Genomic DNA, 144,179 nt, shown 5'->3' with positions numbered 1-144,179 from the left:
GTAATTTAGCAATAAGGAACGAGGGGTTGTGGTATATTGTCAGTATTCCACGGCTAAGGGCTGTTCTTATGCACAACGCAAGCCCGGGGTGCCTTATTGCTATTATATACTGGTTACCAACATAATTAGAACAGTAAAAATACATGTTTTGTCATAGACGTGGTATATGGTCTGATATATATATATATATATTCACCCAATCAGCATTCAGGGCTTGACACACCCAGTTTATAATACTATATTTACAATTTAAAATGACAGTTCAGATTTGTATTTAAATTATGTAACTGCTAAACATTACTGTATGCCTAGTTCTACTTGAGTTGTTGTTTAAGTTGTGTGTGTGTGTGTGTGTGTGTCACGCCCTGGCCTTAGTTATCTTTGTTTTCTTTATTATTTTAGTTAGGTCAGGGCGTGACATGGGGGATGTTTGTGTGTTTTGTCTAGTCTAGGGTGTTTGTATTGTATAGGGGGTTTTGTAGAGTTCATGGGGTTGTGTTCAGTGTAGGTGTTTATGTAAGTCTATGGTTGCCTGGATTGGTTCTCAATCAGAGACAGCTGTCTATCGTTGTCTCTGATTGGGAGCCATATTTACGACAGCCATTAGCATTAGGTAGGTTGTGGGTAATTGTCTATGTTTTGACGTTAGTTGCTTGTGTCTGCACTTACGTTTGATAGCTTCACGGTCGTTTGTTGTTTTGGTAGTAGCCATCTGTAGTTTGTATAAGTATTTGTTTCGTCTTCATTTAAAAAAAGAAGATGTATTTATATCACGCTGCGCCTTGGTCCTCTCTTTCACCTAACGACGATCGTGACAGAACTACCCACCATACCAGGACCAAGCAGCGCGATAAGCAGCAGCAGGAGCAGCGAACACAGGATTCATGGACTTGGGAAGAAATACTGGACGGTAAGGGACCTTGGGCACAACCGGGAGAATATCGCAGCCCTCGTGAAGAGCTGGAGGCAGCTAAAGCCGAGAGGCGGCGGTATGAGGAGGCAGCACGGAAGCGAGGCTGGAAGCCTGATAGTCAAGCCCAAAAATTTATTGGGGGGTGGCTGCAAGGGAGTGTGACGAAGTCAGGTAGGAGACCTGCGCCAACTCCCCGTGCTTACCGTGGAGAGCGAGAGTACGGGCAGACACCTTGTTGTGCGGTAGAGCGCACGGTGTCTCCTGTACGTGTGCATAGCCCGGTGCGGTACATTCCAGCTCCTCGTATCGGCCGGGCTAGATTGGGCATTGAGCCAGGTGCCATGAAGCCGGCTCAACGCATCTAGTCTCCAGTGTGTCTCCTCGGGCCGGCATACATGGCACCAGCCTTACGCATGGTGACCCCGGTTCGCCAACACAGCCCAGTGCGGGTTATTCCACCTCCCCGCACTGGTCGGGCTACGGGGAGCATTCAACCAGGTAAGGTTGGGCAGGCTCGGTGTTCAAGGGAGCCAGTACGCCTGCACGGTCCGGTATATCCGGCGCCACCTCCCCACCCCAGCCCAGTACCACCAGTGCCAACACCACGCACCAGGCTTCCTGTGCGTCTCCAGAGCCCTGTTCCGCCTCCACGCACTCGCCCTATGGTGCGTGTCTCCAGCCCGGTACCACCAGTTCCGGCACCACGCACCAAGCCTCCTGTGCATCCTGTTGCTGCTCCCCGCACTAGCCTTGAGGTGCGTGTCCTTAGCCCGGTACCACCAGTTCCGGCACCACGCACCAGGCCTACTGTGCGCCTCAGCTGGCATGAGTCTGCCATCTGCCCAGCACTATCTGAGCTGCCTGCCTGCCCAGAGCCATCTGAGCGGCCTGCCTGCCCAGAGCCATCTGAGCTGCCTGCCTGCCCAGAGCCATCTGAGCTGCCTGCCTGCCCAGAGCCATCTGAGCTGCCTGCCTGCCCAGCGCCATCTGAGCTGCCTGCCTGCCCAGCGCCATCTGAGCTGCCTACCTGCCCAGCGCCATCTGAGCTGCCTGCCTACCCAGCGCCATCTGAGCCGTCCGTCTGTCCCGAGCCGTCAGAGCCGTCCGTCTGTCCCGAGCCGTCAGAGCCGTCCGTCTGTCCCGAGCCGTCAGAGACGCCCGTCTGTCCCGAGCCGTCAGAGCCATCCGTCAGTCAGGAGCCGCCAGAACCGTCAGTCAGGAGCCGCCCGCCAGTCAGGAGCCGCCAGAGCCGCCCGCCAGTCAGGAGCCACCAGAGCCGCCCGCCAGTCAGGAGCCGCCTGAGCCGCCCGCCAGTCATGAGCCGCCCGCCAGTCATGAGCCGCCCTCCAGTCATGAGCCGCCCACCAGTCATGAGCCGCCCACCAGTCATGAGCCGCCCACCAGTCATGAGCCGCCCTCCAGTCATGAGCCGCCACTCAGTCCGGAGCCGCCCCTCAGTCCGGAGCCGCCCCTCAGTCCGGAGCCGCCCCTCAGTCCGGAGCCGCCCCTCAGTCCGGAGCTGCCCCTCCGTCCAGTGGCGCCCTCTGGGATGGTCTTCAGTCCGGGACTCGCTGCAAGGGTCGCCGTTCCAGAGGCGCCACCAAAGAGGGTATTGACTATGGTGGAGTGGGGTCCACGTCCCGCACCCGAGCCGCCGCCATAAGAAGGCCCACCCGGACCCTCCCCTTCTGTGTCAGGTTTTGCGGCCGGAGTCCGCACCTTTGTGGGGGGGGGGGGGGGGTTGCTGTCACGCCCTGGCCTTTGTTATCTTTGTTTTCTTTATTATTTTAGTTAGGTCAGGGTGTGACATGGGGGATGTTTGTGTGTTTTGTCTAGTCTAGGGTGTTTGTATTGTATATGGGTTTTTGTAGAGTTCATGGGGTTTTGTTCAGTGTAGGTGTTTATGTAAGTCTATGGTTGCCTGGATTGGTTCTCAATCAGAGACAGCTGTCTATCGTTGTCTCTGATTGGGAGCCATATTTAAGGCAGCAATAGGCATTAGGTAGGTTGTGGGTAATTGTCTATGTTTTGACGTTAGTTGCTTGTGTCTGCACTTACGTTTGATAGCTTCACGGTCGTTTGTTGTTTTGTTAGTTTGTATAAGTATTTGTTTCGTCTTCATTTAAAAAAGGAAGATGTATTTATATCACGCTGCGCCTTGGTCCTCTCTTTCACCTAACGACGATCGTGACTGTGTGTGTGTGTGTGTGTGGTGTGTGTGTGTGCGTGCGTGTATGTGTGCATACGTGCGTGTTGGGGTGTGTGAAGTTGCTCAATTTTTTCCAGAGTCAATCAGAGTCCTCAAAGTAAGCCCTCCTCCCAGGCTTAGAGACTGATGGGAAAGGCGTGGTGATGTCCCTACACTCTTCAGCAGTGAAGGCCTTATCTCGTCATGGAGATACCATTGTCGTTTTGCATCCTATCCTTTTGGAACGATTACTGAAAGCATTTGTCTCACAGGTGGCTCTTCATCTTTAAGAAGACTTTGCTGTGTGACGTCACTGCAAACTCCTGGATCTTCACAGACCCTGAGCCCTATGTGAAATGAAAATGTTGGTTCTTTTTCTATCCCCATCACGTTCCTGAAGAAACTGCTGAGGACTGCTGTCTAGTCATATGTCAGCACAATCACTTACCACACATCATCTCCCAGATCTGTTCATAACTGTTCATGACTGATTCATTTGTTTACCTTGTTCACCGTCATCATCAGTCAGATTGTTTTCTTCATCTGAATTGGTCAAATGCCATTTTTTGGAAAGAAGGACCATCAGTATCACTTTCAAAGCTGTCACTGACTTCCTCTCTCACCGTCTTCTTTAGCAGCAGAAGCAGGACTTGTGAAATAATAATTTATCAATTCTGCCAAGACAGAACCGCTGGCAACGTTTTCACATGAATTAGATGTAATTTGTTAAAACCCTGAGCAACTTCACTATCTGAAAAGGCTGCCATTCTAATGATTGACAGCTGTCAATTTGGAAGTTGATGTCTTCATTTTGGACACGGCGGGAAGCTCGAGGGAGGGGGAGACGCGCAGTGGGACATGCAGCTGAATACTTTAACCATATTCTCAAGAAGCGGATGCCGGCAGTTTCTCCGTAATTACTTTTCATTTAAAATATTTATAGATTACACTTTAACTGGGATAAAGGATAGCATATAATCCACCGCCTATGCTTTGATCATTGGGAGGAGGCTGACAAATGCAGGATCATTTAATGTGAATTAGGACAGGGTGACTGAAATGTCTCTCATTTCTAATGAGTAGGGTAGGCTATCGTTTAACATGAAGTAGGGTACAAAATATACGTCACTGTTTGCCTTTTGATCCCTGTCTGTCATCTCCATAGGCTATCATTTAATTTGGGCCAGCCTCGTGGATTTAGCTTTCAGTTAGGCTAGGAAAGCAGTCGCAGATAAACTCCCCTTATCCCTATCAACTTCATAATGAGATGTAAAATTTGAATCATTCTGCGCTCTGATCTGTTGATACATAGCCTAGTTGCAAGGAACTGGCAATTGTTTCTGTAATATCTTTACATCATCCTTTCATGTGTGTGAATAAGATATTTTGCAGCTCGGGTGTCACGCCCTGACCTTAGTTATCTATGTTTTCTTTATTATTTTGGTTAGGTCAGGGTGTGACGAGGGTGGGTATGCTTGTTTTGTATTGTCTAGGGTTTTTTGTATGTCTATGGGTGTTGGTATGTCTAGGCATATGTATGTCTATGGTGGCCTGAATTGGTTCCCAATCAGAGGCAGCTGTTTATCGTTGTCGCTGATTGGGGATCATATTTAGGTTGCCATTTTCCCGTTTGGTTTTGCGGGTTCGTATTCTATGTTTAGTTGCCTGTCTGCACTAGCCATATTAGCTTCACGGTTCGTTTTGTTCAATTTGTTCAGTATTCATTCTTTAAATAAAGAAGAATGTACGCTTATCACGCTGTGCCTTGGTCTCCTCCCTACGACGGCCGTGACATCGGGCTGCAGGGACCGGCAGCTGAGCTGGCTGTATGCTCTGCGACTGTACAAATGAGCTATCGTATTGAGATGGAAAAATAATTCTCTCTGATCTGTCGATAGCCTACATAGTTCATAGTAGCCTATAATATTCCCTCTTGTACCATAAGTTATATTGCTAGAAAGGGCCAATGATCCTATTAATATCACAATCAGCTATATTTCACAACTAAGCCAAGATGGGAGCTGTCAGTTGGCTAGCCAGGCACCGAACGTGAACAGTTTCACTTTTGCTAACATGTCAAAACAGTTAAATTGACCAATTTAAGACTTGTAAACACATACTATTTATACACCACAAGAAAGTAAAGGGTTCAAAGTATATTATTCATTGCACATTTCAATTACACATGCCAGTCATTTTCACTCCTGGCATTTATTATCCATTTTGCCAACAATGGGTGGCTGGACATCCGACAGGTTCTTCTGGGCCGCCACACATATAGAGAAGAGTCAGGTGCCATTTGGGACATAGTCAATGGGTTCTTCTGTTGTGTGAGCTTTTCTACTAGTTAATCATAAGTCATGAGAAGACACAGTGAATCAATGACATTTGCACAGACCTAATAAAAATGCATAAGTCATATTTTCCAAATTCTCGCTCTCTTTATGATATCGATCTCTCTCAATTTCCAACTCAATCCACACACTCTCTTCGACAATCTTCCACAACTTTATTTTAGTGTAAGTTGAGTAGGACTCAGAGAATATACAGTAAAGGAGAGAACATACAGTAAAAATAGCTCTGTTGGCGGGCCTTGGTTGAGTGGATTTCAATGATATTCAATGGCAAGGCCATTAGGTCTCGGGCAAGACTTGATCATCCTCTACATTAGCCCCACACTTTCAATGGATCTTGCACTGTGTTAGCAAGCCCCATGTTAACCCTGTAATACTGTAAACTAGCAAAGCTACATTGTGTGACTACTGCATCCCACAAGTCCCTGACTGATTGGGTTGCTTGTTAGCTTGTCTTTGATCATTAGGCAGAGCGATGTCACGGCCTCTAGTGTCATAAATTATAACGTCGCCAGCCCAACTTTTATCTAGACAAATATTATTCCTCTTTTTCCCCCGTTGCTTGGAAACTTGTTACAGACGACATCTCCTACAGTCTTCCTTGTTAAAGTGAGGCAGCTGATGCATAATTTACCTGAGTGTTTTCTTTTCTCTTTTTCTGCTCTGTTCCTTTCATCCTCTTATCCTCTCACCTATCACTATGTCTTCAACCTCTCAACCTGGGTGCTTTTGAGCAGGCAATAAATGGATGAAAATGTCCTGAAACAGAGAGAAACAGGGAGGAATTACCTGAACTTGTGCAATAAGAAACACAACTGACTTGTTTTCCATTCAAAAAGCACTTTTTAAAGTTTTCTGTTGCATGGTTTCCGCTGCCCTCCAGCCAGCCTACACACATACACACACACAAACGCAGACACACAAACAGAAACACACACATGCACACTTATCTCTACAAACAGTATATAAATCGATTCCCTGTTCACAGAAATACACAAGTGCCCCCCAAAAAACTCACACACTCTCTCGCACACACACATTTCCCCATATCCAACCCTTTGGCAGGGTATCTGCATCAAAAGCTGTTGAGGAAACAGTGCTAGTTTGTGGTTTGTTTTATAACTTCTCTCCATGGCTCGGGGTGAGATCCGGGCCTGCTTCTCTTGTTTTACACCTCATAAATATGTAGGAACAGTTGGTGCAATTGGCCCTGCGGTGGAGTAGAGATATGGTTGACTTTTTAAGAGAGCTCAACTTGTTTAGGTGCAATGAAAGAAAGCTAAACTTCAAAAGAAAGCTAAACTTGTCTGGGTGCGTGGTTGGAAGAATCATCACGCAGTTTAGAGTAGGTACATTGTGTTTTGTTCAGAGTTTTGCAGTAGGAGCCATTGTGTGGACGGAAAGCATCTGCATCAATCTAGTTTCCTTTAGACATCATTATATTACAGCTAGCAAAGCAGAGGTCTGGGTAACGTCCCAAATACTATAGCAACCTATTCCCTATATAGTGCACTACTTTTGACCTTAGCCCTATGGGCCCTGGTTAAAAGTATAACGCACTAAATAGGGAGTAGGGTGCCATTTGGGACAAATATATCCTGGTCTAAAAGCGGGCACAGTCTCTGTAGTAACAGGGTACTCTCCTGATTGCTTAAATTTACTCTCATTCTGTCTGTGTGACAATAGGCCAGGTGACAGAGGCCAGGTGACATTGAGATCACATGGGAATACAATAATGCATCCTAAATTGCACCCTATTCGCTACATAGTGCACTACTTTTGACCAGAGCCATGTAAGCCTTGGTTAACAGTAGTGCACTACATAGGTAATATGGTGCCATTTGGGAAACAACCCAATGTGAGCCCGAGACCCACTTTATTTACATTCATCATAATAAATACCTCCTAAATGGCACCCTATTTGCTACATAGTGCACTACTTATGACCAGAGCCATATAAGCCCTGGTTAAAAGTAGTGCACTACATAGGGAATAGGGTGTCATTTGGGAAACAACCCAATGTGAGCCTGAGACCCACTTTATTTACATTCATCGTCAGTGCGGTGATAGGCCAAACACACACACAAAGCCTACTTAACCAAGTCAAAACAAACAATGGCCTTTGCTGTGATTAGCACACTTACGGTAACGACAGCCAATGTTAGTGCTGTATGCTAATGCTATCTCTTAATCTGTTTTAATGAACAAGGGCTATGGAGGACAAATCACTCACTCTCTCGTGTGTGACTAGGCTCAGCTAGACCTCCCTGTACTGTGTACAGCCTGCTGAACCATAGCAGCCCAGACAGCCTGCAGAAAGTAGAGATAACAGAGACAGACACTAAGGCTCTATGACAGAGAAGATGATAGAGATATAGGGGAGAGAGATATAGGGAAAAAGAGGGAAAGACATTTGAGGGAACTGGAGGGAGAGAGAGAGAAAGAAAGAGGGAGAGGGGGAGAGAGAGAGGAAAAGAAAGTGGAGGGAAACAAGGAGAGAGACCAATAAAGTGTGGGGAGGGAGAGACAGCGAGAGAGGGTGGATGGGAATGGGTGGGATGTAGAAGGGACAACAGAGGAGAGAAATATAGAAGGAGTTGAGTATCCAAAAGAAGTAGAGAGAAAGAGCAGTGTCGTTAACACGTTCACACTGTCACAGAGATAGATATAGAGCGAGGAGGGGGTGGTTGTACCAAACAGTCAGTCCAGTTGTGTGAGGAGAAATGGAGGAAAGTGTCCCGACATGGTGATGGCTCATAGGCACATCGTCACATACTCATTCTTTGTTCCTATTGCCAAGCACTTTAAAACATTTTCCGTTGCATCAACTAATGAACAGAACCCAGGTTTGTGTTGGAGGATGTGAGAGAGCGTCACATGCACTCACACTTCTGACATTTTGCTCCGTTAGACCCAGAAAACAATATATCCCAGTGCTTCTGTTCTGAGATCATTTCTGTGTTAAACGTGCCTCTCTCTTCTCTCCCTTCTCATGCGTGCACAGTGCATGTGGTGGCAAGTCCAACCATTACACTGTTACGTTACAAATGGCACACTATTCCCTGTACAGTGAACTTGTTTTGACCAGAGCCCTATGGGCCCTGGTTAAAAGTAGTGCACTACAGTAAAAAGGATACCATTTTGGACTCACACATTGTGTCTGCTGCTTCCTGATTCTGTCTTGGAAATATTGAATCAAATATTGCTCAGATACCGGAGCTTGTGAATTCAAATAGACTTTATTGCAAACAGTAACAAAGCCTAGCAATTCCACGGAAGAACTGACTCTCCATTCTTAGTATTTGGCTTTTATACAGTCTTACCCTTACATAAAATCGTCACTTCACTTTATGAATCTTGTTGTCTTGCTGAGTTTCCACTCTCTTATTGGCTCAGACATTGGGGCATATATTATATTGGTGGCATGACATGCACACTCCTATTGCAGGTCTAATGGTGCATATAACTGATTAGCCAATGTTCCTGTCCAATTGTCTTCACAAGTTCAGGCCGATGTTGTCTATGTATGATTAAACCATGTACATGTCCAGTAGCCTTCACAAGATCAGATATGGCCCAGACCAGTCACATCTTGTTGGTCTACCTTGCCTCAGCAACACGGATTCTGCTTACGTTCTGTTTTTTATATGTCTAATATTTAAAATGATATTGATTTTTCGTTCTACTTCAAAGAGAACAGTATAGGTACTGAAAATCACCAGATGCCTGGAGATTCTCTAACAATTCCATTTCAATGCTATAATGGATGCGACAGCTTGAGAAAATTAAAGATGTTAGCTGCGCCACAAAGGGCAAACACATCAAACTGAATCACTGTGTGTAAAGATGCCTTCATGCACTTAAATGATAAATAATTTCCCTGCTACCAGTCAGTGATGTGGCGTCAGCGAGACAATGAGATTCCTATTGATGGGTCTTATCTCATCGAGGTGAAGAAAGCTCTTAGTGGGAACAGGGGAGGGGCAGTGTGTAAAGGTAAACTTGGAGAATAGGGTTGAGTTGAGGGTTCAGTATAGTTCCGTTCCCTGTTAACTACCTCTGTCGTGTCTTTTATTATGTCTCACTCAGTACACAGTAGACTGCAATACAGCAGAGTACAGTAGTATACGGTACAATATTCATACATCCACCAAGTCCATTCCATTCAAATCTACTTCTTTCTCCTATCCTTTCTTTCCTCCGTTCTTCCTCCACCTCCCTTCCTAGTCACATGCTGACACAAACACAAAATAGAATCTTCTTCAGTACAGGATGCATCTCATTGGCCTAGGGTCCTACTATATCCCCAGCTAGCACATAACGTTCTGAGGACCATATATTTCTTAGAGCTGAGTGAGACAGTGGTTGTCCTATGGTTATTTTGCAAACAACCTTCCCACAATTTTCTTTAGTTATGTTCAGAGAATGTTCTAAAAATGTAAAAAACATATATATTCTGTTCTCAGCGTCAACAAAACTCTCTCTATCCTCTACCTTTTTAAGTGTGTTCAGCTGTGTTGGCCACACCTACTAATTGGTCAAACCTGATCATAGACATGCATGTTTCCTTTGAAATGGGATATGCTAAATAGACTAAAATGAACAGCTTTGTATGCGTGAAAAAACATGGCATGCTAAATCCATCCTTGTGGCACATGGGACTAATTCATTGGATAGAGAACAGAAGATTATAGGTTTGAATCTCACTGATGCTGTGTCACAATAAAAATCAAATGTGTTTGCATGATTAATGCCTAAGAAAAGGAATTTCCATGTGTCCTGTCAGTGCTTGAGTTTAAAAAAAGGTTAACCCCAAGTAAGCTAGCAGTGTTAATTAAAGTCTTATTAAAATATTCAGTGAACGTTTTACGAAAGTTATTCAAAAACCTCCAAATAACCTATCTGTCACGCCCTGATCTGTTTCACCTGTCTTTGTGATTGTCTCCACCCACCTCCCAGGTGTCAACTGTTTTCCTCATTAGTCCCTGGGTACTTATTCCTGTGTTATCTGCTTGTGTGTTGCCAGTTTGTCTTGTTTGTCAAGTCAACCAGCGTAGTTTTTCCTGTTCTCCTGCTTTTTCCGGCTCTCTGTTTTTGCTTGTCCTCCTGGTTGTGACCCTTGCCTGTCTGGACTCTGTACTCGCCTGCCTGACCATTCTGCCTGCCCTGACCTCGAGCCTGCCTGCCACACCGTACCACCTGGACTCTGACCTGGTTTTGATTTTTTGCCTGTCCATGACCATTCTCTTGCCTACCCTTTTTGGATGATAATATATTATCAGAGACTCAAACCATCTGACTCCCATGTCTGCATCTGGGTCTCACCTTGTTCCCTTATACTATGATTTCCATTCTCAGAACCTCCCTGCAACAAAAAACGTTAACGTTCCCAGAACAGGAAACATTTTCACTTCCGTTATTTTGTAATTCTTTTATCCAGTCGGATAAACACACTGTTAGGAGGAATCATGGGCCTGCGCACTGCCCTATCCCATCTGGACAAGAGGAATACCTATGTAAGAATGCTGTTCATTGACTGCAGCTCAGCATTCAACTCCATAGTACCTACCAAGCTCATCATTAAGCTTGAGACCTTGGGTCTCGACCCCGCCCTGTGTAACTGGGTCCTGGACTTCCTGATGGGCCGCCCCCAGGTGGTGAAGGTAGGAAACAACATCTCCACTCTGCTGATCCTCAAATTGGGGCCCCACAAGGGTGCGTTCTCAGCCCCCTCCTTTACTCCCTGTTCACCCACGGCTGCGTGACCCAACTCAATCATCAAGTTTGCAGACGACACTACAGTAGTGGGCTCGATCACCAACAACGACGAGACAGCATACATGGAGGAGATGAGGGCCCTTGGAGTGTGGTGTCAGGAAAATAACCTCTCACTCAATGTCAGCAAAACAAAAGAGATGATTGTGGACTTCAGGAAACAGCAAAGGCAGCACCTCCCTATCCACATTGACGGGACAGAAGCAGAGAAGGTGGAAAGTTTTAAGTTCCTCGGTGTACATATTACTGACAAACTGAAATGGTCCAAGCACACAGACAGTGTGGTGAAGAAGGTGCAACAGCGCCTCTTCAACCTCAGGAGGCTGAAAAAAATGTGGCTTGTCACCGAAAACCCTCACTAACTTTTACAGGTGCACAATTGAGAGCATCCTGTTGGGCTGTATCACCGCCTGGTATTGCAACTGCACCACCCACAACCGCAGGGGTCTCCAGAGGGTGGTGCGGTCTGCACAACGCATCACTGGGAGCAAACTACCTGCTCTCCTGGATACCTACAACACCAGTTGTCACAGGAAGCCAAAAAATATCATGAAGGACAATATCCACCCGAGCCACTGCCTGTTCACCCCGCTTCCATCCAGAAGGCGAGGTCAGTACAGGTACATTAACCTGTTTGGGCTGCAAACCCGATGTCGGAACGAAAATGACAACAGCTGCAGGGCGCGAAATTCAAAATCTATTTTTTAAAAATATTTAACTTTCACACATTAACAAGTCCAATACAGCATTTGAAAGATAAACATCTTGTCAATCCAGCCAACATGTCCGATTTTTTTAAATGTTTTACAGAGAAAACACCACATATATTTATGTTAGCTCACTACCAAATACAAAAGTGGACAGACACGTATGATTATGATTATGATGTATGAATTATGATTCAAGTAGCATGCACAAGCCAACCGAAATAACCTAAAACCAACCTAAAGAACCCAGAAAAAACTACCTCAGATGACAGTCCTATAACATGTTACACAATAAATCTATGTTTTGTTCATAAAATGTGCATATTTTAGCTATAAATCAGTTTTACATTGATGCTACCATCATTGCTACAGCATAGCTACAGTCTGAAATCAGACGGGAGTAGCCAGAGAAAATACAGACACCAACGTCAACTACTAATTACACCTCATAAAACATTTCAAAAAAACATATGGTGGATAGCTAATGAAAGACAGATATCGTGTGAATAGAGCCAATATTTCCGATTTTTGAAGTGTTTTGCAGCGAAAACACAATCAATCGTTATATTAGCTAACAACATAAGCTAGCATACGGCAGCATTGATTCTAGTCAAGCGCTAGCGTAGCACAGTTAGCACAGTTAGCATAGCACAGTTCGACAGATATATGAAAAAGCATCCCAAATTGGGTCCTTATCTTTGTTGATATTCCATCAGAATGTTGTAACGGGGTCCAATGTCCAGTACAGTCTTTAGTTGGGTTCCAGAACAAAATATTTCCCTCTTTGGTTAGCAAGCACCACGGCTGTGCGGCGCTAATCTTTCTGTCTTCAAAAAATTCTTCCAAAACATCACGTCTAAAGTCCAGAATAAATTGCAATAATAAAATTAAAGTATATTGAAAAAACATACTTTAGGATGATTTTGTGACATGTATCAAATAATATCGTAGCAAGAGATCATGTTCACCTTAAACGAGCTTCTTCCAGGAGCCAAGTCCAAATTCTGCCGCCCGCCCGGAATTTTTTTTTAACTGCGCAGGTCTCACAAGAAGGTGTGGTATTCAGTCCATGGACGAGATATTCGACTCCTTTCAACTCTCACTTCCGCATTACACCCAGATGAAGGCGTATGACGTGTTTCTACGGTCCTAAGTGTCAAGACCTTTTATAGACAAGGTCTTAAAGAGACACATCGCATTTTGGAAATCTCAATTCGGCTGGGAAAATGGCTGTAAAAATAGTTCTGTTCGACTTAGAGAAATAATTCAAACCTTTTTAGAAACTATAGACTGTTATCTATCCAACAGTAGTAAATATATGCATATTGTAAAATCAAAAATTTCTTAAGAGGCCGTTTGAAAATGTGCACATATTTTCCAGTTTTTTCAATATTCACCCTGCAGCCTGAAGAAGTTTTAATGCTGGAACAGAGAGATTGAAAAACAGCTTCTATCTCAAGGCCATCAGATTGTTAAACAGCCACCACTAGCACAGAGAGGCGGCTGCCTACCTCCAGACTTGATTTCATTGGCCACTTTAATAAATGGAACACTGGTCACTTTAATAATGCCGCTTTAAGAATGTTTAAATTACTCATCTGATATGTATAGTCTGTATACTTTATCCTTCACTATCTATTCTTTACTATCAATTGCATCTTAGCCGCTCTGTCACTGCTCATCCATATATTTTCTACTTATATATTCTTATCCCATTCCTTTACTAGAGTGTGTGTGTATTAGGTTTTGTTGTGGAATTTGTTAGATATTAGGTTTTGTTGTGGAGTTGATATTAACTGTTAGATACTGCTGCACTGTCGGATCTAGAAGCATAAGCATCTCGCTACACTCGCAATAACATCTGCTAACCATGTGTATGTGACCAATAAAATTTGATTTGATTTAAATTTGAGATTGCCCAGTGTGTTCACAATCCCTGGAGGAGAAGGAGAAATGTATTGTTTGTGTAGTGTGGCTAGATGTTATCTGTGCTTGCCATGATTATTCTATGTGTTTAGTTTGTAAAATGTTATTTTGTGTTCAGTGCATGGAAAACTATACTATGTTCAGTAGTGTCTTGTAAGGCACTGGTAGCTATATAACACTTGAATAAATCATATCCATAAAAACTATAGTTAACTGTAAATACTACAGTATAGTACAGTTTACTACAGTAAATACTATAGTATTCACTGTAGTGTTTCTGCTGACTGTGTCCACAAAAACAATACAGTGAATACTATAGTATTAATACCATTGTATACTATAGTGTTTTTAAGTGGGCTGAAAGGCATTGATTGTCTTCAGAGCTGATTATTAACCCATCAACCAAAAAGGACAGTATCTCACTTCCTCTATTGACCAGTTCAATGGCTCTTAAAGGTGTGAGAGAGAGTTGTCCGTGGGGCTATGTGCGTGTGGGCCTATATCTAGAATTATTGGAAAGTGACATAGCACAACTCTCATACCATAAAAATACTTCAGAATGTTGTCTTTCTTTTACAATTCATTCCAGCTGAATACAGTGGCAGTCCAAGGCTTTTGCTGAGGTATTTCTCATTAACTGCTGCTATACAGTCCTGAATTTCTCCTCAGATTACTGTGGGCTTGTGCATTGTCTCAATAAATGGCTTTTTTTATTGCAATGCCATAGTCAGACAGACAATAAAGACAACCAATTCAGATATATATATTTTTCACTAACCCAATAAAATGTCTGAATGGCTGCATTCAGACAGGCAGCCCAATTCAGATATTTTCCCCACTAATTGGTATTTTGACCAATCACATCAGAGCTTTTCACATCAGCTCTTTATCAGAACTGATCTGATTGTCTAAATGCAGCCTGGGCATCAGTTTTCCAAAAGTGTCTCAATCAGTGGAGACTAAAACCCTCAGGCTTACGCACGCATGCACGCACACACACAAATAAAAACGTACTTTGACGTACTACTTTGTGCTAATACGTTGTATGTGCTTTCTAAGCCAACGGATGGCTGTGTGGGTATTTGGTTAACTGGTGTCATTGGGTAACAAGGCTAATGAGCCATTAATGTGTGTGCCCTGAGGTGGGAGCAGGTGAAGTGTGTGTGTGTGTGTGTGTGTGTGTGTGTGTGTGTGTGTGTGTGTGTGTGTGTGTGTGTGTGTGTGTGTGTGTGTGTGTGCAAATATATATGTGTGTGTGTGCATATATATATATGTGTGTGTGTGGGTTTGCGTGTGTGTGCCCTAATGAAGAAGCAGGTGAGGGAGCTGCTGGTTTGGATCCACTTGACTGAGTGTGATGATGTTGTTTGACCTGATTAATTTGTCTGATTAGAATTCCCTCTGTTCTTCCTTGCATCATTTTGTATTTGTTAGTCTGCGATTTTTTACGTCATTGGGCAACACAGCCTAGCCCTTGTTACCAAAGGATTTTATACGGATACAGTGCTCATATAAAAGTTGTGTTTCATCCTGTGTATACATGTACTGTACGTTTCTTTAGATAAGAATTTTGTGTAACTCTACGTCCCAAACGGCATCCTATTACATAAACAGAACCCTATGGACCCTGGTCAAAGGTAGTGCACTATATGGGAAAAAGGGGGCAATTTGGGACACAGCCTAAGTTAATGAAAAGTAAATGAAGGTCCACAGAGAACAGGTTGACTGTTTTCCACCAGAGGAGACTCTTTGTTAAAATATACTAGGAAGCTAGGAGAATTTGAGTTTCATCAGATGTGTGTGAGTGAGAGAGAGAGAGAGAGAGAGAGAGAGAGAGAGAGAGAGAGAGAGAGAGAGAGAGAGAGGAGAGAGAGAGAGAGAGAGAGAGAGAGAGAGAGAGAGAGAGAGAGAGAGAGAGAGAGAGAGAGAGAGAGAGAGAGAGAGAGAGAGAGAGAGAGAGAGAGAGAGAGAGAGAGAGGAGAGAGAGAGAGAGAGAGAGAGAGAGAGAGAGAGAGAGAGAGAGAGAGAGAGAGAGAGAGAGAGAGGGTTAACAGACACAGGTGCATTGCTCATATAAGGTTAGACTCTCAAAGTTGCAGACTCATCACAGAGCGTGAAAGTCCACTCTACAAGAGGTTTGCAATATACCAGCTCCAAACTTTTTTACTGACAAAGAGAAGGCCTCTCTGGGAGTTAAATGTAAGCTTTATTGCATATGATCTCTCTTTATTGAGTTAAAGTCTGGAGTGGTGAAAGCTGATGGTCAGCAGAAGGAGGCCCAGCAGTGAGTGATTATATACCTTACATTCCCACAGGGATTTTGGGCAGCTGCCCACGCGTCTGATGATGTGTAAATAACATGACAGAGCATAATTTAAGTGTCTGTGTTCCAGAGAGACAGAAAGAGGGAAGGAGAGAAAGAGAGAGATACAAAGTGCATGTGTGTTTGTGCGCATGTCTGTCTTCAGAATGTGTGTTTGTGTGTGTGTGTGTGTGCGTGTGTGCGTTTGAGTGGCGTGCATGTATAAAGGTTCAGGTCTATTACACTGGAGAAATCTTAAGTGTTTAGATCCCTAAAAGGCAGAGGATGACGAGATAAACAGAGAGATGAAGAAAGACAAAGATACTGTACATAAAGAGATAGAAAAAGACACTATGGAACACAAAGCTTTTACTATCTCATACTGGAATATACAATGTCTGAGGTCATCTTCCTTTGGCCTAAAGAGCAGGAACCCAGACTTCATCAAATAAATTGGAAACACACACATTGTCCTCCTACAAGAAACATGGTATAAAGGAGACGGACCCACTGGTTGCCCGCTAGGTTACAGAGAGCTGGTGTCCCATCCACCAAACTACCAGGTGTGAAACAAGGAAGACACTCAGGGGGGTATACTAATTTGGTATATTGCAGACCTAACCCACTCTATTAAATTTGTCAAAACAGGAACATTTTACATATGGCTAGAAATGAATAAGGAAATTATCTCAATAGAGAAAATGTGTACTAGCTATATTCCCCCAATAGAATCCTCGCACTTTAACGATGACAGCTTCTCCATTCTAGAGGGGGGAGATGAACAATTTCCAGGCCCAGGGACATGTACTAGTCTGTGGCGACCTAAAGGCCAGAATTGGACAAGAACCTGACACCCTCACCGGGGGACAAACACCTACCTGGAGGTAATAGCATTCCCTCCCCCATATGCCCCCCTAGACACAACTACGACAACATCACCAACAAAAACGGGTCACAACTCCTGCAGCTCTGTCGGACGCTGGGTATGTACATAGTCAATGGTAGGCTTTGAGGGGACCCCTACGGTAGGTACACCTATAGCTCTACTTTTGGCAGTAGTACTGTAGACTACTTTATCACTGACCTCAACCCAGAGTCTCTTAGAGTGTTCAGTCAGTCCACTGACACCCTATCAGATCACAGCAAAATCACACTCAACTTAAACAGACCTATGCTCAATCATGAGGCATCAAAGCCAAAGGAACTGAATAATATTAAGAAATGCTACAGATGGAGGGAAGGTAGTGTGGAAACTTACCAAAAAACATTTAGGCAACAACAAATTCCTTCTAGACAATTTCCTGGACAAAATGTTTCATTGTAATAGCGAAGGTGTAAGCTTGGCAGTAGATAACCTAAACAGTTTATTTGACCTCTCAGCTTCCCTATCAAATCTAAAAAATGTCAAGCAGACAACCTAAGAATATTATCACCCATGATAAATGGTTTGATGAAGAATGCAACAACCTAAGAACATAGAGACCCAAAAAAGCTTTGCCTTCACTATGGAGAAAAGACAACACTTCAGAAATCAGCTCAATGTAATTGAAGAATCCATACAATCTAACACCTTCTGGGAAATTTGGAAAGCTCCAAACAAACAACAACACAAAGAGCTGTCTATCCAAAATGGAGGATGCATGGATAAACCACTTATTTTTGTCTCTACAACAAAGAACAAACAGCAAAAGCATATACATGATCAAATACACATCTTTGAATCAACTATTAAAGACTAGTAGAACATTCTGGATTCTCCAGTTACATTGAATGAACTACAGGACAAAATATAAACCCTCCAACCCAAAAATGCCTGTAGGGTTGATGGCATCCTAAATTAAATGATAAATACACGGACCACAAATTCTAATTGGCTATACTTAAACTCTAACATCATCCTCAGCTCTGGCATATTCCCAAATATTTTGAACCAAGGACTGATCACCTCAATCCCCAAAAATGGGGACAGATTTTACCCCAAAAACTACCGTGGGATATGCGTCAACAATAACCTTGGGAATATCCTCTGCACTATCATTAGCAGCAGACTCGTACATGTCCTCAATGAAAACAATGTAGTGAGCAAATGTCAAATTGGCTTTTTACCAAATTACCATGCGACAGACCACGTATTCCCCCTGCACACCCTAAATAACAAAAAAACAAAGCAAAACAAAGGCAAAGTCTTATCATACATTGTTGATTTCAAAAAAGCTTGCGACTCAATTTGACATGAGGGCCTGCTATACAAATTGATGCAAAGTGGTGTTGGGGGAAAAACATACAACATTATAAAACCATTTTACACAAACAACAAGTGTGTGGTTAAAATTGGCATAAAACCCACATATTTCTTTCCACAGGGCCGGGGGGTGAGACAGTGATGCACCTTAAGCCCCACCTTCTTCAACATACTGAATATGGCAACAAATTAGCGAGGGAACTAGAACAGTCTGCAGCACCCGGCTTCTACCTACTAGAATCTGAAGTCAAATGTATACTGTTTGCTGAGGATCTGGTGCTTCTGTCCACAACCAAGGAGGACCTACAGCAGCACCTAGATCTTCTGTCAGACAAATTGGTGAGGGCACTAGAACAGTCTGCAGCACCTGGCTTCACCCTACTAGAATCTGAAGTCAAATGTCTACTGTTTGCTGATGATCTGTTGCTTCTATCTCCAAACATGGAGGGCCTTCAGCAGCACCTAGATGTTCTGTCAGATTTTCTGTCAGACCTGGGCCCTGACAGTAAATCTCAGTAAGATAAAAATAATGGTGTTCCAAAAAAGGTCCAGTTGTCAGGACCACGAATACAAATTCCATCTAGACACTGTTGCCCTAGTTTATAGTCCCGTACCCCTTCAAACATTCAACCTCCAGCTGCGTACCCCCTCTAGCACCAGGGTCAGCTCACTCTCAAATCTTGTTTTTTTGCCATCATTGTAAGCCTGCCACACACACACTATACGATACATTTATTAAACATAAGAATGAGTGTGGGTTTTTGTCACAACCCGGCTTGTGGGAAGTAACAAAGAGCTCCTATAGGACCAGGGCACAAATCATAATATAATAATAATCAAAACATTTGCTCTTCATCTAACCATCTTACATATGAAACCTTATTTGTTCATTGAAAATTGTGAATAACTCACCACAGGTTAATAAGAAGGGTGTACTTGTAAGGATGCACATAATTCTGCAAGGTTGGGTTGTATTGGAGAGAGTCTCAGTCCTAAATCATTTCCACACACAGTCTGTGCCTGTATTTAGTTTTCATGCTCGTGAGGGCCGAGAATCCACTCTCTCATAGGTACGTGGTTGGAAAGGGCATCCGTCTTCTAACAGCGCGATTTGCCAAGGCAGGATACTCTGAGCACAGCCCAATCCAGAAATCTGTCAATAGCTTCTGATTAAATTCAATGTTGACAGAACCGCTTGTTGCAATTTCGATGAGGCTCTCTTGCTCAGATATTGGTAAGTGGACTGAAGGCAAGGCATGAAAAGGATAACGAATCCAGTTGTTTGTGTTAATCATAGCCTCAATTTTGTCCCTCACATTGAATATGGTTGCGGAGAATTCCTTTAAGCCAGAAGACTCCTGAACACCTAATCAAATGGCTACCGAGACTATTTGCATTGCACCCCCCCACTCTTTTACACTGCTGCTACTCTCTGTTGTTATCATCTATGCATAGTCACATTAATAACTCTACCTCCATGTACATATTACCTCAACTAACCGGTGCTCCTGCACATTGATCCTGTACCGCTACCCCCCTGTATATACTCTCGCCATTGTTATTTTACTGCTGCTCTTTAACTACTTGTTACTTTTATTTCATATTCTTATCCATATATTTTTAACTGCATTGTTGGTTAGGGGCTTGTAAGTAAGCATTTCACTGTAAGGTCTACACCTGTTGTAGTCGGCGCATGTGGCTAAATACAATTTGATTTGATTTGATTTAATCATACATTTAGATCATTCAGGTGAGAAAACATCAAAACGTTACAGTGCCTTGCAAAAGTATTCATCCCCCTTGGTGTTTTTCCTATTTTGCTGCATTACAACCTGTAATTTAAATTGATTTTTATTTGGATTTCATGTAAAGGATATACACAAAATAGTCCACATTTGTGAAGTGAAATTTAAAAAAAATACTTGTTTCAAAAAAATAAAACATAATTACAAACAGAAAAGTGATGCGTGCATATGGATTCACCCCCTTTGCTATGAATCCCCTAAATAAGATCTGGTGCAACCAATTACCTTCAGAAGTCACATAACTAGTTAAACAAAGTCCACCTGTGTGCAATCTAAGTGTCACATGATCTGTCACATGATCTCAGTATATATACACCTGTTCTGAAAGGCCCCAGAGTCTGCAACACCACTAAGCAATGGGCACCACCAAGGAAGTGGCACCATGAACCAGGCAAGGAGGGCATTAATCAGAGAGGCAACAAAGAGAACAAAGATAACCCTGAAGGAGCTGCAAATCTCCACAGCGGAGATTGGAGTATCTGTCCATAGGACCACTTTAAGCCGTACATTCCACAGAGCTGGGCTTTACGAAAGAGTGGCCAGAATAAAAGCCATTGCTTAAAACCTGTTAGGGGTGCAGCCCGACACCGGTACACTTATGACAACATCCAGCTCAAGTGCAGGGCGCGAAATTCAAAAGATACATTTTTTTAAATATTTAACTTTCACACATTAACAAGTCCAATACATCATATGAAAGGTACTCATCTTGTCAATCAAGCCAACATGTCCGATTTTTTAAATGTTTTACAGGGAAGACAAAATATGTAAATCTATTAGCTAACCACGTTAGCAAAAGACACCACTTTTCTTACTCCATCAGTTTCTTACTCCATCAGGTGCTATCACAAATTCGACCAAATAAAGATAGAAATAGCCACTAACCAAGAAACAAATTCATCAGATGACAGTCTGATAACATATTTATTGTATAGCATATGTTTTGTTAGAAAAATTTCCATATTTCAGGTATAAACCCTAGTTTACATTTCAGCTACAATCAGAAATTGCACCGAAAGCAGCCATAATATTTACAGACACCAACGTCAAATAGCTAATTACTCATCATAAAACATTTCTGAAAAATACATAGTGTGCAGCAATTGAAAGACAGGCATCTTGTGATTCCAAACAATATTTCCGATTTATTAAATGTTTTACAGCGAAAACAAAATGTAGCGCTATATTTACGTATCCACAATAGCCAGATACACTTGGGCGCCCACGACCAATTCACATGCACTACAGATATATGAAATAACATCATAAATTGGTTCTTACTTTTGCTGATCTTTCATCAGAATGTTGAACAAGGTGTCCTCTGTCCAGATGAGTCGTTGTTTGGATTCAGAATGGCAAATTTCCCTCTTCACTTAGCATTGGCACTAGCCGAGTGGCACAAATCTCTCCGACGTAAACACAGTCAGAGGACGGAACACGGCAAAACTCCCGAAAAAAATTCAATAATATGATTAAACTATATTGAAAAAACATACATTACGATGATATGTTCACATGTATCAAAAAAATTCCGAGCCGGTGATAGTTGTCGTCTATTACGGCAGCAAAACAGAAGGCAATGGCACTTCCTTGTCGCACGTTTCAGAGTACCGGAAGTGGACGGTCACGTCAAAGAAATAGCTTTTATTCGACCCCAGACCAAGATGAACACAAAATTTGTTCTCTCACATCCTCTTGACACCAAGAGGAAGGCGTATGGAGTGTAAGTAGACTCCTAAGTGTCATGACCATATATAGGCATCAAGTTGAACAGAACACATATTTCTGGCATTTCACTTCCTGGTCAGGGAAAGTTCTGTCAAATGAATTCTGTTTCACTCAGAGAAATAATTCCAACGGTTTTAGAAACTAGAGAGTGTTTTCTATCCGATATTAATAATAATATCCATATTGTACGAGCAAGAATTGAGTAGGAGGCCGTTTGAAATGGGCATGATTTCACTGGCTACTCAACACTTTCCCTTGCAGCCATAAGAAGTTTTAAAGAAAAAAATAAGCAAGCACATTTGATGTTCACCAAAAGGTATGTGGGAGACTCCCCAAACATATGGAAGAAGATACTCTGGTCAGATTAGACTAAAATTTAGCTTTTTGGCCATCAAGGAAAACGCTTTGTCTGGCACAAACTCAACACCTCTCATCACCCCGAGAATACAGTCCCCACAGTGAAGCATGGTGGTTGCAGCATCATGTGGTGGGGATGTTTTACATTGGCAGGGACTGGGAAACTGGTCAGAATTGAAGGAATGATGGATGGCCCTAAATACAGGAAAATTCTGTTTCAGTATTCCAGAGATTTGAGACTGGGACGGAGGTTCACCTTCCAGCAGGACAATTACCCTAAGCATACTGCTAAAGCAACACTTGAGTGGTTTAAAGGGAAACATCTGAATGTATTGAAATGGCCTAGTCAAAGCCCAGACCTCAATACATCTGTGCTATGACTTAAAGATTGCTGTGCACCAGCGGAACCCATCCAACTTGAAGGAGCTGTAGCAGTTTTTCCTTGTAGAATGGGCAAAAATCCCAGTGGCAAGATGTGCCAAGCTTATAGAGACATACCCCAAGAGACTTGCAGCTGGAATTTCTACAAAAAGTGTCTCTACAAAGTATTAACTTTTGGGGATGAATAGTTATGCACGCTCAAGTTTTCAGTTTTTTTTGTCTTATTTCTTGTTTGTTTCACAAGAAAAAATATTTTGCATCTTCAAAGTGGTAGACACATTGTGTAAATGAAATGATACTAACCCCCCAAAAATGTATTTTAATTCCAGGTTGTAAGGAAACAAAATAGGTAAAATTCCAAGGGGGGTGAATACTTTCACAAGTCACTGTACATGGTCGCGTCCCATATCATTGCATAGTGCAGAAAATACATCAGAGTTCAGGGGCCATCCTTTAACAATGTTAACCATTTTCTTGTGTCCAAAACGTCTTTCAAGCTCTCAGGCATTCCCTTGGCAGCAAGAGCCTCTCGCTGGATGCTGCAGTTTACCCAAGTGGTATCGGGGGCAATTGCTTGCACGCACGCGCGTTACCACTCCACTATATCTCGCTGTCATTTCTTTTGCGCCATCAGTACAGATACCAACATGAGCGGCAGCTACGTTTCGCTACATATGGACCGTTAGTGGAATTCCAGCAAGAGTAACGGTTAATGTGATTGGATGTTAATTATTTGAGTAGGCTACCTGTATTTGACATTGTGTTGTTATTTCGCTGAACACTAGTTTTTTTTTCAATGTGAATCACATTTTTATTTTGCGTACCCCTGACGGCATTGCGAGGAATACCTGCCCTAAAGCACACAAACAAAAAACAATACATACCTTGGCCTAAACATTAGTGCTACAGGTAACTTTCATAAAGCTGTGAATGATCTGAGAGAGAGACAAGGCAAGAAGGGCATTCTATGCCATCACAAGGAACATAAAATGTGACATACCAATTAGGATCAGGCTAAAAAAGACTTGAATCAGTTATAGAAACAATTGCCCTTTGTGGTTGTGAAGTCTGGTGTCCGCTCACCAACCAAGAATTCTCAAAATGGGACACCACCAAATTGAGACTCTGCATGCAGAATTCTGCTAAAATATTGTCTGTGTACCATGTAAAACACCAAATAATGCACGCAGAGCAGAATTATGCCGATACCCGCTAATTAGCAAAATCCAGAAAAGAGACGTTGAATTCTACAACCGCCTAAAAGGAAGCGATTCCCAAACTTTCCATAACAAAGCCACCACCTACAGAGAAATTATCCTGGAGAAGAGCCCCCTAAGCTCTGTTCACAAATGCAAACAGACCTCACAGAGCCCCAGGACAGCAACACAATTAGACCCAACCAAATCAGGAGAAAACAAAAAGATAATTACTTGATACATTGGAAAGAATTTACAAAAAATAGCAAACTACAATGCTATTTGGCCCTAACAGAGAGTACACAGTGGCAGAATAGCTGACCACAGTGACTGACCCAAATTAAGGACATCTTTTACTATGTCCAGACTATAGAGAAAGGCCGCTGAAGGCAGCCATGGCTCTCAAGAGAATACAGTCTATTTGCATACTGCCTACAAAATGAGGTGGAAACTGAGCTGCACTTCCTAACTTCCTGCCAAATGTATGACCATATTAGAGACCTCCATATCCCTCCTCCATATTTCCCTCAGATTACACAGACCCACAAAGAATTCGAAAACAAATTCAATTTTGATAAACTCCCATATCTTTTGGGTGATTTACCACAGTGTTAAATCACGGCAGCAATGGATGATGAGGAGCATCCATTAGTGGAAACATGTAACGAGCGCCCCAATGTAGTGTGGGTAAGGCGGCCCCTTACACAAAAGTAGTGCACTATATAAGGAATAATAGGGTGCCATTTGGGATGCACTGTAACAATGTCACAGGCTGACCTAACTCACTTTATTCCAGTATACAGCAGTGGAGGGGAGCTCTGAGCTCTGCTCACTAATGTTAACTTGGAGAAATGTTGATGTGCAGCACAGCACTTAAAGGCTGAGTGCTGAGAGCAGGGAGGTTATGGATAAGTGTTTAACAGTGCAGGTCTGGCCAGGACCCCATTACAAAACATTCTGTCAGACCAAGCTAAAGTGCTGAAGATAATTATAGTACAGTGAGCATATTACTGTACCTAGCCTATATCGCTGGGGCTAATGTTATGCTAGACTATGCTAGGCTAGTTACTATGAACACACAGCTTGCATTGATGCTAATGCGAAAATTGCTAAGGGAGAAGGTATCAGTGCTGAACTCCACAGACAGGACTGAATGCTGCTCATTGCCCAGCCCAGATAAGTGCCAGGGCCCAGGGATATCTATTAGATCCCTCTCATCAGAGCGGTTCGCCATTTAGCGCACTAACCCCTCCAGCCCTATAGACTGAATATGGCTATATCTAATATATAAACAGTAGCCTCAATCATCAGACATCCTGAGACTGGGGCTCAGAGGGAAAGTAATATGGTTTTGCATATTATTTTTTGGTTCTAATGACTGAGACCCCAGTCAAAATCTTACACAAGCAGTAAAACAGATCAAAACATTTTTATTAGACAGACAGACAGACAGACAGACAGACAGACAGACAGACAGACAGACAGACAGACAGACCACAGTGCTAAACGGTACACACACACACACACACATTGCCTAATGCCTAGCCTACACACACACAAACACAGACACACACAGACACACACACTATACTAACACACCACAGCACCCTAGCAAGATCTCTAGAATGATTTGAGGAGACAGATAGTAATCAAGATGAGACACATGGGTAATCAGAGAGACAGATTAGGGATAGCGGAAGAGAGTGGGCATGAGAGTAAGTGGAAAATAGAAAAAGAGACGTGGTAAATGCAGAGAGAGAGAAAGAGAAAGAGAGCGAGGGGGGATGCAATATAGAAAGGGAAGCAAGGAACCCTTACAGGAAAAACACCTGAATTTCACACGTGAAGACGTGAAAACATATGATCTCGTGTGATCACGTGATTTTATGTTAATGTGATAAATGTGACAATATGTGATTTAAAAAAATATATATATATTTCACCTTTATTTAACCAGGTAGGCCAGTTGAGAACAAGTTCTCATTTACAACTGAAACCTGGCCAAGATAAAGCAAAGCAGTGCGACACAAACAACACAGAGTTACACATGGGATAAACAAACGTACAGTCAATAACACAATAGAAAATGAACATGTGATAACATGATCTATGAAATAAATGTGACACATGGGAATGCAGCATTTTTACATGTGCTACCATGAAATTACACGTAACAACATTTGAGCACATGTGAAAACAAGATCTTGTGAAATAATGGGAGAACATGATCTTGTGAAAAAAATGGGAAAACATGATCTTGTGAAATAAATGGGAAAACATGATCTTGTGAAAAAAAGGGGAAAACATGATCTTGTGAAAAAAATGGGAAAACATGATCTTGTGAAATAAATGGGAAAACATGATCTTGTGAAAGAAATGGGAAAACATGGGGATGCTAGTAAAGAACAAGAAGGCCAGCACACTGTTAAAGCTCCCAATTCACCGCTTTACTGACAACTTTTCAATCCGAAACGAAGCTTTGTCAGGTCAAACAAACAAACTGAGTGCTCACATCCCAAAATATACACATTTCACCTCACATGACCATTGCGGACATGACGCATGGTGGGTGCAAAAACAATTTGTGTTTCTCTAATAATTTGACAACAATGAGATGGGCACATGTAGTAGTTACAGAAAATAATATATATTTATAAAATGACCAAGTAAGTGACATGGAAGGCAAGACAAATCAAAGTAACACATTCATGTAAGAAATGGTCTGATATCAAACTCTTGGTTCAGTCCTCTAGGAGACATGGTATACAAACGGTGAATCCAATACAATTCTCTTCACAATAACATATTACGTGTATCTCATGGGGATCATGTGGATGCAACATTTTAATGTGATACCATGAAACTACATGTGCCAAAATGTAAGTATGTGGAAAAACCCAGGTGTCAAATGTTATTGAGAATATTTGACTTTAAAAGGCATAATTTACATGAATTACATTTAAACAGTCATGGTTTAATGCAGGTTAAGCACCTCCTTTGACACGGGCTCTTCTGTAAACTTTGTAAGAACATTGTAAGAACTCAGTAATTGGTAAGAACTCAGTAATTGGCTGCACTGTAAAGAGGTAGGAGTGCGTTTCCAGTAACTTAATGACAACTTGTTGCCAGAATTTACAGTCAATTTGTCATTTCTTAACTGAAAACCCTTTGTCAGTAAGTTATTGTAGAATTCACAGTAACTTACTGGCAAAATGTTACCAGTAACCTACAGGCAACTTGCTTTCATTAGCAATACATGCCATTAATTTACTACGGTGGTTCTTCCTTTAAAAGTTGCGGGGTACTGCAGCACAGCTTGCGGGGTGCCACAGAATTCTATGGCACATTATTTAAGTGTCAGCCATTGTTGCCATTAATGCTAGTTTGACCACCAGAGGGGATCTTTGAGAAGCATTTGACTGTTTTTAATATTGTCTTGTACTAGAGAATTTAAAACCTTTTTTTGTAAGAACATAGTATATGGGATTGATTTTAGAAATGTAGCTTAATTAATTTGATTAATATTATGGTGTTTCTATTCCAAGAAAAATGAAACCCTCAAGGAAAATATAGAACTGTACAACATGACCGGTCAGGAGTAGGCTACTAAGTGGTTGCGAGTGAAGAGCAAAATAATCCTAACATAATAATCCACACCCTAATTGTAGTCTAACCAATACCCAAATGGAGATTCAGTGAAAATAAAAATCGAATTGATTTATCAAGACCAGTCCGCATCAAGGGTGCAAGTAGTATCTGCAAAACACCAGTCTCAACGTCAACAGTGAAGAGGCGACTCCGGGATGCTGGAGAAAGAGACAGAGAAAGAGACAGTCTAGAGGTGTGCAGGAGGAGTGTAGTGATCAGCGTTGGGCTTTGACTCCACTTAGTGGAACTGCTGAAAGCTTTTCGCTTCACTGAGACACGGCATGAAAACACACACACACACACAAACAATTAGCCTACAAATAACAAACATACACCTGCAATGTCCTTGCAATCCCAGGACAATCAGTGTGTGTGTGAGTGTGTGTGTGAGAGAGAGCGAAAGCGCAAGTATGAAGCAAAAAGTGTGTGTAATTGTACTGGCTGCATCACCAATCCTGTTAGTGGCCAACTGGCCAGGATGGTATGCAATGTCTCACCATTGTTTAGTCCAGCTCCTGTTTCCGATATCTGCTCACTTCATCCTTGCCCATCTCTCAGCCTGCAGGATAAGCCTACTGCACTAAAAAGCTCCAGTAATTCGCTTTATTGCTCTCAGCTCATTGCACTCTATATACAGTATGGCCTAGTAGAGGTCTTCTACACAGAAGGCAGATTGAATTCTGAGTAGGCCTAGGCCTAGTGCAATTATTTTCCATCAATCTGAAATCTGTAGGTCTTTGACGCTTAACAAATGTGTAGACCGGATTCCGAAAGCCATTGGTTTCTACTATAGATTGGTGCCTAAAAGCCTGTTTTAGCATGAAGGACTTTCACCATTTTGAAGTAGTCAACTGGGTCGGACTTCCTATGGGTTAAGGAAGGATCACTTAATTCCATTGGGGTCATCAGAAGGGGTCAACCAATGAATTATGCTTGTGAACAAACATTCCATAACCGCAGGTGGCAGAAAATTGCCAATCTTAGCTTATACCTGTTCAAACAACACACTCCAGGTGGCAGCATGCACCCTTTCAGATTATTTACCAACTCATAGAAGTAGTAGAAGAAGAAAATTTGGATTGTCCATCAGTAGATGCTCTACCAGTAACATGTCAATTAACTATCTACGATCCTTAACTCTAAACCTAATCTTAACCCTTATCCTAAGTCTAGCCTTAACCCTTACCCTAACCCTTATTCTAAACCTAACCATAACCTTAGCAAGCAGTTGCTTATCAACAGATAGTTTGTTAATAGTATGAGCATCTACAGATGGAAAATCCGGACTATCCAAATAAAGTGTGACCGAAAAAGGCCTAAAAGGGGGGGTGACAGGTAGCCTAGTGGTTAGTGTTGAGCCAGTAACCGAAAGGTTGCTGGATCGAATCCCTGAGCTGACAAGGTAAAAATATGTCGTTCTACCCCTGAACAAGGCAGTTAACCCACTGTTCCTCGGTAGACTGTCATTGTAAATAAGAATTTGTTCTTAACTGACTTGCCTAGTTAAAAATGCAAATGGCCTCAATGGTGCTGCCTGTGCGCTCAGATAAAATGCCATAGTGAGACAGATACAAAGAAAGTTCTCTATGGCATTATCAGAGTTGATTTACTGTTTGGTTAGTTGGGTTAGGCGCCTTTCCTTCTAACTAATAAAATCCCTCACTTTGCATGTCCGTTGCAAACATCTTGTCTTGCCTCCTCACTGAAGAGCCAGGTCACCCGTGATACAAGTCAGTATTAGATGTCCATCCATGTCTGAGGACATCGGGAGATGATGTGGAAACCGGCCATTAGGGGCACCAGCGAGCGCTGTAGGTTTCAGTATTGCTAGACTAACCCTTTACTTTAACCCTTACTTTAACCATTAAGAGTTCATGCCTAACGTTAAGATTTCGGAGTTAATGCCTAAACCTAACATTAAACACTTCTAAATGTGATGTTGTGGAACAACTTTAAAATTGGACGTTTTAGAAACATGGATGAACGTCTAATTCTGACATGGCAGATAACCCACTGCCATATTTTTACCACTGTGAGAGCTTGATGAAACCATCACCAAGAGCGCCACTTCACATGGTCAGTCATTGGCCTCATTTTTTACTGCTCAATCATAGGCCGTCATTATTTCACATCAAAAGACAATACCTATACCCAACACCCTCCTCCAACCACGTTTCCCCTCCGAGAGTTGTGTAGAGTAGGACTAATTTGGTTGTACAGGAGGGGCGTGGTCTGTCATTCTCCGCCGGGAGAGAAGAGGAGAGGAGAGGGCGAAGAGGGAGAGAAAATAATCTTTGTGTGATTCCTGCCATATCTGATGTTATCCGGTAGGTAGAGACACTGAGGCCCGTGTTGTTGGTCGGTCCGACTTGTAGCCAGTTAAGTCATTCAACCTCAGTACCAGACAGAGTGCACTCCGCTCAGCAGCACAGCATAGAACTGGGACCGCGAGGAGAGAGACGAGGCTGCTACAAGCCGCCGCTGCTCGTTTACTAGTGAACAATCTCGCATTGAAACGCGAAGAGAGATTGGGGCTTTTCCCAACACATTCGAAGGAGGGATTTTAATCATGTTTCGAACCTTTGTCGCGCTGCTGATGCTACTGGCAGCTGTGCAGGTAGGCTACGAAACCGTTGCTTCGGTTTGGTGTAGTGGTGGGGTTGATTGGTTCGGTTGGTTGGCTATGGGACAGGGGTCGGAGTGACGGCTTGGTTTTTGTTCTATGATGATGGTCAACTCACTAGGGGAGACCGGGGTTGTTTGTCACAAGTATTACTCTCATTTGTATTTCTCAGCACCAGTATTCTTTACAATATCATTTTCAATATTAAGAGAAAGACCAAGGTCTTGGGTTGAAATGGGGACCCTTTTTATACAACGAAGAGTTATAAGCCACCAAACACTCAGTCCACTTGTGACAACCAGTTACCAGCCCTATTGCAGGGTTGGATGTCACACACCAACAGCCCCATCGCGGGGTTGGATGACACACAGTATGGGGTTGGTTGTCATAATATTTGCTAGTAGCTTATTCCTTTTGTATGCAATATTGCTTAATTTCATGTTACAGTCTTAGAAATAGCCGAGCCTTTGTTTGATGGAACGATATTCCTAACAAAATTAAGCATTTACTTCGTGAGAATAACATTACATTTTTTGGGGGAAATTTGTGTGTACATAATAATTCAAGGATACTCCCTTAATTCAAACATTAACAAGTAAAATACCAATAATTTCATTTTTACTTTCACCTATGAAAAACACATTCTCCTCACCTCAATGTTTTTTTCATGTTGACATGAATTGACCAGGTGGAACCTTACAAATATTACACAGTGCCATTTAGATTGGGAGTAATTAACGCTGTGACAACCAACTTGGCGTAAGTCTGCAGGATATGACTGCATTTATTTCCTTCTACATTGCCTACATATTAGGTTGTTGGTTTATATTGATTTTAAACTACACTCTTAGAATAAAAGGTGCTAAGTAGAACTGAACATGGTTTTTCGGGTTGTCCCTTTTTTGGTGTTGGGTAGAACCCTCTTTTAAGGGATCTTCAAAGAACCCCCTGTATATGGTTCTGCCTCGAACCCTCTATGTAGGGTTCTATCAAGAACCATTTTTATCATCTAAAGGTTCTTCCTAGAAGCGTCTATGATGGGATCTACCTTGAACCCAGCCAGAGTTAAGGTATCCAACAAGTGGAATTGTTAATCATCCACAACCTGCATTCAGAATGACTGCCGGGGTAGGGAAGGTACAATACTGAGACTACCTCAATCATGTGAACTGTAACAACCATTTCAGTAATGGGTGCAATAAGTCCAACAGATTGTTTAGAAAACTATGTTATTTATCTTTGTGTAGCATAAAATGTATTAACCAATCAATGTACATAAAAAAACACAGATATTACAGTAAACTGAACAATTCTGAAAATCTCCCTGCAATAGAGCATGCTGTGAAATATTATATATGGTTCCATGTAGAATCCTTCTTGCCTATCAAAGAATCATCAAAGAACCCCTTCTTCCAAAACGGGTTCTTAGGATGTTAAAGGTTCTAGGTAGAACCCTATCCCTCCGCAAAGAACGCTTTTCCAACCCTTTTTTCTAAGGGTGTGTGCGTTAGGATCTTGCTCAAATGTAGGCTAATTGTGCATTCCATTTTGTTAAAATGAATTGGTTTTTCAACATGAATATCTGAATTTCGGTCTAGCACACAATTTTGCAGTCATAGCCGCTACAGTAGCCTGCACTTTGTTTAAACTGCAGCTCTCCTATGTTATTTCTTTACTGAATTTCCTATTGATTTGCCTAATCAAGCTGCACATTTGACGGGCAATAGCTTACTCGATTAAGGGAATTGTTGTCGTTATTGGAAATATTCCAAATAGCCTCTTAGGGACCGTTTAGTTTATGCTCTGCTCTGTATTCACCCATGATTCATAGTGGTCGTTAACTGTAGGCTTGATCTGTAACCTAGGCTATGCAGGGTTATGGGACGGGTGTAGAAATGTAGACGTTTCTAGCCTATGCGATGCCGTTATGGCTATTTGAGACGATACAGTTATAATTGTGTACTGCAGACAGGTCACAAGGCTGAAGTTGCGCCCGTGCACTAAATCGGATGTGTATTTAGAGATATGGATGTAGGTAACAGTGTCACAACTGTAACCATTTCTAGACATTGAAGTATCCGCTGGACAATCGGCTGTTTCCCGCTCCACAAATTGGCTTAGAGGAATGGTCTTTATATATGTTAATGCAACAATACACAGGCACACATGGGTGTCTTGTTTTATAGTCTGTTGGCTGCTACACTATAGCCTAATTTGATTCAGCCCTAACCTAGACACTAAGAAAAGAGGGTTGATCAAGAGTTCTTTGGGAATGGTGATGGTTCTATGTGGAACCATAATTACTCAAAGAACTCTTTGCAGTTCACAAAAAGTGACGGCTCATTTAGATTTTTTGGGGGGCGTAGCGTACAGCTCTTTTTGTGCAATGGTGAGTGAGCGTGCCATTCCGGTTTATCTGATCTGTTGTGTTATGCCAGTACAACATGTTATAGATGACTATGGCCGGTAGCATTGTTTTGTGAAAGACTCACCTATGGCCTTGTGTCAATTGACAAAGTCAGTGGTCAATTCTCTTCTCAGCAACATCCTGTGGTTCCAGTCCTATCACACCTGATTCAACTTGTCAATTAACACAATCATAACACTCCTGGAATTTTAAAGGTCCTGAACTGTCAATCTGATTCCCATGTAAAGTAGCCTTTTGAGTGACTAAAATATCAGCCATAATATTTTTGGGGGATAGAAATGCTCAAAATGTAAGAAAATGACTTTCTTCTCATGGCTAACTACCAAGACATTTTAAAAGACAGGCTGAGTGGGCGGGAAGCTTATTTATTCACTTTGACTGACTGCTCTTTGTAAGGTCTATGTCAAGAAACTCGGACGCAGTGTTGCAGTAGAATTATCTCAAGAAAATGTTGTGATACACATTTATTTAGATCTCCCATTTGGTGTGTCTTTTGTGATGTGGCACTGACGGATGTGTTGACATGACAACTGCGTCAGCATTTTGAATCCCCACCTCACACTTCTGTTCCATGCTGGCTGAAGACCTAGCTAGCCAGTAACTAGCTAACACCAGACACGCATGAAAGGAGAAACATATATGTGTCTTTGCCATAGATTAATATTGTAAACTTGGAATTATACTTGCTGACACCTTACAGTCAAATTATGGCACCAGTAGAGTAGCTATCCATCTACTTAAACCACGCCCCTATGCGTACATGCCTTTTCCAATGTTAGTTAGAAGGCGGTACTTATTTAAATTAAGTAAAAGAATGTCACGCTACCATTGGTGTTTTTAAAACGAGAGAGTTATGGTGACGTCACCCTATCCCCTTAATAATCCCGCCTCCTGGATCCAAGTGTTTGACACGGGGAGGGGACCAGTAAGTTCATGATCAAACTTTAGGTCAAGCACACTTTTACACTCATCACACACACCTTTTGACTGGAAGGAGAGCGAGTGCACATACATGTTTGACAGTGAATTGTTTTTCACAGAATGTTATGCTTAACAGGCTACAGTCTATTCCGTCTAATATTTGTTGTTGTTGTATTGGCTGTATTTACCAACGGTCTGTATAGGTCCAGAAAAATACATCAGCTATTGTCTCTTTTTATTATTATAGATTATCGCTTTGCATGAAATGGCTATCTCCGCGCCACGGATTTATTTCCTATGTCTCTTCCCACGGAGGCTTCCCCATTCAGGGTATGCAGGAGCTGTATTTATACTATGCTCTCTTCTGGGACAATGTGGACCGACCAGAATTCCCGATGCAACAATTGTTTACTCGCAGAGGACTATACGGAAGAAGTGGCTACTATTAGCAAACAGATTCAAAACATGCCTAATCTACTTGGGAAAGTACCCCCGCCTACCTTCTCCTTCTCTACACCACAGGCTGGACGCCATTCCCATGTGTTGAGAGTATCACCACCATGTCAACACTCCTTGACTTAATAGCCAATGCTTTCCAGGGACCCCTTCCCGAAGAAGTCTGGCGCGGACAGATAGGGCAGCTGTGCTTTTAGCTCCTAAGCAACTTTGCAGTATTTATTTCCTGTGTTATTTATTCCATTATTATCCCAACATTTTTTGTGGTGTTATTAAATACAACCAGAAACAGCAGAGGGAGCACCCCTCTATCCACATCGATGGGACTGCAGTAGAGAAGGTGGAAAGCTTCAAGTTCCTCAGCGTACACATCACTGACGAACTTAAATGGTCCACCCACACAGATCGTGTGGTGAAGAAGGCGCAACAGTGCCTCTTCAACCTCAGGAGGCTGAAGAAATTTGTCTTGACACCTAAAACCCTCACAAACTAATACAGATGCACAATTGAGATTATCCTGTCGGGCTGTATCACCGCCTGGTACGGCAACTGCACCGCGCACAACAGGGCTCTCCAGAGGGTGTTGCGTTCTGCCCAACGCTTCACCGGGGGAAAACACCTACAGCACCCAATGTCACAGGAAGGAAAAAAAGATCATCATGGACAACAACCACCCGAGCCACTGCCTGTTCTCCCTGCTATCATCCAGAAGGCGAGGTCAGTACAAGTGCATCAAATCTGGGACCGAGAGACAGAAGCGTTTTTTCAATCTCAATGCCATCAGTATGTTAAATAGCCATCACTAGCACCTTAGAGGCTGCTGCCCTATAGAAATAGACTTGAAATCACTGGCCACTTTAATAATGGAACACTAGTCACTTAAATAATGTTTACATATTTTGCATTACTCATCTCATATGTATATACTGTATTCTATTCTACTGTATTTTAGCCTATGCCGCTCTGACGTTGCTTGTACAAATATTTATATATTCTTAATTCCATTCCTCTACATTAGATTTGTGTGTATTGTGTGTATCGTTGTAAAATTGTTAGATATTACTTGTTAGATATTATTGTACTGTTGGAGCTAGAAACACAAGCATTTTGCTACACCCATAATAACATCTGCTAAACATGTGTATGTGACCAATAACATTTTGATTTAATTCGAGGGCCACCTATTTGATAAAATTGCTTCTAAAAACTCTGATTCTAGCAGAGGGAGTGCTTTATGCACTTCGCGCCAAGTCGCAGAGAACGATACTTTCCCAGATACACATTCCTCATTTTCATTTCAACCATTGGATGTCTATGATATACTTAGTGCCTTATTGAAAATGTATGTAAAAAATAAAATAAAATAAAAAAAATCAGCTGGGGCTGACTCACTTGATCCCTTTTGCTATAGCTTTCTGACCCACTTATTGCAGAATCATTCATCTATGTTTTTAACTTGACAATTGTTTCTGGGGTTATCCCTAAGCTCTGGAAGTCCTCCCCGTACACAAAGGCAGAGATCCTTCTGAATTTGAATTGGATAACTACTTTCCAATTTCCAAGCTATTTTGCCACGCTAACGTTTTAGCGTCCCTGGCTAACTCTCAGCTGAGAACTTCTCATTCTATTCTTAATGAGCACCAATCCGTATTTAAACCTGGACATAGCACTGTTTCAGCAGCTACACTTGTCTTAGATCATGTGCTATATTGTTTAGACCATAGAAATATTTTCTTAGATCATGTGCTATACTGAAAAAAAGTTGAGATTTAAGATGAGTTTCTTTTATAGAAATACATCCTGCCTCACTTTGGATTGTTCAAGCAACGCTTCTCCCAGTACTTGACTATGGGGATATAATCGCCATGCATGCGGCAGCCTCTGCTTTAAAACCTTTAGATTCCGTCTATTATTCAGCACTGCGTTTTTTCACTGGGGACCATTTTTGTTGACATCCCTGCATTTTGTATAGTTCTGTTGGCTGGGAGTCTTTGCCTCCCAGAATGGCTCAAAATGGTTACTTTTTGTATATAAAATGGTTCTTCAGAGACTTCCCCCACTACCTCAGCTCAGATATTAACTGGAGATCCAGCACTTGTAATACCCACTCTCTACACTGGCGGGTTCTGGAGGTCCGACGGGGACAAATGCTTTTAGTTTTTATGCCCCCAGCTCATGGAATAGTCTTCAGGCAACCTTGAAATTAGACTCGCTGGCCTCCCTTGGACAGTTTAGATCGAGTTTAAGGAAGGTGATATGTGAGAGTTGTGTTTGTTTTGAATACTCCTGTTGTATTGATTATATTGATATTATTTATTGTACGTTCATGTTCACAGGGCTCCCTTGCAAATGAGACCCTGTTCTCAATGGTGACCCACCCTGTATACATATGAAGTAAATAAATGTATAAGCAACAGTCATTTTTCGTACTTTGGTCATCATACTTTGATCTGGTTTCATCCAAATATCATCAGATTTTATTAAAAACATGATTTTTATTTTGAAATTGTTCTTTATACACTCTTAGAAAAAAGGGTTCCAACGGGGTTCTTTGCAGAGGGATAGGGTTCTACCAAGAACTGTTTTGATCAGAAGAACCCTTTTTGGAAGACAAGGGTTCTTTGTGAGGCAAAGGGTTCTATCTAGAACCTTTAACATCCTAAAGAAATCTGTCGACCAACAGCCTATCGACCAAACAATCGACCTGTCAACTAAATGGGGTCAGCCCTACTACCCAACCCATTTGGTTTTGCATCTTAATTGCATTAATGTATTCATTTAGAAGAATATCAGAGTGTTTGAAACATGTTTGGAGATGTTTTATTTTAGAAATTAGGCTAAGATAAGCAACAGAGATACAGATGAGAGTGATTTGCAGAGAGTTGGCAGATTTAGAGGTTTTGATTAGAGTTGAATAGAATAGGCATGAGATGAATGAGTTAGGTCACGTCATGGAAAGGTCAAGGGTTACAGCTTTTTGACACACACATCTATGATGTGAGCTGGTCTGGTTTGTTCTCGGCTCCGTTTCCCCAGGATAGTGCTCTGCCTTCACACCGATGTTTCAATACTTCTGAAATAACCTATTCCTCCATATCTTCCCTGAATGAATCACTGATCTGAAAACAATCTGGTAGGTGAAAGCAAGCAAGGGGTTCCAAGACACATCTTTCAGTTGTATAGCCAAATCGGATCTGTGATCACCATGATGGTGGAGAAGAGGGAGGGTGCGTTTCTGAAGTGCTGTATAGGAACTGCATCCCAAATGGCACCCTATTCCCTATGTAGTGCACCACTTTTGACCAGAGCCCATTGGTAGTGCACTAATAGGGTGCCATTTGGGACGCCGACAGGAGGTCTTTCTCAGTCTAATCATGCTACCTGCTTACCCTTACACTCATTACTCCAATCACCAGCCTGAGTGGACTCTTAACAACAACATATGTCATTGTGCCGTTCTGTGAGGGGGGGGGGGGGGGTAGGGCGGAGGGAATAGAGAGGTAGCCTACACGCTAGATATTAGTTGTCTGTCTGTGCCGCTGGGCTAGGCCCCTCCTAATGTTGTTGTTATTTGACACAGTTATAGACCTATATGTTGTTATGTTATACATTATACATTCGAATAGTATGTCTCTTTTATGCATCCTATATTTTATAATATTTTGCATTTGATGGTGGTTATTATGTCACTTCTCTTGCCTGTTATGATAGTTATTAGTGGTTATGAACATCGTTATGAACACTTTTAATATAAGCTACTCTGTAGACACTTTTTTCAAAGCATTTTACGGTGCAGTGAGTGCATACATATTTAAGTATGTGTAATCTATCCAGGACTATGTTGATATTTTTTCCACACCCTTCTGTTCTTTCTCTCTGTTCTCCAGACTGCTGTGCAGGGTGGAGGGACCGTGGGGTCATCGCCATGGAGGCAGGGGTCGTTGCCGTGCACACGAGGCTTCTCCCAGGAGGAGTACAGTGTTGCCGTGGACGAGGAGCTAAGAGAGGGACAAGCACTCCTCACCGGTACACACACACAGACACACACACACACACACACACAAACGCCTTACTTCACCACAAGGGCTGGCGATTTTACAAACAACCTAAAACTCTGGGTGGGAATATTTTTGGGGAGTAACCTAACATAATATGTTTTGGGAGTAGCTTCATATTATGTTTGGGTGATATTTGAGTCGTAATGTTTTTAGCTGCGGGCCAGGACTGAGGGTTGGGTAATCAAATCAAACCGTATTTGTCACATGCGCTGAATACAACAAGTGTAGACTTTACCATGAAATGCTTACTTAAGAAACTTAAGACTTAAGAAAATATTTATTAAATAAACTAAAGTAAAACAAATAAAAGAGCAACAATAAAATAACAATTCCGAGTCAGGGTACCGAGTCAATATGCGGGGGTACAGGTTAGTTGAGGTAATTGAGGTAAAATGTGCATGTAGGTAGGGATAAAGTGACTATGCATAGATAATAAACAGTGAGTAGCAGCTGCGAAAAAGGGGGGGGGGGGGTATTGTAAATAGCACGGGTAGCCATTTGATTAGCTGTTCAGCAGTCTTATGGCTTAGGGGTAGAAGCTGTTAAGAAGCCTTTTGGATCTAAACTTGGCGTTTTGGTACTGCTTGCCGTGCGGTAGTTGAGAGAATAGTCTATGACTAGGGTGGCTGGAGTCTTTGGCAATGTTTAGGGCCTTCCAGTGACACCACCTGGTATAGAGGTCCTGGAAGGCAGGAAGCTTGGCCCCAGTGAAGTACTGGGCCGTACGTACTACCCTCTGTAGCTCCTTGCGGTCGGAGGCCGAGCATTTGCCATACCAGGCGGTGATGCAGCCAGTCAGGATGCTCCCGATGGTGCATCTGTAGAAGTTTTTGATGATCTGAGGACCCATGCCAAATCTTTTCAGTCTCCTGAGGGGGAATAGGCGTTGTCGTGCCCTCTTCACGACAGTCTTGGTGTGTTTGGACCATTTTAGTTTGTTGGTGATGTGGACACCGAGGAACTTGAAGTTCCCAACCTGCTCCACTAAAGTCCTGTCGATGAGAATGGGGGTGTGCTCGGCACTCCTTTTCCTGTAGTCCACAAAGTCTCTGACCTCCTCCCTATAGGTTGTCTCATCGTTGTCTGTGACCAGGCCTACCACCGTTGTGTCGTCGGCAAACTTAATGATGGTGTTGGAGTCGTGCTTTGCCACGCAGTCATGGATGATTAGGAAGTAAAGGTAGGGACTCCTGAGGGGCCCCCGTGTTGCGGATCAGTGGCAGATGTTTTGTTGCCTACCCTTACCACCTGGGGGCATCTCGTCAGGAAGTCCAGGATATAGTTGCACAGGGAGGTGTTTAGTTCTTGGGTCTTTAGCTTAGTGATGAGCTTTGAGGGCACTGTGGGGATGAACAATGAGCTGTAGTCAATGAAAAGCATTCTCATGTAGGTGTTCCTTTTGTCCAGGTCAGAAAGGCCAGTGTGGAGAGCAATAGAGATTGCATCATATGTGGATCTGTTGGTGCAGTATGCAAATTAGAGTGAGTCTAGGGTTTCTGGGATGATGGTGTTGATGTGAGTCATGACCAGCCTTTCAAAGCACTTCATGGCTACAGACGTGAGTGCTACGGGTCAGTAGGTATTTAGGCAGGTTACCTTGGTGTCGTTGGGCACAGGGGCTATGGTGGTCTGCTTGAAACATGTAGCTATTACAGACTCTCTCAGGGAGAGGTTGAAAATGTCAGTTAAGACTCTTCCCAGTTGGTCAGTATATGCTCAGAGTACACGTCCTGGAAATTTGCCTGGGCCCTTGTGAATGTTGACCTGTTTGATGGTCTTACTCACATCGGCTACGGAGTGCATGATCACACTATCATCCCGAACATCTGGTGCTCTCATCCATGCTTCAGTGTTGCTTGCCTGGAAGCGCGCATATAAGTAATTTAGTCTGTCTGGTAGGCTCGTGTCACTGTGCAGCTCGCGGCTGGGATTCTTAGGATCTGCATCATCTGACCACTTCCGTATTGAGCGAGTCACTGGTACTTCCTGCTTTTGTTTTTGCTTGTAAGGATATAATTTTGGTCAGATTTGCCAAATTGAGGGCGAGGGAGAGCTTTGTACTGTGTTTGGAGTAAAGGTGGTCTCGAGTTTTTTTCTCTCTGGTTGCACAAGTAACATGCTGGTAGAAATGAGGTAAACCAGATTTCATTTTCCCTGCATTAAAGTCACTGGCCACTACGAGCGCCGCCTCTGGATTTGCATTTTCTTGTTTGCTTAGTGCCAGCATCGTTTTGTGGTGGTAAATAGACAGCTACAAAAAATCTAAATTACAACTTTCTTGCCGCGCAAAACCTCGAGACTTCCTAATATTAGATTTCATGCTCCAGCTGTTATTGACAAAAAGACACAGACCGCCACCCCTTGTCTTACCGGAGGCAGATGTTCTGTCTTGCCGATGCACGTACATTTTTTTACTGGAACAGCCAACTGTATATTATCCATGTCGTCGTTCAGCCACGACTCTGTGAAACATAAGATATTACAGTTTTTAATGGCCCGTTGGTAACATAAGATATTACAGTTTTTAATGGCCCGTTGGTAACATAAGATATTGCAGTTTTTAATGGCCCGTTGGTAAGTGTTGCAGTCAGTGGGTGGAGTATACACTCTGCACAATGCAACAATATGGAGGAGTTTTTCATTACGATCACTGAGGGAGGTGGAGGATTAGGTGAGTATTAGGGGAGAACGTGAGGGTTGGGGGCAGTGGGGTGGAAGGGGCTGAAACCATCTGCCTCGTCACACACACAGTGGGTGTTTCCCCACACACTCATTCCCACCCGCACACTCCACATACAAATGAAACACTGATAAATTATATTAATCTTGTCAGCCTGTATCCATCCTCTGATCAATGACCTTTGTGTGTGTACAGACAGGATGACCCACCCGGGGTCTCACTATTGTGTGTGTTGTTGATACTAGTGCCAGAGGCATACAGAGGCATTGAGTCTCTGTGTGTTCAGGGTGGTTAATTCAGAGTTTATTGTGCTACCTCTCCTGTTGTAGTCTCTAGTCTGGCTATTTATTTTATTTACTTTTCATTGGCTCCTGTGAAACTGACTTGTGATCCGACTTTTTAAGCTAGTGTTCTGACAGGGTGCCATGGTAAAACACGGGGAGGGAGGGAGGGAGGGAGCGAGCGAGACGTGTGTGTGTGTTTTACAACGTCACCTGTGCTAAATAACATTTGATTGTCTGAATCATTTCGTCGGTTCTTTGTATCCGGAGATTAGCCATTAGGTTGTATACACACACACACACACACACACCAGGAGGACACCTTATTGGTTTGGTTTTAGTTTGAAAGGCCAACGTCCAAATTTGTGTTTTGGTTGGAACCAACATTGTTAACAGAATCAATCCAGTACGACCATGGTTCTCTTTGTCTCAGAGGGCTTGTCTGTATCCCAAATGGCACCCTACTCTGTACATGGGGCCCATAGGGCTCTGGTCAAAAGTAGTGCACTATGCAAGGAATCGGGTGCCATTTGGGACATAACCATGAGACAGATGGCACAGCCTGGAGATAAATTCTTCCTGTTTCCTGCCTCGTTATGTTCTCATCCAGGAAGTCATGGAATCCCTTTGATATTATGTGTGAATATTAACTCAAAAAGAGGGGTCTGGTCAAAAGGGTATCATAAGTGACGCAGCCCAACACTTGGCTTAGTGTTGGAGAAACTGTGTCAACCAATCACAGGGAGTTTACATAGAGAAGAGGGGGTGGAGGCATCCTGTATCTGTTTCAGTTGGGAAAAGGCTTTCAACAGTTAAGTCACAGGGTGGTGTGTGTGGTTCTGTATGCACCCAGTGTACCAGAACAGGACAACACTCAGTGCAACAGACTGAGAGACAGGATAACATGGCAGTAGTGTTTGACCATGCGTCTGACTGAGTGTGGGTGTTAGTGCATGTGTGTGTTACATACACTATATTAGTTTATTTTCATTCCTGTGGCCTTCACCAAGTGAGTTCCTAGGTAAATGTTATCATTGTGGGTATAGTCTTTACGACAATACTTATTTAATATGGCCTTATTTTGAGGTTTGAAACTCATGGTTTACATGCCACATCAGGCCTGCAAGTAGACTGCAAATTTCCAGTAACTTTGACAAAACTCCAAGATTTTCATAAAAATCCTGGTTGGATCTTCCAACTGCGGTTTTTAGGAAACTTGGGAAATGTACTTTGGAAATGCAACCCTACCTGCAAGTCACATTATGTTGGCTTGATGTGTGAAGTGTAATTGCTATTGGATTCCAGCCAGAGTTAAGATAGCCAACAGTTGGAATGTTTATTTAACTGCAACCTGCATTCATAGTGATTGCAAGAGCTAGACAGACTGCAAGGAGACTACCTAAGACATTTAAACTGAAACAACCATTTTAGTAATGGGTTCAAAAACTCAAACTAAATGATTGGGTTAGTTTAGAAAAATGCATGTTATTAATCTTTGTGTAGCAATAATCACTCAATCACTCAATGTACATGAAAAAAACACAGCTATTAAAAACAATTCCCTAAAAGATCAACCTGAGCATGTTGGGAAGAAACATGAATTTATCATAACTTAAAAAAATGTAGTATTTGAGTTAATGTCTTGGTGTTTACAGTGTGAGACAGAGACAAACAGACAGCAGGACAGACAAAGTCACATACAGGCAGGCCTTCATACAGACAGACAGAGAGGGACAGAGAGATACTAACATAGACAGAGGAACAGACAGTGACAGACACACACACACACACACACACACACAGACAGACACATAGAGGGTCACAGACAGACTGCCCCCGGGTACAGACGGCTGGAGGCTTAGTTAATTATTTCATTGGAGCAGGAGGAAGAGAGTCAATTATTAATGACGGGATGGAGAGAAGCAATAATTCAAATCAGAAGGAGAGGGATGGAGGGCGCGATAGATGGTTAAAAAGGTGTTAGCGGTGTAGAGAGGAGCTAGGCTGTAGTAGAGGTTAGGTAAGGGAGAAAGAGAGGGTTAAGATATAGAGAGATACGTGTGAAAGGATAGAAAGTGAGGGATGAGGAAAGTTCATAGATGTTCCATGTATGGGCCACATCCTACGGTCTTTGTATCCACGTCTTCCTGTGATTCTCTCTGGTTGCTGCTTCTAGTGGTGATTTGGCGTTCCTGGCTGGTGAATAGGTTAAATCTCTGTTTTGCTGACCCATGATGATCACTGCTGCCTCATAGGCTGGACTATGATTCTCAGCCTGGCCTCAGCATCAGCTAACTGAGCTGTCTGTATTGGTTATGGGGCCTGAATTGGAGGATTGGCTCTCCTGTAGGTTCAGCGTGTTTGTTTTGGCATTGGTGATCAGCCAGTGGTGACTCTGGTCAATGCTGACTTTCTCTGAACCCGTCTCTGTATGGGGAAGCAGAATCATTTGACCACGAGACTCTTTAGAAATAGGCATGTGGGAGTTTCGGGGCTGTTTTTGGAGTCATTGTGGAGATGAATGCTTGATGTGACCATGACTGTCATTGTGTTTTGTGTATTTCTGGTTAATGATTCACCTGATCACCCTGGTGACAGAGACTAGGGGTGTGGAGTGGTGGTAGGCTGACTCAAACCATTCTCATCCTTCCCGGTAATGGAGGAGTGTGCGTGTGAGAGAGAGAGCGAAAGCGTGACAGACTGAGCGAGAGGGATTGTATTGCGGTCAGCTAGTCAGTGTGTTGTGCAGTGGCATCCTCTCAATTCATTCACACACACACACACACACGTGTAAACTCCACACACAACTGCACTGCCTCTTGGGAAGCAGAAGACACTGATTTGATTCATGCTTGACCTCACTATCTCCCTTCTCTCTTTTCTCTATTTCCTCTCTCTCTCTGCTCTTCCTCTTTTCTCTGTGTGGGAGATTGTCCCAGTTACCCTCAACCCCATATGTCACTGTCTCAGTGGCGTAGCGCAGTTTCGTGGCCACCCCCGCAAGGTCCATACATTTTGTAGTTTAAAGCAAATTCATCTATTTTTTTATGGCTTATGACATGTTCATATGGTATTTGGGGGGCCCGACCTCCAGGGGGAACCCAAAGCTTGGGGGGTCCACCCGCCTTGCCTGGGCGGCTGGGGGGAATGCTACACATATTTTAATACTGGAGACAAAGAGCTCTATCTGTCTCTTTATATTCTCTCTCTTTCTCTCTTCCTCTCTAATCTTTCTGTTTCTGTCCACTCCTTTTCTCTCTCTCCCTCTGTCTCTCTCTCTGTCTCTACCCCCTCCTTATATATGCTTAACTCTCTTACCTCCCCCATGTCCCTCATCACCCCCCTTCTCACTGTGAGAGAATGGAGTTGTATGTATCTGAGGTATAGTGTGTTAGCGTGTTAGCGTGTTAGCGTGTTAGCGTGTTAGCGTGTTAGCGTGGGTAGTAGGAAGTGCTAGCCCAGGTCTTCAGGGGAACTAGCTAACAGAGGAGGGAGTGGCTCTTGTCAAACACAATCACTCCACATGTCTGATTAGAGGCCTCGACCATCTGCGATCAATGAAAACGCATCCCTCTTTTCTCCCCTTTCTCCCTCCAAATTTCCCCCTCTCTCCTTTGAGACTTTCCTAGTAGATCAACAGCCGTCAACCTAAAACCCTCTTCTATTTCCTTCTCCATCCCACATATACTTTCTCCTCTTTCTATGTTTTCCTCTGAGACTGCTCCGTGCTCTCTCCCTGCCCTGGGCGGTTTCTGTTTTGAGGTATAATCACAGCGGTTGGTTTGTCAGTGGTTGGACCGCACTGGAGTGATAGGGAGGTCCCAGTGGTCTTTTCACGGTCAGTGAGAGTTGATGGGAGTGCAGGAGACGGTTAGTGACCGCAGAGCTACCACAGAGCAGAGCCAGATACAGTTCAGCGTTCACCGTGAACTCTATTCAAAGTACCATGCACAACAACCAGGCAGAGAGGCTGTGTGTGCGTGTGTGCATGTAAGAGGGGTTTTGTCTTTGGACTGGGCCTGGTTCTGATTATATGTCTGTGTGTGTGTCCGACTTACTGAGAAACACCAGCCGTGCCACGCAGACCTCTACAAGTATCTAAGGAATGCCAGTCAGGGGGATTGAGGATCAGGAGTTTGGCTCGTTGGTGCACTATGATGACCCTGCATGTTTGTGTGTGTGTCTATTTATTTGTCTGTATGTGTGTTTCTTTGTCTTCATTTTCATGTCCATAGTCCTCTGTCTATATTTATTCCTGTTTTTCTCGTTACCTCCTTTTTTGGATAGATAGTTGAATTTCTCACCTGTGTCTTAGAGGATCATGAATGTTTGTGTGGGTCATGCGTACGTGTGTATGTGCGTCTGTTTGTGTGTTGAGTGTGTGTGCCTTTGCGAGCACTGGTGTGTGTTAATTGATATCAGTGTTTTGAAAGCCTCTCCTCTGTGTGGTACTATCAGATACACAGTGCAGCTATTGTCTGTCTCTGTCTGTCTGAAGGTTGTGTGTTTAAGAGCGAGAGAGAGAAAGAATATAAGGGAATTTCCTCTCACTGTTTTCCTGCACTTTTGGAAAACAGTGAGCGGACATTGCTCTTTCCTCTATGTATTTGATTACATTTTTGTCCAGCTCCTGTAAATATTTTAGATGTTTGTAAAAACCATCTCCTTTCCTCTCCACTGCTTCTCAGCTCCTACCATATATACTAATATAAAGATATGTGACTCGTTTCAGGAAACTAGATGTATGTCGCACGTCACTACTTCACAGGAAAGACATTTGAACGTAAACATTTATTTTTTATAAAAATGTTGCCAGAAATGTCTTCTGGAACATGTGAACTTTCATGTGCTTTAATAACAAACTTGTATTCCATCCATAAAAATTGTTACATTACGAGCCTAGTTGGTTTAGCCACAGAAAAAGTCAGGAACCTTCCTGCTAGCCATGATTGGCTGAGAAATGGGCTGGAAATGCCAGGAGATGAGTTTGGATTGGTCTGCCATGTAGCATGCTTCTGTCAATAGCGTGAGTTGTTCAGTATGTGTTGATATTATTTTCTACAGTGCCGTTTTTGAGAGATCGAGAACTATAAAAGTTTTGATACTTTTCTCAACAACATTGGTGCCCTGTATTTAGTCTATCTACATTTTCAGATATTATACGTTTCTCATGTCAGAAAATAATTTTCATTGCAAGTTAAGTGTACTGTTAGTTAGCTAGAAAACTTTAGCTTGCTGGCTCGCTAGCTAACATTACATGTATTCTTTAAAATTTTACTTAACTAAGCAAGTCAGTTAAGAACAAATTCTTATTTTCAATGACGGCCTAGGAACAGTGGGTTAACTGCCTTGTTCAGGGGCAGAACGACAGATACAAATACCTTGTCAGCTCGGGGATTCGATCTTGCAACCTTTCGGTTACTAGTCCAACGCTTTAACACCTAGGCTACGCTGCCGCCCCGTATGATCTGTATAGAAATATTATTTGAATCAGAAACCAGTTGCGTGGCTAGTTATAGCCTAATGTTAGCTAGCTAACATTGAACCTAGTTGGTTAGCTCTTTAGCTACCTGCAGATTGTTAATAGTGGTATGAGTTGGCATTATGCCGGTTCATTGTTTAGCTAGCGGGCTACAAAATACTCAATTTCACCAGATGATTACATGACCCATCAAGTTAGCCAGGGGTGTCTGGGGGTGATTACAGCCTTCTGTTGTATTTCATGAACATGCGTACATGTCTAGACAATAGTGACCCGTCCACTTAGTTAGATGTGGCTGGGGGGGATTATAGCATTTCCTTCACATGACCCATCAATTTAGTGTGTTGGGTAAGTGTCATCTAATAATGATCAAATATTTGTATCTGGACTCTCTATTTTTGATTTTGCTACTAAGCAAATAACCATTTCCCAGTACCGTTAACACCTCCTATATCCTGTGCATGTGACAAATAAACGTATATTTTGTTTGATATAGTGTGTATTTACCAGAGATGGTAATGTGAAGAACAACATGACCTGCACCAAAATCAGATTAGGATATAGGCCAAAGTCTAGATAAGTGTATTTTTACCTGGAGTTTTTCCTTATTGTAGGCTACTACTTTTACCACTTTTAGTCTGGAAATCTTTGGTTGTTCACGAAACTAATCTCTCTGTTTAGCACATGGCCTCACATGTGAATCCGTAAAGAGATGGGTGGGGCTAAGGCTTAAGAGGGTGTGGACGATGCTGAATGGGTGTAGACAAAGAAGAGCTCTCCAGTAGGTGTTCAGTACCAAAACAATCAAGGGACATTTTCTCAAAAGTGGGTTACAAAGTTGATCAACTTTCAAAGCAGAAATACTTTCCCATTGTTCCTCAACTGCAGTGTATAATATACCATTTTCCAGCTCTGAGTCTCTACTTTTATCCAATTTAAAAATCAACATTGAAAATGTTGCTACATAAGACAGAATTGATGCTGTCGGTCACACAGATATGTAGTCGTACTATGACTGACAGATAACAACAGGTATTATCCCTTTTAATATTTTCAAGTGCAGCTGCTTTGGTGGATAGGGGATCCTCTCAGGATGTGTGCTTTTCAGTAATAATGTGACTTACTGTGGTGGGCATGTGTGTTCTCCTGGTCTGTCTGTGTCTTTCTCTCTTTTTCTCCCCCCCACCATACAGATCAGTTTGTTTGCATCCCAAATGGCACCCTATATAGGGCTACTTTTGACCAGAGCTCTACAGTTCTTGGTCTACAGTAGTGAACCGAATAGTTAATGGAGAGGAAATGTAATCAGTTGGGCTTGTCAGTGGCGTTTAGGCCTGTCACAGACTGTTAGATCTCCATCCACATCATGAAGACATACACACACACGAACAACAGACACAACCGTTTCTCGACCTCACTACTGCTCCCACTGTGGCCATTCTGTGTGGTCCAACACACACAGACACACGTGCACTAGACTCTCCCAGCAAATGAATGCAGGAACATGCAAATCAGATTTGGGGAAGGTGGTCGGAGAAGAGGGAATTTGATTGGGGTGAGAGAGGGAGGGAGTGTGAGAAGGAAGCGGTAGGAGATAAGGAGAGTTCATTATAGTGGTAGAGGCACAGAGAGTTTCTGTTTTAATGTTTTAATCTGTGTTGACAGTGTCTCTCTCTATAGGCTCTCACACACACACACAGAGTCAGTGACACACTCTGGGTTGTGTTCAGGGGTGGGGGGAAAAGCGAGTACAGCACATGAATCTGTAATTACATTTTACGCCTCACTTTCTCACCCTCACAGCTTCCCATCTCTGTCCCCAGTCAGTGACCGTTAGCGGTCGATTTCCGTCATGCTGTTTTGGGCGTTGGTGTGTTTCTGTGAGTGTGTGTGCCTGCGTGTGTGTGGCAGCAACATTACTAACTACCACATATGTTTTGCTCTTGCGGTTCAGAGGGGTGTACTGGTTTCTTCTGAGAGGATTTTTAGGGGGCACGTTTCAGACAACCTGTATCCATGTCATTGTTAATCCAACCCATGTGGTATCAGCCTGACCAACAACCTTTCTCCATGTGTGTCACGTTCCTGACCTGTTTTCTGTTGTTTTGTATGTGTGTGATGGTCAGGGCGTGAGTTTTGGGTGGGCAGTCTATGTTTTCCGTTTCTATGTTGGTTTTGGGTTGCCTGGTATGGCTCTTAATTAGAGGCAGGTGTTTTGCGTTTTCCTCTAATTGAGAGTCATATTAAGGTAGGAGGTTCTCACTGTTTGTTTGTGGGTGATTTTCGCTGTGTCTATGTTGGGTGTAGTTCTAGGAAAGTCTATGGTGGCCGGAATGGGTTCTCAATTAGAGACAGCTGATTTCGGTTGTCTCTAATTGGGAGCCATATTTAAGGCTGCCATAGGCTTTAGCTGTTTGTGGGTCATTGTTTGTGTATATGTATAGTTCGACGTAAGTAGTTTGTGTGTGCACTTACGTTTGAAGTTTTCACGATCGTTTGTTGTTTTCGTTAATGTTGTAATAGTGTGTCGTGTTCATCTTCGTCGTTGTTATTTAAAAGAAGATGTATTCAAATCATGTTGCGCCTTGGTCCTCTCGTTCATGTCAACGCGATCGTGACAATGTGTGTCTGCCTTTGCGTCTCTGTGTGTGTCGGCTATATTATACCACCCGTCTGGCATAACCAGTTGTTATCAGGGTCAGGAGTGTGTGTGTTTCTGTGTGTCCGGCCTGGAATCAGAGTCAGGTCTGTAACATGACAGCTGACGTATAATGATTAGCTCCGTTTGTCTTTACAGTCTCCTGTCTGTCAAAATCACTTACCCCTATCAAACTCCTAACCCCTACCCCCTCCCCGCAACCGCCTACCCCCTTCCCCGACCTGCTCTGTTTAGAATTAGCCGCTTGTCACGGACATACAGTACCTTTACCTCACCATAAAACAACCTCAAACATTGTATGAAACATAGGCCTAACTATGAAGCATAAAACAACCTTACACCATCCATACACAAGGCCACCTTAGATGTAGTAATATATACTGCAGCAGCATTGTTACTCAACCATTTATTATAATGAGACACAGAGAGACAGGCCACCATATACTGCCTGCTGCTGGAGATTGTCCAACACACTCACACACACACACACACACACACACACACACACAAACACACACACACACACACACACACACACACACACACACACACACACACACACACACACACACACACACATGCATTGAGATTGCCTTTGTGCGGTAACTCTGCGTGAAACCTACCATGCCTTAGTTAGCATGTGGTGTCTAACGGAGTTACATAGCTGAATGCCTTGGCCCGGGCTGTTAATAGGATAAAGACCTAGCTCTGCATCTGAAAAAAATGCTTTTTTAACACCACAGCTCCGTGTGTGTGTGTGAAGCATAGGAGTGTGTGGTGCTTTGTAGGGTGTTTTCAGAGTGCAAAAGGTGATAATTGGTAGGAATTACAGGTTTAACACAGGATACATGAAAACGACAGATTATGAGGCGTGGAATCGTCAGTGGTGTAAAGTACTTAAGTAAAAAAATAACTGAAGTACTGCTTAAGTAGTTTTTTTGGGGTATCTGTACTTTACTATTTATATTTTTGACTTTTACTTTACTACATTCCTAAAGAAAATAATGTACTTTTTACTCCATACATTTTCTCTGAAACACAAAAGTACTCGTTACATTTTGAATGCTTAGCAGGACAGGAAAATGGTCAAATTCATGCACTTATCTAGAGAACATCCCTGGTCATCCCTATTGCCTCTGATCTGGCGGACTCACTAAACACAAATGTTTCGTTTGGAAATTATGTTGGAATGTTAGTGTGCCCCTGGCTATCCGTAAATTAAAAAAAAACAAGAAAATGGTGCCGTCTGGTTTACTTAATATAAGGAATTTGAAATGTTTTATACTTTTACTTTTGATACTTAAGTATATTTAAAATCAAATACTCAGTAGTATTTTACGGGGTGACTTTCACTTTTACTTGAGTAATTTTCTATTAAGGTATCTTTACTTTTACTCAAGTATGACAATTGGTTACTTTTTCCACCACTGAGAATCGTCAATGTCTTTTCCTTTCCATCACTCTCCACAGACAACGTCCCAGATTTATTTAACCTTTATTTACCAAGACGAATTCATCTTTATCAATGACAGCATGCCATCCCCTGTGTGTAGTCTATCCTGTCTCTCAGGTTCTCATGTCACGTGTTACTGTTTTGCAACACTATTCAAGGTTGTATATGTTTTGTATGTGATATGGTATATGTACTGTACGTAGTTGTATATGTTTTGTATGTGATATGGTATATGTACTGTACGTAGTTGTATATGCACACTCCGCCTCCTCCCTTGAGTGTCAAAATATAGTTAAGTACAGTAGTGATCTATGTTGAAAAACATCCTTCAATTGTTCAGTTACAGATGCATCAGTTACAAAATCATGCCCGATGAGCTACAGAGATCTTATAATTCATAGTGTTTCTATATATACAGTATTGTATGCGGTGATCCACCTCTTTATTGTCTGGCTAATCTTCCATAAACCCACTAATCTATACTGATGTGTTACTGTATGCCTGTATCCCAAAGTGCACTACATTTGTCCAGGGCCCGTCCGTCTGCCCAACACACACACACACACATACACATACACATGGATGGATGTTATTATGTTACAGTATTTGTATAAATGGCTTTAAAGAGTGAAAATGGCCCTACCATTACTGGTGGATAGAGGGACTGAAGGAGGCTGGCTTTTGAGTGGATCTCTTCTCTGCTATTCTATTCTGACTGTAATGAATCTGCTGTGTGTGACTGGGTGGATATATTCATCAGGACTTCTCTTCAGTCTTAATGTTGCAGGGTGGATAACTGCAGGTGGATGGGATCTACAGTGTAGCCTAGCACATCACAGTGCTTACTTACTGTATTCACAATGCAACACAACTCAACACAGCTATCTACAGTAGCTCATAACATTGTTGTGGAGTCTCTGTGTGTGTGTGTACATGGGTGCGCTTGTGTGTGTCGTTACAGTGTTTGCATGTGATGGGTCACTGTTCCCTTAGGGCCTGTTTATGGGAACCATATTGGCTTTTCAGGGCGTGGCCGATTGATTTGATATGATTTCCATGGTGGTGTCAGAGGAGCTGGTAGTGAACAATGGAGCCACGGCCCCTCCCCCTCCCCCTTAATACCCAGCCCCGCCCCCCGGGCGAGAGAAAGGCACCACCTTCTGGCGGTTGTCGTGGTGACCAGAGCAGCGCTAAGCAACCAGCTCCTCTCTGCAGGAGTGGGTGCTTGTGTCCCAAATGACACCCAGTTCTCTATACTGTATCCCAAATGACACCCTACTCCCTATTTAGTGCACTACTTTTGACCAGACCCCAAAATAGTGCACTACCTAGGGAATAAAGTGCCATTTGGGATGCAGGCTGTGTTCTTAGCAGAGACTGGGGACAGAGCTGAGGGTCATGTTTAATAACAATATAATGAGGGGGGCTGAAAATGGCTTTGGAACTGTAACTGGTTGCTTTCGTTTCTGAGGGGTAGTTATTGGAGCATGTGTGTGGGAGTTGAAATGGACATGTTTTGTTAATGTGGTGTTTATGAGGCAGGGAAAAGTATCTGGTCCAGGGTTAGTGATTGTGACAGGAGAGGAGAGGGAGGCTTGGATGGAGGGAGGGAGGGGAAGCTCTGTCATCCACTGACCCCCAACTGTCACTAACCACACACACACACACACACACACACACACACACACACACACACACACACACACACACACACACACACACACACACACACACACACACACACACACACACACACACACACACACACACATTGAACAGCTGTTATACATGCCCATCAATCATCTACAACCGTGGCCCAAAATATTGGCACCCTTGCACCAAGTAACCAAGTCGTTTCTGAGGGGTAGTTATTGGAGCATGTGTGTGGGAGTTGAAATGGACATGTTTTGTTAATGTGGTGTTTATGAGGCAGGGAAAAGTATCTGGTCCAGGGTTAGTGATTGTGACAGGAGAGGAGAGGGAGGCTTGGAGGGAGGGAGGGAGGGAGGGGAAGCTCTGTCATCCACTGACCCCCAACTGTCACTAACCACACACACACACACACACACACACACACACACACACACACACACACACACACACACACACACACACACACACACACACACACACACACACACACACACACACACACACACACACACACACACACACACACACATTGAACAGCTGTTATACATGCCCATCAATCATCTACAACCGTGGCCCAAAATATTGGCACCCTTGCACCAAGTAACTCAAAATGTTCCCTATTTATAAGTTGAAATTTACCAATGTATTTGGTCTCCACAATTCTTTACCTCACTGTTAATATTACAGAACCTTTGTTTTTGATTGAGAACTTAATGTATCCATTTAAATCAGAAAATAAACAGAAATGACAAAAGACAAAATTATTGACACCATAGACTTAACCCATTTAATCCCAAATTCTTCACACACATGAAAATATCCAAATCATATGTCATTAGTAACCCTTTGAAATAATCAATCATAATTTTTAAACATTTTCATGGGAAAGTAGGTGAAAGTGTGTCTATGGTCGGTCACAATTGTGACCGGTCGGATAATGTGAAGTATACTGAATTAATGTATTTTTCCTATGCAGTCATAAATTCTTATAAATCCCAGCCCAGTTGTAAACACATTTAAAACTCTGTCACTGGCAGTCCCCAGCATTGCCACTAGAATGACCCATCACATTCTTGTGTGACTATTTCACATTTCAAAAACCCTTATACAACACCGATATGAATACTGAGAGCAAAGACAAAAAAACAACCATGAACGTATTTCAACATTGTTACTTTATTGTAACATATATTGAAACATACATTTTGTAACATTTTAACTTGTACTTTAGTGCAATATTCATTGTAGCATTGTCATTGTGACATTTTAGTGCAACATTCACTAACAACTGTATAGCAGTCGTGTGATTCATTCACACTGAACATAAAGGTAACATTTAGGATAGAGGTAGCCTGTAGAATATGCATTCAAGTAGAGGCCTACACTGAACAAAATAGAATAATACACACACACACACACACACACACACACACACACACACACACACACACACACACACACACACACACACACACACACACACACACACACACACACACACACACACACACACACACACATATATCTCTCATTGAGGTAGGCTTCAGAACCAAGTGCACGATTAATTTGTGTATCACTATTTTGAACTACAATCAGTCAGACCTACTGTAATGTCTTGAATCAATTTACCTTTTCCAACAACATTTCAGCCATTTGGTCTTTTTCGTCGACTTTTCTTTTCTTCCTAGAGTCCGTTGTACTGCTTCTCCTCACCCTTTATTGACTTCTATTTTTCTTTTATTGTCTTTTTCAGCCCTTTTTCATTCACTCTCATCTCCTTTTCAACTGTCCATGGTATATCTTGACCACTCAGTGTGCAGTGGCGCTTTGCATTTCTCACATGCACAGGTAGTGCGTTTGTCACAATGACGACATCTCTCGAACCGGTGCATCGTGTTGATTGGCCAGTGAGAAGCTTTGTCATATCTTTTCTGATCTTCAACAGTAGCAGCCAGTAGAGATCTCCTTCCGTGGCTCAGTGGTTTCGTGCCAAACTTTTGCATAGAAGACTGTGCCACTATCCGTGAGAAGGTGAGCAGGTCGATGGTCCCTCCCATAACGTCTCTGTAAAATAAATGGCTGTTTAGGAGTGCGATGTTGAGACCATGCAGAGATCGGCCACCACCACTTCTTAGACCTGATGGAGATATGGTATCTTGAAACCTGTAGGTCGTGAAGGTCAACGCCACCCATGTGCTCATTATATCGGTTGATGCATTTTGGTTGTGTGACTTTGTCAAAGGCACATCGCTCCTTGTTCCATGTCTTGACAGATCTCACTGTATTTCTCCTTCATGTTTGTTTCCACTGTGACAATGTTATTGTCTTTCCAACGGACCAGTAACTTGTCTCCTTGGGTCAGAACCTCAGAGATTCCTCGGAGTAACTTCATGAAGTCCTTATGTGGCTTGAATGGGAAATCAAGCAGACGATTCTGCCTCATCGTTCCAGAGCTCCCATATCCTCTTTTTGTCATTTCATCGAGGAGTGCAAGTGAAGTGAAGAGGTTGTCATGAAGGAACTTGCAACTTTGAGGCACCTGAGATTGCTCTGCAAGACCGAGAAAGACACTGGGTACCTGACCCAGTTTAAATCTACTCCAACGTTTATGTGCGCTTAATTTAGCATGCGCTACTCTCAGACACTGCAACATGTATCTCGCCATGTATCTCGTCTAACAATTCACTCCCATATTATATGACTGGTCTCTCTTTTCCATAACCATGTAAAATTATCTTGGTGTCGTTAGTAACTAATACTTTTTTTTCTTTCGCAAATGTAGTCAAATTCTCAGCGTAAGGAATCAATGATATTTGAACCCAGGCATCCAAAAAAGTTGCTTGAGACGTGGTCTCCTACGTCTCCCTTAACATACATACTGTCGTGGACTTCCATCAGTCCTCGAAGAAAGAATCCTACTCAAGACACATCAGATCTTCCCTTAAGTGGAATCGACACCTAAGAAAAACAATAAACAAACCCATAACCCCTTTCCCGTACTCTAATCATTTCAACCTGTCGCATTAATTTAGTAAAAATATATACCTGTTTTTTATCAAATCTAGAACCTTCAAAAAGTTGGTGCTATCTCATCAGCGTAATAGTCAAAACTAACTGCAATCCACTTTAATGACTGGACTCAGTTCCACGTAATTGAAACAGATTAAACGAAACATAAAGGCCACAAAAATGTATTACCTCGAAATTGCCTCGCTATTCATGTTGAATAAATTAGCCTTCCAATTTAAACTATGTACACTGTGTTAAAACGTTCAGTTTAACATCTTAAAACAAACACTGGCAGCAGTATCTGTCTAAGCAAAACATACCAGTAGTGTGGTATGTAATAATCAGGAACCCAGATTTTAGTCAATACCATGGACCCAATGCTTTTGAAATTATGAAGAAATCCTGCAAATATCCCAATTACAATGATCTGTAGTCATTACATCAGGCACATAATAATGACACAATTCCCAGAAAATAGCCTATCAGGTCCAAGCTTTTCTCTGCAGAGATTCTCACATGCGCAAAAGCATGACTGCCAATCTATCTACATTGACTGCCAATCTATTCGATTGGCAGTCAACGAGTTAAATCGACATTCATTGATTAGGAAACAGATCTTGCTCCTTTTAATTAAAGCGTATTATGTTTTCTCATGCAACATATTTAAATTATGATTAAAGATGGCGCTGAAGAACGTGGCTGACGTTTTACATTCTCCCAACCAATTGTGCTATTTTGTTTGGTTTTTTGCATTTTGTGTAACTTATTTTTTAACTTATTGTGTACATAATGTTGCTGCTACCGTATCTTATGACCGAAAATAACTTCTGGACATCAAAACAGCGATTACTCACCGCGGACTGGAATAAACGTTTTCCTTTAACGAGTCCGACGAGAAGGATATCCCGCCTTTCACTTGAACAGGCACAGATCGCTGCCTTTTGTGCGAAGAAAAGACGCAGGAAAAGTGGCCGCAGATCAGGCAGCCTTGTGAGAATCCGTAGGCGAATGAGTAAACTCCCACTGCCATCCATTCTTCTTGCTAACGTGCAATCATTGGAAAATAAAATGGATGACCTACGATGAAGATTATCCTACCAACTGGACATTGGAAGCCATGGATTACAGGCAACATCCGCATCGAGCTAAAGGCTAGAGCTTCCGCTTTCAAGGAGCGGGAGACTAATCCGGACGCTTATAAGAAATCCCTCTATGCCCTCCGACAAACCATCAAACAGGAAAAGCGTCAATACAGGATTAAGATTGAATCCTACTACACCAGCTCTGATGCTCGTCGGATGTGGCAGGGCTTGAAAACTATTACGGAATATAAAGGGAAACCCAGACGTGAGCTGCCCAGTGACGGGAGCCTACCAAACGAGCTAAATGCCTTTTATGCTCGCTTGAAGGCAAGCAACGCTAAAGCATGCACGAGAGCACCAGCTGTTCTGGATGACTGTGTGATAACGCCCTCGGGAGCCTATAGGGAGGAGGTCAGAGAACTGGTAGTGTGGTGCCAGGACAGCAACCTCTCCCTCAATGTGAGAAAGACAAAGGAGCTGATCGTGGACTACAGGAAAAGGCGGGCCAAACAGGACCCCATTAACTTCTCTAGGGTAGGGGGCAGCATTCGGAATTTTGGATGAAAAGCATGCCCAAATTAAACTGCCTGCTACTCGGGCCCAGAAGATATGATATGCATATAACTGGTAGATTTGGATAGAAAACACTCTATTTTAACAGTTTTGGAAACTTTAGTGTCTGTGAGTATAACAACTGATTTGGCAGGCGAAAACTTGAGAAAAATCCATTCAGGAAGTAGTTATTTTTTTGGTTTTGTAGTTTTCTATTGAATGCCATTACAGTATCATGGCACAACAAAACCTTTTCCCCCTCAGGAGACTGAAAAGATTTGCCAATGGTCCCCAGATCCTCAAAAGGTTTTACAGCTGCACCATAGAGAGCACACTGGCTGGTTGCATCACCGCCTGGTATGGTAACTGCTCGGCATCTGTCCGTAAGGCGCTACATCACTGTACATCAGTACATCACTGGGCCAAGCTTCCTGCCATCCAGGAGCAATATAATAGTTGGTGTCAGAGGAAAGCCCATAAAATTGTCAGAGACTCCAGTCTCCCAAGTTTTGGGTACCGCATGGTAAGTGGTACCGGAGCGCCAAGTCTAGGACCAAAAGGCTCCTCAACAGCTTCTACCCCCAAGCCATAAGACTGCTGAACAATTAATAAAATCGCCACCGGACAATTTACATTGACACCCCCCTCCCTTTTGTACGCGGCTGCTACTCGCTGTTTATTATCTATGCATAATCACTTCACTCCCACCTACAAGTACAATTTACATAACTAACCTGTACCCCCACACACTGACTCGGTACTGGACCCAGCCTCGTTATTGATATTGTTATTATGTTACTTTTTATTTTAGTCTACTGGGTAAATATTTTCTTAACTCTTCTTGAACTGCACTGTTGGTTAAGGGCTTGTAAGTAAACATTTCATGGTAAAGTCTACACTTGTATTCGACGCATGTGACAAAGTTTGATTTGATTTGAATTACTTTACAATGATAAGTAGTTTGATGGAGACCCTAATTTGACATTGCATGATGTTACATATTACTGCGAGATTCCACGTTAATTCACTCTAACTTTAAGGAAATAGGATTTATTCAATAAATATAGCAACTCCTCTCAAACCGGGTAGAAGAAGAAAAAAATCAGGGCTTAATCGCAGTTTTATTTCAAATGTAGTACCTGGATGGAGAAAATCTATTAAGTGTTTTATAGTTACATCGTTAGGGTAAGTTAACCAAAAGCAGACACACTCCAGTCAGTTTCTGAGACAATTGCCCAGACTTTATAGACATCGTGTACGTTGTTTAAGTTGCATCTCATTATATTCCCAGTATTACTTTATCAAACCTCTAGTAATTGATTATACACACATACAATTAATCATATCTTCACAGAATCCATATAGAACGTTAGAAATTCTTAGGTACTCACATCAACCAATCCATTGGCTCAGCAAACATTCTCCCGGACACTGCCCTGCGAGTCATAGGATCCTAGATGGATCTCTATCCTCCCAGAAACCACGGCAAAGTCTAGCCTCTACTTTCTATAATAACATCCCACTCTCAATACCATCACAAGATATTCTATGATGGGCAGTGATGGACGGAACCCCAAGATAGCTTTATATCAAAATGTATTATCCAAATTTCAATCATTGTATAATGCAAATTCTATATCTTATTTCTATACTCACACACTATCGTATCACATTCACAGAAAACATAAACAAAAGACACAGAGACGAGGAAAACCGGTTAGCTCTGTTTTTTTTATTTTCAATCCCTGTCTATATGAACAGGGAAACCCATACCATTATCAAGATATTGCCTAATTAGTGGTCCCAAAATAAAACACTCACAATAGCCTCTAATAATAGTAACCCATGGCATACTTGGGTTACTAGGCATCACCTGCACTCTAGTTCCTTGTTCAATATGTTGACCTCACCAGTCCTACTGTGATCAACCAAGTAAGGTGGTGTAGTAAACAACAAAAGATTTCAAGATTAAAAGTGTTGACCGTAGTGGCAAAAAATACACTTTATTTCCTAATCTGACTTTGGTGCAGGTCATGTTGTTCTTGACTCTAGTAAACGCACACAATATCAAATAAAATCAAGGTTTATTTGTCACATTCACAGGATACAGAAGGTTTAAATGGTACAGTGAAATGGTTACTTGCATATTTTCATAGTAGCAATATAAAAAATAAAGTGTCCAGATAAATATTTTATAATTATTCGATTATTCTTATCCAGACTTGTCTAAATTGATGGGTCATGTGAAATAAATGCTATAACCACCCCCCAGTCACATCTAGCTAAGCGGATGCATCACTATTGTCTAGACATGTACACAACTTAATGGGTCTTGTAATCATCTGACAAAGTGAATCATTCGTTTAGACACGTAGCTAGCTAGCTGGCTTGCTAGTGAAACAATGAACCTAATGACGCTTTCATGACAATTGAGAGAAATATGAGGTCAAATCATGACGTCAGTGATCTTCTGGTTGGAAATGTTGGGCTCTGGAAAGAGGCCAGAGTTCCCGAGCTGGGATTCCGAGTTGGATGACCATTCAAAATATTTTTTCCCAGTCAGAGTTTTTTTTTTTTCTGAGTTCACAGTTGTTTTGAATTCACAAAGTCGGAGATTTCTAGCTAATGTTCGCTAACGGTACGCTTTAACTTGCAATGAAAACAAATTTCTGACAAAATTAGAAACGTGTATATATATGAAAATGTAGGAAGCTAGACTCTCTTACCCATATACATGGCTGAACGCTTCTCCCTCTGTCACAGACGCCATGGTTTCTCATAGTTTGAAGATGTAATCCGGAGACAGGGGTTTTATATAAGTCTTCTGTGTGTTCTCTTTTTGACTCACTCCACATATTTGCAGTCAAACGCCAGAATCCTTAACTATCATACACTGCTTTTCCACTGATTTCAAAACTCAGTCAACTTCTTCTGTGATAATAACACCGTTGATCGCCGTTTGAGAAGACTGTACAATGTCTGGTTCAATTAAAATGTTTTAACCTAAAATCAGGGATTTCCTCATCTGATTCATTTTCAGATTCAGAGAGAGAGTCAGCATTGCACGACCGTCCTCCAGAAAGTGGAGAGCAGTACAGTAGCAACACTTTTGCAGTTCTTCATGATATCTTTAAAAAAAGACGCAGTAGAAAGGATTACCTACACATACTGAGCATCTCATGTTATAGACATCAGCATGCTACATGGCAGACCAATCCGAACTGAGATCTCTGCATGTCCAGCCTATCCATTATCTCAGCAAATCATGGCTAGAGGGAAGATTCCTGTCTTTCTGTGGCTAAACCAACTAGGCTCGTAATTTAACAATTGTATTCGTATTTACAGATGGCATACAAGTTTGTTATTGAGGCACATGAAAGTTCACATGCTCCATAAGCCATTTCTGACATTTTGCTAAAAAATGTATGTTTACGTTCAAATGCCTCTCCTGTGAAGTATTGACGTGCGACATACAGTGGTTCCTCCTTTTAAAAGTTGCAAGCTTACACCGCTGGACTTAGAGGAACCCAGTTACACGGCTTCATTGCTCCAGACCACCATAAGGGGGAGTTAGAGCACTCATTATGCATTTGGGTCCCAAGGTTTTTATAGGACCAATCATATCGAGTGGTTCCAATGACAAATTTATCGCGAGCCACCCGTCGCTGGTGACTTTCTTCAGCAAAGATGGCTGACAAAACATTACGGTGGAAGCAAATGTAAATAATTATAACGTCATAACGAGTCAAGCAAAAAATGTATGATTGAGAGGAATATGTTAGTTAATGTAGAGACAAACGATTGTGCATATTTCTTTTGTCAAAGTTAATTCACGAAAATTGCTATTTACCAAGTTTTTTTTCAGTCATATCCAATACCAGGTGTGTCAAACTCCATTCTTTGAATGATGCTGTGTCTGCATGTATGTATTACAATTATACACTTCAACAGTGTTTACCACTCCTGCTCCAGGGACATCAATGATTACACATTGTAACTATGCAATAGACTAGAAACATTATTTAAGTAAAGGCTGATTTGTAATTCATATATACAGAAAAAAACAGTACACTACACTTCCTATGCAAATCTAACTCCCTTCATCTGCATTAATCTGAGGAGGTTCTCCCAGACATGTGATGATTGGAAACAGGGCAGCAAAGTTTGTTTGTCGCCAGAGCGCTTTACAGCATATTACTATTTGCCTGTGAATAACCAGACCTTCATACAAACTTGCTATGCTCAATTCTTGACATACAGCCGAAGGTGCTGCTATATCCTGCCAGCATGCCCACAAGCGAGCCACTCAGGTGGACCTGCAGAATAATGTAATGAAACAAGCAGGGAGAAGGTTTCAAACCCTCAACATTCTAGCTTGAAGTCCAGCATGCTCTCGACTGTACCCAAATGCATTAATTGGGGTTAGGGCCGATTGTGGCTAAAAACTCTTTATCAATTGGAATCTTTAACATGTGGAAAGGGGAAAAAGTATTATTATTAGTTTTTCACAAGCGTAGCAGGCTGTGAATTCTGCAAACAACGTTTCTAGGATGGGCTATTAGCTGAACAATAGACTATTCAACCTTTACTAAACAACTGTCTAATGTGTGAACCCCCCCAACTTGCATCTACCTACACACGTATCTAACTACGCACAGTTAATGTTCTGAAAAAAACAATATATACTCAGCAAAAAAATAAATGTCCCTTTTTCAGGATCCTGTCTTTCAAAGATAATTAGAAAAATCCAAATAACTTCACAGATCTTCATTGTAAAGGGTTTAAACGATGTTTCCCACGCTTGTTCAGTGAACCATAAACAATTAATGAACACGCACCTGTGGGACGGTCGTTAAGACACTAACAGCTTACAGACGGTAGGCAATTAAGGTCACAGTTATGAAAACTTAGAACACTAAAGAGGCCTTTCTACTGACTCTGAAAAACACCAAAAGAAAGATGCCCAGGGTCCCTTATCTGTGTGAATGTGCCTTAGGCATGCTGCAAGGAGGCATGAGGACTGCAGATGTGGCCAGGGCAATGAATTGCAATGTATGTACTGTGAGACGCCTAAGACATCGCTACAGGGAGACAGGACGGACAGCTGATCATCCTCACAGTGGCAGACCACGTGTAACAACACCTGCACAGGATCGGTACATCTGAACATGACACCTGCGGGACAGGTACAGGATGGCAACAACAACTACCCGAGTTTCACCAGGAACGCACAATCCCTCCATCAGTGCTCAGACTGTCCGCAATAGGCTGAGAGAGATTGGATTGAGGGCTTGTAGGCTTGTTGTAAGGCAGGTCCTCGAGACATTACCGGCAACAACGTCGCCTATGGGCACAAACCCAGACAGGACTGGCAAAAAGTGCTCTTCACTGACGAGTCGCGGTTTTGTCTCACCAGGGGCGATGGTCGGATTCGCGTTTATTGTCGAAGAAATGAGTGTTACACTGAGGCCTGTACTCTGGAGCAGGATCGATTTGGAGGTGGAGGGTCCATCATGATCTGGGGCGATGTGTCACAGCATCATCGGACTGAGCTTGTTGTCATTGCTGGAAATCTCAACGCTTTGCGTGACAGGGAAGACATCCTCCTCCCTCATGTGGTACCCTTACTGCAGGCTCATCCTGACATGACCCTCCAGTATGAGAATGCCACATTTACATTACATTTAAGTCATTTAGCAGACTCTCTTATCCAGAGCGACTTACAAATTGGAAAGTTCATACATATTCATCCTGGTCCCCCTGTGGGAATTGAACCCTGGTCCCCCCGTGGGAAGTGAACCCACAACCCTGGCGTTGCAAGCGCCATGCTCTACCAACTGAGCCACACGGGACCACAGCCATACTGCTCGTTCTGTGCGTGATTTCCTGCAAGACAGGAACGTCAGTGTTCTGCCATGGCCAGCGAAGAGCCCGGATCTCAATCCCATTGAGCACGTCTGGGAGCTGCTGGATCGGAGGGTGAGGGCTAGGGCCATTCTCCCCAGAAACATCTGGGAACTTGCAGGTGCCTTGGTGGAAGAGTGAGGTAACATCTCACAGCAAGAACTGGCAAATCGGGTGCAGTCCATGAGGAGGAGATGCACTAAATATCACTGATTTACAGAAATATTGTCCAATGAAGGCACACAATTTAGAATCCTCCAATCCTCTTATGCTATAGCCTACTCCCGACCGTCACATTGTTCCATCCTAACGGAAACCCAGAGGGTTTCAATTTAAATTTCTCAGAAAAGAAACACCATAATATCAATCAAATTTATTAAGCCAAATTTCTTAAAATCAATCCCATGTACTGTGTTATTACAAAAATGGTTTTAAATTCTCTAGTAATGCCAATATGGTAGACTATCAAATGCTTCTCAAAGATGCCCTCTGATGGTCAAACTCGCACTAACTTGCATTAATGTAAAACATGGCTGACAATTAAATAACGTGACATAGAACTAATGATGTAAAAATTAATTAACTAGGAAGTTGGGGCACCACAGGAAAATGTTTAGAGTCTCTATTTCCCGAATTTAACTCTTCAGATATGTTCATATCTTATTGATTACAGTCACTTATTAATGTATTATTACTTCAGGAGTCATATTCTGAATGTTGCTAACATTTGCATATCTGCATGAACCCTAGCATAAATCATGAATCAGTGATATACAAATTGGCTTAATTATTTATTAACTAACTAACTAGATAATCACAGAATTACATAAACACATACACAATAGGTCATACATTGGTTACCAACATGACACAAATGAAAAGTCCCTAGTGGACGAATAAGACAGATAAGAAACAGCGGGAGAACAGAATGGACCCACTACATACATACAGTTCAATACGTTTATTGTGAATATGGATATTTAGCACCCTAACAACCGCTCATTTTGATTTTAGAAATGCAATGTACATATTTACGTTTGTATGTCGTGGCTGTCTCTCCGTTGAAAACACTGGGTCAGTCTGTGGAGAATAGTTCATCAGATAGTCTCTAGTTGTTTAACTCTGGTCACTGTGTCCTTTGTAGCTCTGTTAATTATTGTTCTCCTACCTTTTCAGGACATTAAGGTGAAATATTAGGACATTGGGGTCCTAGTAATGTAGGAAAATAAGTGCACACATACACACTCACAAACGCACATGGACGCATGCACCAACATAACAACTACCTGTAGAAACTTACTGGGTAGAATTAATGCAGCTTATTGACTGTGGTCCAGCCAGCCATATTGTACGTAACCATTGTACCAAAACGGCTCTATGGAGAACCATGTGGAATGGCAGTTACAAAGTTTCCATCTCTATGCAGATATTCACTCACATTCACACATTCTGAATCTGTCAGACTGGCTCTGCTGGGGCTCATTGGTGAAGCCAGAGATAAGGCAAGAACATAGGAGGTGATCCATAATGGGGAGTCAGTTGCTGCAGAACGAACAGAGAAGATGTGCAGCTCCGGCCCTGACCGACTCTAACTTCTCTGTCTGTTGACTGGATGAAACAAAGAAAAACAATCAGTCCTGAGCTCCAGTTTAATCCTAGCTAAGACCCCACCTTCTGCTACCCCCAAAGCAGGGCTCTGGTAAGCGTGTGTGGGTGCGCTTATTTTATACATAATTGTTTTTGTCTGGTCAAGCCTGGCACAGCTTATGGAAAAACCACATGATTTTATGTAATCTTTTTTATTTTACCAGTTAAATTGACTGAGAAGACATTATCATTTACAGCAATGACCTGGGCAATAGTTACAGAGGAGAGGAATGAGTCAATTGGAAGCTGGGGATGATTAGTTGGCCATGATTGTATGAGGGCCCGATTGGGAATGTAGCCAGGACACCGGGGTTAACACACCTACTCTTACGATAAGTGCCATGGGATCTTTTGGTGACCACAGAGAGTCAGGACACCCATTTAACATCCCATTCGAAAAACAGCAACCTACACAGGGCAATGTCCCCAGTCACTACCCCTGGGGTATTTCTCCAACACCATCTGGTCTGCCATCCAGGGACTGACCAGGACCAACCCTGCTTAGTCTTAGCAGCAAACCAGGAGTGGGACACAGGGTGTTACAGTTTGCTGCTGTTTTGAAGTAAATGTGACAACATGGGGTTGCAGAAATTCAAAATGTGATACCATGAAACTATACTTGTGAAAACATTTTAAAACCCAGTTGTCATTGAGAATATTTTACTTTGTGGCACATTATTGATTTATAAATTCATTGTCCCTTGCAGGTTTTGTCTGGTTCCCATATTGTTTCAGGGATGTCCCCAAGAATGTTTTTAGAACATTTTGTCACTGTCCTCTGGATTATTTGGGACTCAAACTCACTTTGGATTTGAACTCACAACCTTTCGGGTGCTAAGTACCTGACGTTCCTGCTGTACCACCAGGACTGTGGACATAATGGAGATTGGCTATACATACCTGTATATTGCCAAGAATATATTTTTGCACTTTGCCTAAAATACAGTATATACAACAAGGTGTAATTTCTGTAAAAAGACAGTATGCTGCTTTCATTTAGTGTAAAAAAATTTTTTACTATTATTTAGTACTATGACCACACTTGGGTCAGCCTTAACTGGGATTTGAACTTGAACCTCTTGGTCGCTACCAACCTGAAATGTCCTGCGACATGTTCTGCAACACCACAAGTTCTGTGAGCATAAAGGAGATAAGTCTACAGACATATTGGCAAAATTACATTCCTGCACTTCCCTAAATGCTGCCCAGAATTATGTAGAATCACCACCAACTTTACATCAATGTGAATCTACCAGTGCCCAATGACACTTTGACAGAGTATATATGAACGCTTCAGGGATTTGAACTTGTAACTGCTTGGTTGAGTGCATCAGTGTTACTGCAGTGCCATTAGGTTCATACTTTTTGCTTGGAACATGTATTAAAATACAAAAGAAAAATAAGGGTATGATTAGGGTACAGTGTTGTTCCCTGGGATACTCACATGGTACAATTCGGTACCTTGTAGGTAAAATGGACCGGTCATCATTGATAGGTGGGGGTAATGTACTGGTGGGGCTCATTAGCATATTTGGGGGCATGGCCAAATGCTTATTTGCACCAACCGTCAGTCAAAGTGTTGTAGCAGTTAAGGGTTTACTTTGGTGGTTATTCTGATGCAAGTTGAGCACTTCCTTTGACACTGTCTGTTCTGCAAACTTTTTTAAGCATATGTGTCACTAATGAGCTCCACTGTAAAAATGTAATTGTGTATTTTCCAGTAAGTTGTGTATTTTCTTAACTGGGAACATTATTCAGTAAGTTACTGGCTGACATTACTTTTAATTGTATAAGTATATTGGAGGTGTGGCTTTCAGCTAGCTCTGTCATCCCAGTTAATGTGCTCTGTTGTATTCTGTTTATTAAGATTGTACACTGTCAGTTCTCCAGCCCTGTTAAAGGCTGACATAATTGCATGGGATAACAAAGAGCCATAGAATATTTAATATATAGCTTGTCATGATAATGTAATACTCACTTCACTGCCACACCATCAGTTCAGTGAGTGTGACATGAGATAAAGTAATTTACTGTGACATATACAATAACTTGTAGCTAGTTGACAATAAGTTGTTGAAAATGTGACATTATCTTTCTGTGAACCAGCTCCCATTAGGCTACTGTAAAATGCCCAGTAAGTTCTTAACAATGCATTGCTTGATTGTCACAAGTTCATACAACCATTGCAGAATTGACAGTGTCAAAAGATATGCTCAACTTTCGACAACATAACGATGAACCACTTAAACTCATACAACATTTGCAGACGTATTTGCAACATATTTTAAACTATGCCCCCAAATATGCTAATGAGCCCAAACGAGCACATTGCCACCACCTACATTTCAAATTGCAGTAATGATTGTACCTTATATTGAATATATTGTGTAGAAAAAATGTACCATTATACTAGATTATCCGGACATGTACACTAAAACGTACCGTTTCTTTTGTAAACCAAAAAAAACATTCTACCGTGACCATTCTATTCTTTTTTAAAGTGTAGGGATATACTGTATAATCATGGTAACAAATAAGCAATGCAAAAATGTATTCTTGCCAATAAATCTATCGTCGATTTGATGTGGAAAATCACATGGAACACTTCATGTGACATTAAGCATTTCACATGTTAAAATGTGTTTTTGGAACACTTCACTTGTGACATTTCATATGTGAAAACGTGATCAGGTGAAATTCATGTTTTTTTCCGTAAAGATGAGGACCATGTTAGGATGTTTGTAAGAGTTTCTCAAGACATTTGTATTACCAGTCGTCAGGATTTCACATGGAGGTCCCAGATGGTCTCAAACCATCCCAAACAATTATAAATAAAGTAATGAAATGGTGGTTTTAAAGTCAGTGGTACGTTGTGCAGCTAAAGTATTACCCCACCTGAGTTTTGAAGTGCACTAATCGTTCTGCTGCACCACAAAGTCTATAGCAGTTCCATAAACACGGATTACCTAGAATACATCTCTGCACTTAGCAAAAGAGTTCCATCTGCACTGCTATTTTAGTTATCAATAGAGCCCCACAGTGGAGGTGTCATAATACCCATAAAACCTAGCGGTCAAACAGGCAAATGGTTCCAATCGTATTTCCACCATTCATTTGTCCAATAGGGGATTTTAGAAACACTTCAAATAAAGGCCGGGTTTCGTGTAGGCTTAACTTGGCGTGCCGTTTTGATAACCATGTACATCTCTCTCGGACAAGGTGACCTTTATCAATATATTAGTCTCTATTTACTCTCAGATTCAAAAATGCTGATTAGCATCAAAGTAGATATCATATAAAACTACAACTCCCTGCAAGCTCCTGCATGTCATCTCTAGCTGACACCTTGGCTAACAGGTATTGTGTCAATTGAAAACTGGCAAAAGACAGTTCACAGAATTGTCCATTTAATGAAATGTAGCCAATTTGGTCATTACTATATTTTAGGGCTGACCCCAATTAGTTGACTGGTCGATTGTTTGGTCTTTAGGTTGTTGGTCGACCAAGATTATTTTATTTTAGTCGCACAGTAATATATATGTATATATATATATATATATATATATATATATATATATATACTGTATATATACTGATATATATATATATATATATATATATATACTATATATATATACCATATATATATATATACTATATATATATATATACTATATATATATATACTATATATATATATATATATACTATATATATATATACTATATATACTATATATATATATACTATATATATATATATATATATATATACTGTGTGTATATATATATATATATATATATATATATATATATATACTATATATATATATATATATATACTATATATATATATATATACTATATATATATATATATATATATATACTATATATATATATATATATATACTATATATATATATACTATATATATATATACTATATATATATATATATATATACTATATATATATATACTATATATATATATACTATATATATATATACTATATATATATATATACTATATATATATATACTATATATACTATATATATATATACTGTGTATATATATATATATATATATATATAGTATATATATATAGTATATATACAGTATATATACAGTATATCACAAAAGTGAGTACACCCCTCACATTTTTGTAAATATTTGAGTATATCTTTTCATGTGACCACACTGAAGAAATGACACTTTGCTACAATGTAAAGTAGTGAGTGTACAGCTTGTATAACAGTGTAAATTTGCTGTCCCCTCAAAATAACTCAACACACAGCCATTAATGTCTAAACGGCTGGCAACAAAAGTGAATACACCCTTAAGTGAAAATGTCCAAATTGGGCCCAATTAGCCATTTTCCCTCCCCGGTGTCATATGACTCGTTAGTGTTACAAGGTCTCAGGTGTGAATGGGGAGCAGGTGTGTTAAATTTGGTGTCATCGCTCTCACACTCCCTCATACTGACTGGTCACTGAAAGTTCAACATGGCACCTCATGTCAAAGAACTCTCTGAGGATCTGAAAAAAATAATTGTTGCTCTACATAAAGATGGCCTGGGCTATAAGAAGATTGCCAAGACCCTGAAACTGAGCTGCAGCACGGTGGCCAAGACCATACAGTGGTTTAACTGGACAGGTTCCACTCAGAACAGGTCTTGCTATGGTCGACCAAAGAAGTTGAGTGCACGTGCTCAGCGTCATATCCAGAGGTTGTCTTTTGTAAATAGACGTATGAGTGCTGCCAGCATTGCTGCAGAGGTTGAAGGGGTGGGGGGTCAGCCTGTCAGTGCTCAGACCATACGCCGTACACTGCATCAAATTGGTCTGCATGGCTGTCGTCCCAGAAGGAAACCTCTTCTAAAGATGATGCACAAGAAAGCCCGCAAACAGTTTGCTGAAGACAAGCAGACTAAGGACATGGATTACTGGAACCATGTCCTGTGGTCTGATGAGACCAAGATACGCTTGACACCATCTGAACCAAATAAGTTTGTGTGGCGGCAACCAGGTGAGGAGTACAAAGACAAGTGTGTCTTGCCTACAGTCAAGCATGGTGGTGGGAGTGTCATGGTCCGGGGCTGCATGAGTGCTGCCGGCACTGGGGAGCTACAGTTCATTGAGGGAACAATGAATGCCAACATGTACTGTGACATACTGAAGCAGAGCATGATCCCCTCCCTTCGGAGACTGGGCCGCAGAGCAGTATTCCAACATGATAACGACCCCAATCACACCTCCAAGACGACCACTGCCTTGCTAAAGAAGCTGATGGACTGGCCAAGTATGTCTCCAGACCTAAACCCTATTGAGCATCTGTGGGGCATCCTCAAACGGAAGGTGGAGGAGTGCAAGGTCTCTAACATCCACCAGCTCCATGATGTCGTCATGGAGGAGTGGAAGAGGACTCCAGTGGCAACCTGTGAAGCTCTGGTGAACTCAAGACGGTTAAGGCAGTGCTGGAAAATGATGGTGGCCACACAAAATATTGACACTTTGGGCCCAATTTGGACATTTTCACTTAGGGGTGTACTCACTTTTGTTGCCAGCGGTTTAGACATTAATGTGTTGAGTTATTTTGAGGGGACAGCAAATGTACACTGTTATACAAGCTGTACACTCACTACTTTACATTGTAGCAAAGTGTCATTTCTTCAGTGTTGTCACATGAAAGATATACTCAAATATTTACAAAAATGTGAGAGATGTACTCACTTTTGTGATATACTGTGTGTATGTATATATATATATATCTTTTTTTCTTTTCTTTTTCTTTATTTCTACTATTTTCTACATTGTAGAATAATAGTGAGAGCATCAAAACTATGAAATAACAAATATGAAATCATGTAGTAACCTAAAAAGTGTTATATATTTCAAAATGTATTATATATTTAACATTTTTCAAAGTAGTCACCCTTTGCCTTGATGACAGCTTTGCACACGTATGGCATTTTCTCAACCAGCTTCATGAGGTAGTCACCTGGAATTCATTTCAATTAACATGTGTGCCTTGTTAAAAGTTAATTTGTGGAATGGCTTTCCTTCTTAATGCATTTGAGCCAATCAGTTATGTTGTTACAAGGTAGGGGTGGTATACAGAAGATAGCCCTATTTGGTAAAAGACCAAGTCCAAATTATGGCAAGAACAGCTCAAATAAGCAAAGAGAAATTACAGTCCATCATTACTTTAAGACATGAAGGTCAGTCAAATCCGGGAAATTTCAAAAAATTTGAAAGTTTATACAAATGCAGTCCCAAAAACCTTCAAACGTTATAATGAAGCTGTCTCTCATGAGGACCACCACAGGAAAGGAAGATCCAGAGTTATCTCTGCTGCAGAGGATAAGTTCATTAGAATTAACTGCACCTCAGATTGCAGCCCAAATAAATGTTTCACCGTGTTCAACAGTCACATCTCAACATCAACTGTTCAGAGGAGATTGCGTGAATCAGGCCTTCATGGTTGAATTGCTGCAAAGACACCACTACTAAAGGACACCAATAAGAAGAAGACACTTGCTTGGGCCAAAAAACACGAGCAGTGGACATTAGACCAGTGGAAATCTGTCCTTTGGTCAAATTTGTCTAAATTTGTGATTTTTGGCTCCAACCATCATGTCGTTGTGAGACGCAGACTAGGTGAATGGATGACCTAAATAAATAATATGTGATTCCCACCGTGAAGCATGGAGGAGGAGGTGTGATGCTGTGGGGGTGCTTTGCTGGTGACACTGTCTGTGATTTATTTAGAATGCAAGGCACACTTAACTAGCATGGCTACCACAGCATTCTGCAGCAATACGCCATCCCACCTGGTTTGCGCTTATTGGGACTATCATTTGTTTTTCAACATGACAATGATCCAAAACACACCTCCAGGCTGTGTAAGGGCAATTTGACCAAGAAGGAAAGCGATTTGAGTGCTGCTTCAGATGACCTGGCCTCCACAATCACCTGACCTCAACCCAATTGAGATGGTTTGGGATGAGTTGGACTGTAGAATGAAGGAAAAGCAGCCAACAAGTGCTCAGCATATGTGGGAACTGTTGGAAAAGCATTCCAGGTGAAGCTGGTTGAGAGAAGGCCAAGCGTGTGCAAAGCTGTCATTAAGGCAAAGAGTGGCTACTTTGAAGAATCTCATATCAAATATAATTGATTTTTTTAACACTTTTTTGCTTACCACATGATTCCATATGTGTTATTTAATGGTTTTGATGACTCCACTATTATTCTACACTGTAGAAAATAGTAAAAATTAACAAAAACCCTTGAATGAGTAGGTGTGTCCAAACTTTTGACTGGTATGTTGTCTTCCTCTGTTTTCATATCTTGCTGACATCTCTCTTGCTCTCTCTCCCTGCAGTGAGGTTCGCAGACTGTGGCCTGGGTGACAGGGTGCTGTTGGAGGTGGTTGACGTGGAGGACTTCAGGCTGGATGAGGATGGCACGGTGTACGCCCGGCATGCCTTCCGTCTTGCCGACAGGAAGAGCGCCTTGGTGGTGCGAGCGAGGGATCTGGAGACCAAGGAGGATTGGAAGACGCATGTTTACCTCCTCCTCCGGAACGACGGAAAGCGAGAGACGACAGAACACAAACTCATCAAACAGGTCTGGGATATAATACCAATTTTCATTTTCATTTAACAGACGACTTTATCCAAAGCAGCACACTTTTACACTACGCAGTTGTGGCCCATGCGGGAAATGAAAACACAACCCATGCATTCTGTAAAAACTCCTGGCCCTAGGTGTGTAGAAACGACACAATGGAAACATGATGATGAAGTATAATGTTATCAAGGGTATATACCTCCTCTGTTAGTCTTTGATGGCCAGTAAAGTGCTGATAACCACAGAAAGAAGACGAGGCACACTACAGTACAGTGTGCATCCCAAATGTCACCCTATTTCCTATATTGTGTGCTATTTTTCACCAGGTCCCTGGTCAATAGTAGTGCACTATGTAGGGAACAGGGTAGCATTTGGAATGCAACAGCATCTGCACAGCAAATTCTCCAGTTTTAAAAAACAAACACATTTAACACTGAGTGTTTAATCAACACTGAAAGTGTTGTGGACCCTGTGGCCCCATATAGACACCCAAAAAGTGTTAAATAAACACACTGCTTAGTGTAAAGCCTTATTCTAATTGAGTTTACACCCATGACTCAAGTTGTTAGTGACAGGGACATGGTTGTTCCATTTTCTGCTTTCAAGGTGATGTGTCATTCTTATTGGAAACCAGCCAGTGTTGGGATGTCCAACATAAGCTATAAGACTACCTAAAGCATCTAAACTGGAACAAACGTTTCAGTAACGGGTGCAATAATTCAAGTTCCAGGACCCCGTATTAGTGTAAAACTAAGCCCTCAAAATAAGGCCTTATGAAATACATAGTGTGTTAAATATGTATTATTTTTAATGGTAACATTATCACTTAGGATCTCACTTGGTGAAGGCCACAGGACTGAAAATGGATGAATGCAGCTACCATGTCTCTGTCACTAACAAATAGTCATGGGTGGTAATTCTACAATTTACTTGAAAGCCAAGGCACTCTGGGAAATATTTGAATAAGGCTTTACACTAAGCAGTGTGTTAATTTAACACTGTTTTTGCGTCTATATGGGTCCACAGATTCAACACTTTCAGTGATGATTTAAAACTTTCCGTGTTACTTTGTTTGTTCTTTAACCATAGACAATTTGCTTTGTGGTGCTACTGCCTGCTGTGTGTTAATTAGAGCATTAAGGAGGTCCTCTATATATGAGGAGACATTCCCCAGTAAACATTTTGCCAGAATGTGCAGTGCCATATGCTTAGTGTGTCCATTTAATGTCTCTCGGCATTCTGTGGGAGCAGGGAAAACAGTGTGAGGAAAGAAAAAGCTGTTTAAAATACCACCAATACCAAACTTGTGAATAAAAGCTATGAAATTGAACAAGTGGAGTGTTAGGCAGCTATTAGTCAGAGCTCGCTCAACAGACGGATGGATCAGAATACTCTGAGAAAAGGGAGGGGGGAAGGAGAGGGTGGGGTTGGAGAGGCAAGTGGGAGAAAGAGTTATGACGCAGCAGAAGGCTGTTGGACGAGGGTACATAGGGGAAAGATGGAGAGAATGAAGTGAAAGAGAGAAAGGATGGAAAATATAGGGATAGAGATGAGGTGGAGGGATGCAGAGAGATGATGAGATGGCTGATGGCTACATACACAGCCAGCCAGCCAGTCTGATCATCGGTCAGGTCCTCAGAAATGATGTCATAAATCCAGCTCTGTGGAACGAGGACATGAATACCCTAAATCATAGTGTTCTTGTGTGTGTGTGGGTCTGAGTAATCTGCGTGTCTCTGCCTCTGTGTGGAGTGGGGGGGTGGGGGGGGTGTTGCACAACCTGTGTGTAACCTTTGTTGTTGTCTCATCTCTGCAGGTGAACTCCAGCTCTGCAGCTGTGACTCAGCAGGCGCGAGAGATCGTGTTTCCATGGCACAGCTTGGTCGTTGGGGACGATGGATCTCTGAGGCGGGTGAAGAGGGACTGGGTCATTCCCCCCATCAACGTCCCTGAGAACTCACGAGGACAGTTCCCCGAGGAGCTAGTCAGGGTAGGGGAGACACATGCATACACGGAGACACACACAAACGGGTTGTAAGTAAGCATTTCACGGTAAAGTCTACACTTGTTGTATTCGGCGCATGTGACAAATACAGTTTGATTTGGAACACAGAGACACACAGAGACACACATACAGTACACACACAACACACACAGTTCAAAGGACACATTTCCCCACTAGCTCACACGGTTTTATAGTGTATGTTTTTGTGTATATGTACAGTACGAACTGTATGTGTGCGGTTCCAGTGAATGTAAAGCTCACTATTTCCTCCTAACACCATCTGCTGATATATTTATATTGTAATCAGCGGCATAAGGGTGAGACAGGGGGTTAATGGGAGTGTGATGGTGATTTATACATGCTTTATTAAGGTTTATAGTGCATCTGCTGTTTCCTGTCTGTACTATACAGCCTATGTATGGTGTTGAGGGGAGCTAAAGATGTTTTAAATAAGTGTGGTTGTAAATGTACTGTGTCTAAACTGGGATATCTCTCACTCCACCTCCCTTTGTCTCTCTCCATCTGTATCTCTCTCTCTCTCCCTCCTCCTAGATCCGGTCGGACCGTGATAAGAACAGTCTCCTGCGTTACAGTGTGACTGGACCCGGTGCTGACCAGTCTCCGACCGGGATCTTCATTATCAACCCCATCTCTGGCCAGCTCTCTGTGACCAAACCCCTCGACCGGGAACAGATCTCCAACTTCCACGTAAGGTTTCAGCTCATAGAATTAGAATGAGTAGAATTAGCATCCACATTCCTGTCAATTACTCCATAATGGGTGGCTTGGTGGCCAACATTCTTTATCGGTCTATGTGAAATGTAGTAAAACGCTATACAGAGAAGGTTGGACAGGAAACTTTGATCTTGAGAACACACTCAATGCAGACACACAAGCAACTATGATCTGCAGCAGAGCATTTGCATGAAGGATGGGGCCATCTCATGAATATTCATAGTTATGTAGCTGTCAGAGTCACTGAAGCTCTGTCATGAATATTAATTAGGTGTTGCCGTGGCAGTACTGGAGACATGGTATAGGGAGCTGCACAGACAGTATTGTAGCTATGAGACAGGGTCTAGGAGTAGGTACTGTAACAGCTGTATGTTATGGCAGCTACTACTCCCTGCCTAGTGGTAGGCCTCTCTACCTCTCTGCCGTGGCTGTTTTGGAGACAGGGTACAGCGTACAGGGGAGCGTACTCAGCTTTCATACCTGTAGGGATCTCTGTTAGAGAGCAGTCGGGGAGAGGCCCTAGGAGAGAAACACTTAAGGATCTTTAGATCCAACCTTGAGAGGCCAAGTGTACACAAACCTCAGAGTCAATAGTCCTGTTCCAATCCCAATAACTTACACCCTTCCCCTCTCTCTGCCCTTGGTGGATTGCCCTATGAGGTGTAAGCAAAACGCTGAAAGCTATACGGTCTATGAGGAGATATTACCATATTGCTTACACATATGGAATCCTTTCTGATCCATGTGAGAGAGAAAACTAGAGAAGAGGGAAAGTCATGAGTTATCGAGTTGGAAACAAATTTGATAGAAAGAGAACAGCCATGGCCTGGTGAATTCAGACTGAACGCTATGCTAACAGTCTGGTTTAACCAGGTTAAGACAACCATGCCCTAACCCTGTATTAGTCTCTGGAACTGCGAGCCCATACCATTCCCATAAGTGTGCCTAACCATGAACCTGTATTTGTGTGTCTATAGTTGACAGCCCATGTCCTTACCATGCGATTAACCTGTACTACTGTATTTATCCGTGTAGCTGCGAGCCCATGCTGTGGACCTGAATGGGAACCAGATAGAGAACCCCATAGACATCGTCATCAACGTCATAGACATGAATGACAACAGACCAGAGTTTACACACACCATCTACAACGGATCAGTACCAGAGGGATCCAAACCAGGTAACAGCGCACACACACACACGCATGCACGTATTCCATTGTGTGAGAGGTTTTAATTGACTTGTTTGGTTTACGTTCCCAGGGTCCTTTGTGATGACAGTTACTTCACTGGACAAGGATGACCCGAAAACAGCCAATGGGATGCTCCGATACAAGATTATATCTCAGAACCCTGAAAACCCCTCCTCCAACATGTTCACCATCAACAACAAGACAGGAGGAATCATCACTGTGGCTGCAGGGCTAGACAGAGAGGTGTGTGTGTACGTGTGTGTGCTGTCTATCAATGTGTATCAATGTTTTTACGATTGTGTGTTCACAATATAGACTGTCTATATTATATACGCTGTAACATGGACCTGTACCCTGTTGTCTTCCTCCTTCCAGAAAGTTCCTCAGTACACGTTAATCATCCAGGCTACTGACATGGAGGGGAACCCAACCTATGGCCTGTCTAACACAGCTACGGCTATCATCAGGATCACTGACGTCAATGATAACCCCCCAGAGTTCACCGCTGACAAAGTAAGTCACAGACAGACAAACAGACATACTGACAGATAGACAGACATACACACACACGAATGTACACACACAGATGCATACAGACATACAATACACGAACACGTACAAACAAACAAACACACTTTCTCTCTCAAACACAGAAAAAAAAACACAGAATGATATTTTCTTCAAATAAACCAAATGTTTTATCAAAAGAGACCATCTTTCTCATATTATTGAGCAATATTTTCATATTTCACTCCCGCCTCTCTCTCTCTCTCTCTCTCACTTGCCCTCGCTCTGTAGTTCTATGGAGAGGTGCAGGAGAACCGTGTGAATGTGATCGTAGCTAATCTGACAGTAACAGATAAGGACCAGCCCCACAGTGCAGCCTGGAGTACTGTGTACAGGATCACAGCTGGAGACCCCACTGGACGCTTCTCCATCCCCACTGACCTCACCACCAATGAGGGACTGGTCACTGTGGTTAAGGTATGGATTTACACAGCTCTGTTGAGAAATATTTCCAATGTATTTTTCATGAATGGAAAATTAACTTTTACAGCACATACCTGTATATACATGCAGACAAATAGACAGAGATACAGCACAGATGGAGTATCTTCAGAAATTATTCATACCCATTGATTTATTCTAAATTTTGTTGTGTTACAGCCTGAATACAAAATTGATTAAATAGATTTTTTTCTTCCCCATCTACAGACGAAGTGAAAACATGTTTTTAGACATTTTTGCAAATGTATTGAAAATTAAATACAGAAATATCTCATTTACATAAGTATTCACATCCCTGAGTAAATATGTGTTAGAATCACATTTGGCAGTGATTACAGCTGTGAGTCTTTCTGGGTAAGTCTCTAAGAGCTTTGCAAACCTGGATTATACAATGTTTGCACATTAATCTTTGAAAGATTCTTCAAGCTCTGTCAAGTTGGTTGTTGATCATTGCTAGACAGCCATTTCCAAGTCTTGCCATATATTTTAAAGCTGATTTAAGTCAAAACTGTAACTAGGCCACTCAGGAACATTTAATGTCATCTTGGTAAGCAACTCCAGTGTACTGTATATTTTGCATTGTATTTTAGGTCATTGATCTGCTGAAAGGTGAATTTGTCTCCCAGTGTCTGTTGGCAAGCAGACTGAAGCAGGTTTTCCTCTAGGATTTTGCCTGTGCTTAGCTCTATTCCATGTCTTTTAATCATAAAAAACTCCCTAGTCCTTGCCAATGACAAGCATACCCATAACATCATGCAGCCACCACCATGCTTAAAAATATGAAGAGTGGTACTCAGTAATGTGTTGTGTTAGATTTGCACCAAACATAAGGCTTTGTATTCAGGATATAAAGTTCCTTTCTTTGCCACAATTTTTGGTGAAATCATGGTGAAATCCCTGAATTTCCTCCATGGTGAAATACGTTAGCAGTTTCCTTCCTCTCCGGCAACTGAGTTAGGAAGGATGCCTGTGTCTTTGTAGTGACTGGGTGGATTGATACACCATCCAAAGTGTAGTGAATAACTTCACCATGCTCAAATGAGTCCATGCAACTTATGTGACTTGTTAAGAGTATTTTTACTCCTGAACTTATTTCGGCTTTCCATAACAAAGGGGTTGAATACTTGACTCAAGACATTTCAAATTTTAATTTCATTTATAAACATTTCTAAAAACAAAATTCCACTTTGACCTTATGGAGTATTGTGTCAAGAAATCTCAATTTAATATTTTTTTTATTCAGGCTATAACACAACAAAATGTGGAAAAGTCAAGGGGTTTGAATACTTTCTGAAGACACTGTGCATTACAGCTGTTTTCAAAGTGAGAGCTCTGGTATGTAAGATTTACTAACAAATTGAAGTGTAAACTGCGTGGCTAACTGGTATGTGTGTATCTCTTCAGCCTATAGACTATGAGGTGAGTCGTTCCTTCGTGCTGACGGTACTGGCTGAGAACGAGGTTTCCCTGGCCCGTGGTATCCACCTGCCCCGTCAGTCCACCGCCACCGTCTCTGTACGCATCACAGACGTCAACGAGAGCCCAGAGTTCTCCCCCAACCCCAAAGTCATCAAACTAGAGGAGGGGCTACCGGGCGGCTCGCTACTCACCACCTTTACAGCACAGGACCCTGACAGATACATGCAACAGAACATACGGTAAGTAGATGAGAGAGAGATCAGCATTGTGAATGTTAGCTAATATATATATTTTTAATTGAACCTTTATTTAACTAGGCAAGTCCGGTAAGAACAAATTCTTATTTACAACGAAAGCCTAGGAGCAGTGGGTTAACAGCCTTGTTCAGGGGTAGAACAACAGATTTGTACCTTTTCAGCTCAGGGATTTGATCTAGCAACCTTCCGGTTACAGGCCCAACGCTCTAACTAGTAGTCTACCTGCCGCGCCATTATGTTTTTTATGTGTTGAATGTGTATGTTTCAAATGCATTACATAATGTCGCGTTACTTCCTGTTGTAATTAACCCGCTCCAAAGTTCCTATCCATTCGCAACACTCCAATGGATAGGAAATTTTGTCAGGGGTGTCAGGGTCGCCTAGTGGTTAGAGCGTTGGACTAGTAACCGAAAGGTTGCAAGTTCGAATCCCCGAGCTGACAAGGTACAAATCTGTCCTTCTGCCCCTGAACAAGGCTGTTAACCCACTGTTCCTAGGCCGTCATTGAAAATAAGAATTTGTTCTTAACTGACTTGCCTAGTTAAATAAAGTCTGACAGCTCGAATAAGCTCACGTTTCAAATGCTGCTGATGGCAAAAACGGAGAGCTTTTCTTTAAAAAAGTAATTGTTTAAATGGCTAAATAACTGAAGTGCACCAGAGGAACTTGCTACTGTGATTCCTGAAATGCAGAACCTGTTGATTATTTTTATCCAAATTATACTTTTGTTACATTGTTTGCTAGCTCTGTCTCGTTGACCACCTAACATTGCTAGCTAGCCACTTAAAGCTCCAATGCACCCGTTTTTATTGTAATATCTAATAATTTCTGGGCAGCAATTGAGTACCTTACTGTGATTGTTTTCAATTAAAATGGTCAAAAATAAATACAAATATTTCTCAAGCAAAATGTTGTTTGGACTGTCTGGGAGTGGAAAGGGGAAAATGGAAAATTAGCTAGTTTTGGCAGAGTGGTTTGGAACTCTCTTATTTGTCTATTAACTAATTTACCGCATGGTGATTTCGCCATGGAAGGCCAAATCTCCATCCCTCCAAAACAGGCTGAAATTTCAGGCGGTCTTTTCAAACTCCTGATTCATTTCCTTGTATATTAAAAACACTGTTTGAGATCATTGTGAGGGGATTTCACCAGTGGTTTGAGTGGTGAATTGGGCTTCCTTGGAAAATGTAGTCTGAGGTTGCAACAGTAACCAGGGGGGGCGGGGCTTAACAAAGGGTAAATTGTGTACTGTCACCTCATTTGTTGATTTTAAGGTACGCCAAGGTGTTCGACCCTGCTAATTGGCTGAAGATAGACCCTGTAAACGGGCGGATCTCCACCATCGCTGTGCTGGACAGAGAGTCTCCATATGTGAAGAATAACCTCTACAACATCACCTTCATGGCCACTGACAATGGTGAGAGTGCGGGCGGACCTGTACTGTTTTTGGAACTTAGTGTATAGTTGTGTGGGGGGGATGGGGTAATCATGCAGAGAAGCACTTAGAGCTAAATCTCACTATTCACATGAATTCAATTCAATTACAATCCATTTCGTTTTACTCACTTTCTTGGCGTGATAAGATGACTATTTTGTTGCACTCCCCCAAAAAATAAAGGAAAATATCAGATGACAGTGGTAGTACTACTACAGAAAATTATATGTATACACATGAGCACACAAGCTAGTGTTCACATACACATTCTCTAAAAACACCACTCACACACAGAAAGCCCATGCTGTGTCTCAGCTCAATTCTGACTGAGCTCTTCATTGTGCTTTTGTCTCTCACACACACACACACACACACACACACACACACACACACACACACACACACACACACACACACACACACACACACACACACACACACACACACAGATCAGCTGTGTGCCTCAGGCAGCCTCCCTAACGTACTGATTTCCCTCTCCCTCATTCCCTTACTCACCCTCCTGGTGTGTTTTATCATACATTTCTCTCATCTCAAATTTAGGAGGTTAGTTTCACTGAAGGCATATGTAGCTGTTGACGGAGTGTTGTTTTAAGAAATTTGAGTGTTGCAATATGGTTTGGGGTGTGACATAATATTAGGTATGACAGCATGAATCCTGTTTGTGTTGAGTGCTGTAATGTGCTCCTTTTAACATATAGTTCAGTACAGTATCTAAGTTGCACCAAACAGGCTGTCTTTTTGTAATTGTTTTATTATTCCTGCCTATGTAAGGTGCCTTTTTCTTCACTTTGCTTATCTCACTAGTCTCTCCATCTCTCTCTCCTCCATCCCTTTATCCTCCCTCTCTCAGGCATCCCCCCAGCCAGTGGTACAGGTACATTACAGATGTACCTGTTGGACATAAATGACAATGCTCCTCGTGTCTTCCCTCCGGAGGTGGAGATGTGTGAGAAGCCTGAGCCCAACACCATCAACATCACCGCCAGTGACCCCGATCTGACCCCTAACGCCGGCCCCTTTGCCTTCGAACTGGCCAAGCGTTCCGCAGATGCACGCAGGAACTGGACCCTCACACGCCTCAATGGTTAGTCTGTCTGCTTTTTCCCCTCTTTCTCTCCATTTCTCTTTCTCAACTGAATTGAATTCAAAAATGTTTTTTTTGGCATGACAAAATAACTTGTTGAACATTCTCCCCCATCTCGCTCTCTTTCTTTCTTCACCCTTCCCTCTATTACTCTCCCTTGCTCTCTCTCTCTCTCTCCATAACTCTCTCTCACTCTTATTTCCTGTCTTTGTCTCTAAAACTCTCTACCTCCATCTGTAACTCCCCACAAACTCTCTTTTTCTCCCCACCTCTCTCTCTCTTCCCCCTCTCTCTTATTCTCCCCCCCTCTCTCTCTTTATTTATTTTCCGCCCCCTCTCTCTCTGTATGTCCCTATCCCAGGTGAATATGCTCAGATCAGGCTGCGGATAGGTTTTCTGGAGAGTGGTATCTACGAGGTTCCTATCATCATCACAGACTCAGGCAACCTGCCCATGTCCAATACATCCTACCTGCAGGTCAAGGTGTGTCAGTGTGATCACCATGGAGACTGCGTGGACATGGAACGCATCATTGCAGCAGGGCTGGGCACTGGAGCCATCATCGCTATCCTCATCTGTATCATCATACTGCTAGGTGAGTCTGGTTATACAGGCCAGGACAGGCTTACCCACACACTCAAGCAGACTTGCACACACCAACACTAACAGCACACAGCCATATTCCCTGCCTTATCTCCCTCATTCTCCTATATGGGTCCAGGTTTTTTATAGCTCCAGTACAATCTCAGAAATAAGTGTTTGGATTTGTTCCTAAAGGGGTACCTCAGCTTGTCACTGGGGTGGTACCCTGACCTCTGTACTTTTAGTTATACTGTAGGTACATAATTGTACCCCAGTACATACCTCAGATAATACCTTTCTCTAGTGATGGAGAAATGAAGCTTCCTGACGCATCGAGATTTTCCAACCAATTGTGTCGAAAACAGGTTCATTACGAGGCTTTGATCAACATAGTGTACACTAGTGGCACCTCCTGGTCAATTTTTTTTAGAGCAGCCAAATTATTATAGATGACGTCCCATACCCCGTAGCATGTGCGCAGCGTTGTCTTTTTTTCTTATACCAAACCAATGCCAAACCAATTAGGTGGTTGTTCGACCAAACGAAGCTTCGGACGCCATTGATCATGTGCTTCTGATAAAAGGATACAGGCATCGGCACACTGCTTCAAAGTACACTGCTTAGTAATGTTGACGCATGCCTCGGGAAATCCAGCATCAAACGTAACATCACTACTTTTCTCCACAGGTAAAAAAGCATGCTTTTTGCCTTCATATGTGACCGACTGGCTCGATTCGGACTTATGTAACAACATTTTAAATTGTGTTTTTTACATTGGATAAAAGTAGAGACTCAGAGCTAGAAAATGGTATATCATATACTACAGTTGAGGAACAATGGTAAAGTTGATAAGCGTGTAACCTCACTTTTGAGAAAATCGCCCTTGAATGTTTTGGTACCTACTAGAGAGCTCTTCTTTATCTACACCCATTCAGCATCGCTCATATCCTTTTAAGCTTTAGCCCCACCTATCTCTTTAAGGATTCACATGTGAGGCTATGTACTAAACAACCAGAAATGTCAAAACTAAAGGCTGGCTTAAGCTATGGGTATGTTCGTAAATTTAATCTGGAGTGCCGGAGTGTGCTCTGGCCGTTTGTTATCTCAGAACGTTGTCAGATTGTCCGTTCTCAAATTCAGAGCGTTTCGCTCTCTGAGAGTTCAGAGCGCACACTGGACGCTCTGGCCTAACAACAGCAGTCAAGCACCCAAGCTAACTAGCTAACGTTGGCTAGCTATTTCCAGACACAAATGAGAGAACAGTTCACTCTGACCATTTTACTCGCCCTAGCAGAGCTGGTTAGGATGTTATTATGTTATCCAGAGCATTGGTGACTGCAACTGTGCTGCTGGCAACAATTTAATTACGTTTTTTGCCAACGTTTACTGACACCGGACATATTCATCGGGTGTTGAGCGTTCGTAAATTTGTCAGTTATTATGCGCTCTAGCACACTCAAACTGGAGTGCTCTGAAATCGAAGTTGATAGACGTAGCTGGTAAATTCACTCTGGCTAACGACAGTTATCGCAGTGACATCATAAACATGGTATTGAAATACTAGTTACTTTTGTTTAGACATGTAGCTAGCTAAACAATGAACCATAATCCCAACTCATAACGTTACTACCCTGCATGCATCTGCAGGTAGCTAACCAACCAGGTTCAATGTTAGCTAGCTAACATTAGGCTATAACTAGCAATGCAAATGGCTCTGAGATACAAATAATATTACTACACAGATCATACAAGTAACGTTAGCTAGCTAATAGTACACTTTAACTTGAAATGAACAACTTTCTGACTAAATTAAAAACGTGTAATATCTGAAAATGTAGCTAGCTAGACTCTCTTACCCGTCCGTATACAAGGATGGACGCTTCTCCCTCTTTGTCACGGATGACATGGATGTCCTTAGTTTGAAGATGTAATCCAGAGACAGGTGTTTTCAACAGCCTACTGAGTGTATTCTTTTCAAATCAGTCTGCATATTTGTAATCAGACGCCAGAATTTTCTCCATCTTCTTAGCTATCATACTCTAATTCCATTCATTTCAAAACTCGGTCCTCCAGAAAGTGGAGAGCAACAAATCAAATCAAGTTTATTTTATATAGCCCTTTGTACATCAGCTAATATCTCGAAGTGCTGTACAGAAACCCAGCCTAAAACCCCAAACAGCAAGCAATGCAGGTGTAGAAGCACGGCGGCTAGGAAAAACTCCCTAGAAAGGCCAAAACCTAGGAAGAAACCTAGAGAGGAACCAGGCTATGAGGGGTGGCCAGTCCTCTTCTGGCTGTGCTGGGTGGAGATTATAACAGAATATGGCCAAGATGTTCAAATGTTCATAAATGACCAGCATGGTCAAATAATAATCAGGAGTAAATGTCAGTTGGCTTTTCATAGCCGATCATTAAGAGTATCTCTACTGCTCCTGCGGTCTCTAGAGAGTTGAAAACAGCAGGTCCGGGACAGGTAGCACGTCCGGTGGACAGGTCAGGCTTCCATAGCCGCAGGCAGAACAGTTTAAACTGGAACAGCAGCAAGGCCAGGTGGACTAGGGACAGCAAGGAGTCATCATGCCCGGTAGTCCTGACGCATGGTCCTAGGGCTCAGGTCCTCAGAGAGAGAGAAAGAAAGAGAGGAGAGAATTAGAGAGAGCATACTTAAATTCACACAGGACACCGGATAAGACAGGAGAAGTACTCCAGATATAACCAACTGACCCTAGCCCCCCGACACATAAACTATTGCAGCATAAATACTGGAGGCTGAGACAGGAGGGGTCAGGAGACACTGCGGCCCCATCCGATGATACCCCCGGACAGGGCCAAACAGGAAGGATATAACCGCACCCACTTTGCCAAAGCACAGCCCCCACACCACTAGAGGGATATCTTCAACCACCAACTTACCATCCTGAGACAAGGCTGAGTATAGCCCACAATCAAAATCAAATTTTATTTGTCAAAAGCGCAGAATACAACAGGTATTAATTTCACCTTACATTGAAATGCTTACTTACAAGCCCTTAGAAAGTATTTACTAACATAAATGGAAATAAAAAAATAAATAATAATAATTAAAGAGCAACAATAAAATAAAATAACAGTAACGAGGCTATTTACAGGGGCTACCGCTACAGAGTCAATGTGCGGGGGCACAGATTAGTCGAGGTAATATGTACATGTAGGTAGACTTATGCAGCTCTACTACGTGATATCTTTCAAAAAAGCAGCATTAGAAAGGATTACCTACACATACTGACCAGCTCATATTATAGACAGAAGCCAATCATGGTTAGCGGGAAGGTTGCTAACTTTTTTCGTGGATAAACCAACTAGGCTCATAATTTTAACAATTGTATTTGTATTTACAAATGGCATACACGTTTGTTAAGGCACATGAAAGTTCACATGTTGCATTAGGCATTTCTGACAAAAAACACATTTGATTAAAAAAAGGTTTACGTTAAAATGGCTCTCCGTTGAAGTAGTGACGCGCGACATCTGCCTAGTTTCCTAAAACAAGTCACATAGTACCACCACAGTTACAAAGCCATTTGGCCCTTGTAGACGTCACATTGTTCCTCTACCATAGCACAGTTAAACTGGTACAACACTTCCACTCGCGGTTGGCCAAAAATAATTATCGGAAAGCCACACATACTTAGCCATAACGCCAATATAATTTGCCAATGTGCCTTGTCTTTTAGACGAGGACACACGGCTGTCTTCAAACATGGAAAATCATGCCGCTCATGAGTTCAGCAATACCTTGTGAAATGGCGCAATACGCTTCTGTGGATAAAATTTGACCCACGCAATCAATTAAGCAATGCCAGCCTACCATAAACACATTTCCAATACATACAGTTCCATTTACAACCACGAAAACCAATACACTCTGATATTTTTTTTGCTATCTGGAACTTAAAAGGGTTCTTCGGCTGTCCCCATAGGAGAACCCTTTGAAGAACCCTTTTTGGTTCCAGGTAGAACCCTCTTGGGTTCGATATAGGACCCTTTCCAAAGAGGGTTCTACAACCAAAAAAGGTTATCCTATGGGGACAGCCAAAGAACCCTTTGGTTCTGGGGGGAAAAATTCTAAGAGCATAGGCTACCAAGAAAACCATAGTATAATGTATCTATTTCTATGATGAAACATATCGATATGTAGCTATACCCAGGGGTGTCATTTTGGTTTCTTGGATTGGAATTATGTTGAATTATGCTTATATCACGCTATACCACAATAAACAGCGAAATCTCCGCTGTGCTTTAACAGCGTCATGGACAGTGCCCTACACACTAAACAAGGCTGTTGTAAACCTAGGCTAGCTAAGGAAGTAATTTTTCCATTGCATGACCTAGGTTTTTCCTGAAATGACACCGCTGGATATTCCACCAAGATTTTGATAAAAACCAACCAGCTACATTGTTTTTTACCTTTTCAGAAGAGTTGCAGTGTTGTGGCATATGGTGCTAAACACCTTGACAAGTTCCTTGTCTTTTCGGAGACTATATTCCCAAAAAGTTCACTGCCCCCCTCCCCTCTTGGCTCTATTGCATCCAATGTCCCCCTCAGTGGTTGCTGGTTTGAAACAAGGAACTCAATAATGTCGATAATCATAGACAAATAAATGCAATTTCTTGCCAGCTACTCATCATTAATTAGTGTTGACAGCGATGTTCCCATAGCACATCAAACTAGTTTTTCTTTCCACAGTGCAGTGTATTAAATGCTCTTTGCTTGATGCATGCCTAGCAAATAATTTTGTACTATCAATAGCATTCCTCCAGATAGAATACCAGCTTGAATGCAGGCCTTGTCTGCGTTAGCATTGGACTTTACACATAACTTTCGACTATGGGGGAAAAAAAGGCCTCATCTACACTCTCAAATAAGTGTGGAAGCTGATTAAACAGGAATGTAACCGGAATTTTGCAACCCTACCTGCAAGTCACATTCTACTGGCTTGCAAAGTGATTTGTAAATCCTATTGGAATCCAGCCATAGTTAGGATACAGTTGGAATGGTTTTGTTTCTCTTGATTAGCACAATTTCACTTGCACAGCTCATATATTTACATCATCGTATGTACACTTTTAAACGGCATAATATGCATTCAAAACAGCATTGAATATTACATCTATTAGTTTAAAAGTATGTGTTCTTGATTGAAACAATAAAAAAACAACCTAAGACAAAAGTACTTATATATCCGATCTGTAAAGCCATTAAATGTGCACACATGATTTAAAACAAAAGTAAAAAAAAATGTAAGACATGGAAAACATGTAATTTGTTAAAAAAGCTGTCTACGGTAATTTTGTACAGGAACAGGATGTCCTTATCAAAATGCTTCCTCTTCTGAATCAACTCCGTACCCATCCATCGGGGCCCAGAGGAGACCCCTCCCCTAGGCGCATCGTCCTAGGTGCCACAGCGCTGACAGGCCATTACCCCCGGGACCTTAGGTGTTGTGGGGGACCCTTTGTCTGGGGTCGATGCCCCACAACTACAAAAGCTTTCCTGCAAAAGCTTTCCTGCAACCCGCTTCACCAATTACAATAAGTATTATTTACCTCAATCTGAAAATCCATCGTGGAAGATAGCCAGGGGCTAATTCAGAAGCTAGCCTGAAAGCTAACCAGAAGCTACTCCGATAGCTAGCCAGAAGCTAATCTGTAGCTGCCCCGAAATTAGCCGGTTTGCTGGCTAGCGTTGGTGTTTCAGCTGCCCACGTTTTGCGGTCATCAGCTATTCCTTTAGCTCGATAATCTACCGGCACTTTTGTGCAACGCGACTCGGACCGGAGCACTCCGGGACTTTTTTTCTCTCAGTTTCCCCGGATTCCAACCGCAGCCTCTGGACACTTGCACCTTGATTTCGCAGCTAGCTAGCTGCATACCGTGTGACTATTGGCTTACGTCGACCCCGGAGCTAACTCAAATCATGCTGGAGCTAGCCAGCTGAGGAGTTCCATCACCATCCGGACCCGTTTCTTTGTTGCTGCTGCAGATACGGAACCCCACCGGGCCTTCACGACTGACTGCCGACGTAATCTGCCCGAGGGATTTATCCAACCGGCACCTCCGCCCCGGCGTTACCTGAACGCTCATCTGAGGCCCGCTAATCGTTAGCTGTCTTATCGGCTGCTATCTGAACAAAACCCCACTACACGGAACCTACCGACGGAAACGCACGAGGTATCTACAAACAGACCTCCATCCTATGCTGCTACCGATAGCCATATACCCGGCCAGCTGTCTGGATCGCCACGACCCCAACCAACCTCTACTCACTGGACCCTTATTGATCACTCGATTAAGCTTGCCTCTCCTTAATGTAAATATGCCTTGTCCATTGCTGTTCTGGTTAGTGTTTATTGGCTTATTTCACTGTAGAGATTCTAGCCCTGCTCTCTATACCATATCCAACCCTGCAGTTCCACCACCCACATATGCGATGACATCACCTGGTTTCAATGATGTTTCTAGAGACAAGATCTCTCTCATCATCACTCAATACCTAGGTTTACCTCCACTGTATTCACACCCTACCATACCTTTGTCTGTACATTATTCCTTTAAACTATTTTATCGCCCCCAGAAACTTCCTTTTACTCTCTGCTCTAGTAGCTCTAGGCGACCAATTCTCATAGCTTTTAGCCGTACCATTATCCTACTTCTCCTCTGTTCCTCTGGTGATGTAGAGGTGAATCCAGGCCCTGCAGTACCTGGCTCCACTCCTATTCCCCAGGCGCTCTCTTTTGATGACTTCTGTAACCGTAATAGCCTTGGCTTCATGCATGTTAACATTAGGAGCCTCCTCCCTAAGTTTGTTTTGTTCACTGCTTTAGCACACTCTACCAACCTGGATGTTTTAGCCGTGTCTGAATCCTGGCTTAGAAAGACCACCAAAAATTCAGACATTTTTATCCCCAATTACAATATTTTCAGACAAGATAGAACGGCCAAAGGGGGCGGTGTTGCAATCTACTGCAAAGACTGCCTGCAGAGTTCTGTTATACTATCCAGGTCTGTTCCCAAACAATTTGAACTTCTACTTTTAAAAATCCACCTCTCTAAAAACAAGTCTCTCACCGTTGCCGCCTGCTATAGACCACCCTCTGCCCCCAGCTGTGCTCTGGACACTATATGTGAACTGATTGCCCCCCCATCTATCTTCAGAGCTCGTGCTGCTAGGCGACCTAAATTTGAACATGCTCAACACCCCAGCCACCCTACAATCTAAGCTTGATGCCCTCAATCTCACACAAATTATTAATGAACCTACCAGGTACCACCCCAATTCCGTAAACACGGGTACCCTCATAGATATCATCCTAACAAACTTGCCCTCCAAATACACCTCTGCTGTTTTTAACCAAGATCTCAGCGATCACTGCCTCATTGCCTGCATCCGTAATGGGTCAGCGGTCAAACGACCTCCACTCATCACTGTCAAACGCTCCCTGAAACACTTCAGCGAGCAGGCCTTCCTAATTGACCTGGCCGGGGTATCCTGGAAGGATATTGATCTCATCCCGTCAGTAGAGGATGCCTGGTCATTTTTTTTAAATGCCTTCCTCACCATCTTGAATAAGCATGCCCCATTCAAGAAATTTAGAACCAGGAACAGATATAGCCCTTGGTTCTCTCCTGACCTGACTGCCCTTAACCAACAGAAAAACATCCTATGGCGTTCTGCATTAGCATCGAACAGCCCCCGTGATATGCAACTTTTCAGGGAAGCCAGAAACCAATATACACAGGCAGTTAGAACAGCCAAGGCTAGCTTTTTCAAGCAGAAATTTGCTTCCTGCAACACAAATTCAAAAAAGTTCTGGGACACCGTAAAGTCCATGGAGAATAAGAACACCTCCTCCCAGCTTCCAACCGCCCTGAAGATAGGAAACACTGTCACCACCGACAAATCCACTATAATTGAGAATTTCAATAAGCATTTTTCTACGGCTGGCCATGCTTTCCACCTGGCTACCCCTACCCCGGACAACAGCACTGCCCTCCCCTCTGCTACTCGCCCAAGCCTTCCCCATTTCTCTTTCTCCCAAATACAGTCAGCTGATGTTCTTAATGAGCTGCAAAATCTGGACCCTTACAAATCAGCCGGGCTAGATAATCTGGACCCTTTCTTTCTAAAACTATCTGCTGAAATTGTTGCCACCCCTATTACTAGCCTCTTCAACCTCTCTTTCGTGTCGTCTGAGATCCCCAAAGATTGGAAAGCAGCTGCGGTTATCCCCCTCTTCAAAGGGGGGGACACCCTTGACCCTAACTGCTACAGACCTATATCTATCCTACCCTGCCTTTCTAAGGTCTTCGAAAGCCAAGTCAACAAACAGATTACCGACCATTTCGAATCACACCACACCTTCTCCGCTATGCAATCTGGTTTCAGAGCTGGTCATGGGTGCACCTCAGCCACGCTCAAGGTCATAAACGATATCGTAACCGCCATCGATAGGAAACAATACTGTGCAGCCGTATTCATTGACCTGGCCAAGGCTTTTGACTCTGTCAATCACCACATCCTCATTGGCAGACTCGACAGCCTTGGTTTCTCTAATGATTGCCTCGCCTGGTTCACCAACTACTTCTCTGATAGAGTTCAGTGTGTCAAATCGGAGGGTCTGTTGTCCGGGCCTCTGGCAGTCTCTATGGGGGTGCCACAGGGTTCAATTCTTGGACCGACTCTCTTCTCTGTTTACATCAATGATGTCGCTCTTGCTGCTGGTGATTCTCTGATCCACCTCTACGCAGACGACACTATTCTGTATACTTCTGGCCCTTCTTTTGACACTGTGTTAACAACCCTCCAGGCGAGCTTCAATGCCATACAACTCTCCTTCCGTGGCCTCCAACTGCTCTTAAATACAAGTAAAACCAAATGCATGCTCTTCAACCGATCGCTGCCTGCTCCTGCCCGCCTGTCCAACATCACTACTTTGGACGGCTCTGACTTAGAATATGTGGACAACTACAAATACCTAGGTGTCTGGTTAGACTGTAAACTCTCCTTCCAGACCCACATCAAACATCTCCAATCCAAAGTCAAATCTAGAATTGGCTTCCTATTCCGCAACAAAGCATCCTTTACTCATGCTGCCAAACATACCCTTGTAAAACTGACCATCCTACCAATCCTCGACTTCGGTGATGTCATTTACAAAATAGCCTCCAAAACTCTACTCAATAAATTGGATGCAGTCTATCACAGTGCCATCCGTTTTGTCACCAAAGCCCCATATACTACCCACCACTGCGACCTGTACACTCTCGTTGGCTGGCCCTCGCTTCATACTCGTCGCCAAACCCACTGGTTCCAGGTCATCTACAAGACCCTGCTAGGTAAAGTCCCCCCTTATCTCAGCTCGCTGGTCACCATAGCAGCACCTACCCGTAGCACGCGCTCCAGCAGGTATATCTCTCTAGTCACCCCCAAAACCAATTCTTCCTTTGGACGCCTCTCCTTCCAGTTCTCTGCTGCCAATGACTGGAACGAACTACAAAAATCTCTGAAACTGGAAACACCTATCTCCCTCACTAGCTTTAAGCACCAGCTGTCAGAGCAGCTCATAGATTACTGCACCTGTACATAACCCATCTACAATTTAGCCCAAACAACTACCTCTTTACCTACTGTATTTATTTATTAATTTATTTTGCTCCTTTGCACCCCATTATTTCTGTCTCTACTTTGCACTTTCTTCCAATGCAAACCAACCATTCCAGTGTTTTTTTTAGTTTTTATTTTACTTGCTGTGTTGTACTCACTTCGCCTCCATGGCCTTTTTATATTTTTATTTATTTATACATATATCTGTTTGCCTTCACCTCCCTTATCTCACCTCACTTGCTCACATTGTATATAGACTTTTTTTTTTTTTTTTTCACTGTATTATTGACTATATGTTTGTTTTTACTCATGTGTAACTATGTGTTGTTGTATGTGTCGAACTGCTTTGCTTTATCTTGGCCAGGTCGCAATTGTAAATGAGAACGTGTTCTCAATTTGCCTACCTGGTTAAATAAAGGTTAAATAAAAATAAAATAAATAAAAATTTCATTCGTACCACCCCAAGGCTACAATGTCTACCAAAGCCACTGCCTGGTGGGTGGTCTCTACTTGTTTTCCTACCAACAGTGCATCCGTAAGGGAAGGGGGGGGTGAGCCAGAGCTTGGTGAAGCCTTGCGGTGGGATAGGCCTTCGACCCACCCCATTTAGCACGAGCTGAACAGTTGGAGTAGTTATTCACCCGCAACCTGCATTCATAATTAATGTCATGGGTTGGAACACTATGAGGAGACTTAGTAAGCCATTTAAATGGAAACAACCATTTATGTAACGGGTGCAAAAAATCTGATTGGATTAGTTTAGATTTTTTTTTATTTATCTTTGTGTAGCATAAAATTCAATCAATCAATATACATACAAAAACAGATACACATTTAGCAGAGAGAGCAATCTATGGCTTGGGTGGCTGGAGTCTTTGACATTTTTTGGGGCCCTCCGCCTGGTATATAGGTCCTGGATTTGTTTTAATTTAACCTTTATTTAAATAGATAAGTCATTAAGAACAAATTCTTATTTACACTGACAGCCTACCCCAGCCAAACCTGGGCCAATTGTGCGCCGCCCTATGGGACTCCCAATCACGGCCGGATGTGATACTGCCTGGGTTCGAAACAGGGACTGTAGTGATGCCTCTTGCACTAAGATGCAGTGCCTTAGACCGCTGCGCCACTCGGGAGCCCATGGCAAGCAGCTAAGCCCCAGTGATGTACTGTGCCGTACTCACCACCCTCTGTAGCGCCTTACGGTCAAGTGCCTTGCAGTTGCCGTACCTAGCGATGATGCAGCCAGTCAAGATGCTCTCAATGGTGAAGCTGTAGAACTTTTTGAGGATCTGAGGGCCCATGCCAAATCTTTGACCCCACACCTCTACAGCCCCAATGGGGCATGCTCACCCCTTCATTTCTTGTAGTCCACTATCAGCTCCTTTGTCTTGCTGACATTGAGGGAGATGATGTTGTCCTGGCACCACACTGCCTGCCAGGTCTCTGACCTCCTCTCTGTAGGCTGCCTCATCATCATCGGTGATCAGTCCTACCACCGTCATGTTGTCAGCAAACTTGATGATGGTGTTGGAGTTGTGCACGGCCACGCAGTTCTAGCTGAACAGTTAGTACAGTAAGGGACTAAGCACACACCCCTGAGGGGCCTCCGTGTTGATGGTTAGCGTGATGGATGTGTTGTTACCTATCCTCACCGCCTGAGGGTGGCCCATCAGGAAGAGCAGGATTCAGTTGCAGAGGGAGGTATTCAGACCCAGGGTCCTGAGGTTGGTGATGAGCTTGGAGTGGACTATGGTGTTGAATCAGAGCTGTAGTAAATTAACAGCATTCTTACATAGGTATTCCCTTTGTGTAGGTGTTTAAGGGCAATATGGTGTGCAATAGAGATTCCATCATGTGTGGGTGTGTTGGGATGGTATGCGAATTGGAGTGGGTCCAGAGTGTCTTGAATGATGGTGCTGTGAGCCTTGACCACCCTTTCAAAGCATTTCATGGTTATAGATGTGAGTGCTACAGGACAATATTAATTTAGGCAGGTTACCTTGGTGTTCTTTGGCATGGGGGCTACAGTGGTCTGCTTGAAACAAGTTGGTATTACAGACCGGATCAGGGATAGGTTGAAAATGTGTTAGTGAAGACACTTGCCAGCTGGTCAGCGCATGCTCTGAGTACGCATCCTGGTATTCCATCTGGCCCTGCGGCCTTGCGTATGTTAACCTGTTTAATCCCGTCTAAGCTGGTGGAGGGGGGTTACTACTAAATTACAGATTTTTTTAAAAGAAGTTCATACCAAGGATCATTTTGCTATTTGATTGTGAATTTTAAGACCGCTTGAAGTATCAAAAAAATATATAAATAACTTATTCGATGAAAGATTGTATTTGGCCTTACTGCTATTAGCCCATACAAACGCATTGAATAACAGATTCACTACATGGAACAACAGATAGTCCCTCCCCAAACAAATCTAAAGGGAGTTTCTTCTGAAGTGTCTATCCTATATCTGAGAGATATAAACAGTCACTAAACAGGTCACTAAACAGTCTCCATATATACAGTACTCCCATTAACTTTTTTGACTGGTACTTGGGAACCTTCAGACGAGTCTTGTGAGGTGTGACATGTACGTGTTTGTGAGAGTCTCGCCTTTACACAGAGGGGTCATATTAGTGTGTAGCCCAAACTGTTCGGATGCTACAAACAGAAATGAGCAAATCGGCTGTACCAACTGTACAAACTGTACCAAGTGTCATCTTTCCATAGAGAGGTCATAATAGTCTGTAGGCCAAACCATTCGGACGCTACAGACGATTGTGCGAGAACACCACGTTTCGGGATGTCTCATGGTTAGACAAACAGTCTCTAGCTCTGTCACCTTTCACCGCAGGTGCAGAAGTGTTATATAAGCGGATGCGGTGGATTGAGACGCATCCAATGCCAAAAATCAGATAAGCTACATGACCAAAAGTATGTGGACACCTGTTCGTCGAACATCTCATTCCAAAATCATGGGCATTAATATGGAGTTGGTCCCCCATTTTTTGCTATAACAGCTCAACTCTTCTGGGAAGGCTTTCCACTAGATGTTGGAACATTGCTGTGGGGACTTGCTTCCATTCAGCCACGAGCATTAGTGAGGTTGGGCACTGATGTTGGGCCATTAGGCCTGGCTCGCAGTCGGTGTTCCAATTCATCCCAATGGGGTTGAGGTCAGGGCTCTGTCCAGTCAAGTTCTTCCACACCTATCTCGACAAACCATTTCTGTATGGACCTCGCTTTGAGCACAGGGGCATTGTCATGCTGGAACAGGAAAAGGCCTTCCCCAAACTGTTGCCACAAAGTTGGAAGCATAGAATTAATGTCATTGAATGCTGTAGCATTAAGATTCCCCTTCACTGGAACTAAGGGGTCTAGCCCAAACCATGAAAAACAGCCCCAGACCATTTTTCCTCCTCCACCAAGTTTTACAGTTGGCACTATGCATTCGGGCATGTAGCGTTGTCCTTGCATCCGCCAAACCCAGATTCGTCCGTCGTTTCCACTGCTTCAGCGTCCAATGGCGACAAGCTTTATACCACTCAAGCCGACACTAGGAAAGGTGGCATCCTATGACGGTGCCACATTGAAAGTCACTGAGCTCTTCAGTTAGGCCATTCTCCTGCCAATGTTTGTCTATGGAGATTGCCAGGATGTGTGCTCGATTTTATAGACCTGTCCGCAACGGGTGTGGCTGATTCCACTAACCTGATGGGCTGTCCACGTAATTTTCTACATATAGTGTCTATCTTAAATATACATTTTGGGGGGATTTTTTATTATGTTAATTCGATTTCTGCGGGGGCGCGGACATCAACCTTAGGGGGTTAAATGTCTTACTCACATCGGCTACGGAGAGCGAAATCACAGTCATCCGGGAACAGCTGGTGTGCTCATCAATAAATCAAATGTATTTTAAAACCCTTTTTACATAAGCAGATGTCACAAAGTGCTATACAGAAACCCAGCCCAAAACCCCAAATAGCAAACAATGCAGATGTAAAAGCACAGTGGAAAGGCAGGAAACTAGGAAGAAACCAGGCTCTGAGGGGTGGCCAGTCCTCTTCTGGCTGTACCGGGTGGAGATTATAAGTGTGCATGGCCCTTAAGGCCAAATAGTTCTTCAAGATGTTCAAACATTCATAGATGACCATCAGGGTCAAATAATAATCACAGTGGTTGTAGAGGGTGAAACAGGTCAGTACCTCAGGAATAAATGTCAGTTGGCTTTTCATAGCCAAGCATTCAGAAGGTTGAGATAGCAGGTGCGGTAGAGAGAGAGTCGAAAACAGCAGGTCCAGGGCAAGGTAGCACGTCTGGGGAACAGGTCAGGGTTCCATAGCCGCAGGCAGAACAGTTGAAACTGCAGCAGCAGCACGACCAGGTGGACTGGGGAAAGCCAGGAGTCATCAGGCCAGGTAGTCCTGAGGCATGTCCTAGGGCTCAGGCCCTATGGGAGGGGAGGGGGAGAGAGAGAATTAGAGGGAGTATACTTAAATAAGACAGAATAATTACACCACATATAACAGACTGACCCTAGCCCCCCGGCACATAGACTATTGCAGCATAGATACTGGAGGCTGAGAGAGGTGGGTCGGGGACGCTGTGGCCCCGTCCGACGATACCCCCGGACAGGGCCACCCACTTTGCCAAAACACAGCCCCCACACCACTAGAGGGATATCAATAGACCACCAATTTACTACCCTGAGACATGGCTGAGTATAGCCTACAAAGATCTCCACCGCACGAGCCCGAGGGGGCGCAAAACCAGACAGGAAGATCACATCTGTGACTCAACCCACTCAAGTGACGCACCCCTCCTAGGGACGGCATGGTAAGCCAGTGACTCAACCCCTGTAATTGGGTCAGAGGCAGAGAATCCCAGTGGAGAGAGGGGAGCCAGCCACGCAGAGACGGCAAGGGTGGTTCATCGCTCCAGTGCCTTTCTGTTCACCTTCGCACCCCTGGGCGAGACTACATTCTAATATAGGACCTACTGAAGAGATGAGTCTTCCGTAAAGACTTAAAGGTCGAGACTAGGGATGATGATGTATCGGTGAACATATCGAAATCGGACGATATTAGCTAAAAATGCCAACATCGGTATTGGCCGATGTCTAGTTTAACGCCTGATGTGCAAAACCGATGTCAAAGCTGACGTGCATACCCATATAACGTAGGTACATGATGTAATGACACCACATAAATGTTGCGCTATACGTGCCACACAGCATTCCTAAACTAGCCCACAATGACTGCTGTGTGGATCTAGCAGTCATTTGAAAGAGTAACAAAATTTCAGCTACACAACTCAAAGTCGAAATACATTAAGGCCAAAATAATGGGAACGAACGATGTGTTTACAATACCGCGTTGGTAATAAAGCATAATTTGTTCGACCGAAACTTCTGACCGAAACTTCAGCATGACGAAACTTGTGGCCTGCTGGAGGTCATTTTGCAGGGCTCTGGCAGTGCACCTCCTTCCACAAAGGCGGAGGTAGCGGTCCTGCTGCTGGGTTGTTGCCCTCCTACGGCCTCCTCCACGTCTCTTGATGTACTGGCCTGTCTCCTGGTAGCGCCTCCGTGCTCTGGACACTACGCTGACAGACACAACAAACCTTTTTGCCACAGCTCGCATTGATGTGCCATCCTGGATGAACTGCACTACCTGAGCCACTTGTGTGGGTTGTAGACTCCGTCTCATGCTACCACTAGAGTGAGAGAACCGCCAGCATTCAAAAGTAACCAAAACATCAGCCAGGAAGCATAGGAACTGAGAAGTGGTGTGTGGTCACCACCTGCAGAACCATTCCTTTTTTATGGTGTCTTACTAATTGCCTATAATTTCCACCTTTTGTCTATTCCATTTGCACAACAGCATGTGACATTTATTGTCAATCAGTGTTGCTTCCTAAGTGGACAGTTTGATTTCACAGAAGTGTGATTGACTTGGAGTTACATTGTGTTGTTTAAGTGTTCCCTTTATTTTTTTGAGCAGTGTAGTTAGCTAGCTAACTATAGCTACTGAAACAGATGTTGTGTCATTTGACACGTCAAAGACCCAAACGGCGTTCCATAGAAATCCTGTTTGAGAAAGAAACGACTGAACAACGAAACAGCACAGTAAATAAGTGAAAGAAATAGGTTTTCATTATGTTTTACTGGTAATGGGGACATCCGTAAATGCTGTAACTTTTTGGTGTGTGTGTGTAACCTTTATTTAACTAGGCAAGTCAGTTAAGAACAAATTCTTATTTAAAATGACGGCCCGGACGACGCTGGGCAAATTGTGGTCCGCACTATGGGACTCCCAATCACGGCCGGATGTGATACAGCCTGGATTTGAACCAGGGACTGTAGGGACGCCTCTTGCACTGAGATGCAGTGCCTTAGACCGCTGCGTCCGTGTGTGTGTGTGTGTTAACTATTTAACTGTACTAGAATGCTTAAAAAGCTGCTAAAATTGTAAATATTGGTTATTGGTATCGGTATCGTTTTTTGGAGGCAAGGAAAATATGTGATATCGGTATCAGCCAAAAATATCATATTGGTGCATCACTAGTTGAGACCAAGTCTGTCTCTCTCACATGGATAGGCAGACCATTCCATAAAAAATCCATTTGCTTCCATTTGCTTTATAGGAGAAATCCCTGCAACCAGCTCATGCATGGTTTAGTGTTGCTTGCCTCCAGACTTGCCCAGTAATCTTTGATAATTTGCAAACCCTGCCACATCCTTTGTGCATCAGACCTGGCGTAGTAGGATTTGATCTTAGTCCTATATTGATGCTTTGCCTGTTTGATGGCTCGTTGGAGGTCGTGGCGGGATTTCTTTGAAGCGTGCAGATTACTGTGCCGCTCCTTGAATGCGGCAGCTCTAGCCTTTAGCTCAGTGCGGAGGTTGCCAGTAATCCATGGCTTCTGGTTGTGGTTTGTACGTATGGTCACGACATTGTCGATGCACTTATTAAAGAAGCCATTGACTGATGTGGTAAACTCCTCAACGTTATCGGATGAATGCCGGAACATAGCGAAACAGTCTCCTTAGCTTAGCATCCGCTTCATCGGACCTCTTCCGTATTGAGCACATCACTGGTACTTCCTAACCCCCTCCCCCTTTCCACCTTTTACAGCCCTTTGACACCCCTCTACCCCCCTCGCCCAGTCTACCCCAACCTCCCCAGTCTAGCCCCCTGCCTCAACCTCAATGTACCCGTCACAACCCCAGCCTCACACCCAGCCATCTTCTGAAATCTGCACTGAATATGTGGATCAAAGCAGGGAATTGCTGATCAAGCTCCTTTCAAGCTTAAAACCTTCTCTCTTTAACATGGCAGAGAAAAATGGATGAATAAAAACTAAAGCTACGTGTTGTTCCCTTCATCCTTACCTACTTTCTATCTTCTCCCCACCACCATCCTCTTTATTGTTCTCTCTCTCTCTCTCTCTCGCTCTGGCTCTCCCTCTCTCTCTCTCTCTCTCTCTCTGTGTGTTCTTGAGTGATAAGGGAATGTGGTGTAAATGTGCCCTTGGATGCAATGTGCACTGCTCAAATGCAATGGTTGTGAAGTTCTAATTATTCCTCTCTTTCTCTCCCCCTCCTTCCTCTGTCCCTTCCTCTCTCCCCTCGTCATCCCTCTCTCCCTCCCCTCCTTCTCCCTATTTTTCTCTCCCCCCTCTCTGTAGTGATGGTGTTGTTCTTTGTGATGTGGATGAAGAGGAGGGATAAGGAACGTCAGGCCAAGCAGCTGCTCATCGACCCAGAGGACGATGTCAGAGACAACATACTGAAGTACGACGAAGAAGGAGGAGGAGAGGAGGACCAGGTAGAGAAAACACACACTAACATTAGCATAATGATAGCATAGCCAATCAGCTGCTGAATCAGATGGAGGGTTAGCCGTCCGCTAACGGCTAGTGGGAGACAAGGTCAGTGCTTGGGGTAAAGGGGGAGGCAAGGAGGATTTACAATGGTTGACACACAGACACACACATAATGAGGGACTGTCACATGCGGGCAATTCCACGAAAATTGAACTATTCTGAGATTTTTCACTTTAAAATGTATGCCAAATTTACAATTTACACAGAAAAAATATACAAAAACACATTTACTTGAAGAACAGTGCAGATGCAAAGTTTGGTAAAACAATGAACAGCAAAAATCATAGTTCTGTAACCAAACTTTGCACTTGTTTTTGTAAAATATTATTTGTGCATTTTTACAATTAGTACTTGTTCATAGAGTTATATGGTTTGTTAATATTTGAAATCAATGAATGAGTCTCAGCGTCATTCTGTTACAGTGGACTTGCTCATGGGGGTTGTAGGACCTAGCTGACCAATCATTGGATATTAATAATGGCACTCTGAGAGAGGGGGTGATAAACATTTATTGCCATGGCAATGGCATGGGAGGCGGGGGGGAAGGCGAGAGACCATCTTTCACTGCGATGGATGCTACTTCCCACCCATTGTTCGAGGAAATTGTCATGTCGAGGAATCGGCAGTGACGGGAAAATTAACTGTTGGAGAGCGGAGCGGCTAGTTCCCCCTGATCAGCCCCCCAGCTGTGAGATGGATTAATAATGTCTATCTGGGACTCCCAGTGGTGAGGGGCTATGGGGAGTGGTCAGGCCAGGGACAGCTACAGGAACAGTCACACAGTCTGGCTCGCTGGTGCTAAACGGATACTATGCTACACTGATACCAATGGCAGAGCCGCAGAGGGTGCAACCCATAAGGCCCTGGTCAAAAGTACACTATAAAGGGGATAGGGCGACATTTGGGATGTAGACAAAGTCTGGCCCTCTGGTCCTAAACGGTTACTAGACTGAGGCTAACACCATTGTGTGTTGATGGTCATAGCCAATGCTAACAACAGCACAGGCCTGACCTGTAACAAATCCAGACAATCCAAAAAGTAAGGTGTACAGTCTCTCTATACATGAATCGCACATTGTGGCTCTCTTCTCTGGTACTAATGGCCATGTCCTCTTCAACCAGCCACTGCTAAGAGAAGCACAAACCTCTTTCAGAAGACCCAAACACAAAGACTTCCAGACATACAGTTATAAAACAGCCTCTCAAATGACAAACACACACATTGCACAGGATAAAATCAATTCATCAGCTTTTTGTGTACTTAGCCTATCATCCTGGTGTCAAAGACTGAGCATGGTGAGCGATGACAAAACTCAGCTATTTTCCTCCGGCAACAATGGCTGAGTCCCTTTCAGACCTGGCTGGCTGTCTGTAGAGATGTCTGTGGCCGCATTCCAGATGGCACCCTATTCCATATATAGCGCACTACTTTTGGGTCCTGGTCAATAGTAGTGCACTTTAAAGAGAATAAGGTGCCATTGGGAAATAAGCCTGCAGGTGTTCTCCTCTGTCTAGGAAATAACAATAAAGCCTAGCCTAGTGACAAAGCCATCTTTATTTATCCATCCATTTCCTCTACTTCTCTCTCTGTCCATCATGTTATGGTGGCATTCACAGCTCTCCCCTGAAAGTGTTTCCTTGGTTAGCTATTACGGTGAACAAAGCACAAGGTCATTACTTGGCCAAGCTTTATTGTCCCTGAAAATGCTCTTTAAGTCGATCCCCCTTGGAGATGGATGTTTCATCATGTTTTTCTGGATGATTTCTCAATGAATCAGACACTGGCAATTCGAAAGGAAATCAGAGCCTATCTCTCTTAGCCCTCTCTCACTCTCTCTCTCTCTCTCTCTCTCAATTCAATGTACTGTAATGGCTTTATTGGCATGGGAAACATATGTTTACATTGCCGAAGTAAGTAAAATAGATAAACAAAAGTGAAATAAACAATAAAAAATGAACACTCTCATTCAATGAGTCGGTGTAAGGTCATGTTGGTATGAGAGAGAGGGATCATGACAGCAGTTACATAAACTGTTAAAAATTTCTCTGGATCAACCTAAAAAAAAATCTTCAACTGCTTACAAGTAAATGAGTTAGGGTTTTTAAATGGAAAAATACTGCATGTGTTGAATTCAAATGTATGTTTCAATGCCAACTGTTTTATTGGATTATTACCAAACCTATATTTTAAGTTGCAACTTATTTCATTCAACACTCAACTTACGTTTCCCCTTTGATTTAAACTTAATAAATAACAAATCCAAACTAATATTTCATGTAAATACAACCCATTTTCGGAGGGGAATTACCCACCTACATTTCTTCAGTTGGATTACAAGCAATTAAATATTTTCTCTAATTCAAGAATTGAAGTTTGCTCAATAACTTGAAATTAGGTTTCCAAACATATTCGACTTTCACATGTAGTAGCCACAAGATCCTAACCATGCATTGGCTACCATAGCATAGACACATTATCAGTTTCTTTTGAATCACATTCACCTATGCACATACTGTATCATCACAGACGCTGGCAGTGTACACTTTTGAGTAATGAATAGAATAGACCTCATTAACTAGAATGACATTCCCTCTCAAGGGTGAGCAAAAATAACAATGTGAATTGTCTGGAAAGCCTCAATGCTTCAGGAAGCTCATTTGCCCATCACTACCGCTATCCAATGCGCATGAGGTGTTGTAAAGCAATTTAGAGGCTTTCTTTCAATAAAAAACATTGAACTGTCAAATTTGTTATTTGATTTCAGACTAATTGAAAAGAATGGGTTGAACGAACCAAAGTGTAATTTTCGATCATTCCAATGAGTAAAAGCACTTCAGATGTACACCAGCATCATTTAGCTTTTTACAGTCTATACACAGTGGTGTCGTGAAAGGTAAACGCACGCCGTTTACCCACCTTTTTCTATTTTGCGTGAGTGTTTACGCACCTTTTTTTATTTTGCGTGAGTGTTTACGCACCTTTTGCAGAAAATGCTTTGAAAGTATAGTGAGCATGACTTTATTCACAGCAAATGGCAATCAGCATTTACCCACATATTTTTTTCACCACTACATCACTGCATTTACAGCCAGTGTCACAAGCTCATCTCATAACCTTATGCGATCTCTGATCATGCGTCGTTTCTATAGAATAAACTGCTTAGGACCGTTTCAGTCATGGTTACCGCACCACAGTGTCACCAACATGGGAATAATACCTAAGGATCTACGTGGTAGTGCAGCCTGTGTTACATTGTTTGATTCAGTGCATGCATCTCTCTCTCCCTCCCTCCCGCCTTCATTCCCTCCCTCCTTCCCTTCCCTCTCCAGGACTATGACCTGAGCCAGCTGCAGCAGCCCGACGCGTTGGAGACAGAAATGGTGAAGGTGGGGATCCGACGTATGGATGAGAGGCCCCTACACCAGGACCACCTGTACCCCCTCCGTTCTGCTGCACCCCACCCCGGAGATATAGGAGACTTCATCCACGAGGTAGCTACAGAGTGTGTGTGTGAGTCTGATTGGGAGCATGCTCGCTTACATGTGTGTCATTGTGTGAAACTATGCGTATGAGCTTGTGTGTGCATGACTGTGTGTGTGTGTGTGAATGTGACTCACTGTGTGTGACACACAGAGAGAGAGAGCCTCTATGAGTAATTCTTAATTAGCTTTGCTAACAGTGAGGATTAGCGTGGTAACAACATGGGCTGGCCCTGCTGGCTATTTTAAGATAAATCCATTGAGTTTCATTAATCCCCAGAGAGAGACTGGCTTTGAGCTTCACCTCTAGACAGCTCCAGTTGGCTCTACAACAGAATAGTCATAGCTCAATCTCAGTTAGGTAGATTTAATATGTGTGTTGAATCTAGTTGAGTTTATGTCTATACTGTATCTAGGCAATGAGGCAAACTCTTGGCCAAGGGTTACTACAGTATGTTTTTCTATTGAGCAGTGGGACAGTAACCAAAAGGTTGCTTGTTCAAATCCCTGAGCCGGCAAGGTGGAAAAATCTGCTGTTCTGCCCTTGAGCAAGGCAGAAAACCCCCACAATAACTATTCCCCAGGCACCGATGATGTGGATGTCGAGTAAGGCAGCCCCCCGCACCTCTCTGATTCAGAAGGTTTGGGTTAAATGCAGAAGACACATTTCGGTTGAATGCATTCAGGAGTGCAACTGACCAGGTATCCCCATCCCTTTCGCTGGGTTTCCTAGGTCTTGTGTGTCAAATCAAATCAAATGTTATTTGTCCCATGCTTCGTAAACAACAGGTGCACTGTAACAAATTGCTGAAAGTTTATTGCAAAACTTTCAGTTAGTTACTGTAATTCAATATTACAGTACTGTAAAGAGCAATGCATTATGGGGGCTCATTGGCGTTCCGCTACACTGCTTTAAAATAATTAGACAATACAATTTTACAGTAAAGTACTGTATTAACTGTATATTTACAGCAGCATACTGAATTATGTTGCATTGTGGGAAAATGTTGTGGGCGGGCGAAATGCTCTCTGGATCATTAACATATTTTGAGGTGTGCCTTGGAAGAGGTTATACAGTATTTGTTGCGCCATTAGTGAGAATGCTGTACCCCATAGAGTACAGTACCATACAATTTTATATGTACAGTACCAGTCAAAAGTTTGGACACACCTACTCATTCAAGGGTTTTTCTTTATTTTTACTATTTTCTACATTGTAGAATAATAGTGAAAACATCAGAACTATGAAAAAACACATATGAAATCATATAAACAAATAAGTGTTAAACAAATCAAAATATAGTTTTTGATTCTTCAAAGTAGCCACCCTTTGCCTTGATGACAGCTTTGCACACTCTTGGCATTCTCTCAACCAGCTTCACCTGGAATGCTTTTCCAACAGTTTTGAAGGATAAAAGGATAAATGCTGAGCACTTGTTGACTGCTTTTCCTTCACTCTGCGGTTCAACTCATCCCAAACCATCTCAATTTGGTTAAGGTTGGGTGATTGTGGAGGCCAGGTCATTTGATGCAGCACTCCATCACTCTCCTTCTTGGTCAAATAGCCCTTACACACCATGGTGGTGTGTGTTGGGTCGTTGTACTGTTGAAAAACAAGTGATAGTCCCACTAAGCGCAACCAGCAGGGATGGCGTATCGCTGCAGAATGCTGTGGTAGCCATGCTGGTTACGTGTGCCTTGAATTCTAAATATATCACTGACAGTGTCACTAGCAAAGCACCCCACACCATCACACCTCCTCCTCCATGCTTCACGGTGGGAACCACACATGTAGGGATCATCTGTTCACCTACTCTGTGTCTCCCAAAGACACGCCGTTTGGAACCGAAAATCTCAAATTTGGACTCATCAGACCAGAGGACAGATTTCCAACGGAAAAGTCTCTTCTTCTTATTGGTGTCCTTTAGTAGTAGTTTCTTTGCAGCAATTTAACCATGAAGGCTTGATTCACACAGTCTCCTCTGAACAGTTGATGTTGAAATGTGACTGTTGAACTTTGAGCATTCAGAAATGCTTTCGAGGGGCTGATGCGGTTTCTTCTCTAAGTAATTATTAACCTGTTTTCGAGAAGGCCCTCTCAAAGGGAACGGATGTGGCCACTATGCAGAGTCTCCCTGTCATGACTTTAGTAAGCCGTGGGTAGACAGAGGCCTTGTTCTTCCACCAGCTCAGAGGATCTGCAGATCTTTGGAGGAGGGGCTCCTCCAAATAGTATCAGACCTCCATTATGGCATCTGATGAGGGATTCCTTCGTGCTGCATAGCCAGTTGCTCTCTCGTCAAACAGCGTCCAAACAACAGAAGTTTGTGGCACTACTGCTGGTGCTTCTGCTCAATCTGATCCTTCTTCTCCCTGTTGCTCTGGTGCCTGAGCCAGCTGACTGCTGGGGCTGTCTCCCTGCTACTGAGGTTATTCTTTGAAGAGCCTCATCAATCGCTCTGGCCTCACTGAAGTCTAACATCATAAACCTGGGGTCAAGTGCAGCGGTTTCTGATAGCACGTGATTATATTCCACTCTGTGGAACTTTCTGTCCATTGATGAACATAGGGTGTCCATCAACTCTGGCACATGTCCTGTGGTTAAATTTGCTTTTCTCTGGCGGCTGGCTGTGATTCACTGCAGACCCTTACACAGAAGTATCATTTTTGAGACTGTCACATAGCTGACAAGAGAGAACAGTAACTTTATTAGTTCAGGTTTTGTCTGCTGATACTACATCCTCATCTACTGCTCATATACATATATAATATTGGATTCATTAATGATGTAGTAATAACTGCTTACTGTAGCTCTCTCCACTGATCTCCACAGTGACCTGCTCAAAGGGTTCCAGGACTCTGCACACCTCCTCCACCACCTCCCCTTCCTCTTAGGTCAGAGCATTAACAGGTGCATTGACAATGGCAGAGATGATGGCATCCTTGACTCAAGAAACCGCTTCAACATATAACATGTTGAATTCCACCTTGTAGTGCAGTCTTGTTTAGGCCTCAGCTCAGGCATCCCGATCTGGCGTTGTGTAGACTTCAGTTTTTCAGCACCTACTGTGCTCCTGTGGAAGTATTCCACAGCTGCTTTCACTTTGTCCACAGTGGGCTTCATCACCTTCAGAGCATCTCTTACAATCAGGTTGATTGTGTGGGTAAGACAATGATGATGGGTTATGTTCGCTGCATTGTTGCTAACACAACAGCACTTTTCCCTCTACTTTCCATTATCTGGCCACTCTCAACAGTTTCTCTGCCAAGTTCTCTGAGGTGTGTCTGTCGCTGAACTCAAAGCAGTCCAGAAGACAGCTAGACATCAAAAATCTTCAATGAACTGACATGTAACCGACATGTAAGAAGTGGTTACCCTTGATGTCCAGCAGTCAGTGGTAAGGCAAACTGCAGTAGCTTTTTGGACTCTTTCCCGCACTGAAGCCCATTTGGCCTCGTACAGTTGTGAAATAAGTGATTTTGAAAAGGTTTTCCTGCTTGGAATTGTGTACATTGGATTTAGACTATTGCTATAATTTCTAAAACCTCTGTCCTCCACGGTCGAAAATGACTGGAAATCGGTGGCAATCATTTTAGCCAATCATTTTTAATCATTTTAGACAATTTGGCCTTGTTTTGCTAAGGACATAGACTTTGGCATAAACTGGCCCATAGAAGACTGCGATGCTGTGGATCGCGTAGTAGGCCTACTTGACTGAGTGGATACATCTCCACGTGTGGAGGTGCTGGCTCCACCACTATCACTAACAGGCCCGCTAGTTTCTCGAAGCTCCGCTACAGCTAGCTTCACAGTTGGGTGCACAGTTCGCATACGCCGGTGTAGGTTGTGCGTAGAACCGGCTTTATATGAGATTTTGTTTTGGCAAATTCTACACTGTGCTCTAACATTGGATGCATTTGAATGATGTAGACAAAAGCTACTGTGCTTCCGACTCATTTTCCAGCTGTTGTTTTCACAGCTGTCCTTCCTCTCTCTCCTCAGCTGCTAAGTGTGTGACTGTGAGTGAGTTGTCTCGGCCCTCACGGATCTTTGGTTCATTGGTTGACACGGTGTGTCTGATTGACAGGAACTACAGGTGAGGCTGTTAGTCTGAGCAGACAGTCAGAACGAATATGTGTGCGCTTGAGCATTTAGGTCTATATTATTTAATTATTTTTTTTGTTCTTTGAATTAGTTCATTCTATTTTATTTACATATTTTGGTTATTCATATCTTAATTTTGTTGTATTTTTATAAATAGATTTGGCTATTCTGATATGCGAGGCGGATCAAAAAGTTCACCTTCAAGAGCCGACTCATTTGCGAACGACCCATCACTAGCATAGACCCATCACTAGCATAGACGTGAAACACCAAATAATCATAAATATACTGTAATATACAAGTACCTAGCAGCCAACTAGTTTGCACTAATCCAAAGTAATTAGAGTAAAATACTAAAATACCAACATGATTACAGTAGCATTTACATTCTTACAGTATTGTACCATGTCATTGCTCTGTATGTTGCAGTAATGTACTGTACACTGGTGGCAAATTACTGTGAAAATAACAGTAATTTACTGTGAACTAGCCAGAGACAGGCAAAGATTCATCCTAAAGGTATCTTATTACAAATTGAGGATATTTTGAAGACCAATGTATCCTTAACGACAACAGCATTCCCAGTAATGGTTCCAGAAATCTTACTTGCTAGACTATGATATTTTTTTTATCAACCTTACATTTTTTTTATCAACCTTACATGAATGCACTGACTGTAAATCACTCTGGACAAGCGCGTCCGCTAAATTACCAACATGTAAATTTAAAAAATTGCATTTGCAAAGCACATTGCTGGGTGTTATTCTAATAAGCTCTGCCCTCAAACTATTTGTATTTTGATCAAATTTGCTCTTGTTTGGGGGCGGTGGTCATTAGAATAATACCCAGCAGTGTGCTTTGCAAGTGTTAATTTTTACATTTACATTTACATTTTGGTCATATACAGTAGCAAACGCTCTTATCCAGTGTATTAAACTAAGGTAAACAAAAATATACCACAGTTTTAGCAAGTAAAAAGATTGTTACCGTTACCAAGAATGTTGTAGTTAAGCAGGCTACATGCAAGTATGTATTTGTTATAGAAAATATGGAATACATGTGTGGTAATTAAACTGTTGCAAAATAGGCTACATGAATTGTAGTTCAGGCCAGTGAAATACAAATGACAAAATAAGTATTGAAATACCGATATCAAATACAACATAAATACTGCCCAGCGTTGGCACTAACTACTTGCACTGTAAATTTGCCATAGTTTTACTAACCACTGTGCTAACAGTAATGCACTGTAAATTCTAGAAATACAGCATGTAGTCAGGTGTTCCAGGTATATGCTGTAAATGTGTGTTAGTGAAGGTCCTGTAAATATACAGTAACCTGCCATCCAAACGGTGATGCAGCCAGTCAAGATGCTCTCAGTGTTGCAGCTGTACAACTTTTTGAGGATCTTAGGGCCCATGCCAAATCTTTTAAGCCTCCTGGGGGGAAAGAGGCGTTGTCGTACATTGTTCACGACTGTGTTGGTGTGTGGACCATGTTAATTTCTTACTGAATGTGGACACAGAGGAACTTGAAGCTCTCAACCCCCTCCACTACAACCCCGTTGATGTTGAATGAACCATGCTCAGTCCTCCATTTCCTGTAGTCTATGGTCAGCTCCTTTGTCTTGCTCACTTTGAGGGAGAGGTTGTAGTCCTGGCACCACACTGCCAGGTGACTGATTTCCTCCCTTTTGGATGTCTTATCGTCATCAGTGATAAGGCCAACCACCGTTGTTTAGTCAGCAAACTTAATGGTGGTGTTTGAGTCATTCACGACCACGCAGTCGTCAGTAAACAAAGAGTACAAGAGAGGACTAAGCATACACCCCTGACAGGCCCCTGTGTTGAGGGTCAGCATGGCGGATGTGTTGTTGTCTATCCGTCAGGAAGTCCAGGAGCCAGTTGCACAGGGAGGTATTCAGTCCCAGGGACCTGAGCTTAGTGATGAGCTTGGAGGGCACTATGGTGTTGAATGCTATGCTGTAGTCAATGAACATCATTTTCACCTAAGTTTTCCTCTTGTCCAGGTGGGAGAGGGCAGTGTGATAGAGATTGTGTCATTTGTTGGGGCGGTATGCGAATTGGAGTGGGTCCAAGGTGTCTGGGATGATGGTATTGATGTGAGCAATGACCTTCAAAGCATTTCATGGCATTCTTGGGCACAGGGACTATGATGGTCTGCTTGAAATGTAGGTATTACAGAGGTTGAAAATGGCAGTGAAGATGCATGCCAGCTAGTCAATTGATGCTCTGAGTACGCGTCCTGGTAATTCGTCTGGCCACGCATCCTTGTGAATGTTAACTTGTTTTAAAGGTCTTACATAGGCTACAGAGAGCGAGATCACGCACTCGTCCAGAACAGCTGGTGCTCTCATGCATGGTTCAGTGTTGCTTGCCTCAAAACGAGTATAGAAGGCATTTAACTTGTCTGGTAGGTGCCCATCACTGGGCAGCTCGTGGTTGGGTTTCCCTTTTTTGTCTGTGATAGTTTGCAAGCCGACGAGTGTCAGAGCCGGCGTAGATTGATTCGATCATAGTCCTGTATTGAAGATTTCCCTGTTTGAAGGCTTGTAGGAAGTCGTAGCGGAATTTCTTCTAAGCGTCCCGATTAGTGTCCCGCTCCTTGAAGCAGCAGCTCCAGTCTTTAGCTCAGTGCAGATGTTGCCTGTAATCCATGGCTTCCAGTTGGGGTTTGTACGTACATCACTGGGTGGACACAATGTCGTCGATGCGCTTATTAATGAAGCTGGAGGCTGATGTGGTAAACTCCTCAATTTTATCGGATGAATCCGGAACATATTTGAGTCTGTGCTAGCAAAATCGTCCTGTAGCTTAGCATTCACCTCATCTGACTTATTCCGTATTGAGTATGTAACTGGTACTTCTTGTTTGAGTGTAGGTAGGAAGGATAGAGACGTCTGCCAAACACAGCTCTGAATAATGAGGTGAGCTGTCAGACATGGCGAGCTGATCTAGACAGCTTAATCTAGCAGACATGACAAGAAGATGCTTCCCCCACTGCCTCACTCCTCCTTAAATCAATCAAATGAAATAAATAGTTTGGGGTATGACATGTAGAAATAATTACACGGAAATTTCCAGGTGTTAAAATGTTGGTGTTGAGGTAAAAAGTGTTTTTAAATTGACAGTGTTATTTGAATAACAGTGGAATCCACACCGTGTGGTGGTGTTGTTACTCGACTGTGTTGACTCCATTTCCGTTAACCCTGAGTGAAAAAGACAGGGGAGGAGCCTCATTATCATATTTTCCAGCTTGCTTTGTTGCAGGTTGCTTTTTAAAATAATTTGTTTTAATATTATGTTTCTGCATGCACATTGATTGATTAAATAATCTTGCACTACACAAAGATAACATACATTTTTCTAAACTAATCCAATCTGTGTAAGTGGTTTGATTTATTTAATGCGTTATTGAGATGGTTGTTCCAGTTTAGATTGTTAAATGAGACTTAACCATCTTCTCTACCTTTGCTGCAGCTGCGTGTTATTAAAAGTTCCTATTGTTGGCTACCCTGGCTGGATTCCAATAGGAATTTTATAACACTTTGCAAACCAGTAGAGGTGGGAAACCGAGGTGTTCTGAATGCTTCCTCACTTTTTACTCTGAGATTCATTATCTGTTCACAATGCACATTGGTGACATCTGCTGGTCAGCAATAAATAGCAGAATTTTTTTGTTGTTCTCTCCACTGTTTTCATCACATCTCCGTTGCGCAGCAGTAAATAGTTAGCTTTAGTAGCCTATAATCAGTTGTTTACTATTTTTCAAAAACGGAATCTATGGCATTACTTAGGCTGCTTAAGACAAGCTTATACTATACTAAATAAAACAAATGATTTGAACATCAGTGCAGAAAGTGTGGTTTAAGAACAACTTACACAAACAAAACCCAGGGAAGAGATTGTCCAGCAAAGACTGAATTACGAAGAAGAAAGGTACAAGAACTAAAAAATCAACTGGCAGCGCAGCAGTCAATTTTTGTGACCAAAGGGAAGGCGGCAACCGTGGCCTCTTATCGTGTGAGTCGCTTTCTTACTAAGCATAAAACGTTGTTCGAAGATGGGAAGATGATCAAGGAAGCATTTCCAACTGCCCTTTTGTAAGCTTGTCTCCATTACTACCGATGGGGCACCCGCTATGGTAGGCCGCATTAGAGGGTTCGTTGCATTGTGCAAACGATATGATTCCTTCCCCCTGCATATAGCCTCGTTATTCTTATGGAATTTTAATTGTTACTTTAAAAAGTATTTAACCTTTAGTTTAATTTTTAAATGTTTCTTAACTCTATTTCTTGAACCACATTGTTGGTTAAGGGCTTGGAAGAAAATATTTAACAGTAATCGACATATTACATTGAACTAATACTGTTTACATGTGTGTACATTTTTGCCTTATAGAACCAGATCAATAAGATTCAAAGGTAGTTTAGTGTCTCTGCATCAGACGCTTAAGTTGTTTTGGTCCAAATATTTAGATTTAATTAAATATGTTTGTACAAAGCTAGTGTTAATACATGTAGATGGACTCAGTTCCATCTTTCCCAATGCCTTGTTATCACTGCGTAATTCATCAGCAAGCTTTGCGCGGGAAGATGTTAAACATGAAAGAGATGATGGATGTTACTTTGAAGATTGTGTGTTCTATTCGAGCAAGAAGCCTACAGCGGAGGCTATTTCGCGCTCACTTAGGAGACTGAAGCAAAGCACACAGACCTGCTGCTGCACACAGATGTGCGGTGGCTGAGCCGAGGTACATTTTTAGGGAGATTCAGTGAGTTGTTGCCTGAAATCAAGGAGTTTCTCAAGGTCTCCAAACATGCAGAATATGCACAGCTAGAGGACACACAGTGGCTCCTGGATTTAGCTTTTCTCACTGACCTAACTTACATGCTTAATGAATTGAATATATAGCTGTAAGGAAAAGGCAAGCATGTAATTGACATGATCAGCTCTGTGAACACTTAAATGCAAACTTTAACTGCTCACAAGAAAGCTGCAACGTAAGGACCTGCACTTCTTTCAACACATACATTGAAAACTTGAACGTCAGGGCAAGGATACAGCACAGCTTGACAGTGCACGTTACGTAGAGCAAGTCCAGAGCATCTTACCGGAGTTTGACAGTTGTTTCACTGACTTTGCATCACTTGAGCTTATTGCCACTTATATGTGCTTTCTGTTTGGCACAGAACTACTGTAAATGTGGAAGTCATTGCCTCCAAAATAGGATCACTTTTTCAGTTGGACACAACTATAGCAGAAACTGAAATGCTCACCCTTCAAAATGGCATTCTGCTAAAATCCAGGGCAACCGCTGAGATGAAAGAACAGTTCTGGGAGCTGCTGTAGAGGAGAAGTATCCCAACATACGAAAATGTGCTCAACTTATCATTCCTTTTTGGATCAAACTACATCTGTGAGTCTGCTTTTTCTCACATGAAGTCGTTACAGTAGGGTTAGGGTTAGGTCCGCGTCCAGCTCCCACACGACCGGCGCTACCAGGCAGGTGGCCGGGAGAATGGGAGTCTGATCCATGGGCCGCTCCTCTGTGTCAAATAGCCGGGACAGTGCGTCTGCCTTAACATTCTGGGAACCTGGTCTGTAGGACAGGGTAAACACAAAACGGGTAAAGAACATGGCCCACCTTGCCTGATGAGGATTCAGTCTCCTAGCTGCCCGGATGTACTCCAGGTTGTGGTGGTCAATCCAGATGAGGAAAGGGTGTTTAGCCCCCTCAAGCCAATGTCTCCACGCCTTCAAAGCCTTAACCACAGCCAACAGCTCCCAGTCCCCCACATCATAGTTCCGCTCCGCCGGGCGGAGCTTCTTCGAGAAAAAAGCACAGGCGCGGAGCTTTGGTGGCGTGCCCGAGCGCTGAGAGCACGGCTCCGATCCCAGCCTCTGACGCGTCCACCTCCACTATGAATGCCAAAGAGGGATCCGGATGCGCCAGCACGGGAGCCGAGGAAAACATAGCCCTCAGCTGCCCAAAAGCCCTGTCCGCCTCAACAGACCACTGCAGACATACAGGACCCCCCTTCAACAGTGAGGTAATGGGAGCAGCCACCTGGCCAAAACCCCGGATAAATCTCCGGTAGTAATTGACAACCCCAAAAAATCGCTGCACCTCCTTTACCGTGGTGGGAGTCGGCCAACTACGCACGGCTGCTATGCGGTCACTCACCATCTCCACCCCTGATGTGGAAATGCGATACCCTAGGAAGGAGACTGACTGTTGAAAGAACAGGCATTTCTCAGCCTTGAGGTACAGGTCATGCTCCAACAGTCGGCCAAGTACCTTGCGCACCAAGGACACATTCTCAGCGCGTGTAGTGGAGTATATCAGAATGTCATCGATATACACCACTACACCCTGCTCGTGCAGGTCCCTGAAAGTCTTGTCTACAAAGGATGACGAGGTACTCATAATGCCCTGAGGTGGTACTAAACGCCGTCTTCCACTCGTCTCCCTCTCGGATACGCACCAGATTGTACGCACTCCTGAGATCCAGTTTAGTGAAGTAGCGCGCCCCGTGCATTGACTCAATCGCCATGGCACTAAGAAGTAGCGGGTAACTGTACCTCACCGTGATTTTATTGAGACCTCTATAATCAATGCACGGGCACAGACCTCCACCCTTCTTCTTCACAAAAAATAAACTCGAGGAGGCGGTTGAAGTGGAGGGCCGAATGTACCCCTGACGCAGGGATTCAGAGGCATATGTCTCCATAGCCACCATCTCCACTTGTGACAGGGGATACACGTGACTCTTGGGAAGTGCAGCGTCTACCAGGAGATATTATCGCACAATCCTCCCGTCGATGGGGTGGTAATTGAGTCACCTTCTTCTTACAGAAGGCAAGAGCAAAATCGGCATATTCTGGGGGAATGTGCACGGTGGAGACCTGGTCTGGACTTTCCACCCTGGTAGCACCAACGGAAACCCCTACACACCTCCCCGAGCACTCTCGCGACCACCCCGTGAGAGCCCTCTGTTGCCAGGAAATGGTGGGGTTATGACGAGCCAACCAGGGAAGACCTAGTACCACGGGAAACGCAGGAGAGTCGATGAGAAAGAGACTGATTTTCCCATCACGAACCCCCTGCGTCTCCATGGCCAGGAAGATGGTGGCCTCCCTGATTAGCCCGGACCCTAATGGTCGACTATCCAGAGCGTGAACCGGAAAAGGTCTATCCACGGGAATAATGGGGATACCTAAACTAAGTGCTAACGCTCTGTCAATAAAATTCCCAGCTGCGCCTGAATTGATGAGCGCCTTATGCTGGGATTGCGGGGAGAACTCAGGGAAGCAAACAGGTACAAACAGGTGAACAACAGAGGACTCTGGATGAGAGTGGTGCATACTCACCTGTGGTGAGGCCAGAGTGCCCTGCCTGCTGCCTCGACTCCCAGAGGGACCAACCCGGCATCGGCCGGCAGTGTGCCCTCTGCCGCCACAGATGGTGCACGTGAAGGCTCCTCCTCCAGCCTCCCTACGCGCAGCCCCTCCCAACTCCATGGGCACCGGAGCGGGAGCATTGGGAGATGGAACTGCCAGAGCCCCCTCAGGATGTCCACGGATAACCAGCAGGTTATCCAACCGGATGGACATATCCACCAGTTGGTCAAAGGTGGTGGTGGCATCCCTGCAAGCCAACTCCCGTCGGACGTCCTCATTTTTTTTTTATTTTATTTATTTAACCTTTATTTAACCAGGTAGGCAAATTGAGAACACGTTCTCATTTACAATTGCGACCTGGCCAAGATAAAGCAAAGCAGTTCGACACATACAACAACACATAGTTACACATGGAGTAAAAACAAACATATAGTCAATAATACAGTGAAAAAAATAAGTCTACAGTATATACAATGTGAGCAAGTGAGGTGAGATAAGGGGGGTGAAGGCAAACAGATATATGTATAAATAAATAAAAATATAAAAAGGCCATGGAGGCGAAGTGAGTACAACACAGCAAGTAAAATAAAAACTAAAAAAAACACTGGAATGGTTGGTTTGCATTGGAAGAAAGTGCAAAGTAGAGACAGAAATAATCGGGTGCAAAGGAGCAAAATAAATTAATAAATAAATACAGTAGGTAAAGAGGTAGTTGTTTGGGCTAAATTGTAGATGGGTTATGTACAGGTGCAGTAATCTATGAGCTGCTCTGACAGCTGGTGCTTAAAGCTAGTGAGGGAGATAGGTGTTTCCAGTTTCAGAGATTTTTGTAGTTCGTTCCAGTCATTGGCAGCAGAGAACTGGAAGGAGAGGCGTCCAAAGGAAGAATTGGTTTTGGGGGTGACTAGAGAGATATACCTGCTGGAGCGCGTGCTACGGGTAGGTGCTGCTATGGTGACCAGCGAGCTGAGATAAGGGGGGACTTTACCTAGCAGGGTCTTGTAGATGACAATGTAAGCTGCATCGATAGTGGTCGATGAGGCCCCTGTCGTTCCATCCTGCTCCTGCGGCATAGGTCCGGAACTCTAGCGCGAAATCCTGTGCGCTCCTCGTCCCCTGCCTCAAATGGAAAAGTCGTTCACCCGCTGCTCTACCTTCGGGCAGATGGTCAAAGACAGCCCGGAAACAGAGGGTAAACTCCTCGAAGTGGTCCAACACCGTGTCTTCCTATCCCCACACGGCGTTTGCCCACTCCACAGCTCTCAGGAGACGGGGGCGAATACACTCTCCCTTTCTGAGGGAGCTGGGTGAACAGTGGCCAGGTAAAGGTCCAGTTGCAAAAGGAACCCCTGGCACTGTGCGGCCGTTCCATCATACTCCCTGGGAAGGGAGAGATGTATTCCACTGGAGCTGGATCCGGACGGGACGGGTAGAGATAACCCCGGTTGAGCTGGTCGAGGTGCTGGAGAGACTTCCTGTCTCTCCCAGCGGTCCATGGTCTGGACAACGCGATCCATCATGGCACCGAGATAATGTAGCATAGCCAAGTGTTCCTGGACGCGTTCCTCGACTCGTCTGACCGGTGTACCTGCTCCTGCTGACTCCATGGTTGGTGTAGGATTCTGTTATGTGTGTGTATCGGAGGTGAAGTCAGGTGCAGGAGAACACAGAGTAGTGAATAGGCACAATTTATTCCGGTTTAGAAAACAGCACAAAATAAACAACAAATGTGCCTAAAACAAGGAACATAGACAAAAATAAATGCGCGTAACAAAATACACAATATCCAAATACACAATATCCAAAAACAATCCTACACAAAGACATGATGGGGAACAGAAGAATAAATACATATGAATTGATTGGGGAATGAAAACCAGGTGTGCAGGGAACAAGACAAAACAAATGGATACATGAAAAATGCAGCGGCGATGGCTAGAATGCCAGTGATGTCGACCGCCGAACGCCGCCCGAACAAGGAGAGGAGCCGACTTAGGCGGAAATCGTGACATCCACCCAATGCCAAAAGTCACACAAAGGTAGAAAATTAAATAAGTCGCACTTAATTGTGGAAAACATGTTATTTGTACACATTATATTTGGGTATCAAATATTTAAAACACAGGTATTAATTCCCTAACAATGAGAAAGTGTAACATCATGTTAATTTATGTTTTTTTTGCAACACCCATGGTGTTAAGGACGCAACACTCTTGGGGTGTTAACTTTTCGAAGTGTTGATCAACTAAGGTTAACACTATTTGAGATGGTACAATGTAATTTCTAAGGAAGTGTTACATTTAACACTGTGGTTGTTAAAATTCTGATCACAAATTTGCTGTGACTAAGACTGACATGTTCCAAAAACATGTCTAGAGCCTCATCTTATCAGATTTGTTTTATTGATTTTTGCACTGAGACAAGACGTCAGTCAATGACAAAGTTATTATTATATTATAACAAAGTCTGTCAGCCGTGGTGTGTGTGTGTGTGTGTGTGTGTGTGTGTGTGTGTGTGTGTGTGTGTGTGTGTGTGTGTGTGTGTGTGTGTGTGTGTGTGTGTGTGTGTGTGTGTGTGTGTGTGTGTGTGTGTGTGTGTGTGTGTGTGCATGTGAAGTATGGGTTGGTTTTAAATATAGTGCTATGTTCAGTAATCTGCTGAATCTCCTCAGAGAGACAGACCCAGCATCTGTCTAGCCTGACCTAAATCGTCCTCTTCTCTCCTCCACCCTCCATAATCCCTCCTTTTTCTCCTCTACCCTTACTCTCTTGCTCCCTCTATCTCTCTCATTCTATATATCTCATTCCCCCTCTTTTTATCTCTCCTGACATTTAAAAAAATCATTTTTCTCCCTCTTTCCCCTTACCTCTCGCTTTTTCCCAATTTGTCTTCTCCTCTTCCTCTCCTTTACTCCCTCTTCTTACCTTTATCTCTCGCCTCTCTCTCTCTCATTATTTATCTCTCTCTTCCTCTACCCTTATTTCTCCTCTCCCTCCACAGGGTCTGAAGGCAGCTGATAATGACCCGACAGCGCCTCCCTACGACAGTCTTCTGGTGTTTGATTATGAAGGCAGTGGCTCCACCGCTGGCTCCCTCAGCTCCCTTCACTCCTCTTCTTCCGGCGGAGACCAGGACTACGACTACCTCAGCGACTGGGGCCCGCGCTTCCGCAAGCTGGCAGACCTCTATGGTGGAGAGGACAACTAGGACTAGCCCGTGCTGGGGGGAATTGGCAAGGGGTGGGTGGGATGGGGGGAGCGAACATGAATAGCACTTTTCTATCATGGGACAGGGAAGGAGTGCTGGTTGTAAAGAGACTTCTATTTTGGCTGACTTGAACAGAGGAACAGAAACAAAGTGGAGTATGTTGGTGTGGCAACTGTTAGCCTAACCTGCTAGCAAACAGGATAACTGAGCCTAGTGGATTGTTCCCCATATGCTTAGGATTGCTAAAACTCAGAGGAGAATATGGTGACTGCTTGCCTAGCCTGCTAGCATGCAGGCTAACTGAGGTTAGAATGGAGTTTTAACCTACGTGCTAAGGGTCGCTAACAGCTCGAGTACATTTCTGTGGCAACTGCTAGCCTAGCCAGTTAGCATACAGGTTAACTGAGGCTAGCAGAGTGTTAGCCCACACGCTCAAAGGAGAACATTGGTACTTTGACGGGTAGTTAACGGCGAATGAGAGAGTCTGGGCGATCGCTCAGCAGTTAACGATGCTAAAGACGCTTAGTTACACTTGAATCTCACAGTACAGAAGCACTGGGGTAAAAACGTGCCTTGTTGTACATTATTTTGATTCTGTTTTCGTTTTTTGTTCTTCATGACTTTCAAGGTCCTGACTCTAGCAGGGATATTCGTCTGTAAGAGAGCGGACGTTTAAAATGAGGAACGCATGCTTCACCACGTGTGTTTGATGTGTGAAATAAAGTGTTGTTCGGGTTACACTGCCAGAGTGTGTAAGTCATTGCCATGGAGACGCATAGGACAAACACTCCCCATTGCTGGATCGAGAGCATTGAGAGATGACATGTACAGTAAATGCTAAAAGACTAGATCGTTTCCCTGTTTTTCTTTGTTTTAAGCTTTTTTCACATTGTAACTTATTGCTAAGTAAAGTCACCAGTCCTACATTTTGTAGTAGACATATTGTTTAGTTACTCTGAAGTTTAGTCGGTGGATTCGACCAAAAACAGAGTTGGGGTCAATTCCACTTCAATTCAGTCAATTCAGGAAGTAAACTGCAATTCCAATTCCAAATGTTTTAACTGTAATTGTAATTTCAGTTTACTTCCTGAATTTATTAAATTAAAAAGGAATTTACTCCAACTCTGACTAAACCAAGATGACAATGATGATGAAGATGTTCATTCTGTCCGTTCATCTGCCTTAGTGTTCATCTGGTACTCTTCTCTGATTGGCTACTCACTGTAAACACAAATGTACAGATTGTATTTTATTTTCGGTTGTTGTTCTTTTTTGAGCGTGGTCTCTGAAAGTAATGCTACTATCCAGAACGTTGTATATGTATAATTTGGATTGCAGATTAAAAATGTTTTGCATGTTATTATCTTTTCATTATACAAAAAGGTATTTTCCAAATTTTTACACACACACAGAGACACTCCCTTTATTCCCAACTCAGCGATTCCAGCTCTTTTTCAGGGCTATATTTTCTCCCCCTCTCCTCTCCGTTCTTCCATCTCAAAGGCCCACTGTCCCCTATTATAGACATTAGTGTGGTGAGGATAAGTGGAAGGGGCGTGGGCTGTTAATATGTATCTGTGGTTTGGAGTTTAGGTTGCTAATGCCTTAGGCAGCATACAAACCACCACGCTACCTCCATCCTACTCCTCAACCTCACTGCGTGCGTGCGTATGTACGGAGTCCTCTGTGGGCAGTTCTTCAGTCCGGTATCTGTTGATCAATCAATGTCATATTCAACCAGCTACTGGCAAGTCCTATTTTTAAACTACACGATCTATCTCTCTCAACCCTCTTTCCCATCCCTATTCTCTTTTCCTATTCTCATCCCTATTCTCTTTTCCTATTCTCATTCCTGTTCTCTTTTTCTCATTCCTATATTAACACCCCCCACCACCACACACACAGACATCTATCTTTACATGATTTCACTTTTCCAAGTGCCTTTATCTACAAATACACACAAGGCCTTAATCAATCAACACCAGTAACTGGTGTTGATTGCAACTCCCCAACGGGCGAGGCAAAAGTTGAGTCATGCGTCCTCCGAAACATGGCCCGACAAACCGCGTTTCTTAACACCCGCTCGCTTTACCCGGATGCCAGCCGCACCAATGTGTCAGAGAAAACACCGTTCAACTGACAGCTGGGGTCAGCCTGCAGGCACCCGGCCAGCCACAAGGAGTCGCTAGAGCGCGATGAGCCAAGTAAAGCCCACCTGGCCAAACCCTACCCAAATGACTCTGGGCCAATTGTGCGCCGCCCTATGGGACTCCCGGTCACGGCCAGTTGTGACACAGCCTGGGATCAAAACTGGGTCTGTAGTGAAGCCTCTAGCACTGCGATGCAGTGTCTTAGGCTGCTGCGCCACTCGGGAGGCATATGTTTTATTTTTTAATTGCTCCTAGTTTATTATCAAAACATTGATTTCCCAATTAACTGAATAGTGGGGGTGTGTATATAATAGTCTTATATAAACACCACATGCTGACTTACTGTACACACACACACTGTAATTCCCAGTTTGTTATTCTGTGTGTGTTTGTCCTCTAATTCTCCCAGTGGGGATGCCTGAGCTGTAGCGTACTGTGGAAGGTTTAAATCTTTTCCTTTCTTTCTCTTCTTCCTTTATCTTAAATCCAACATGAAACACATTGTGGTTTCACATTGGTTTCACTCTCCAGTGTGGCATCCATTAACTCCCTCAAGGGCATGTCAGCTACTGTATATCTTTACTCTACAGCCTGCCGGAGACATAGAGAGAGACAGAGAAGAAAGAAGGGAGAAGAAAGAGGGGGAGACAGAAAAAAATGAAAGGATGCCATTTGAATAAAACAGAGAGTTGAAAGAATTATTTGCAACTGAAAGAACGAGGAGAGCAATATGTTCAACCAACACCACTTTATTACCTTGATGCACTCACTACCTGGATACAGAAAGAAACGACAGTGACAGAGTGTTTTATGGCTTAATTAGTAGGAGGAGCTTATCATCCTTCCCCTTTGGTTCGTAGCAGACTATTGGCAGTTACAAAGTATGACAGTATGACCTCCCTCTGTCCCTCAAATGTGATCATGGGTTCTACTATGGCCAAGTGTCACAGACAAGGTGCACCTTGCTTTCTTTCCCCTTCATTAGTATGTTCTTAGGTGACAGTTTCTTAACAGTAAGTCCGTATAGAGTGCATTCAGAAAGTATGCATATCCCTTGACTTATTCCACAGTTTGTTGTGTTACAGCCTGAATTCAAATTACATTAAATACACTGCTCAAATAAATAAAGGGAACACTTAAACAACACAATGTAACTCCAAGTCAATCACACTTCTGTGAAATCAAACTGTCCACTTAGGAAGCAACACTGATTGACAATAAATTTCACATGCTGTTGTGAAAATGGAATAGACAAAAGGTGGAAATTATAGGCAATTAGCAAGACACCCCCAAAAAAGGAGTGATTCTGCAGGTGGTGACCACAGACCACTTCTCAGTTCCTATGCTTCCTGGCTGATGTTTTGGTCACTTTTGAATGCTGGCTGTGCTCTCACTCTAGTGGTAGCATGAGACGGAGTCTACAACCCACACAAGTGGCTCAGGTAGTGCAGTTCATCCAGGATGGCACATCAATGCGAGCTGTGGCAAAAAGGTTTGCTGTGTCTGTCAGCGTAGTGTCCAGAGCATGGAGGCGCTACCAGGAGACAGGCCAGTACATCAGGAGACGTGGAGGAGGCCGTAGGAGGGCAACAACCCAGCAGCAGGACCGCTACCTCCGCCTTTGTGCAAGGAGATGCACTGCCAGAGCCCTGCAAAATGACCTCCAGCAGGCCACAAATGTGCCTTCCCTTTATTTTTTTGAGCAGTGTATATTTTTTTCTCTCACCCATCTACACACGATACCCCATAAAGACAAAGTGAAAACATGTTTTTATATATGTTTGCGCATTTGTAAAAATATGTAATTTACATAAGTATTCACAACCCTGAGTCAATACTTTGTAGAAGCACCTTTGGCAGTGATTACAGCGGTGAGTCTTTCTGGGTAAGTCTCTAAGAGCTCTCCAGTCCTGGATTGTGCAATATTTGCCAATTATTCTTTTTTAAATTCTTCAACCATAGATTTTCAAGTAGATTTAAGTCAAAACTGTAACTCGGCCACTCGGGAACATTCACTGTCTTCTTTATTTATTTGTATTAGGGGTACATCAGCTTTAATATTGCAGATATATTGTGGCTTCCATCAATGTAATTGTCTGAATCATTTCCCATCCCCCATATATTTATTTGATACATATATATACATCAAATATATACTGTATATGTATTATTTTCCCCTAACCCTACCATCCCTCCCCTAATTGGAGTAAACTAATGGAAAACAACACTTAGGCCTTTACCTCCAGCTTACAAACTATATATATTTTACAGACACAGTATATTTTACAATAGTCATATTTTGTTTGTTTTTAGTCCCATCCTTCAACTCCACTCAACCCCTCCCATCTATCTCTGAACAGCATTAATTTCTATTTGCCACATATTTTTCAACTGTGCTGTGATATTTCACTGTCTTCTGATTTGGCCTTGTGTTTAAGGTTATTGTCCTGCTGAAAGGGGAATTCATCTTCCAGTGTCTGGCGGAAAGCAGACTGAACCAGGTTTTCCTCTATCCTGCTTAGCACCATTCCATTTGTTTTTTATCCTGAACAACTCCCCAGCCCTTGACAATTACAAGCATAGCCATAACATGATGCAGCCACCACTACGCTTGAAAATATGGAGAGGTACTCAGTAATGTGTTGCATTGGATTTCCCCCTGTCACGCTGGTTTGAATGATTCGGGAGACAGGCGTAGGAATGCGTAATATGGTGTTTATTAAACCCAAATTACAGTGTGCCATGTAAAGAAATGGGGACGAAGACCAAACAAACACGTAACAAAATACAGAGTAAAAACACAAAACAAAAGAGCGAGGAGTACCTTGAATAAATAACACACCGCACAATGATTAACACACGGGACAAGACCCGTGATCATTTGCGCAATCCACAATGACACGAAAGCCAAAACACAGCGCACAGGTACACGCACCAATGGACATTGTAACAATAATGGACACCCCAATGGAAACCAAAGGGCACACTTATACAAGTACTAATCAGTGGGAATAGGGGACAGGTGTGCCTACTGCCAAAGTTGGGGTGGTCTCGAATGGACCGGTTGTGGCGGCGTTGGACGGGCCAGTTGTAGCTGCTGAAGATTTGTATTTATTTAACCTTTATTTAACCAGGTAGGCAAGTTGAGAACAAGTTCTCATTTACAATTGCGACTGACGGACCAGTCGCAGCATTGTCAGACGGGCCATTCCTGCTGTCTCCCTTAATGGTCAATTATTCTGTCACGCTGGTATGAATGCGTAATGTGTTTTTTTATTAAACCCAAATTACGGCGTGCCGTGTAAAGGCACGGAGACGAGGACCAAACAAACACGTAACAAAACACAGGGTAGAAACCCAAAACAAAAGAGCGAGGAGTACCATGAATAAATAACACACAAGTCACAACACACGGGAGGAGACATGTAATAATCTGCGCAATCCACAATGGCACGAAAGCCAAAACACACAGTATAGGTACTCACACGCACCAATGGACATTGTAACAATAATCGACAGCCCAATGGATACCAAACGGCACACTTATACAAGTACCAATCAGTGGGAATAGGGGACAGGTGTGCATAATGAAAGTTCCGGAGGGATCCGAGTCATCCCCAAACATAACATTTTGTATTTGGTAGAAAACGTTATTTGCTTTGCCACATTTTTTTTACAGCATTACTTTAGTGCCTTGTTGCGAACAAGATGCATGTTTTGGAATATGTTCATGTACGGGCTTCCTTCTTTTCCCTCTGTCAATTAGGTTAGTATTGTGGAGTAACTACAATGTTGTTGATCCATCCTCAGTTTTCGCCTATCACAGCCATTATGCCAAGGGCATAAGGTGAGGGAATTGAGGAGGGTGTGTCTTTTTATGTGTTTGAAACGCAGCCACTGTCTGCATTTCTATTTTTACCCATCTACCAATAGGTGCACTTCTTTGCATGGTCTTTGTGGTTGAATCTGTGTATGAAATTTACTGCTCGACTGAGGATAATTGTAAGTGCGGGCTACAGAGATGAGGTAGTAATTCAAAATCATGTTAAACACAATTTTTGCACACTAAGTAAGTCCATGCAACTTATTCTGTGACTTGTTACGCAAATGTTTACTCCTGAACATAATTAGGCTTGCCATAATAAAGAGGGTTGAAAACTTATTGACTCAAGACCTTTCAGCTTTTCATTTTTTATTAATTTGTACAAATTTTGAAAAACACAATTCCACTTTTATATTATGGGGAATTGTGTGTGTAGGTCAGTGACCAAAAATCACAATTTAATACATTTTAAATTCAGACTGTAAAATAACTAAATGTGGAAAAAGCCAAAGGGTGTGAATACGACACTTAGTACATGTATATGCATAAAGTGTACTCAAGCAGCCCTCAGGGATGGAAGGCCTACTGTAGGTGTGAGTGTGGTTGTGTGTGCCTACTTGTGTGTAAGTGTTTGTGTGTAAGCGTGCATGTCCCTAGGATGAATATTTGACCCATGCCACATCCCTTGCTCCCTCACAGCGTATGTGTACGTTACTGGAAGGCACACGCACAAACACACAAACACACGCGGCAGATATGCTGGCGGGTAGGAGCGTTGGGCCAGTAATGGAAAGGTTGCTGGATCGAATCCTTGAGCTGACAAGGTAAAAAATGTCATTCTGCCCCTGAGCAAGGCAGTTAAACCACTGTTCCCCGGGCGCCGAAAACGTAGATGCGCATTAAAGCAGCCCTCCGCACCTCTCTGATTCAACCCTCTTAGGCCTCACTCCCCCCTCTTAGGCCTCACTCCCCCTATCTGAGATATCTACTGCAGCCATCATCTTTCACATACAACACCCGTTCTGCCAGTCACATTCTGTTAAAGGTCCCCAAAGCACACACATCCTTGGGTCGCTCGTCTTTTCAGTTCGCTGCAGTTAGCGACTGGAACGAGCTGCAACAAACACTCAAACTAGACAGTTTCATCTCAATCTCTTTATTCAAGGACTCAATCATTGACAGTTGTGGCTGCTTTGCGTGATGTATTGTTGTCTGTGCCCAATAATGTTTGTACCCTGTTTTGTGCTGCTACCATGTTGTGCTGCTGCCATGTTGTGTTGCTACAATATGGATGTCATGTTATGTTGTGTTGCTACCATGCTTGTGTTGTCATGTGTTGCTGCCATGCTATGATGTTGTCTTAGGTCTCTCTTTATGTAGTGTTGTGTTGTCTCTCTTGTCGTGATGTGTGTTTTGTCCTGCCTTTTGGTAGGCCGTCATTGTAAATCAGAATTTATTCTTAACTAATTTGTACATCTGACTAGGTATCCCCCTTTCCCACGCACACACAAGCATGTACAGTCAGGTCCAAAATTATTGGCACACTTGATAAAATGGGCAAAAAGAGTGTATAAAATAAATAACATAAATACTGAGCCTTATTGTATGCTTGAAAATAATTGCACCTAACTGTTCAATGGCCATAATACATAAGTATGGTGACAGAGGGCAACCATGTTTTACGCCTCTTAACAATTCAAAGTTCTCAGAGACGTAACGGTTATTTCTTATTTTACATAAATTATTGTTGTACATTGCTTTTACCCATCTTGTGACAGATTCTACAATGTAAAAATAAACAGGCACTTGCTCAGAGAAGAGATTTTGTTTCACCTGTAATATTTGTTTTCTCAAAAAGATAGGGGTCAAAATAATTGGCATCCCTGTTTTCAATACCTCAATTTGTGAGGATAATGGCACTGAGCTTTTTTCAAAAACTTTCTGTGAGATTGGAGAACACATTGGGGGGGGGGGGGGGATCATAGACCATTCCTCCATACAGAATCTGGAGACTGAGATGACCATTGTAAAATGTGGATTTTGTCGTCAATTAACAATTTCTTTGTTGATTTTGATGTTTGCTTGGGGTTATTGTCTTGCTGGAAGATACACTTGTGGCCAACTTTCAGCCTCCTGGCAGAGGCAACCAGGTTTTTGGCAAAAAATGTCCTGGTACTGGGTAAAGTTCATGATGCTGTTGACCTTAACAATTGCCCCAGGACAAGTGGAAGCAAAATATCCCCATAACATCAAAGCTCCACCAGAATATTTTACTTTTCTGCATATAAGTCTTTCTTTCGACACAAAACCCACCACTGGCATGCATGGCCAAAGAATTATATTTTCATGTCATCCAACATTTCCGGCATTGGAACTTGGATTGGAATCAGTGCTACAGTGCTGGGATTTGTGTAGAAATAAAAATGCAGAAAGTTATGGTGGTGGATCGTTGATGTTATAGGGCTATTTTGCTTCCACTGCTCCTGGGGCCCTTGTTAACCATATTCTTCTGTGCTATTGTTTACTTTTTAGTCAGTAGTTCTGAAAGTAACACTCACGAGCCAAAAGTAGTCTGCAATTTTTTGGGACCATATCACATATGATATGTGCAACACGTCATTGCTCTCTCTCTTGCTCTGCTCTTTGTGCATAGCTGTCACTCAAATGGTGAGGGGCTGAATCTCATTGACTGAAACTCAAATTGCTGGGGGAAAATGTAGGGAAAACTGCGCTTCTGTGGCTGATTGTGGTAAGACAGTAATTATGCTCATAGATTATGCACGTATGAACTACACATTGACACACCCAGCCCAAAACAGAAGGCTTAAAAAATACTTACTAGTCACCAAAGTTTCGGCACATGGTCACTTTACCCAGTACCAGAACATTTTATCCCAAAACCTGGTTGCCTCTGAAACTTGGCCACATGTGGATCTTCCAGTAATACAATAACCCCAAGCACACATCAAAATCCATAAAGAAATGGTTAATTGACAACAAAATCTAAAAATGTCAATGGCGATTTCAGTCTCTGGACTTGAAGAGGCAGTCGATAAGTGCAGCGGAGGATATCAAGGATCTGTAAAGATTTTTTAATGGAGGAATGATCTAAGATCAGTCACAATGTGATCTCCGAATCTCATAAAACCTTTTTGAAAAAGGCTCAGTGTCATTGACCACTTTCTTTTTGAGAATTAAAAAAAAACTTGCTAATCAAAATCTCTTTTACTGAGCAAGTGCCTGTTTATTTTTACATTGTGGAATCTGTCACAAGATGGGTAAAAGTAATGTACAACAATAATTTATGTAAAATAAGAAATAACCGTTACGTCTCTGAGAACTTTGAATTGTTAAGAGGCGTAAAACATGGTTGCCCTCTGTCACCATACTTATGTGATGTATTATGTATTATGGCCATTGAACAGTTAGCTATAAAAATCATATCTAATGATAAAATGTGAACATTTCTAGATTAATGGCCTAAAAATGAATGGATTAGAGACAAAAGTATCAAGGAACGCTGATGATTCATGTTTTCTCTTGAGTCCTTAATATTCAACCTTCAAGAGCCTTATTGAGGACCTGGATAATTACTCCAGTTTCTCTGGACAAATCCAACTATAATATGTGTACTGTACTCTAAAAGATAAACTTGAAATTGCCATGTGGTCTCCCGATTAAATGAGTGGATGTTTTTGATGTTCATATTCTGGAAAAGTTGAGCGATCTTACAACTATTAACTTTGATTGAAAACTTAGCAAAATAGATGGGGTCTTGAAACCGTGGAGAAAGAAACACTTGTCCATCTATGGGAAAATTACCCTGATTCATTCTCCAGTGATATTGCATTTGCTCTACCGACTCCAGGATAATCCTTTTTCAAATCATTGAAGAATCAATTATTAAAAATGTTTTTAAATGGCAAACCAGATAAAGTCAAATGGTAATATTTATTTAATAACCATACGTTTGGAGGGCTAAAACTATTCAATATTAAGGCATTCAACCTCTCTCTTAAAGCCTCCATTAAACTGAAATGATGTCTAAATTCAAGCTGGTTTTCCAGCAGGAATATCCAATGTTCAAAAGGGGTATTTTTGCTGTTATACAGATGAAAGTCAACAATTTCCGGTAGATTGACTATGGATCCATGTTTAAAGTATGGTCCTTCTTAAATGAAGCCACACAGAGTTGGTTACAATTCCAATTTCATCCTCCAGGAGAGGCAGAACAAATATTACAGCAAATAATATGGCTAAACTCCAATGTACTGATAGAGGAAATACACCATTTTGTGGACATTTTTTATACGGAAGGTATTATGTTTGTGAATGACATTGTAAATAATGACAGTAAAATGATGTCAAACAAGCAATTATCAAAGGTGTATGGAGATATATGCTCAATAAAAATGTATAACGAATTCATCGCAGCTCTGCCACAAGAATGGAAGAGGCAATTGCTCAAAAAAGAAAACAATTAGTTAGATCTTCTAACGCAAGTGGGACAGGTCTGGCTTTGTGACAATGATTTGACAGGTCCAACGTAGTTACACATCATACACCGCCAAAACATCAGCTATGCTGGTGTCAGCTAACACTGGTTAATGCTCGATCTGATTGAATCTAGGCCCAATTATGTTTCCCAAATGGCACCCTATGGACCCTGGTCAAAAGTAGGGAATAGGGGGCCATTTGGGAGATTCATGTAAAGTGGAATAATAAGCGTATAATAACTCTATTCCCTACTTCTGTGCTAGCCTGTTGATGGTCCCTAGACAGCAGCACTGTGAGGAACAACACTCACTGAGATGAGATACTGCAGGAGCAGTGTGAAGCTGAATGGAGAAGTTCATGTCTTAAAGGTTATCAAAGACCCGTCTATTTTAGTGTGAGCCATATAAGTGTGTGCGCGTGTGTTCTAACTGTGTGTATGTGCGTGTGTGTGCGTGTGTAGCATCCATATGTGTAAGGGCACCTAAAAGCTAACTGGAAGATGTTCATGTACCTGTGTGAGCGGGCGAGACAAAAGTTATCAATGGAGTGGTCCGTGGTCAAAGGGGGTGCAGGAACAGAAAGGAATCTCATGGAGCAGCGAAGAGGAGACATAGGGAAAAGTTAAAGGAGATATTTTAAAGAGAAAAGGGGAGTCAGGAGATGCTATGGATGCAGAGTTCTCTATGTTTGAGATGACAAGGGTGTTGGAGGCTGCGGGTGGACTGCTCCTGGAGAAGATAGGGTGTGTTATGTGATGTTTAAGCATGCACCGGAGAGTGTGTTGGAAGCAGTCTTAGGGTTGTATAATAAGTTATGGATGACTGGGGTGATACCTGCTGGGTGGGAACGTGCGGTGGTGCTGCCGTTTGTAACACCAGGTAAAGATCCCACTAGGGCGGGCAGATATAGGCCTATCGCGCTGGCATCCGACATGTGTAAATTCATAGAAAAGATGATGGTGAGAAGGATAATGTATCTCTCGGAAGTTTGGGGTTTGATGAGTGTAGCACAGAGTGGGTTCAGGAGAGGGAGGTTTGCCATGGATGCCATGGTGACAGTTAGTACAGAGATAGCCAAGGCCCTGACAATAAAAGAGGTGATGATTATTGTGTATTTTGACATTGAGAAAGCTTACAATGCCATGTGGAAGGAAGGATTGATGATCAAGTTGAGTGCATTTAGCATTGTGGGACGTCTGTTTAACTGGATCATGGACTAAATCAAATTGATTTATATAGCCCTTCTTACATCAGCTGATATATCAAAGTACTGTACAGAAACCCAGCCTAAAACCCCAAACAGCAAGCAATGCAGGTGTAGAAGCAAAGTGGCTAGGAAAAACTCCCTAGAATGGCCAAAACCTAGAAAGAAACCTAGAGAGGAACCAGGCTATGAGGGGTGGCCAGTCCTCTTCTGGCTGTGCTGGGTGGAGATTATGACAGAACATGGCCAAGATGTTCAAATGTTCATAAATGACCAGCATGGTCAAATAATAATAATCACAGTAGTTGTCGAGGGTGCAACAAATCAGCAACTCAGGAGTAAATGTCAGTCGGCTTTTCATAGCCAATCATTGAGAATATCTCTACCGCTCCTGCTGTCTCTAGAGAGTTGAAAACAGCAGGTCTGGGACAGGTAGCACGTTCGGTGAACAGGTCATCGTTCCATAGCCGCAGGCAGAACAGTTGAAACTGGAGCAGCAACGCGGCCAGATGGATTGGGGACAGCAAGGAGTCATCATGCCAGGTAGTCCTGAGGCATGGTCCTAGGGCTCAGGTACTCCGAGAGAGAGAAAGAAAGAAAGAATTAGAGAGAGCATACTTAAATTCACACAGGACACCGGATAAGACAGGAGAAATACTCCAGATATAACAGACTGACCCTAGCCCCCCGACACATAAACTACTACAGCATAAATACTGGAGGCTGAGACAGGAGGGGTCAGGAGACACTGTGGCCCCATCCGATGATACCCCCGGACAGGGCCAAACAGGCAGGATATAACCCCACCCACTTTGCCAAAGCACAGCCCCCACACCACTAGAGGGATATCTTCAACCACCAACTTACCATCCTGAGACAAGGCAGAGTAAAGCCCACAAAGATCTCCGCCACGGCACAACCCAAGGGGGGGGGGTGCCAACCCAACTATATGAGTCATACAGGTGAGGGTGGGGTCAGAATTGTCAATGGGGTTTGAAATGGACAATGGTACTCCTCAGGGAAGTGTGGTTAGTCCAGTGTTGTTCACCCTGATGATAGATTACATACAGTATTTAAGGAGGTGGGACAGGCAGGGGGTGTGGTCTTGTATGCTGATGATGGGGCTGTATGAAAGAGAGGTGGGAAATATGTGATGAGGAAGATGCAAGGAGCTGTGGGAGTTGTGGAAGATTGGTCTCTAACATGGGGGTTTAGGATGTCTGTGGCCAAGTCCTGCTTTATGGTGTATTCTAGGAGGAAGGTTAAAGATGTTATGCTGCAAATATATATAGGTAGTTTATTAAGTTTTCCTAGTTTAAGTATTTAGGTATGTGGTTTGATGACAGGCATACCTGGAAGAGACATGTTGAGTATATTGAAATGAAGTGTAGGAAGGTGCTGAACCTCATGAGGGCAGTGGCAGGATATGATTGGAGGTCAGATAAACAAACACTGTATCAGGCATTGATCAGGTCATATTTGGATTATGGGTGCTTTGTATATGGATCGGCAGACAAAACGGTACAACAGTGCCTGGACAGGATACAGTCAAGGGCCCTGAGATTGTGTGTAGGTTCTTTCAGGACGACACCTTTTGAGGCATTGCAGGTGGATAGTGGGGAACTGCCACAGAGGGTAAGGTGGGACAAACTTGCATTAGAGTACTGAGCGAGGTTGAAAGGGAGTTCAGTATACATCCTGCGGTCACGGCAACTGGGGAATGCTGGGAGTTAAGAGTGGGTAAGCAGAGAGCGTGCGGGTGGACAATCGGGCAGAATGTAGTAGAATATGGACTGGGGGAGAGAGAGATAGGGCCGGCAATTGCATTGGGGAACGTTCTTGCGTGGCTGTTTCCGAAACCAAGTGTAGATGTGGACATGTTTAAGGGCAGGAGAGAATGTGGTGAGGACATGAGACGGTGTGTGGAGAGATATATAGATAATTATTTGTTTTTAAGGATATATACAGATGGTTCAAATTATCCATTCAGTGGTAGGGTGGTTGCAGGGGTCTATATCCAAAATTTCAATGTTAGAGTATGTAAGCGCTTAACTGATTATGTTTCAGTGTATGCGGCTAAGTTGATTGCCATGATTATAGGTTTGAGATGGATGGAGGAGATAAAACCACTCAGAGTGGGGATCTGCTTTGATTCGGCTGCAGTGTTCAGTAGTGTGCAGATGGGCGGCTGCTAATGGGATTGGAGAGGATGGAAGGCAATTTTAAGTGTAGACAATTTTATCACGTGCACTGGTCAGTAAATGAAGAGGAGGGGAGTATGGGATGTAAGAGAGAGGAAGTGGTGTGGAGCAGACTGGTTTTGGCACACAGGTTTGAGTGGCAGGTTGTGGATGATAGGGAGATATGAATTAGGTCTGTGTGATGAGTGCTTAGTGGAGGAAACGGTGGAACATGTGTTGATATTTTGTGAACTGTATGACTTAGATAGGGTGAGATTGTGTGAAAGGGTTAGATAGGCTGGACAGGGTTGGGGTTTGGGTGGTGTAGTGGGGGGAGGAAAAGGGGCAGGAAGGGGAGTCTAGGGCTCTATTTTACTTTCTTAGAAGAACGGGAATAATTCTGTGAATTTAATGTAGGTAGGTCGTGACTGGCCTCACAATCCAGTACAGTATGTGGTGGTGTATGCACCTTAAAAGTTGGATGCGATCTGCTAACCTAATCCCAAAGAAGAAGAAGAAGAGCCAGTGGTGTGAAAACAGGATCAAACACAGAAATCTGCTGACCTCCACGATGTTCTGTGATGCAGAGCTTAATTTTCTACTGCTGGTGCGATCTGCTAGCATTACTAATCACATACACACACACACACACACACACACACACACACACACACACACACACACACACACACACACACACACACACACACACACACACACACACACACACACACACACACACACACACACACACACACACACACACTGCACACACCCACACACACACACTGCACACACACACACACTCACACTGCACACACGCCACTCGCTAAAAGACTGAACTCTCTACTGAGCGGCTTTGCATCTCATTAATATATCTTAACAAGATCATCTGTATGTCTAATTAAGGTAAATAGATTCTCACTGCATCTTGGGCTTTAATAAAGGGTTTAGCATTAGTGTTATTAAAGAATTCACTAGCTAATTCACCTTCATTTTACATTTTAGTCATTTAGTAGATGCTCTTATCCTTATTACAGTTGGAGTGTGCATTCATCTTAAGATAGCTGGTGGGACAACCACATATCACAGGCATAGTAAGTACTTTTCCTCAATAAAGTAGCTATCTGCGAAGTTAGAGCTTTCTCATAACTCACCTGCACTTTTCTGTTGCCTGCCCTAAAAGTTTTACTTGTGTCAAAAACTTCTAAGATGACCTTATGAGTCAGTCTGTCTTCTGGTACAGAACAGGCTAAACTGGTGAGCTGTCTCTTCCTGTTCACGCTCACTCCACAGTCTTCACAACACTATGTCTGTTTCCAAAATGTCACCCTTTACCCTTCATGGCGCACTCCCCTTTGTGCTCTGGTCAAAAGTAGTACACTACATGGAAATAGGGTTCCAAATTGGGACACAACCATCCCATAACACTTAGTTCTGTAAAAGGTTGCTCATTATAGCATGCTTCTGTCTCAGCTGTGTTAAAGGCCAGTAATTAATCAACTCCCTCCCCATCCACAGCTTAGAACTGTCATAAAGGTTGCTGCTACATGTCTCCCTCTTCTCCTACTTGCCATCTGTTTCACACCCTCTCTTTTTTTTGTCTTTTTTTGGTTTTCTCTTTATGTGCTCAGCGTTTCTTCTCATGGTTTTAGTGCTACGTCAGATTAAGGGTGTTCTTTCTCTCATTCTCAGAATCTCTCTCTCTCTCCATCTCTCTCTCCGGGTCAGTTTTGGCAGGGGGACAAGGGAAGGTACTGTACTCAGTAGGGAGAAGGGGTGCTAGGAAGAAGGGGGGGGGGGGCTGGATAGCTCATCACCCTTCAAAAATTTGATCCCAGTGATCTCACCACTTTAGACACTGTCAATGGACACGCACAATATGCATTCTCACACACACTAACACACAGTTGCGGGAATATACACATAGGCATTGGATCACGTAAGACACACAACCCAATACACACACACACAATAAAACCCAGTGACTCCCAAACATTAGGTTAACAATCTGTGACGGTGTCAGATGTGTTGAAAAGGCTCCATGATTCTCAGGGTCACTGACACATTCTGTGTTGTTGTGGGATAATTGAAAAATGCAGCGTTTCAGGGTCTGGTTTGGTTCTGACGTTACTTAACATTTAAGTCATTCATCATGCTTCACCAGCTAATACACAGTTGTGGATAGACACATTGTGCATACATGCATACGTATAAATACTCATTTTCTCACACCTCCACACACAAAGTCACGCCTATACTCACATACAAATACACAAGCATGCATAGTAGACACAAACTCACTGTAACAAATTGCTGTATATTTACAGCAAAACATTCACAGTTAGCTACTGTAGCTATGATATATTACAGTATAGTACTGTAAAGAGAAATGCATTATGGGGGCTCAATGGCATTGCGCTACATTGCTGTAACATTTTACAATTTTACAATGAGCATCATGTGAATTATGGTGCATTGTGAGAAAATACTGTTGGCTGATGAAAGAATCTATAGCTCATTAACATATTTTGAGTTGTGCCTTGTGTCATGACGTGCCAAGTGACATACGTCACTTGAGAGGCACCTCTCTCCCTCTCTCTCTCTCTCTCTCTCCACAGTTTATGACAGTCGTAAATACTGCTTCTGGGTCTGTTCTATTAAGATTGGAATGTGTGACTGTGACACAGAGAGAGACTTGGCTAAACTCCTAATCCCCAAAATGGGAGAAGGAAACAATATTTCTACTTTTGAGAATGTGGGAATGGTCCGTGGATACTTAAGGGACAGTCATGACGAGTGTGTTTCATTTGGTGATCTCGTGAATGGTCAGGAAACACACATGACTGTATCTCTTAAAGTGTACATTTCCCATCTGTCAGGTTTACATCTAAATATTGTGAAACGTATGTGACTAAACATGAAACTATTTGTGAAGATAAGTAATGTGATGTTAACCTTCTAAATGAGAGTATGGATTTTCATATAAAGATTAACTAGTCAGTGGCCACACCCCCATGAGCCCAGGCGTCACATTAGGCGTCATAGAACCACCCCTTTTTTCACAGAGTATAAAGCCCACTTCATACAAAATGTACATTAAGTCAGAGAATGCCGGGACAGAGTCCCCACGTTGGAATGGCTACAATTCTATAGCCCATTAGACCATACAACTGTAGTTTTGGCTACACGGCTGTAAATTGTTAAACTCTGAGACTATTGATCACTACAGAATAAGAGCAAATCTGAGACGTATAATTACTAGTCTGCAGCTAGAAATTACTTAAGTCTAGAACGAGAATACAGACAACTGCCGAAGCATCTAGTCTATGAGAACATTTCTGGGTGGTACTCTGAAGTATCCATGTTAACCACCTACAACCACCCAAGACATTGTGACTTCTGGGAAAGTTAATCAGACTCTGATCAACTCTACAGGACGATCGAGTATTTTCAACGGAGAGACAACAACTACATACATGCGCAAATATGTACATTGCAATTTATTTCAGAATGAGCCATTCATGTGCAAAGTATTAGCATGTCCATGGCTACAATTTTTCACTGTGTGTAATGAATCCATTTTGTCTTTCCCGCTCTTTCTCAGTCCCCACCCCTTTCCAAAAGCTAGCAAGCCGTCATATCAGCTTCATCCGCTAGGGACTTTTTCTTTGTATCATGTAGTAACCCAAATATCTACTGTTTGCTTGTTATGTAATTCTGTGTAATTATTTAGTTACTTAGTAACTAAATAATTAAGCCAATTTATATATCGCTGATTCATGTTTTAGGCTAGGGTTCGTGCAGATTTCCAAGGGTTTGCGACATACACTAATGAGAACTGATGAGATAATAATAATAATAATATATTAATGAGATGACCAATTGATCAGATATTAAAATATCTGAAGAGTTATATACGGAAAATTATAACTCTGTAAATCTCAACATTTTCCATAGTGCCTTGACTTCCTAGTTAATGAATGTTTACATGATTAGTTTAATCACGTAATAATTAATCCTAGAGAATTGATTTTATATAAATCGCCTTTAATGGTCCAGATACGACATATTGACGCCCCGTGCGAGGAATCTAAAATAGAATGAGGTCTTCATGATTGAATTAACTATATATATAGAATTGAAAAGGAGATTGCATTATACACCCAGATTATGTGATACACCATGTGAGTTGTAGACAGGAATCATTGGTTGTGTGTGTTTGCCAATAGAAGTTGTTCCTGTGTCGCGTATCTGTTGACGTCAGGGTTTCTTATGAATTGGTAAAGTTAGTGAATTGGTAAAGTCTAGTTCTAGGACACGATCCAGCTACTTATAGAAATTTGACAAATAGATGCGTTGGGCCAAACGTGATATTTCTTTTTTCTATTTCTTCTTTCATGTTTCAGAACCGGGTAGGCTCGGTCATTATTCATTTCTCGAGCGAGGACACAGAGCTAGCCGATTGAAATTTGAAGAGATATTAGCTGACCAAGCAATAAATCTCAGTCGCCCACGTTCTCACTAGCGTGGGTAGGGCACAGGCGTATATTTTTCCTAAAATTACTGTGAGTTACGGTAACTTAGGGCTAGCAAAGAAGAGCGCCGAAAAGGGTTTGAACGTAAGATGTTATTAGTAAAACCGTTCCCTTGTTTCAGGGGATCCTATGTTATGCTTGAAAGTGTACAAAGTAGGATTAGCTTGCACGATATGCTAAGCTAACAAAGGAAAAGCAGCCATTTTTTTCTGTGTCAGATTGAAATTCCCCCTTGATGGAAATCCCACCCTTTGTTCTTCCGTTTGATTTCAGCGACCCTTGGGGGTGAGGAATCGCCAGTACATTTAAAAAATGTTTTTATTTTGGTGACACCCAAACATGTATCACGTTTAACAAGTGGTTACTTATGATATCCAGCCAATCTCAACTGATTGGATATTGATGTCTCATTGAATTTAACTAAGAGGTGAAAATTGCGTAACAAATCTTTTCAGGTGGATCTTTTAGATAATATCCAAAGTGATTGATTTCTACAAATAAGACAATTTAAACTTTTCCACATTAACCTAGATCAACAATGTTATCAGATTAATTAAAGTTTAATTCCCAAATAGCCTATACAGGTTTGATTTATCATTACCATTGATTACTCAATTAAATTTGCATTTGCAAGCTTAAGCCAACACCCACATTACTGACCAGTATTGATGGAAGTCCCGCCTTTGCGGGAATCGCATGTGGTTTCAGCCCTCAGGGATAAGTGACCCCTGGTGGTACAGAATCAAATTTAAAAAAAATAATAATATTCCATTGAGGTCCCCCGTTGTCCCACGGTGCTAACAAGTGGTTACTCTTCTGATATCCAACTAATCTACACGGATTGGATATTGGTCTCATTCAATAACTAAGACATTTAAATTGCTTAACTTTTTCAAATGGACATTTTAACCTTTTCACGCGTACCAACACACGGGTGTGATCATTCTACAGTGGTCCCTGTAGCGTACGCTCAAACCGACTAGAATGCTTATCCAGTTTCGGTATGATGCATCAATCAGCATTTGAGCTGGCCACACTGTTCTTTCAGAAAAAATTTCACACAGTCCTTACAAAGTTATGTCCAGAATGTGAGCAGTTTATTTTTGGATGGAATCTTCAAACATTTACAGTAGTATCTACAGCATAACACAATCATCCAAACTGGAAAAATGTAGGCTACATTTGTCCTAGCGCTAACTGAGGAAAGATTTACATAACACAAGCGGTCATATTTTTACAAGTCTTGGCTGACAGAAACTACAATATGAATTAGCTAATAGCAATTACTATTTATAATTAATCACATCATGGGTGAGCTCCCCATTGATCTAAATAACTGAGTAAAACACTTTCTAGAAATCGAAAGTAATCCAAGATGGGTAGTGTCTGCGAGCCACCATGCTTGTTTTTTTCGCATCAACCAAAGATAATAAGAGGAGACAAGATGAGTTTGGTCTGTTTATAGCATGCATGTTGAAGAGGGTGTGTCGTCTACGATCATCCACTTCCCTTCATTCACTTCCAGAAGTTTAGCCGAAAGATGTGTGAACCATTCCTTCACCTCATTATAACATCTTTGGTCTGACAGATTACATGAAACCCAGAATGCATTGTATAATGTCAACTAACATTGCGCCACACATAGCTGGCAAATCGTTTAGCTCATTATAATCAGTACAACATTCAAAAATGTATTTTAGACACATCATAGATGTCCATTACAATATATGCAATAATCGGAATGCATTATTTGTCACCAGTAATTGAAAACATGTGAATAAAACTGTAAATACATTATGCTCCATACATATATACATACATACTGTATGCGTCTACAGTAGAAACGACAACATGATATACAGAAAATAAGGAACTTACTTTCATAGGAATGCACATATGTCCAAAATGATTATGTGTAAGAAAAACAACAAGGAAGGCAAAGCAAGCGCCAGCAAGAAAATTTTCCAATTCTTGCAAGACTGCGCAAATATATGCATACTTGATCTGCGCAAACATGAGAAGTGCGGTTGGCTTTCCTCGAAGAGGGAAGTTTATCTGGCTCAAACATAAATTGTCCACAACGCTGAAATGGGCTACTTCTATGTGAATTAATGAGGAGGCGGAACACACCTCAATTCAAACTGTTGTTAGAAAATACAACTTGTTAGAAATTAATTTGAAATTGACAAGTTGAAACACAGCCTATAGATAATTAGCAGGCAGCGCATGTTAACTGTCCTGTTGCTTAATAATCACATTTTGAAACAGTGAGTGGATTCTGACATCACGTGCATAAAACATCTTCCGCTGGGTCGACCATTAGAGATATTTGGAACTCAAATGTGAAAACGTTAAATAATATCCAAATTGATTGGTTTCTACAAATGAGACATTTTAAACTTATCCACATTAACCTTGATAAAGCTACGCTCTCAAGTTAATTTGAGTTTAATTCCCAAATAGCCAATACAGGTTTGAGTTATCATTAACATTGAATAATCATAAAAATTTGCTTTTGCAAAGCTCATTCAGGACTACCCAGTAGTGAAGGAAGTCCCACCTCCCATGTGGCTTCGGCCTTAGGGATAAGTGAACCTATTGGTGAATATACCATGACGTTTGCTCTACTGGTTACACTTATGATAATCCAGACAATCTCAATTGATTGGATATCATTGTCTCATTCAATTAAATAAGTTAAATTGTCGAACATACCTTTTCAGGTTCTTCCAATGAAAAGAGACATTTTAAACATTCCCATATTAACCTAGATGAACCAACTGCTCAGGTTAATTAAAGTTTAATTCCCAGTTGCCTATACAGGTATGATTAATCATTACCATTGATTAATCAAGTCAATTTGCTTTTGCAAATTCATTCACATCCAACTCCCACATTACAGATACGGTACTGATGGTTCGTTAACCTCTATAAATAGATTAAAATCATCATTGCAGCTTCCAACGCATTCCAAAACCACTTTGGAAAAATAGGGGAAAATACATTATCCTCTCAAATGTTCTAATAATGTGCAAGCTATCAAAGGGAATGGTCCCCCCTCCCACGTTAATTAGTGAACCCTCAACCATAAAAGGAATGATCTCTGACCTAAGCAGCGATACCAACCCTAACTATGCCTTTAGCGGAAAAACAGTACAAATCGCAACAAACGCTCTCCAAAATTAACCTTTTTGCCTATTCAACCTATTCTAACAAATGTTTCTGTTGAACATGTATCCCACCTTCATTACCTACTTGGGCCCTACAGTCCCTGTTGGCTTGCCTCAAAGAGCTTGCAAGCACAGCTTTTGAAGCATCAAAAGCTCACACCGCTAAAGGCCCTGACCACTCGGTTTTGAAGTTTGACCAGGAGCACTCACTCCACTTAGAGGGTGCCCTAGGACCATGCCTCAGGACTACCTGGCATGATGACTCCTTGCTGTCCCCAGTCCACCTGGCCGTGCTGCTGCTCCAGTTTCAACTGTTCTGCCTGCGGCTATGGAACCCTGACCTGTTCACCGGACGTGCTACCTGTCCCAAACCTGCTGTTTTCAACTCTCTAGAGACAGCAGGAGCGGTAGAGATACTCTTAATGAACGGCTATGTAAAGCCAACTGACATTTACTCCTGAGGTGCTGACTTGTTACACCCTCGACAACTACTGTGATTATTATTATCTGACCATTCTGGTCATTTATGAACATTTGAACATCTTGGCCATGTTCTGTTATAATCTCCACCTGGCACCACCAGAAGAGGACTGGCCACCCCTCATAGCCTGGTTCCTCTCTAGGTTTCTTCCTAGGTTTTGGCCATTCTAGGAAGTTTTTCCTAGCCACTGTGCTTCTACACCTGCATTGCTTGCTATTTGGGGTTTTAGGCTGGGTTTCTGTACAGCACTTTGAGATATCAGCTGATGTAAGAAGGGCTATATAAATCAATTTGATTTGATTATCAGGTATTGGAGCGTTGAGAGATGACGCACAACAACGGTTTCTACCACCGCTGTCTAAATAACTGTAAAGTACGTCACCATCGAAATGACTACTGCTACAATCGACCTGTTCGCTACGTTCCTGCACCCAACCCACGCAAAGTGTCAGAGCACAAGGGTAACGAAGGGTTAAAGGACGTTCAAAACATAGATCATTGTTCCCTAGAAGTTCCACTACGTGAAGAACTAAGGAACAGGTTACAAAAGTATCTCTAAAAGCCTTGATGTTTATGAGTCCACATTAAGACAAGTTGTCTTGGAGACAGTTCAGCACTGTTGCAACTCCATAGGAGTGGCCATCCTGCAAAGATGACTGCAAGAGCACACTGCAGAATGCTCAATGAGGTTTAAGAAGAATCCTAGACTGTCAGCTAAAGACACAAATCTCTGGAACATGCTAACATCTCTGATGAGTCTATGATAAGTAAAACACTAAACAAGAATGGTGTTCATGGGAGGACACCACGGAAGAAGCCACTGCTGTCCAAAAAAAAACATTGCTGTATTTCTGAAGTTCACGAAAGAGCACCTGGATATTCCACAGCGCTTCTGGCAAAATATTGTGGACAGATTAACCAAAATTTGAGTTGTTTGGAAGGAACACAACACTGAAGAAAAATAGGCGCAGCACACCAACATCAAAACCTCATCCTAACTGTAAAGTATGGTGGGAGCATCATGGTTTGGGGCTGATTTGCTGCCTCAGGGCCTGGACAGCTTGCTATCATCAATGGAAAAATCTATGCATTTTGCAGGAGAATGTAAGGCTCTGTCCGCCAATTGAAGCTCAGCAGGAGTTGGGTGACGCAACAGGACAACAACCCAAAACACAGACGTAAATCAACAGAATGGCTTCAACAGAAAATGCGCCTTCTGGAGTGGCCCAGTCAGATTCCTGACCTCAACCCTATTTAAAATGCTGTGGCATGACCTCGAGAGCGGTTCACACCAGACATCCTAAGAACATTGCTGACCTGAAACAGTTTTGTAAAGTTGAATTGTTCAAAATTCTACAGAAAACATTTGGTTGAGTTCATTGCTGCCAATGCAGGGTCAACCAGTTATTAAATCGAAGGGTTCACATACTTTTTCCAGCCTACACTGTGATTGTTTACACGGTGTGTTCAATAAAGACATGAAAACGTATAATTGTTTGGGTGTTATTAGTTTAACTTCTTATGGCTGAAATCCCGTTAACGGGATCGACTTGACAACAGCCAGTGAAAGTGCAGGGCACCAAATTCAAACAGAATCTCAAAAAATAAATCAAAATGAAGTTTGTTTTAGTTTCTGTCCTATTTCTGAGATATATAAGAAAGATCAGGAAATACTTTGTATTACATTTTTACACATATTTAACCAGTTTTTGGGGCACTAAACTACTTCCATATACACTAACTGTACAAAACAACAGCTCTTACATGACAAACTGACCAGGTGAAACCAGGTGAAACCTATGATAATTTATTGACGTCACCTGTTAAATCCACTTCAAGTCAGTGTAGATGAAGGGGAGGAGACAGGTTAAAGAAAGATTTTTAAGCCTTGAGACAATTGAGACGGATTGTGTGTGTGCCATTCAGAGGGTGAATGGGCAAGACAATTGTAAGTGCCTTTGAACTGGGTATTGTAAGTGCCAGGCGCACTGGTTTGAGTGTGTCAAGAACTACAACGCTGCTGGGTTTTTCATGCTTTCCTGTGTGTGTCAAGACTGGTCTGCCACCTAAATGACATCTAGCCAACTTGACATGACTGCATTGGAGTCAACATGGGCCAACATCCCTGTGGAACTCATTTGCCACCTTGTAGTCAATGCTCCAATGAATTGAGGCTGTTCTGAGGGCAAAAGGGGTTGCAACTCAATATTAGGTAGGTGTTCCTAATGTTTTGTACACTCAGTGTATACTCAGACGAGTCTTGTGAGGCTTTTGGCCATCCTAGAGCAAAACAACCATGTATGTGTTCATGAGAGCCTCACCTTTCACCTTGCCACATGACTCACTGTCTTTAGGAGTGAACCATTTTCGTGAACGGGGTCGTGTACCTAATAAACGGATTGTTTACAGCCTACATACACAGAGTACATTAGGTTATGTAATGTTCCTTGAGCAAAAACAAACGATTTCTGCTCGAACGCCTTCACTTCTCTCTTCACTTGCTTTTCAGGAAGCGCTGATTTCAAAGTGAATCGAGTCTATCCAGTCCAACACAGCTAAAAATACTCTCACAGAGGCAGGAAAGCCTGTGTACAATTTGATTTACCGCTTCCATGGCGGATGATATTTTTTATTTTTTTTATTTTTTATTTCACCTTTATTTAACCAGGTAGGCTAGTTGAGAACAAGTTCTCATTTGTAACTGCGACCTGGCCAAGATAAAGCATAGCAGTGTGAACAGACAACAACACAGAGTTACACATGGAGTAAACAATAAACAAGTCAATAACATGGTAGAAAAGAGAATCTATATACAATGTGTGCAAAAGGCATGAGGAGGTAGGCAATAAATCGAATAATTACAATTTAGCAGATTAACACTGGAGTGATAAATCATCAGATGATCATGTGCAAGTAGAGATACTGGTGTGCAAAAGAGGAGAAAAGTAAATAAATAAAAGCAGTATGGGGGTGAGGTAGGTCAATTGGGTGGGTAGTTTACAGATGGACTATGTACAGCTGCAGCGATCGGTTAGCTGCTCAGGTAGCAGATGTTTAAAGTTGTTGAGGGTGATAAAAGTCTCCAACTTCAGAGATTTTTGCAATTCGTTCCAGTCGCAGGCAGCAGAGAACTGGAAGGAAAGGCGGCCAAATTAGGTTTTGGCTTTAGGGATGATCAGTGAGATACACCTACTGGAGCGCGTGCTACGGGTGGGTGTAGCCACCGTGACCAGTGAACTGAGATAAGGCGGCACTTTACCTAGCATAGCCTTGTAGATGACCTGGAGCCAGTGGGTCTGACGATGAACATGTAGCGAGGGCCAGCCGACTAGGGCATACAGGTCGCAGTGGTGGGTCGTATAAGGTGCTTTAGTAAAAAAACGGATGGCACTGTGATAAACTGCATCCAGTTTGCTGAGTAGAGTATTGGAAGCTATTTTGTAGATGACATCGCCGAAGTCGAGGATCGGTAGGATAGTCAGTTTTACTAGGGTAAGTTTGGCGGCGTGAGTGAAGGAGGCTTTGTTGCGAAATAGAAAGCCGACTCTAGATTTGATTTTGGATTGGAGATGTTTGATATGAGTCTGGAAGGAGAGTTTGCAGTCTAGCCAGACACCTAGGTACTTAAAGATGTCCACATATTCTAGGTCGGAACCATCCAGGGTGGTGCTATATCTGAGTGTTTAACACCTTTTCTGTCCTCAGAGTCGGTCATTTTAGGGGATTTGAATCTGGACTGGCCATCCTCGGCCTCAGATCAATTTAAGAGTATATGCATTGATTTTAATCTGACTCAATTTACCTCAAAACCCACACGGCTAAATGTGAAAAACCCTATTAACTCTTCATTGATTGATTTATTTCTAACTAATAACCCCCATAAATATTTCTCTAGTGGAGTATTTGCCTATGATGTTAGTGATCATTGTCCCATAGTATGTATTTGAGATACGAAACTACAAATTCTTGTTTAAATAGAGAAATGTTTTGTTTTTATATGAGATGTTATACTCTGACTTAGCCAGTCTCCTGTATTCCTGACCCTGAGTTGGCTCTAGAAAATGTATCCTCCATATTTATTCCTCTGGCAGATAAACACGCCCCTTATTTGATTTTTTTACCCCCTTTTCTCCCCAATTCTGATCTTGTCTCATTGCTGCAACTCCCCAACGGGCTCGGGAGAGGCGAAGGTGAAGTTATGCATCCTCTGAAACATGAACCGCCTAACCGCGCTTCTTAACACCCGCCCGCTTAACCAGGAAGCCAGCCGCACCAATGTGTCAGAGTAAACACTGTTCATCTAACGACCGAGGTCAGCCTGCAGGCACCCGGGCCACCACAAGGAGTCACTAGAGCGCGATGAGCCAAGTAAAGCCATACCCTCCCCTAACCCGGATGACACTGGGCCAATTGTGAGCCGTCCTATGAGACTCCTGGTCATGGCCGGTTGTGATATAGCCCAAACACGCCCTTTTTAAACAATTCAGTCAAATAGAGATAGAATCCTTGGTTTTCTTCAGAATTATCTGAGCTCATTCAGAGGAAAAATCAGGTCTGGGCCAAAGCAAGGAAAACTGACTTTGTAGTGGGCTGGCAATCTTTCAGACAATTGAG

The 144,179-nt window shown here is 42.6% G+C and overlaps 1 protein-coding gene across 1 annotated transcript; it reads left to right on the top strand.

Annotated features, from left to right (window-relative positions):
- The first annotated feature begins 29,768 nt into the window (after positions 1 to 29,768).
- LOC129855468 (cadherin-2-like) lies at positions 29,769 to 118,883 on the top strand. Its single transcript, XM_055923172.1, has 16 exons — positions 29,769 to 30,139; positions 37,838 to 37,976; positions 71,795 to 72,039; positions 73,859 to 74,032; positions 74,600 to 74,755; positions 75,818 to 75,962; positions 76,045 to 76,217; positions 76,350 to 76,487; positions 76,773 to 76,958; positions 78,387 to 78,640; positions 79,933 to 80,075; positions 80,965 to 81,198; positions 81,560 to 81,793; positions 99,110 to 99,249; positions 102,638 to 102,799; positions 117,317 to 118,883. Exons 1-16 carry the CDS (start codon positions 30,092 to 30,094, stop codon positions 117,521 to 117,523), a joined length of 2,778 nt encoding a protein of 925 aa, XP_055779147.1. The 5' UTR covers positions 29,769 to 30,091; the 3' UTR covers positions 117,524 to 118,883.
- The last annotated feature ends 25,296 nt before the right edge of the window (positions 118,884 to 144,179 follow it).

The sequence above is a fragment of the Salvelinus fontinalis genome, chromosome 5, assembly GCF_029448725.1.
Source record: "Salvelinus fontinalis isolate EN_2023a chromosome 5, ASM2944872v1, whole genome shotgun sequence".
Taxonomy (NCBI): domain Eukaryota; kingdom Metazoa; phylum Chordata; class Actinopteri; order Salmoniformes; family Salmonidae; genus Salvelinus; species Salvelinus fontinalis.
Note: the sequence above shows the minus strand (reverse complement) of the source record. Positions and strands in the feature narration are given on the sequence as shown.

Excerpts from the sequence above, each read along its gene's own strand:
- LOC129855468 (XM_055923172.1), top strand. The coding sequence starts at position 30,092 with ATGTTTCGAACCTTTGTCGCGCTGCTGATGCTACTGGCAGCTGTGCAG. Across the intron at positions 37,977-71,794 it reads GGGACAAGCACTCCTCACCG|TGAGGTTCGCAGACTGTGGC; the intron begins GTACACACACAC and ends CTCTCCCTGCAG. Across the intron at positions 76,488-76,772 it reads CAGAGTTCACCGCTGACAAA|TTCTATGGAGAGGTGCAGGA; the intron begins GTAAGTCACAGA and ends CTCGCTCTGTAG.